General features: G+C 42.3%; 3 protein-coding genes across 9 annotated transcripts in view; all 3 read left to right on the plus strand.

Moving 5' to 3' along the window:
* Positions 1 to 4,720: 4,720 nt before the first annotated feature.
* On the plus strand, positions 4,721 to 22,472 carry LOC135510136 (WASH complex subunit 2-like). Its single transcript, XM_064930916.1, has 25 exons — positions 4,721 to 4,732; positions 4,786 to 4,956; positions 5,392 to 5,485; positions 5,638 to 5,699; positions 5,836 to 5,892; positions 6,211 to 6,297; positions 6,553 to 6,655; positions 8,423 to 8,538; positions 8,757 to 8,808; positions 9,050 to 9,103; positions 9,613 to 9,765; positions 10,013 to 10,152; positions 11,518 to 11,616; positions 12,832 to 12,924; positions 13,018 to 13,119; positions 14,010 to 14,167; positions 14,308 to 14,431; positions 16,093 to 16,329; positions 16,523 to 16,699; positions 16,792 to 16,923; positions 17,108 to 17,398; positions 18,763 to 18,918; positions 19,041 to 19,220; positions 21,375 to 21,532; positions 21,709 to 22,472. Exons 1-21 carry the CDS (start codon positions 4,721 to 4,723, stop codon positions 17,261 to 17,263), a joined length of 2,379 nt encoding a protein of 792 aa, XP_064786988.1. The 3' UTR covers positions 17,264 to 17,398; positions 18,763 to 18,918; positions 19,041 to 19,220; positions 21,375 to 21,532; positions 21,709 to 22,472.
* Positions 22,473 to 27,739: 5,267 nt separating this feature from the next.
* Positions 27,740 to 63,816, plus strand: LOC135511176 (AN1-type zinc finger protein 4-like). 2 transcript variants are annotated; one of them, XM_064932780.1, is made up of 10 exons: positions 27,740 to 28,195; positions 29,343 to 29,651; positions 38,358 to 38,433; positions 39,421 to 39,488; positions 41,002 to 41,221; positions 41,671 to 41,821; positions 43,530 to 44,807; positions 45,144 to 45,195; positions 59,773 to 59,884; positions 63,009 to 63,816. In XM_064932780.1, the coding sequence occupies exons 2-10, from the start codon at positions 29,468 to 29,470 to the stop codon at positions 63,142 to 63,144; spliced, it is 2,277 nt and encodes a 758-aa protein (XP_064788852.1). In that variant the 5' UTR covers positions 27,740 to 28,195; positions 29,343 to 29,467; the 3' UTR covers positions 63,145 to 63,816. The 2 variants fall into 2 exon arrangements, with proteins under 2 accessions (XP_064788852.1, XP_064788853.1); XM_064932781.1 differs by having other exon boundaries at positions 41,041 to 41,221.
* Positions 63,817 to 88,571: 24,755 nt separating this feature from the next.
* Positions 88,572 to 112,337, plus strand: part of LOC135511178 (E3 ubiquitin-protein ligase MARCHF8-like) — a 169,559-nt gene continuing 145,793 nt past the window's right edge. For 3 of the 6 annotated variants that reach the window (XM_064932788.1, XM_064932789.1, XM_064932783.1), the window contains exon 1: positions 88,572 to 88,681. The gene's annotated coding sequence lies outside the window, so the exon portion shown is untranslated. Of the gene's footprint in view, positions 88,682 to 88,836; positions 88,954 to 96,210; positions 96,293 to 112,337 lie in introns of those variants that run through there. The other 3 variants (XM_064932785.1, XM_064932784.1, XM_064932787.1) reach the window with 3 other exon arrangements.

Below are 112,337 nucleotides of genomic sequence, written 5' to 3' on the forward strand. Positions count from 1 at the left end.
CATTTTCCCTTTTGTGTTTGTGTGTTCTTGTTCTATGTTTAGTTGCATGTCTGCACTACTCATATTAGCGTCACGGTTCATTTTGTTATTTTGTTCAGTGTTCATCTTAAATAAAGAATGTACGCGTACCACGCTGCACCTTGGTCTCTTCCTTACAACAAACGTGACAGGTGGTTAGTAGACCGGCGATGTCGAGCGCTGGAGCGGGAAACAGGAGTAGGTGTGACAATAATGTCAAAGTGGAATTATGTTTTTAGAAATTAAATCTCTTGAGTCAATAAATGAGAAAGAATAACATGCTATTGTTTGATAAGGGTGCACAATTATGAACTTGAAAATGTATTAATAAACAAATTAGGCACATTTGGGTAATCTTGATGCAACATTTTGAACAAATATGCAATGTTTCATTGGATCAGTCTAAACCTTTGCACATACACTGCTGCCATCTAGTGGCCAAAATCTAAATTTGCGCCTGGGCTGGAATAATACATTATGGCCTTTCTCTTGCATGTCAAAGATTAGGTACAAAAAAACACGTTTTTTTTGTAGTGTCTTTTACCAGATTAAATGTGTCATTCTCCTACATAACTTCACATTTACACACACTTCAAAGTGTTTCCTTTCAAATGGTGTCAAGAATGTGCATATCCTTGCTTCATGTTCTGAGCTACAGGCAGTTAGATTTGGGTCATTTTGAGTCATGTCATTTTAGGCGAAAATTGAAAAAAAGGGTCAGATCCTTTTTTAATGACTGTGATAGGAGACAACTGAGGATGGATCAACAACATTGCAGTTACTCCACAATACTAATCTAAAAGACAAAGTAAAAAGTAGGAAGCCTGTACAGAATAACAGTATTCCAAAACATGCACCCTTTTTGCAATAAAATATTTTTTATTTACTAACTCTATTTTATCAATCTGCCAATAAGGCTTCAGGAAGAAGCATAGCACAATTACAGCAGCCATGAAGGTTGTAAATTATATCACTGAAGCCCTTGACAAAAAACAGCACTGTGTCTCACTTTTTATTGATCTCTCTAAGGCTTTTGATACAGTTGATCATGCTATACTGAGGCAGAGATTGTTGAGTGTAGGTCTTTTGGAGCATGCAGTTGCATGGTTTGCTAACTATCTGTCTGATAGAACTCCGTGCACTCAATTTGATGGGCTCATGTCTGTTAAATTGTCTGTCTGTAATGGTGTGCCCCAGGGCTCTGTACTTGGTCCCCTCTTATTCTCTATTTATAAAAATAATTAAGACAAACATGTGCAAAATGCACAACTTCACTTTTATGCTGATGATACTGTTATTTATTGTTGCGCCTCGTCTATCACAAAAGCTTTCCAGAACTTGCAAACTGCTTTTTATACTGTTCAACATACCTTGTGTCAGTTGAAGCTTATCCTCAATACTGACAAAACTAAACTAATGGGGTTTTCTAAAGCAAGAAATAGATCTCTGAACCTTTCTCCTTTTACAACCTGCCAGAAGGAGGCTAGAAATCAGCTACATTTATGCCTTAACTAGACTGGGGATATTTTATATATGAATGCTTCCGCTCAGTGTTTGAGATCAATTGACACCCTTTACCATGGCGCTTTGAGATTTATTTGAAACTGCAAAACCCTTACGCACCACTGCACTTTGAATACCAGGGTTGGCTGGCTTTCTCTAGTCACTCGTAGGCTCAGTCACTGGTATACTTTTATTTACAAAGCCATTTTGGGTTAACTACCATTCTTTTTGGCCATTTATACTGTTCAGAAATGTGGTGGGTACTCTCTCTGTTTGCTGGAATTTACCCTGCTAACTGTTCCAAATGTCCCAACTGAATTTGGTAAAAGGGCTTTTATGTACTCTGCGTCATCGTCTTGGAACGCCTTACAAAATACTTTTCAACTGGAAGAACTTGTCCCGATTGGTGTTTTTAGATAACCGATGAAGGATTTTGAGACTGATTCCCTGACCTATCAATGTTTTTCATTTGCTGTTTTATGATTTTGTTATACTCTTGTGAATTATATGGTTTTTACTAGATTGCTTGTAGTTTTGCATGTTGTCTGTCTGTAATTGTGTAATGACTTTGTGCTGCATGTCTTGGCCAGGACGCTCTTGAAAAAGCAATGTTAAATCTCAATGAGCCCTTCCTGGTTAAATAAAGGTTAAATAAAATAAATAAAATAAGGCACTAAAGTAAAATTTAAAAGAATTGGCAAAGAAATTCACTTTATGTTCAGAACTTTATGTTCTGAATATAAAGCATTATGTTTGGGGCACATCACTGAGTACCACTCTTCAGTCAGTTGTGTCGAACTGCGTTGCTTTATCTTGGCCAGGTCGCAGTTGCAAATGAGAACTTGTTCTCAACTAGCCTACCTGGTTAAATAAAGGGAGAATAAATAAATAAATAAAAATGCCTAACCTTAAAGACCAAAAATCTCTTTTTATTCATACATTTTAACCATATAGCAAATTTCGACTTTGTGGCTGTGATAACTAGTGACAACCAAAGGTAATTTTTAAATTTAATTTAACTTTTATTTAACCATGAGACGTTATCCTTGGCACACAAATTCTTACCCGTAACCCTTACCTAACCTTAACCTTGGACCGTTTGAATCGTCAACTTCAATGGGGTGACGTCAGAGGTAGGAAGTCCACAAAAATGAATGAACTGCAGTGTTTCTCAAATGATTAGACTAGGCCTAGAGTAAATAAATGAACAATTCTAGCTAAGGAAAACTGCATGCAATTCAATAACATGACAATGCATTCAACATACACATTACATACCATACAAACAAAGACCTGTATGTATTGATGACTATTGCCAATTTGATGTGGGAACGTTGCATTGAGTCAGGTGACTGCTGTCAGCTAATTGGCTCCAGACAGAATATGGCCGACCTGTCAGAAGTTCAATGAGGAACGGCTGAGTTTAGCATAATCGAGTCTCTTTTTACGACTTTTGGGGCTCATATTTCACTAACGTTGACAACTGTTTTTACAACAGTTACTAAGGTGAGTTTAGTAAAAATATCACTTAAAGTGCGAGAGTATGCTCTCAATGAATCATTGCCTAGCTAGCCAGCCAGTCTCTGGCAGTGCATCAACATTTATTCAACTAACTAACGTCCTATACCTAGCTAACATTCCAAATTACATTTTGCGAAAGCTTGCGACTTCCCAATGAAACATTGCACCTACAATGTTCGAAAACTAGTTTGCTTGCTAACTAGGGTACCAAACTAGCTAGCTAATCTGGCTTGTTTGCATGGCAATAAAGCAGCCACTGGTGCCAGCTAATTTAGCTCGCATTTGCCAACCCCATGCCTGTGTTAACTAAATTATATAATTTGGGTTTATTTTTGACAAATCAGGTAATGGATGGCGTTCAGTTTGCACTAAACAGTAAACTTTTAAATCGTTATTGTCCATGCTGAACGCCCGTTTGAAATGTTTTCTCCATTTTATTCCCACTGAATAAATCCTTCAATATTGTTTCAGATGAGCGGGTTGCCGGTTGGCATGGCAAATGTCCCCAGCAAGAGCAGCAAGAGCAATCACACAGGGAAGGATGGTCAGGTGTGGGAGAGACTCTGGACCTTGGAAGAGATGCGACAGACCAGCGCCAACTGGTCCCTGGCTGCAGACTCAGGAGTAGGCTTTGGTTATTATCTCCAAGTTATTATTCAGTTTCTGAATACCCAGCTGTTTCTAATGCATTTACCAGTGTATCATCTGGTGGCTGAAGCAGAAACAGACTGGCAGGCAGGCTCTCAGCCTCTAACTCTACATGTTATGGGTAGAGCATTCACATAGCGTTGTAAACAGCAATGAAACAGATTAACTACCCTTATCGCTGTGGCAAAGACAACGTCCGCTACTGAACAATCAGATACACTGTTGAATAGATGAAGATTAAACAGTTGTTGGTATCCCCTCCTCCACAGCTCTTCCTGTTCCTGCAAGACTTCTCCCAGAGGATGCTGTCAAAGACTCATGAGATAGAGAAGCAGCTGGATGGACTGATCAGAGACACCAAGGCCACAGACTGTTGCATGCACACCGTCTTCAACGACTTCCTCATGCTCTCCAACACACAATTCATTGAAAATGTACGTTGTGGACTGGAAATACAATGGTCGTCTTCATTAGAGCATTTTAATGGAAGAAAACAGACTGAAACAGGGGAAGGACTACCTGTCCTTGACTTGTCTAATAAGTAATACAGATGTACTTTTTTTTGCTTCAAATTTGTTTTACTACAATGTGCCCAAAAGAACACGACCAATGTCTTGTTCCTCTGTTGAGCTTTGTGCCCCTCTCCTTTAGAGGATGGTTGTGCCGTATTTTACATTTCCCAGATATTTTGAAACTTCACAAGCTTTTATAACAAAATGAAGAAAAGATGAATCATGCTACACGGTACAGAACTATGAGGAACTGATGACTCTTGTGTTTAATAATCTGCTTGCTCAAGGTGCCACCTCTTTTTGTTCACTATCACAAGGTGCTGTGTTACATTGATAGATTCTAACACATTCTTCTTGTATTGATTGTGTGATGTGTTATTGATATTTGTGTTTGTTGACCTCATCAGAGAGTGTATGATGAGGAGGTGGAGGAGGAGGCGATGCCAAAGCCTGAGGCCTTGGAGAGACCGCCTGAGCAGGTAAATCATCTACCTACTCCTTCCTTGATGTGCTGTGACATGTATAGCACTGTGACAACGCAAGTTCCTCCCCGGGGATAGTTAATTCAATTACCCTGCATTAGAAGACTTGTGAGCAGAAGGAAGCCCAGCTGATTCCTAAGGTCCAGGAAGCAGTGAACTACGGTCTGATGGTGCTGGACTCTGCATTTGAGCAGCTGGACATCAAGGCAGGAAACTCTGACTCGGAGGACGAGGAGGCCACAGACAGAGTGGAACCCATACTGGAGCCCAAGGTGAGTTTGGAATCATCTGGAAACATACAGGATTAGAGAGAGAATTCAAGTTATTCACGCCTCCAGATATCACGTTAGGATTAGTACCTGCCCAGTCTAGTCTAGGGAGGATGGCCAATGTTTCCATGCCACTGTTTTTGATTTGTATTTGGGGTGTAGGACAGGTTAAGCACGGTTTTTGATTTGTATTTGGGGTGTAGGACAGGTTAAGCACTGTTTTTGATTTGTATTTGGGGTGTAGGACAGGTTAAGCACTGTTTTTGATTTGTATTTGGGGTGTAGGACAGGTTAAGCACTTTGACAACTGATGTACACGTTTATTTTTTGTTGACGAACATTTGATTTGAATGATTCTGCCCGTATTGACCAATCACGTTTTCTCTGACCGCTTCCTCCCCTTCTTTCCTTCTCTAACCCACCTCTCTCTGTTTGAAGGACCTGTATGTGGACAGGCCTTTACCATATCTGATTGGCTCTCAGGTCTTTATGGGGCAAGAAGACGTTGGACTGGGAGACCTCTCCAGTGAAGGTAGATCACCTCTGTTCTTCATGTAGTCTTTCTACTGAAGGAAAGTGTGTGTATTCTTGGCATGTGTTTATATTGTTCGTGTTCAACACTCTTCCAAGCATAGTGTTTCTCTCAGAGAGAAAGTGAAACTGATGTCATTCTTTACTTCACAGAAATGTCAGTCGACAGTGATCACGACACCGTGATTGTGAGCGAAGATGGCAAAGATGCTAACGTAAGTCTTTTTTCATCCAGAAAGAGTCAGATGTTTTTTTAAGTGTGAAGTTGGCATTATTATTAATCTCAATAAGTTAAATACTGACAATTTGATTTAGATAACTGTATTATCCCTGTGGTGTTTATGTGAACAGCAGTCAGACGATGACTTCGACCAGGATGAGGAGGGGCCAGGCACCATTAAGAAGAAGGTGAAGGTCAATTTCACTGCGACTGTCAGGGTCGAGGATCAAACCCAGAGTTAGTTGATATCTCTGTGATAACAATAACAAACGTACAGGATTGTATCGCTGTGTGCACAATTCTGACAAGGGATGATTGAGGTATTTGCCAATTTAATCAATGATGAAACACAACAGAAAGTGTGATTGATTGAATCCTATTTACACTCTAGATACTGGCCATAAGCATGCTGCTGTTTATGGCGATGATGGTAATGATTACACCTTAGTGAGGATTGTGATTTTATTTGCAACCTCATGGATGACATTGAATGATTTCCCCTTCAGAAGTTGTCTATGTTGAGTGATGATGAAGACGAGGAGGGAGATTCAGACATATTCGGAGAATCGGACGAAGATGATGATGACAGAAAGGTATGTTTGATTATGGTTTGCTGGGGGAGACTGGTACTAATAATATGATGGACAGATCATTTATGAAATATAACTAGCCTTTATCCAGCGAAGTCAACATTGCTAATACATCTGTTTTATGACTTGAGGGAGCATAATGATTGTGTCATATCTCCGCTATTGAATGTAGACATAAATGTGAAATATTTTTTGTAGTTAATTGCATGTCCCCTTACATGAATATTGATGTTCTATTCCACCTCTCTTTTACGGAAGTCTTTGTGTCACATTCAGAACCCAAGACCATCATCCTTTGCTGATGAGTTGCTGATGAGTTGGCGGCCAGAATCAAAGGGCAAGCCAGAGGGAGATCGCACATGTATGTTGGGTTGATATGACCTGAATTACAAACTATTCAGCACGTCCATTATCACCTCCACCATGTTTTGGTTTATGTTAAACATATCATGGTTTCTATGAAGGTTAACTGTATGAGCTCATATGCTAGCCTGGGTACTGTGTTTCTGCTTTAGCTAACTTATCGCCATATGATCGTATGGCCCTGTGTCTTTTGCAGTAATGTGACATGCCTGGATTTTTACCCTTTTTATTTAAAGCCTTTTCATCAAAATATCCTTTCTTTTTATGTCAGATGGTCCAGCACCATTCTCAGACAATTGCTTGCATTTTTTATCTACAGTGGCAAGAAAAAGTATGTGAACCCTTTGGAAATGACTGGATTTCTGCATAAATTGGTCATAAAATTTGATCTGAGCTTCATCTAGGTCACAACAATATACAAACACAGTCTGCTTAAACTAATAACACTCAAATAATGATACGTTTTCATGTCTTTATTGAACACGCTGTGTAAACACTCACAGTGCAGGGTGGAAAGGTATGTGAACCCTTTGGCAGACCTCCACAACAGTCAGGAGGAATTTTGGACCATTCCTCTTTACAAAACGCTTTCAGTTAAGCAATATTCTTGAGGATGTTTGTGAACCGCTCTTGAGGTCATGCCACAGCATCTCAATCGGGGTGAGGTCAGTACTCTGACTGGGCCACTCCAGAAGGCGTATTTTCTTCTGTTGAAGATTTAATTGTGTTTTGGGTTGTTGTCCTGTTGCATCACCCAACTTCTGTTGAGCTTTAATTGGCAGACAGCCTAACATTGTCCTGCAGAATGTCTTGATAAACTTGAATTCCTTTTTCCGTCCATGATGGCAAGCAGTCCAGGCCTGAGTCAGCAAAGCAGCCCCAAACCATGATGCTCCTTCCACAATACTTTACAGTTGAGTGAGGTTTTGATGTTGGTGTGCTGTGCCTTTTTTTTCTCCTTTCTTATTAGTTTAAGCACACTATGTTTGTCTATTGTTGTGACTTAGATGAAGATTTGATCAAATTTGATGACCAATGTATGCAGAAATCCAGGTAATTCCAAAGGGTTCACATACTTTTTTCTGGCCACTGTAATTCTCAATTCCGGCTTAAAATATAGGATAACATCTTGATATGACATATGACTGTGCGGAACACAGTCTGGCACCCAGACTAATTATCCTACACTTCACTCAATAACAATCTACCTAAATTCATGTATCTGTCCTCTCTGTTTTGATTATTATGGCCACTATTTGCTCCATACACGTTCCAAGATGTGTTTTCAGTTGGTACATTTGCACATAATGTAGGCCATACTACAACATGTGATTTCATAATGCAAATAATGTTGGCAGATTACAACAGCACATACATGTTTCACTACATATCATTGTTCTTTCTGCATGTGCATGCTCATATTTCCTTCCCCGTGTCACTTCTCTGAATCCTGTAAGAAGAACAGTAAAGCAAAGAAAGAGCCCAAGGCTGAGAGGCCACTGGGTAGGACAGCAGTTCACTCATCTAAAAGAGTTTTCTTTACTGTGCATTGTGCACAAACACCTAATCTCTCTCACTATGTATCCAATTATATTGTACCTGCTAAGCTAACTGTTAATTCATAACACTTCAGTCAGAAGAGCATTAGTGCAGTTGGTCTCGCTCCAAAGTGACTGAATTAGATGTCATTTGACAAGCAGTCATGACATTGCAGTGTTTACCAGCATTTGTTTTGACTTGTTGTTGGCACCTGTTTGTGTTGTAGCTGATGATGACAGCGAGGAGTTATTCGGGCCACCCAAGATGGAGGACGAGGACTTCTCTCCGTTTGGAGGAAAAGGGGGCCTCTTCAGTGGGGGGAGAGGACTGTTTGATGATGAGGTAGGCTCACATGAACGCCATTTGTCGCTTCCATGTATTACTTTCTACATGTTACTTACCCATTGTTGTTTCACATAATATGATGGATAGAAATCAATAAGTGAACCGTTCAAAGAAAACCCAATCAATCTACAGCCTTTTAAAAGCTCCCGAAGAGTACATTAAATGAGTGTGTCTGAAACCATAGCGACCCTGATAATATGATGTTTGTTGTCCAGGGGGATCTGTTCTCTGATCCACCTAAACAGCCTGTAGCGGAGGAGACCACAGGTAATAATAGCCATACAACTATCTGTTGAAGCACCAGGGATGTTTTCATTTGGACACACTAGATGTTTTGCAATCAACATTTTTTTTTGTTCCACAAGTTCAGATGGTTGCTTTCCTTTTCAGGATGTTTTCTTGTAAGTGAATTGAGAATGTTGTTCATTTTGTGTAATGGCTGTGGTCACTGTTTATAATTTATTTGTTGTGGGTTACCTTATTCATTTGACCTTTGTGTTCCTGCCAGAACCTGTCAAGCCTGCTAAGAAGATTCCTTCAGGGGCTGTGCCAATTTTCCCAGGTAATACAATTTGTATGTATTTATTTAACCTTTATTTAACTAGGCAAGTCAGTTAAGAACAAAATCTTATTTACAATGACGGCCTGCACCGGCCAAACCTGGACGACGCTGTACGCCGCCCTATGGGACTCCCAATCAAGCCCGGATGTGATTCGAACCAGGAACTGTAATGACTCCTCTTGCACTGAGATACAGTGTCTTAGACCGCTGCGCCACCCGGGAGCATAGAAACATGCCCTCAGGACAACCAAGGCCTTTCGAAGATTAAACCGTAATAACGGTGTTACTTCAAAGATAGACAGTTTTCTGTGGCTTGAGAACATAATGCCTCTGAAGATACCGTCCTGCCTTTCTGAAATGGAATTATTAAATTAATACTAAATAATATTACAATACATGACCACAGACAGTCTACTGTACTATGTTGACAATTCTGTGATGGTATTGACAATTTTATCCTCTCCAGATTTTATCTGACGAGTCTATCCTGTCCTCTTCTTTCCCCATAGAGAACAGCCTGTTTGGCACTCCTAATGACTCTGACTCAGTGGAGGGTAGAGAGAACGGCAGTCCAGCCAAACCCATCAAGACCGCTTTAGGGGGGCTGTTTGACGATGAGGAGAATCACTTCACCGGCGAAAGCCTTAATAAATCCAACTCGGGTAAGTCGATCAAACCGTAACCTCTCTCGCTAGCATGGTGGGCGAGATCCCATCTTGAGATCAATGATCGTAAAATATCAGTGAAAATCTTACTTTGACATCACGGCAATACATCAGTTACTCTTAGGTATGTGAATCAAGTGTTCACCTTATTTTTGTTCATGCAGTGAGTTTCACATCTTAGATCTTGCCACACTATGACTGTCTTTAGCACAAGCACTCATAATGTGTTGTTACCTGTGTTCAGCTGGACAGGAGGAACCCAAGCAGAAGAAGACAGTGGATCTGTTTGGAGGAGGTGATGAGGATGGTGACATCTTCATTGAAAGCTCTGGTGTTCTGCCCCCTCTACAGAGCAGGAGGGAGGTGGTGGAGGAGGAAGAACAGGTGAATATACACACGTGTACAGAGCATTGTTTTTACCTATACTGTATCATAGGGACTCCACTCACTACCTTAGAATGTAGAGAAAAACGGGGCAATTCAAGAGGATGCTATTAAAGTTGTCAAAACGTTGTTTTCTTTGTCCCATGTCATTTATAAATCACATACAATGAATGATTACATTGTTCTCTGCAATTTAACTTTAGTATAATTATACTTGACAGTGTTGATGAAATAAGAATGTTTGTTTGTTGTGACCGTTGCTAGTTTCGACTGCGCTGCTCTTGGGTCTATCTCTTCCATATTTTGCATTGGGAGGTGGTACCATTTGGATGTGTTTTTGCAGGTTAGACCAATCAAAATCAATTTGATACCAATCTACGTTGAGGTGCCATTTCTATGCAGATTTTAAAGGGAAAGATTCAGAAATGCACAACGATAACATGAACATATTGTCTTCATGGAGGGTGGTTATTGAAATTGTCTGTTAGCTTTCTAAATAAATACATATTTAGTCCCCATTTTGTTTTTATACTGCAGATTTCATTTAGAAAAAGCACATTTTTTTCCACTCGTTTGACCTGCAGCCACTAGTTGACTTTTTACTTCTTTTTCTCCACAATTTCGTGGTATCCAATTGTCCTATCGCTGCAACTCTTGTACAGACTCGTGAGAGGCCAAGGTCAAGAGCCATGCGTCTTCCGAAACATGACCCTGCCAAGCCGCACTGCTTCTTGACACACTGCTCGCGTAACCTGGAAGCCAGCTGCACCAATGTGTCGGAGGAAACGCCGTACAACTGGCGACCGAAGTCAGCGTGCATATGCCTGGCCTGCCACAAGGAGTCACGAGAGCGGGATGGGACAAGGACATCCCGGCCGACCTAACCCGGACGACGCCGGACGCCTCATGGGTCTCCTGGTCGTAGCCGGCTGTAACACAGCCTGGGATCAAACCCGGATCTGTATGCCGCCTCTAGCACTGCAAAGCAGTGCTTTAGACCGCCGTGCCGCTCGGGAGGCCTGTTAGTGATGTTCTGCTGCGGAGCAGAGTTCTATGGAGCAGTGGCCACTTTGATCATGCCTGTGATGACATTCCATTCACTCTAAACATGCTAAATTGTCTAACTTTTAAACCATCTATGGTAGCGACATGGGGGTTAGACTACTGTTTTTCTGACGCAATTGTCTGTTGAATGGACATATTTGTATAAACCTTGAATTAATTAATACTTTTATGGGTGAACACCCTACATATTAAGTGGAATACGTGATCACGATCGTGGTAATTGATTTAGGGGACTTGGGTATCATGATTACATGGTGCACTGATGATGATGGTTGTGTTGAGGTTGTTGGTTGTGTTTAGATGCCAGCAGATGTCTCCATGTTTGGTCCTGGTACCAAGACCCTGCTGACTGAGACACTAAAGAAGCAACGGCCCTCCACCAGTGAAGAGTCAGAGGAGGTGGGAATCCTCTTTTATCCATCCATCATCTCTATATGCAATATATCTCTTTCTCTTTTTCTCTCTAACTCACTCACTCACTCACTCACTCACAGGTGTGCTTCTTTTCAACACTTATTGTCAAGTAAGGGTCCATTACTTGAATGTAGTTGAATTAAATGAGAGGAGAACAGATAAGGATAAAATATGTCAACATGAAAATTCTATTGGTCTTGCAAATTATTTTCCAGGCAGAATACTGAGTTTTGTTTCCTCAAACGTCACATTGATACCTAAATTGGCAGTAAAATTCGATCCTGCTTTTTGTCCATATGGAACATTTATGGGATTTTTTTATTTCAACTCATGAAACACGAGACCAACACTTTACATGTTGCGTTTGATATTTTTGTATAGTTTACCCACCTTTTTACCACTACATCAGTGGAACCAACCAACCCCACACCATGTAAGGTGCAAAAAACTGCATCAGACTTTGACATTGCGAGCATGGGTGAATCGCTCCTGAAGAGCCACATGAATGGGGAATGACAACGCTGCATCCTGCGCTGGTGCCAGTTCTACATTTGTGACTTTTTCTCTGCAAATTCCTCCAGAGCTTTTTTGCCCATCGCCTCATTCACGGGGTGCCCGCGATATTCCGCTTTATCGCGTAACGGCTGTGCTCCTGCCCTTCTGGTGGCTGTTAAGGTGCCGTGTTCCTCACCCACCCTTTTCCCAGCCGGCGACACTGACGCTGCCAGTCGGAAACGAGACGCTTTTCGTAGCTATTAAGTAATAGATTCCCAAATGCAGAATAAAAGCACAGTCAATAAGCTGGAGTTGTGTAGTAATGTGTGTTCACCAGTAGGCATGTCGCAAAACTCTGCTCATCACTACTCAAATTAGAACCTCATCAGTACTGACATACCACTCATGTATGTAGTGAAACAACGTATTATTGAGTAGAACTTGTAAGGTAGTGATGAAACTACTTTCCCCCCCTCCATTAGGTTCCTCCATTTACTGCCATCTGGTGGCGTCTAGAAACAATGACATAATATGAACAATTACAGATTTTTGGTCCTTGAAAATAAATATTAGTGATTGAAAAAGTACTTAAGTCCTTGAATTTGACTTGCCACTCTATGAACCCTGTAGAATTTTTGGGGTGATCATGGAGCACACTTTGTTTCACAGATTTTACCTCAAATTCCTGTCCCTGTCTTTCTACAGATATGTCCAACCATCCCTAAGAGTCAGTCCAAGCCTGAACCGACACTTCAGAGCAAAGCTCTTCTGTCCATATTTGTTGACGAGGAGGATGAGGTGAGAAAATGAGCTATGACTGATATCGGCCCATAAAATATAATGAATTGGTACCTTCCTCTTCATATCTAACCACTTTCTTTCATTATGCAGGATCTGTTTGCGTCTGCGAAGAAGTCTAAATCAAGCCAAACAGAAGATGCCACACCACAAGTCAAGAAAACTGTCTCTAGTGCCCTCTTCAGTGATGACGAGGTAATGGGAGGGAACGGAACCTTGCTACATTAACTTCAGTTCAACATCAGCCTTTCAGAAAAGAATGCCTCCTCCTGTAGCCACTACCCATTTTTGTATTAACAGATCTGAAGTAACTGGACAGGTGTGTGGGCGATTTGAGGGATAATTTCTATTAAAAAAAATATATACACTACCGAGTAGGTGTTTTACAACACCTACTCATTCAAGGCTTTTTCTTTATTTTTACAATTTTCTACATTGTAGAATAATAGTGAAGACAAACTAAAATATTTAAGATTCTTCAAAGTAGCCACCCTTTGCCTTGACAGCTTTGCACACTCTTGGCATAGTAGGTGTTCTAAAACTTTTGACCAGTAGTGTAATTATTTATTTTTATAAACCATACAACTCTATGCACGAAGACTACTTTCAACAGTTTCCACAGAACATTTTACAAAAACACATTTACTTGAAGAACAGTACAGATGGTACAAACCGTCATTCTGTTACCAAACTTTACATCTGCACTGTTCTTCAAGTAAATGTAGTTTTTGTAACAATTTCTGTGGAAATTGTTTGTTGTCCTTGGGCTTAGGGTTGTATGGTTTGCGTAACTTTTCAATCATTGGTTTATGTTTGACATATATTTTAAAGTGTAAGATCTGAGTTTCTGCATCACTCTGTAACCGTGGAATTGCCCATAGCCAATATGGTGATGGCAACTCCATCCAATGAGCTCAGCACAGCTTCAGATATATCTTACAACCATCCTATTCTTACAAATCTGCAAACACCAGAAGGGTGGGGGGGGCAAGGGGTAGATTTTGAACCGGGCTTGATAGTGAAGGTTGTCACTAATACTTCAACACATGCTATCTATTTAACCCTTTGTATTCTGTCTGTATCAGGACCATTGGATGAGCTCCAAGCATAGTGCAGGAAAGACTGGAGGGAGGAAGTCCAGTGATAGCAACCCTTATCGTCTACCCAGTGTCAAAGCAGATCCTTTCGACAGCCTGTTCGATGAGTATGATGACGATCTCTTTGCTGCTACCAAGGAGTTGAGGTAAACTTTATATCCCCAACAAAAGAGACACTGTGCTAAAATGTTTGAGTAGTGTTAAAAAAAGAGAAAAAGAAAGTGAAATCACTCTAGTTAGGGTCTTGGTGGTGTTTTGATGGGTGTAAATGTCTGTGTTGATGCAGTCCGAAGAAGCCACAGAGAGCGTCTCTCCTGTTTGAAGATGAGACTGAGGATGGCGAAGATAAGGGATCCCTCTTCGTCTTCAAACCAGCCATAAACAACAGCTCTACTCTAGCTGACCCTAAAGTAAGCCTGGGTTACAGATGATGTCTGTGTCATAAATGGCACCCTGTTCCCTATATAGTGCACTATATAGGGAATAGGTTGCCATTTTGGGAGGTAGCCACTGACATGAATAATAACCTAAAGATGAAAAGCCTTCGAGGCAACAATGGAATTCAGTAATACCGTGCATTCGGAAAGTGTTCAGACCCTTCCCCTTTTCCACATTTTGTTATGTTACAGCCTTATTCTAAAATGGATTAAGTCAAAAATCATCATCAATCTACACACAATACCCCTAGATGAGAAAGTGATAACAGGTTTTTAGAAATGTTTGCAAATGTATATAAAAATAAACCGAAATACCTAATTTACTTAAGTATTCAGACCCTTTACTATGAGTCTTGAATTTGAGCTCAGGTGCATCCTGTTTCATTGATCATCCTTGAGATGTGTCTGCAACTTGATTGGAGTTCACTTGTGGTAAATTCAATTGATTGGAGATGATTTGGAAAGACACTCACCACACTGAAAGAGCTCCAGAGTACCTCTGGAGATAGGAGAACCTTCCAGAAGGACAACCATCTCTGCAGCACTCTACCAATTAAGCCTTTATGGTAGAGTGGCCAGACTGAAGCCACACCTCAGTAAAAGGAATACGACAGCCCACTTGGAGTTTGCCAAAAGGCATATAAAGACTCTCAGACAATGAGAAACAAGATTATCTTGTCTGATGAAACCAAGATTGAACTCTTTGGACTGAATGCCAAGCGTCACATCTGGAGGAAACCTGGTACCATGCCTACGGTGAAACATGGTGGTGGCAGCATCATGCTGTGTGGATGTTTTTCAGCGGCAGGGACTGGGAGACCAGTCAGGATCAAGGGAAAGATGAACGGAAAAAAGAGATCCTTCATGAAAACCCGCTCCATATCGCTAAGGACCTCAGACTGGTGAGATGGTTCTCCTTCCAACAGGACAAGCACCCAAAGCAAACAGCCAAGACAATGCAGAAGTGGCTTCAGGACAAGTCTCTGATTGTCCTTGAGTGGCCCAGCCAGAGCCCGGACTTGAACCCAATCGAAACATCTCTGGAGAGACCTGAAAATAGCTGTGCAGCAACGCTCCCCATCCAACCTGACAAAACTTGAGAGGATCTGCAGAGAAGAATGGGAGAAACTCCCCAAATACAGGTGTGCCAAACTTGTAGCATCATACCCCAGAAGACGCAAGGCTGTAATCACTGCCAAAGGTGCTTCTACAAAGTACCGAGGGTCTGAATACTTCTGTTCATGTCATTTTTCAGTTTTTTTTTTTTCTTAACATGTTTTTGCTTTGTCATTATGGGATATTGTGTAGATTGATGAGGAAAACCCTCCCAATGTAATACATTTTAGAATATGGCTGTTACTTAACATAATGTGGAATAAGTCAAGGGGCCTGATTACTCTCCAAATGCACTGGATGTAGGCTCTTATCTATTCAAATATAGAATTAAAATGTTTTTATTCATAGTTTCTTTGGTAAAGTACTATTTTTATTCATGTTTGTGTTGTACTCTTCATGGAAATATGTGTGGTTACATCCCTGCAGTGATGTATGTTATGTTATGTTATGTTGAATTTTAAACAACTTGTCATTCACCCCTTAGTTCATACCCTTGTCTCCCTTGCCCTGTTCTCTAGGCTGCTGCTGTGGCCTCCCCAGCCCCCTCACGGGTCCACACAGACAAACCTGAGGAGGTGACGGCACCTCCTCCCCCAGTGGAGAAGAGGCGTGCAGAGGAGAGGGCAGCGAAGGGTCCTGAGGGACAGCCCCTGTCCTCTCTACTAGAGTGCAGTGAGAGTAAGAAGAAGCCAGTAGGGGCCGTCAGTCTGTTTGGAGGGATCAACGTGCTGGGAGACCGACTGGGAGCAGCCAAGGTGAGACGCTACATAAGGCTGAGGGTAGAAGTTCCCCTTAAGCTCAAATCTAGGACGGACCTTGGACGTTCTCTTCCCGTATGGTTGAGATTGAGGTAAGGAGAGAGGAAAGGTGAATTGAGATGGAGCCCTGCTCCTAAGTGTAAGGTGCTATACTCAGACTCTCTCTATCTTCCTGTCACTTATCAAGCAGACTAAGAGCCCATTGGACGAGACGGATGGTGATGACTTCCTGTTTGAGAGCCAGCCCCCCATGGAAAAGGATTCCAAAATGAAGAACACCGTCAGTCTGTTTGATGATGAGGAGGGTGCTGACTGGACTGTCCCTATCTCCATACCTAGCAAACCAGCTGCCATGAACACACTAAAGGTTTGTCTGGGTTTGTTTATTCATACTACTTACAATTCCTGTGTGCGTGCATCTGTCTGTATATGTGTGTAAATCCTATGTCTGTGCGTTAGCCTGCAGAGGAGCGTCCTCATACCAAGAGCAGTACCGGGGTGTTCCAGGATGAGGAACTGCTCTTCAGTCACACTCAGCAGAGAGACAACCACCCCGACGTTGACATCTTCGCCACCCCTGACAAGTTTGTGGTGAGTTCTAGGGACCGCACTCAGTGAGATGGGAAAGGTGTTAGTGTTGGGCGAGAGCAAAAGCCTGCACTCACCAGGACCAGGGTGGATGCACATTGACGCGTACTACCTGCTATTACTTTTAGTGATAAATTAATTGTACTTATGATATTCCTGGTGATAAAGTGCTGTGTTTCTGTCTCAGAGGTTCAGGCCCAGTAATGCTAGTAGCTCAGTGAAGCCCAGCTCAGTGAGGTCGGCAGCCTCAACACTTTTTAGTGATGAAGATGACCTCTTCAGCTCTGTCAATCCCAAAGCTCTTCGGACGGTACCCTATTCAATCAATACAATAACAACTTGATTAATTTACTGATGACTTCGCCCTCAGTCCTTGTCTTTCATTTGACCTCAGAAAGTATCGGCGAAGCCCAGTGAACCCGGTAAAGACGAGCCATCCCCAAAACCTTCTGTCACAGAACCAGTCACAGGGAGTGAGGTAAGGCTGATGAAACAAAGTCTTACGAAGGCTGGTTTACAAAGGCGGCCCAATTCTAATATATATTTTTTTCAACTAATTGGTCTTTTGATCAATCGCATATCTTTTCACACTAGATTTGTTTTCAGAGCTGATCTGATTGGTGAATTTTTTTTTTTTAAGGATCAGATTTGGGCGGCCTGTGTAAATGTAGCCTTAGTGGTCTGCAGTCTATGTGATTGCCAATGTGTTTATGATTGAAGTGTTTCAGAATTTGAAGGATATCTATAGACAGTAATGCTCTCTCTTCTCAGTTGAGACTTGTTACACTGTGATAAATTTCAAGGGAATGTTATCCAGGCTGTTACATTTCTCTTGGAGGTATTCCTGTCTGTGTCAAGATTACTTAAAGGTCAAAAATGTGATTTTCCTATGTTTTAGATATATTTCCACACTGCGTTTGGCATAACATTGTGAAAATGATATAACGCCCTTTTAGTGGAAGAGCTGTTTGAAAAGACTGCCTAAAATGTCAGCCTGTTTTGGTGGGAAGACGTCACCAGGCAGTAAATTAGTTAATAGACCAATGAGAAAGAGTTTCACACCTCTCTGCCAATAACAGCTAGTTATCCCCTCCACACTCAGACCACTGACAGTCCTGGCAAAATTCTTTGTTGAAAAATTGCTCTTCGCTAAGACACTTTTTGTTCCTTGTTTTTCAATTAAAAGGGTCAAAAATAAGTTATTTAATTGTTACCAATAAATGATTTGATATTGAGACTTGAGACATATTGAGAAAAAGCTGCATTGGAGCTTTTTACCTGATCTATGTTGTTCAACTGCACAGAAGCCCTGTAAAATCTAAAGAGCCTTCGTCATGGATAGGAAAACTCCAAGTAAACAACTTCTTCTTTTAAATCACTCAATGTTTTACTCTATCTTTATTCTTTCTGAGTGAGAGTGTATTCGTCCAACATCTGTTCTCTGCCAGACATCTTTGAACCTCAGCCTTTGACATGAATCATGTCGTCTTTTCCACTGCTGGCATAAAAGCTAAACTGCGACAGCGTGACTGTCAGATTGATTCGCATAATGTTTTGTTTTTTATCATCAGACTGAAAGCGATTGCTCAGCCTTTCTTCTTCCTGAAATTGCATCAATAGATGTCATTCCTATGTCTACGTTTTGGCTTTATTCTTGGGCTCTCTCTTTCCTCTGTCCACCACTTGGTTCTGATGATCATGAGAGACTGCATGAAAAGAATTACTTGTAAATCCAATTCTATAATGTGACAACCATTTGCATGTATCCTCACTGTGCTATAAACACTCTCTTATAAAGGACTTTAGTTGATGAACAAATGTGTTCCTCCTCCCCACTCTCAGACCAACCTGGTGATCAACCCTGTTGCCCTCCTACCAGGCCTGAGCCCCAGCTCCTCAGGCCTCAGCCCCAGTCCAGCATGGACCCAGTCCCCCAGCGAAGGAGGGCTTAGCTTCGACCGCCCTGCCAAGGTGTCTGTGCTACAGTGTGCCAACAAGGTTGGTTAAGGGTCAGAGGTCAGGCACTGGGGTGTGGGGGAAACAAAGCACACCTAAAGCTAAACCTTGCACGTTCCGTAATCAGCCCCTGTTATGACTTCATACTTCTTCTCTTCCTGTAGGGTCGAGCTAAAGGCTCCATCCGCCGCAGGCCCCAGACCAGGGCAGCACGGCAGATGTCAGCACAGAGCTCCGTGGACCAGAAAAACCAGGGAGAGGACCCGGCCGGACACAGCCCAACCCTACCTCATCCAACCCAGGGAGCAGGGAGGAACCCTACTCCCAAACAGGACCTCTTCCAGGTATTGGTCATGATCAATATTGTCAGTCATTTGAACAATCAATCTGTCTGTATTTTTTATTTATTGTGCAGCCAGGAATTTACAATATCTTAGAATCATTGAAATGTTAGTTTATTTTTCATCGTACCAGCTGGAGGAAATATCGATAGTTTAGAGGTCAACCGATTATGATTTTTCAACACCGACACCGATTATTGGAGGACAAAAAACCCCGATACCTATTTAATTGGACAATTTCTTTTATTTGTAATAATAACAATTACAACAATACTGAATGAACACTTATTTAACTTAATATAATACATCAATAAAATCAATTTAGCCTCAAATAAATAATGAAACATGTTCAATTTGGTTTAAATAATGCAAAAACAAAGTGTTGGAGAAGAAAGTAAAAGTGCAATATGTGCCATGTAAGAAAGCTAACATTTAAGTTCCTTGCTCAGAACATGAGAATATATGAAAGCTGGTGGTTCCTTTTAACATGAGTCTTCAATATTCCCAGGTAAGAAGTTTTAGGTTGTAGTTATTATAGGTCAATTTCGCTCTCTTCCATTTGTATTTCATATACCTTTGACTATTGATGTTCTTATAGGCACTTTAGTATTGCCAGTGTAACAGTATAGCTTCCATCCCTCTCCTCGCTCCTACCTGGGACCGAACCAGGAACTCAACGACAACAGCCACCCTCGAAGCAGCATTACCCATGCAGAGCAATGGAAACAACTACTCCAAGTCTCAGAGCGAGTGACGTTTGAAACGCTATTAGCGCGCACCCCGCTAACTAGCTAGCCATTTCACATCACATCATTACACCAGCTTCTTACTGCATTCGCGGAACAGGCGGGCTCCTCGTGAGGCAGGTGGTTAGAGCGTTGGAATAGTTAACCGTAAGGTTTCAAGATTAAATCCCTGAGCTGACAAGGTAAAACTCTGTCATTCTGCCCCTGAACAAGGCAGTTAACCCACCGTCATTGAAAATAAGAATGTGTTCTTAACTGATTTGCCTAGTTAAATAAAGATTAAATAAAGGTGTAAATGTTTTTTTTTACAAAATCGGTGTCCAAAATTACCGATTTCCGATTGTTATGAAAACTTGAAATAGGCCCTAAATAATCGGCCATTCCGATTTAATCAGTCGACCTCTAATACAGTTACATATCGCATATTATTTTGGACGGTATTATATCGATACTTTCACTCGCAAGTATTTTTTTTTATTGCTGGGTAGCATTCGGCAACGTCAGCCAGCACTAATAGGTGGTGTCTGTGCCGAAACTCAGGTATTTTTCATCCTATAGCTAGTTTTTTAAATGTTTAGTCGACATGTTTTCAGCACTTTCCTTTCATGACAGATTAAAACAAATTTTCTCATGCTCTTTTGTCGGCCTGCAGCAGACATACACTGAGTATACTGAACATTAGGAACACCCCCCCCCCCCCCCCCCCCCCCCCCCCTTCTGGCCCAAAAACGCTTCCCACAGTCGTCAAGTTGGCTGGATGTCCTTTGGGTAGTGGACCATTCTTGAGACACATGGGAAACTGTTGACTGTAAAGACCGTAGCGTTGCAGTTCTTGACAAGAACTGGTGTGCCTGGAATTTACTAGCATACCACGTTCAAAGGCACTTAAATGTTTTGTCTTGCCCATTCACCCTCTGAATAGCACACATACACAAACCATGTCTCTATTGTCTCAAGGCTTAGAAATCATTCTTTAACCTGTCTCCTCCCCTTCATCTACACCGTTTTGAAGTGGATTTACCAAGTGACATCAATAAGGGATCATAGTTTTCACCTGGTTAGTATGTCATGGAAAGAGCAGGTGTTCTTAATGTTTTATATAGTCAGTGAGTATGTTTTAAACATTAAATTGCAATAAAATCACAGTATTGAATCGCAATACATATAGAATCACAATACTTATCGTATCGGCACCGAAGTATCGTGATAATATCATATCTTGAGGTCCCTGGCAATTCTCAGCCCTACAGTACATTGTAGTAGTCTAAATGCAGTTGGTCTGGCTCAGCGCATGCTGCCTCAGTTTATCCAAGAGTCACGATCTCTGCAACAGGAGGTGGAGGGAAATCCATGTATTCCTTGGAAAGTGTGTCTGCTTTTTTTTCTGAATGTGTCTTATTCTGTTGTCCAGGATGAAGGGGAGACGACCCCCAAAGCTCACAAAGACAAATCTCTGGATTCCAGCCTGTTTGACGACAAAGTTGACATCTTTGCTGATTTGACGGCCACTTCAAAACCAAAAGAGGTTCAAGAAGGCGGAGACTAAATCCATATTTCATAATGATATGGGTGGGTGTTTGCAGAGCACATATTTCAAAATATCTTGCATGGTTTGTTGTTCCTCAACTTTCAACATGCACGTTGAAATTTACCACAGACATGGGTATACTTACACACACATTCTTACAATGCCAGAGCCACCAGGTTGAACTGAGACATCTACTGGACATGCTCTCTCTGTACAGATGACGTCTTCTCTCCCAGCACTGTGAAGCCAATGGCCAAGCAGCCTCCATCCAAGTTCAGGAAAAGCCCTCCCTCCCAGGACACCAGTGCAGCGGACGGCTTGAGCAACATCTTCAACGACCCTCTCGATGCTCTGGGTGGGAACTGAACCGTGGACTGTTCCTGATTAACTAAAACTCTGTGTCCCAAATGGCACCGTATTCACAAGATGGTTACTTTTGACCAGGGCTCATAGTGCACACCCTATGTGGGGAATAGGGTGCCATTTGGGATGCTGTCACTAACTGTACAATTGTGCAGAAAATGTTGTTGTTTTGGAGGGCTGAAAAAGGGGTTGGAGATATTAACACTGTTCTTATAGAGACTATTTCTATATCGAGACTATTTCTATAAAAGCAATCCATCAATCGGCATAACCTCGGATGGAAAATTCAACCCAGGATAAAGATTTAAACCCATCTCTGATTGATAACAAGTAACTATTTGTCTTTATTTAATGTCCATGGTAGCAGGGCTTAGCCATCATTTGGCCAGCTGCTAATAAAGAAATAGTCAATGATTTATACATGTAGTTGAGTTCTGGGTATGTGGTTTAACATTGCCATTCTGAGATTACATGTCACCATCGGGCTGTGCCATATCACCGTTATGAAATCATTGTTTGTTTTTCAATTCATATGAAATTGTTACATTTTGTTAACTTTGCCTGTGATAAATGACAATGGATTATTTTTTTCAATAATTAAATTATATTTTGCTAAATTTAAAATGTGTGCTAAGTTTTTTTTCTAAGATTTGCAAGCGCTACTTTAAAGTATTTTTGTTAAGATGGCTGCATTAGTAATTCCACAATTCATTAAAAGAGGAACATAGCTGTTACTCGGGTCCACTGTGACTTCATTTCCATGGTTCCTATCCTTTTATAACAATTCTACTAATACATAAGCTTCACTGCCATCTCTAATCAACTTTTAAATGTTGACTAACTGCACTGGTGCATTTAGAGGCAGTGTAGCCTAGTGGTTAGAGCTTTGGACTAGTAACCGAAAGGTTGCAAGTTCAAATCCCCGAGCTGACAAGGTACAAAATCTGTCGTTCTGCCCCTGAACAGGCAGTTAACCCACTGTTCCTAGGCCGTCATTGAAAATAAGAATTTGTTCTTAACTGACTTGCCTAGTAAAATAAAGGTTAAAAAAAAGAGGATTCTGCTACATTTTAGAATAATAAGGAACATCTATACTTTGATCAATTAAAATCTATCACGGATGGTATTTAAGTTTCAATTTCCAAGTTTTAATGTCATGCTCAAGTACAGTTACATGCCTTAATTGAAAACTCAAAATGCAATAATAACAATGTAATACTACAAATAAGGTGAAACAAAAACATGTTTTCTTATATCTCGTATAAGAAAAACAAGATTAAATATGTCGGCAGACTATATACAGGGTCAGTACCAGTACCATATTTATAATGTGCAGGGATGCTGGATCGCTAGAGGTAGATACTGTATGTAGGCAGGTAGCCTAGAGGTTAGAGCGTTGGACTAGGAACCAAAAGGTTGCATGATCGAATTCCCGGGCTGACAAGGTAAAAATCTGTCATTCTGCCCATGAACAAGGCAGTTAACCCACAGTTCCTAGGCCGTCATTGAAAATAAGAATTTGTTCTTAACTGACTTGCTTAGTTAAATAAAGGTAAAAAATATATATATATATATGGCTAAGGTGACTAGGCATCCGGATATATGATAAACAGTAGCAGCAGCATACAGTATATGATGATTTTATTTGAGTGGGTGTTCGTGTGTAGAGTCTATAAATGTATGTGCGTGTATGTGTGTTGGAGTATCACTGTGTGTAACTGTGTAGGGCCCTGTGAGTGTGTGTATAGAGAGAGTGCAAAATAAGAATTAAATACAGGGGTCAAGTCCTTCTCGCCATTTTGTTAGCTATTTAACAGTCTTGTGGCATGGGGATAGAAGCTGTTCAGCAGTCTATTGGTGTCAGAATTGATGCATCAGTACCCCTTTGTCATGTGGAAGCAGAGAGGACAGTCCATGTCTCTGGTGGTTGTAGTCTTTCACGATTTTCCGGACCTTCCATTCACACCGCCTGATAGAGAACCAGTAGTGACCCATCATTCAGGGCTCTGCCCCACGCATTCTTAGAAAGAAAAAAAATGTTGTTTTTTGGGGGCAGGGGGGGGGGCTTTCCTGTTTTGCATGTGTAAAGACTTTAAAGAGGCATTTCTAATGACTGAAAACCCCCAAAAGAAAGATGCACAGGGTCCCTGCTCATCTGTGTGAACGAACCTTAGGCACGCTGCAAGGAGGTATGAGGACTGCAGATGTCGGTACTGTGAGACGGCTAAGACAGCACTACAGGGAAACAGGGCGGACAGCTGATCTTCCTCGCAGTGGCAGACCACGCGTAACAACACCTGCACAAGATCGTTACATCTGAACATCACACGTGGGACAGGTACAGTATGGCAACATCAACGGTCCGAGTTACACCAGGAACGCAAAATCCCTCCATCAGTGCTCAGACTGTCCGCAATAGGCTGAGAGAGGCTGGACTGAGGGCTTGTAGGCCTGTTGTAAGGCAGGTCCTCACCAGACATCACCGGCAAAAACGTCGCTATGGGCACAAACCCACCATCGCTGGACCAGACAGGACTGGTAAAAAGTGCTCTTCACTGACGAGTCACAGTTTTGTCTCACCAGGGGTGATGGTCGGATTCACGTTTATCGTCTCAGGATTAAGCGTTACACCGAGGCCTGTACTCTGGAGCGGGATCGATTTGGAGATGGAGGGGTCCATCATGGTCTGGGGCGGTGTGTCACAGCATCATCGGACTGAGCTTGTTGTCATTGCAGGCAATCTCAATGCTGTGCATTACAGGGAACACATCCTCCTCCCTCATGTGGTACCCTTCCTGCAAACTCATCCTGACATGACCCTCCAGCATGACAATGCTACCAGCCATACTGCTCGTTCTGTGCGTGATTTCCTGCAAGACAGGAATGTCAGTGTTCTGCCATGGCCAGCGAAGAGCCCGGATCTCAATCCCATTGAGCACGTCTGGGACCTGTTGGATTGGATGGTGAGGGCTAGGGCCATTCCCCCCTAGAAAAGTCCGGGAACTTGCAGGTGCCTTGGTGAAGAGTGGGGTGACATCTCACAGCAAGAACTGGCAAATCTGGTGCAGTCCATGAGGAGGAGATGCACTGCAGTACTTAATGCAGCTGGTGGCCACACCAGATACTGACTGTTATTTTAGATTTTGACCCCCCATTTGTTCAGGGACACATTATTCCATTTGTAATCGTCACATGTCCGTGGAACTTGTTCAGTTCATGTCTCAGTTGTTGAATCTTATGTTCATACAAATATTTACACATGTTAAGTTGGCTGAAAATAAACGCAGTTGACATTTAGAAGACGTTTCATTTTTTGCTGAGTTTATATCATTGAGTTAATCAAGCTGCATACAAACATGGTCTCTTTTTTGTTTTCTTGAGTAAGGCAGCTCCAAAATGCAGGTGTTTCAGCCTAGTTCAGTGCTTTCTGTGGTGGTGGGGCAATCAAGCAGAAAATATGGAGCATTGCGCCGTGATTAGCTCAGTGTTCTGTCACTCATGAGGACACTATGTCACCTCCAAGTAAGGGTAGAGTTTGAAAGTTCTAGCCCCTTGGATGCTGCCATAGAGTTACATTAGAAGTGAAGAATGGAAGAAGGTTGTGTGGTCTGATGAGACAAAAATAGAGCTTTTTGGTCTAAACTCCAATCGCCGTGTTTGGAGCAAGAAGGGTGAGTACAACCCCAAGAACACCATCCCAACGTGAAGCATGGAGGTGGAAACATCATTCTTTGGGGATGTTTTTCAGCAAAGTGGACAGGACGACTGCACCATATTGAGGGGAGGATGGATGGGGCCATGTATCGCGAGAAGGCCAACAACCTCCTTCCCTCAGTAAGAGCATTGAAGATGGGTTGTGGCTGGGTCTTCCAGCATGACAACGACCTGAAACACACAGCCGGGGCAACTAAGGAGTGGCTCCGTAAGAAGCATCTCAAGGTCCTGGAGTCGCCTAGCCAGTCTCCAGACCTGAACCCAAAATAAAATCTTTGAAGGGAGCTGAAGGTCCGTATTGCCGAGTGACAGCCCTGAAACCTGAAGGATCTGGAGAAGGTCTGTATGAAGGAGTTTTATCGATGGCTGTTGGCCAATGTTAGAGTAGCCAGGAGGAAGGCATGGCCAGCCGTTGAGAAATGCTTGTTGAAGTTTTCGATAATCATGGATTTATCGGCGTTGACCATGTTCCCTAGCCTCAGTGCAGTGGGCAGCTGGGAGGAGGTGCTCTTGTTCTCCATGGACTTTACAATGTCCCAGAACTTTTAGGAGTTAGAGCTACAGGATAGAAATTTCTGCTTGAAGAAGCTGGCCTTTGCTTTCCTGACTGCGTGTATTGGTTCCTGACTTCCCTGAACAGTTGCATATCGCGGGGACTATTCGATGCTATTGCTGTCTGCCACAGGATGTTTTTGTGCTTGTCGAGGGCAGTCAGGTCTGGAGTGAACCAAGGGCTATATCTGTTCTTAGTTCTGCATTTTTTTTTAATGGAGCATGCCTATCTAAGATGGTGAGGAAGTTACTTTTAAAGAACGACCAGGCATCCTCAACTGACGGGATGAGGTCAATATCCTTCCAGGATACCCGGGCCAGGTCGATTAGAAAGGCCTGCTCGCAGAAGTGTTTTAGGGAGCGTTTGACAGTGATGAGGGGTGGTCGTTTTGACTGCGGACCTGTAGCGGAGACAAGCAATGAGGCAGTGATTGCTGAGATCCTGGTTGAAGACAGCGGTAGGACGGGGTGTTAAGCATATCCCAGTTTAGGTCACCTAACAGAACAAACTCTGAAGCTAGATGGGGGGCGATCAATTCACAAATGGTGTCCAGGGCACAGCTGGGAGCTGAGGGATGTTGGGAGCAGGCGGCCACAGTGAGAGACTTATTTCTGGAGAGTTATTTTTAAAATTAGTAGTTCGAACTGTTTGGGTATGGACCTGGATAGTAGGACAGAACTCTGCAGGCAATCTTTGCAGTAGATTGCAACTCCTCCCCCTTTGGCAGTTCTATCTTGATGGAAAATGTTATAGTTGGGTATGGAAATCTCAATTTTTGGTGGCCTTCCTAAGCCAGGATTCAGACACGGCAAGGACATCAGGGTTGGCAGTGTGCTAAAGCAGTGAGTAAAACAAACTTAGGGAGGAGGCTTCTGATGTTGACATGCATGAAACCAAGGCTTTTTCGATCACAGAAGTCAACAAATGAGGGTGCCTGGGGACATGCACGGCCTGGATTTACCTCCACATCAGCCACGGAACAGAGGAGTAGTAGTATGAGGGTGCGGCTAAAGGCTATCAAAACTGGTCGCCTAGAGCGTTGGGGACAAAGAATAAAAGGAGCAGATTTGTGGGCATGGTAAAATATATTCAGGGCATAATGCGCAGGATCCAGCTGCAGAGGGAGTTGTTCAGTCCCATGGTCTTAAGATTGGTGATGAGCTTGGAGGGGCAATGGTGCTGAACGCTGGGCTGTAGTCAATGACAATCATTCTCACTTTGATATTTGCCTTATCTAGGTAGGTGAGAGCAGTGTTGACATTGTTGTCTTTGTATCTGTTGGGGCGGTATGCAAATTGGAGTGTCTCGTTCAAAGCACTTCATGATTACAGATGTGAGTGCTACAGGGCGTTAGTCATTGTGGTGTTAGTCATTGTGGCATGAAGCCTTAGAGTTTACACTTCCAGTTATTGTAATGTAGAGAGACAACCGTTTGCATTATTCCATTATTTGTAACTCTGAAGCCAGTGTTCTTGTTGAAGCAGAAAGGGTCAGTCTCTGTGACCAAACAATATTGGTCCCGTGTCTGTGTACTCCTCATTGGTTCACCTCGACTTTTCACGTTGCGTCATTAGATGCCTTTGTTGTCAATCAAGAGAGTCACAATGGGCTGGTTCAGGAGCCTCCTGTTTTTTGACAGGTGAGATGAGTAGAGTTCACGAAAACCGAAAGGTTTACCAATCTATCACAGTTCATGGGCAATAAGGGAAGCTTTCAAGCTTTCCTTTTTCTATTTAAGCATGAAGATAAGCAGACCCTTTTGATTCTAATCTACAATGTTGAATCTGAAGAGGAGAGTAGGCGAAGCAGCTTGCTAGCCAGCCATCGACCCAAGCAAGGTAGCCATTGTTTGGGTTGCTAAACTGGTTAGCTCGCTAGCTAGCTAGCGGCAACATATTTAGTTAGATTAACGAACTTGCTAGCTAGCTAAATAATGAGTGTATTTAGTTCGCTACTACTGTCTTTTATTTATGCTATTTTGTGTCAAGCTAGCTAACATACGGAGTATTTGTAGTCTTGGGACGACAGCCATCGCCGGTGTACTCTTGCCAGCTAGTCTTGGGATGCTGCTAAGGTGAGTTCAAAACGCTAGGGTTTCTGGTGAGACACAGAGAAAAGCTTGCTGTCTGGTCGTGTGTTAACTTGAAAGCTAACATCCTTTGTCAAGTATTTGCCATGTGTAACAAGCAAGCCACTGATAAAGGCAATATCAAGACCCTTTGTTTTCACGATTGACACACATTTAGGGCAGCTGACTGTTAAAATGGTATAATATAGCCTTAAACATTGGGAATACAGTTAATGTGGTCTTTACAGTGTTGGTGTGAAAGGGATCTCTAGTTGTTTGCCTATCAATCAGCCCACAACTTTACATTTGCATGCTTTTAAAATTAAATGTTACTACAGTCACATAAAATACGGGTTAACTGTCAAGAGGCCTGCCACAGTGCCTGCAGAGAGCTGTCTGTGTTTGACACCACATACTCCTCCCAATGGCTTTATATAGGCTAACAGCTGACTATATTGCAGCCAGGAGCTGTGGCCTGGGCCTTGTTCTCTGTAGAATGTTTCATGAAGGTGCTTATAAAGATTTACACTTGTCACTAAAATTGTACTGTAATTTCTTGATCTGAACTATTGGTCTCTCATATAGACCTATGCCTATTTAAGGTGACAGAGTTGGTGACATTTCAGTGTGTCTTGGTGTGATAATATTTTAATACGCATTTCTTCCGAATGACATAATGAAATGCTTTGCATTCTGCTCACTCGTATTAACAGAGGGGTTAGGCCTCCTTGTGTAGGACCTAGACATTATGTAGGACCTAGATGTTTCATGTTGATAGTTGATTGTTGTCAGGGAAGTAAAGGACTCCTTACCTTACCAGGTTCATACAGGCATGTCAACTCCACCCCTCCTTCCCTACTTACTTTTTTATTTAACTATGCAAGACAGTTCTTATTTAGAATGACGGCCAACCCTAACTCGGACCACGCTGGGCCAATTGTACGACTCCCAATCACGGCCGGTTGTGATACAGCTTGGAATCGAACCAGGGTCTGTAGTGACGCCTATAGCACTGAGATGCAGTGCCTTAGACTGCTACGCCACTCAGAATCACTGTTTTTCTCTTGCCTCATGGTGTCTGTATGAGGAGCAGAACGGATGACCTTGGACTTAGAATAAAGGTCAAGATACTGAGACCTCTCTTTCTCCACAGCTTGGGGCTTCCTGCATGATGTGTTACCGTGGTGACAACGGAGAACACCCATCCCCCTCTCCCCCCCCCTGGGCCGCCGCCCCTCCCACCCACCCCTCCCCTAAAGCAGTCCTGACCTCACCAGGATGCCGGACAGAAAGGAGCCGCCTATCTATAACGACGACAGTGTGGGCACCTTCCAGTACAAGTTGCCGTTCTACGAGACCATGGAGCTGTTCATCGAAACTTTGACGGGGACCTGCTTTGAGCTGCGTGTCTTGCCCATCGAGACAGTCATCTCTGTCAAGGCTAAGATCCAGAGGCTGGAAGGTACGGTGTATATAACAGTACAGTAGTGACTCCTACTAACCCAGCATGTAGGATACAAGGCTGTCCTCTTTCCCCTTCCTTTACTTAAGCAGGATAGGCTCCCTCCCTGTCTAACACTGTCTGGTGAAATGCGACCTGAAAAATGGCCAATTGAAAATGATCTATGAATAAGCTCAGACTCAATGCAATACTAATCCTGGCTGCCTAGAATAATAGGTATGTTGATGTTCACCTTCTTCTTGCACAGAAGATGAGCCAAGCAGTGCAAAATACTTTTCTAAGCCAAGAAGAGGGATGGATACAAATGTATTCCATTGCAAAGAATGGCTTTCTGTTTTAGTAGAAACATTTATATCCTCACAGCATCAGACTTAGTATATAGCCCTGCTCCTCCGGCCAAGCAGACAAGGGCTCTGGCTAGTTGGCTTTCCACACACGTTAAACCTTATTTAATCCAAGCACTTCACTTTCATCATTTATTCGGCCTCCTCCGTCCGTCTTCCTTGAGAGCTCGATAGAGCACTGCACGTTTAGGATATTAAAGGCCCCAAACGTCCTCATCAATCCAGCCACGGCTGAGCTGGGCCTGGTGAGGTGGGAGGCTCTGGGAGCCAGTGTGTTTAGTAGTGATGAAGTACAGCCGGGGGGATGGAGGCGTTCGGGAGAGGAACATCGGGTGCGTCCCAAATGGCATCCTATTCCCTATATAGTACACTACTTTTTTTTTTACCGGGGCCCATAGGGGAATAGGGTGCCGTTTGGGATGCAGATTGTGTGTAGAGTGATGGAGGTTGTAAAAAATAAAGTAGGCGTTTTATGATGCAGCTATGCATGTTCTTCCTCAGGCTGTCATACAATATTAAAACCTATCGGAAGAGGTAGAGGGGAGTCAATATGTTCTCTACGGTTGTCAGTGGTGTGGTAAATGGTACCAGTAACTGAATCTGTGGACACTGATTTGCCTCACAAATCATGTTCCTATTTAATACTATTGATATGGCTATTTATACATAATGCTCTTTAAGAATCTTTGTAGTTTCTGTCCAGATATGTTCAATCTTTTATTTAGTTATCTACAATAGCCATTATTTGACTAATGCTCTAAGATAATTGACAGGATCATGCAATATCTTACAATATTGATCACCACAAATTGGCTTTGTACGGTTCAAAATGACGCACAGCTTGGTAGAAGCGTAAGTCCCTTGCAGCTCTTGCTTACCACTTGCTTCAGTGGTATGCCCACCTCCCAAGCCTTGCTTAAGTTTTTATCCTTTAATTTAGATCCTTTCAACTACAGTTTGATTTACAGGAAGCTCAGGTTCGAGATAGCTAACAGGCACTAGTGCTGACAACAGAGTGACAAACAATTCTGTCAGGAGACGACTCTTTGAACTACTCTGGATGCATCTCAGTAGTCTACAGTAGCCTCCTGCTTGTCTCCTCATCCTACTCATACTCATCTGAAAATAGGTTGGATGTCGACTATCATCAGATAGTAGATGCCTATCATTTCCATAGTGATGCAACCATGCCGAGATTCCCTGGGCTAAGGTGTTCTATTTGTTGTATTTCTTTGTGGTTCTACTCATTTTATTTCTACTTCTCTCTGCATGTTGTGCTCTCTTGCAGTCAGTCAGTGGGGGGGTGTGTTAGTCAGGGCTGCGTGACTGGGCATGCCTCTTCACAATAGAGTAGTATGGCACTGCTCTGGTCCACTCTCAAACACTGGGTTCCCTCCAGCACTCACTGAGCCAACGAGTGTATTCAGTGTGGGGAGAGGAGCTGGAAAGAGGGAGGGAGGCTGTGTCCCAAATTACATCCTATTTTATTTTCTAAACTTACTCTTGCGAGGTAGAATACACAAGGTGAAATTTATAAATTTGGTTGTGCACAAACCGTTTCTCTTACAGTATGTTAGTCACTGATAGCCACTCAATTAGCCGATGTCAGCAAACATTAGTCTAACGCCAGCTATCTTAACTTGTATTAATCATGGTCTATATAGGGAAATAGAGACAGGGCCCCTATTGAGTTTGTTAGTCAGTCTCACTCAGGTATCATATTAAAAACTGCAAACATTTCCCTCCACCCTTTGGCAAAACGTGTAGAATTGCCGAAAATTAACACTAAAATCAAATAATGTGCGTGAAATGAGTTATAAAATTCTAAATCTTCTCTCTGCCTCTATGGCAAAATGTGTGTAATTGTAGCAAACTAGCTTTTAAACAGCAACATTTTCTCCATACCCCATGGTGAAATGTTTTGAATTGCATAAAATTAACTTGATTAATTTCTCTCCGGGGGAGTCAACTGCGGCACCTCATGAGTTTGTATTTTTAGTGGCCACCACCCCATCAAAGGTTCCAATCTCTGCTGTAGAGAGAAGGAAAAGTACCTTAATATGGTTGTAGAGTGAGAGAGAGTACTCTTGCCTGTTTATGCGCTGCAAGTGTCATGCTCTCTAGTTATGCCCAGCTTATCTGTCTTGAGATGTCAATGCGTGAGTGTTTTCACACTCAAGTCAAGTGCTAGTCTCTCATGGTCTTCAGAGTAAAGTTTGCATTGTGGCCTGAGTCTGTCTTTAGCATGCTATGTCCTGTAGGGGGCATGAGTGAGTCGTCTTTCTGGTCTTTGGTGATGGTGCTGCTGGAAAGAGTTTATCCTAGCCTAGCTGTCTGCTAGAGCGGAACATGTTGACTGTGTGAAACTGACCTCTCAACAAATAACCACAATGTTTTCCCTCCAAATAATACATCTGGACCCATATTTATAAAGCGTCAGTTTATGGGTGCTGATCTAAGATCAGTTTAGCCTTTTAGATTATTCTTCCCTCACCCAGAAAGCTATGGCCTTTGGATTTCACATGCTGTGAAAAGGGTGCTTTTTCTCAGTTCTTCTGATATCCTTTATCTCTCGATGTAAAAAAAGAAAAAAGGGAGTCTGTAGGTCACATTATTTATCGTACAGCAAATGTAATTATATATACTGAACAAAAATATAAATGCAACAATTTCAAATATTTTACTGAGTTACCGTTCATAGAAGGAAACCAGTCAATTGAAATAAATTCATTAGGCCCTAATCTATGGATTTCACATGACTGGGAATATACATATGCAGCTGTTGGTAACAGATGGCTTAAAAGAAAAGTAGGGGCCTGAATCAGAAAACCAGTCAGTATCTGGTGTGACCACCATTTGCCTCATGCATCGTGACACATCTCCTTCGCATAGAGTTAATCAGTATGTTGATTGTGGCCTGTGGAATAAACATTTTCACCCTGTTGTATTTGGCGCATGTGACAAACTTTGATTTAAATGTTGTCCCACTCCTCTTCAATGGCTGTGTGAAAATTCTGGATATTTTCGGGAACTGGAAAACTCTGTCGTACACGTCGATCCAGAGCATCTCACATGCTCAATGGGTGTCTGAGTATGCAGGCCAAGGAAGAACTGGGACATTTTCAGCATCCAGGAACTGTGTACATATCCTTGCGACATGGGGCTGTGCATTATCAGGCTGAAACATGAGGTGATGGCGGCGGATGAATGGCACAACAATGGGCCTGGGACATTCTGTTCACAACGTTGACATCAGCAAACCGCTAGCCTACACGACGCCATACACGTTGATGTGAGGCTGGTTGGAAGTACTGCCAAATTCTCTAAAACAAAGTTGGAGGCGGCTGATGGTAGAAAAATGTATGTTAAATTCTCTGGAAACGGCTCTGGTTAACATTTTCTGCAGTCTGCATGCCCCAGCACAAGGTGCAATGATAGTGCTGTTTAATCAGCTTATTGATATGCCACACCTGTCAGGTGAATGGATAATCTTGGCAAAGGAGAAATGCTCACTAACAGATGTAAATGCATTTCTGTCCATATGGACCATTTCAGCTCCTGAAACATGGGACCAACACATTGCGCAATTTTTTTTAAATTCTTAAGGGGTGGATCAGCTTAATGTTGCTTCCATCAATGTAATTGTCTGCATCATTTCCCATCCCCCATATATTTTTTGGGTAAATATAGATATATGCATACACACATACTTATATATATATATATATATATATATATATACATTATTTTAGAATATTTATTATTCCCCGCAAACCCTACCTCCCTTCCCCCAATTGGAGTAAACTCATAAACAATAACACTTAGGCTTCTACCTTCAGTATATACATATACACATTTTACAGACACAATATTTGTTTTTTGTCCATCCAGTTTGAGTTCTATTTGTAACTGCTATTTCTCAACATTTCTGAACCTATATACATTTTACAGACCCTGTATGTTTTACATTGGTTCTTGTTATTAGTCCTTCCTTCAGCTCCATTCAACCCCTCCCATCTATCTCTCAACACCATCCATTTTGGATTTCTATTTGCCATCTATTTTCTAACTGCTGTGATACTTGACAAAAGTACCGAACTTTTCTATTCTCATAGCTTCTACAGATTGTAAATGAAAAATAAAGATTTTTGCCAAAATGATTATATTATTGATTATGGCTTTTCAAATCACCCAGTATTGCTATATGCGGCGTTGGCTCCAGGTAAATGTTGCAGTCCATTCCTGGACCTGTGACCAAAAATTAGCTACATATGGACAATACCAAAATAAATGATCTAATGACTCTGCCTCCTCACAGCAAAATCTGCAGAGCTGGGAAGAATGAATCCCCCAGATGTATAACATTCTATTGGTTGCAAGAATTTTGTATAGTAATTGAAAAATTCAAAGTTGTGAATCCGGCGCTGTTTTATGTATCAATTCATATTCCATGTGCCATGGAATGGGTACATCGCAAATCTCTTCCCAACTATTTTGCAATTTATATGGCACAGCTGTCAGTTTTTTGGTCCTTAAATTAAATTGGTATATGTTTTTATTTATCACACTTCTTTAACCATATATTCTTTAATACAGGGTAAACATACAAGTTCCTTACTTTTTTCCCCTTCTACTTGCCTCTTCCATTTTTGTGGTAATGCTGCAATTAGTTGGTTGTGTAATTTTGGGTAGAGCGGACATTTCCATATGTCTGTGTTAGCTGCATGTGTGACAACTTCACCAATCCTTTTGAGATCATTCACAAATTATACCTTTATTAAACATTTCTTTGAAAAATATGTTTTTTAATCAATTAGTATATTTGAGTTTAGCCACAATTGGTTGTATTATTTGTTCTGTCTTCAACTTTCTAAGGCTTGTTTAAAAAATAACGATATTTTGGAAATTATTTTGTTTTCACATAACACATGCTCACTTTCAGGTTATCTGAATAAAGGGAAAGAGGCCCTTCTTGAACATAGGATGAGACATTCCTACCAATTTACTAGTGAACCAGTTTGGATTGAAATATAACTGATGCCTTTAGTGAGAGGTCTAATGCTTTAATATTTAATCATTTCTGCCCTCCGAATTCATATTCATTATATAAATAGTCCCTTTTAATTTTGTCTGTCTTGCCATTCCAAATAAAATGGAATATTTTTTTTTTGTTCATATAATTTAAAAAGCAGGTCACTAGGTGTAGGCAAACCATAAGCAAATAGGTCAACTGTGATGTGACAAGAGTTAATCAGGGTGATTTCACCACAATTAGTCAGGTTTTTTTCCTTTCCATGGTTGCAAGATTGTATCTATTTTTGCTAACTTTCTGTGAAAATGTATTGGAGTGAGAATTTCTTTCTTTTGGGTTTTGTATACCGAGTATGTCCACATCTGTCAGACCATTTAATTGGTAAACTACACGGTAATGTAACCTTTGCATTTTTTTGTGATCAAATACTTATTTGGTTTTAATCCAGAGAGGATAGCAAAAGTATCTAGATCCTCTATGAGGCTGTGGAGAGACTCTAATTGTGGTTTTAAAAGAAAATATGAATCATCAGTGTACAATGACACCTTAGTTTTTAAGCCATGGATTTCTAATCCCTTAATTTTATTGATTGGTCTAATTTTAACAGCTAACATTTCGATGGCAATAATAAATAGATATGCCGATAGTGGACAATCTTGTTTTACTACTCTAGATAGTTCACACTTTCTGAGATGTAGCCGTTATTTACTATTTTACACCTAGGGTTACTTTACATAACTTTAAACCCATTTTTTTATAAGAGATTCGCCAAAATGTAAATATTCTAGACATTTATATATAAACTCCAGTCATACTTGATCAAAAGCATCCATGAAAACCAGGTGTCCTTGATATTTCAGTGTTCTATTGTTTCCAGTACATGTCTTATATTATCTCCAATGTATTGTCCATGTAAAAAAACCTGTCTGATTAGGATGAATAATATCTGACAATACTTTTTTAATTCTATGTGCCAAGCATTTTGCTAGGATATTTGCATCACAACACTGAAGTGAAAGGTCTCCAATTCTTTTAAATGGACTGGATCTCTATATATACCACTTGGTCCTGTTTCAATAGTAATGATATCAGACCTTGTAGCGTGTCTGATAATCTACCATTTATATAGGAGTGGTTAAAACATGCTAATAATGGTCCTCTGAGTATAATAAATAAAAGTTTTGTATACTTCCACTGGTATGCCATCCAGCCCTGGAGTTTTCCCAGCCTTAAATGCTTTAATTGCATCAAAGATGCTTCTCCTCTGTAATTTGGCCTTCACATGAGTCTTTCTGTACATATGTTAATTTTACATTATTAGGAGGGGAAAAAAATCCATACAATTAAGTTTCAGTTAGTGGAGATGGAGACTGAAACGAAAACATATTCTTAAAGTACTTAGTACTTCCTCTTTCAAAATATCATTTGGTGAATTGTGCGTGACTCCGTTTGTAACAAGTTAAAATACATTTGTTTTGGTAGCATTTCTATATTGAAGATTGAAAAATAATTTGCATTTTTCCACATTCCATCCAGTTCGCTTTATTTTATAATATATTACACTTGATCTTGAATTAGTTACTTTTGTTTCCTTTTTTTTCCTCCTCAAACTTATTCTGTGCCTCTATGCGTTATATTTTTTGTTCAGTGAAGTTAACTGCTTTTCTAAGGGTCTCGCCTATTTGACCTGACAAAATGGATTGTAATGACTCAGCCTCCCACTGGATGGAGCCAGACACACGTTTATTCAACAGTGAAGCCTCTGAGTGTCCTAGAACTGTCTTTTTTGTGACGGTGGGAAATTCATAAAACAAGTAATGTGAACATGTTATCAGGAAATCTAGTGCCTGAAATTGGGCAATGTAATCTTATGAAGATACTGAATAAGATTATTGACGGGGTCCCTGATCCAAGTTCAGCCCTCCTCCTCTGAAATGCTTTGTGAATATGGCCTCTATAGTGTCGTCACTTTCTGGCCATACTAGAAATGAGGTATGTTTATTGTTGCCTGGCTACCCACACTCCTTGCTACGGTCCCAAATTACACCACGCCTACATACGTTAGTTTCTTATCCGCAATGAGTCTGGAGCAGAGGACCTCCACGATTACACCAAATGCGAACACATTCGGGACCTTCTGATTGGTCCACAAACTGATGGGTTGGGCCAGAACACGTGTGGGTATTGCAGCGGTTTTAAAATGTCATTGGCTTTGATACTCTTGATTGGTTAGATGATCCAACAGCTGGTGGCCTTTGATTTGTACTATGCCCCTCGTCACCACAGACTACTTCAATGGGGCCGCAGGGTAGCCTAGTGGTTAGAGCGTTGGACGAGTAACCGAAAGGTTACAAGTTCATTATCCCCGAGCTGACAAGGTACAAATCTGTCGTTCTGCCCCTGAACAGGCAGTTAACCCACTGTTCCTAGGCCGTCATTGAAAATAAGAATTCGTTCTTAACTGACTTGCCTAGTAAAATAAAGGTAAAAAATAAATAAAAATAAAAATAATGATGGCAGTCTCAGACTAAAAGTATGTAGCGATTGACAGAGCAGCGGACGAATTGAGTTGTCAGGCTATGGTTCTTTTTTAAATTGTTTTTTATTTAACCTTTATTTAACTAGGCAAGTCAGTTAATAACAAATTCTTCTTTACAATGACGTCCTACCAAAAGGCCTCCTGCGGGAATAGGGGCTGGGATTTAAAATGAAAATATAGGACAGAACACAAATCACGACAAGATTACATAAAAAGAGACATGACAACACAGCGTGGCTGCAACACATGACAACACAGCGTGGCAGCAACACAAAACCTGGTTTAACATTATTGGGCAGAGACAACAGCACAAAGGGCAAGAAGGTAGAGACAACAAAGAACATCTAGCCGCTCGAGCACCCTTACCTACCAATCTATAAATTACGTCTCTGTAATCTAGATTAGGTTGGATGATTATCTGAATCAGGGTTAGTTTGGCAGAAGGAGTAAAAGAGGAGCGATTACGGTAGTCCAGATTTTTAAGCCTGCATCTTTGTGCTGAGAGAAGGACAGTGTACTGTCTAGCCATATTCCCAAGTACTTGTATGAGGTGACTACCTTTCTCTGCTTTGCTTTCTAACCACATAAATGAGTTGCTTTCTCAGTGTCTTGTAGTACTTTTGTTCATGGATGTTCTTCCTGTGTGGTTAGCCTAAAAGGGTGGTGGAAATAAGAGGGGTGTTCTGTATGGTAATTCCTTACTTGGTTATGAGGTTGGAGGGAGATCTTGTGTAAACTCACCTCTGTCTGTTCTGTCTTGCTCGCTCTCTCTCGTGCCCCCCCACCCCCAGGTATCCCTGTTGCCCAGCAACACCTGATCTGGAACAACTTGGAGCTGGAGGATGAGTACTGTCTGCATGATTACAGGTGAGTTTAACTAGGTCGTGTTCATATGGGACCAAACTGAATGAAACTGGGAGGGTCTACTTGGACCAAGTAAAAGTAGTTATTTTACCTTTATGTTCCAAAGAATTTTAAAATGTTTCCTGTTACGTGCCCTAATTAAAACAACCCTTAACATTATATAGGTCCCAGTTAACTGACCAGAGTTTTATTTATATATATATATAATTAAACTGTGGTCAGTTAACTGGGACCTATTTTCATATATAGCAATGCCCTGTAAACGAACCAACTTTGATCTTGTAATTAGTGGTTAATGGAACTTAGTGAAGTGGAGGACTTGACTATATGCTTTGAAATGAACTCTCCTTGTATTGAATACATTTTCTCCCCAAGCCCTGATATCAATGAACCAAAGAAGCTGAATTGGCTACAGTCACATATTGAATGTGTTTGTGAGTTGTCAGTTTTATTAGATACAGACCCAGTCTACAGATTGCAGATGGTGGTTGCGTCATGAATGCTTGTCGCTTAATTTTCCACATGATCTGTCCCCGGTGAGGTTTAGTTCAGTCTGAGTAACAACAAAACATCCTTTTGAAGTCTGAGAAATGGAGGGCGAGAGCGGGTGGATTTGTATAAAACGGACGTTCCGTTTGAATTCCAATGGAGTTCCCAGATGTGTGCATAAGTTCATCTGGAGCGCAGACTGACTGAGGAACGATGTTTGTTCCGGAATAATTATCCTTTTCCCAGTCGATCTTTATTGGGCACCAAACTTAAGAAAACCAACTGAAACAGGGAAAGACTACCTGGAAATGCACATTTGTTTTTTGATAATGATACGTTTTCCGCTGCGTGCCCTAATGAACACCACCCGTGCCTGAACGATCAAGCTTGCTGTAAGGCAAAGCAATAAGATGATAGCTTAACCAATCCTTCCAAGGGACTTGGGACAGCTTCAACATTGCTGACATTTATATTGTGGTCTGTCTATTTGTGTTTCTGCAGTATTGCTGAGGGCTGTACTCTGAAGCTGGTGCTAGCCATGAGAGGAGGACCAATCAACACCAGGAGAGGTAGGTAGCTAGGGGAGATGCATTGGGATGTCTCTGCCTTCACTACTGGACACCCATAAGTAATCACACACAGGACATTCACCTTTTCTAGTCCTGTAAGCCTCTGTAGCAACATGTTGATTTGATAAACACTACCCTAACAGTCTCGACTCACACACCAAATGTCCATGAAGTGTTTTTTTTTTTTCTCTTGGTCAGTGTCCATGAAAGACTTGGTGGCTGGCTGAGTGGCTGGCTGGCTGAGTGGCTGGCTGGCTGAGTGGCTGTCTGTCTGGCTGAGTGGCTGTCTGTCTGGCTGAGTGGCTGTCTGTCTGTCTGGCTGAGTGGCTGTCTGTCTGTCTGGCTGAGTGGCTGTCTGTCTGGCTGGCTGAGTGGCTGTCTGTCTGGCTGGCTGAGTGGCTGTCTGTCTGGCTGGCTGAGTGGCTGTCTGTCTGGCTGGCTGAGTGGCTGTCTGTCTGGCTGGCTGAGTGGCTGTCTGTCTGGCTGAGTGGCTGTCTGTCTGGCTGAGTGGCTGTCTGTCTGGCTGAGTGGCTGTCTGTCTGGCTGAGTGGCTGTCTGTCTGGCTGAGTGGCTGTCTGTCTGGCTGAGTGGCTGTCTGTCTGGCTGAGTGGCTGTCTGTCTGGCTGAGTGGCTGTCTGTCTGGCTGAGTGGCTGTCTGTCTGGCTGAGTGGCTGTCTGTCTGGCTGAGTGGCTGTCTGTCTGGCTGAGTGGCTGTCTGTCTGGCTGTCTGTCTGGCTGAGTGGCTGTCTGTCTGGCTGTCTGTCTGGCTGTCTGTCTGGCTGTCTGTCTGGCTGTCTGTCTGGCTGTCTGTCTGGCTGGCTGGCTGGCTGGCTGGCTGGCTGAGTGGCTGAGTGGCTGGCTGGCTGAGTGGCTGGCTGGCTGGCTGGCTGAGTGGCTGGCTGGCTGGCTGGCTGAGTGGCTGGCTGGCTGGCTGGCTGGCTGAGTGGCTGGCTGGCTGGCTGAGTGGCTGGCTGGCTGAGTGGCTGGCTGGCTGAGTGGCTGGCTGGCTGAGTGGCTGGCTGGCTGAGTGGCTGGCTGGCTGAGTGGCTGTCTGTCTGGCTGAGTGGCTGGCTGAGTGGCTGGCTGGCTGAGTGGCTGGCTGGCTGAGTGGCTGGCTGGCTGAGTGGCTGGCTGGCTGAGTGGCTGGCTGGCTGGTGGCTGGCTGGCTGGCTGAGTGGCTGGCTGAGTGGCTGGCTGAGTGGCTGGCTGAGTGGCTGGCTGAGTGGCTGGCTGAGTGGCTGGCTGGGTGGCTGGCTGGCTGAGTGGCTGGCTGGCTGGCTGGCTGGCTGAGTGGCTGGCTGGCTGGCTGGCTGAGTGGCTGGCTGGCTGAGTGGCTGGCTGGCTGGCTGAGTGGCTGGCTGGCTGAGTGGCTGGCTGGCTGGCTGGCTGAGTGGCCGGCTGGCTGGCTGTCTGTCTGGCTGACGTGTTCAAGCAAATGTATTTATTAAGCCCTTTTTACATCAGCCAATGTCACAAACTGTTGTACAGAAACCCAGTCTAAAACCCCTTACAGCAAGAAATGCAGATGTAGAAGCATATTTCACTCCTTCAGTGCCTGTTGAGGACCCAGTGAAGGATATGATGGAGGGAGGCAGGGAGGAAGGCTGGGATACGAGTCTGCCTGGCAGCAAGCAGGTCACTTTTCTGGTGTACCAAGAGGGAGACCAGCTCAGCTTCTTCCGGGTCGTCGCCCGAGGGGACGGAACTCTGACCCATGTCTCAGAATCACTCAGGTGAGCACAGTCCACTTTCAGAATAGTGCAATACCAATTTCCCAGTCCCAATTCAATTACATAATTTTCCACTGAGACGATATACAGATCTTAGATCTGTGTGCTTTATTAGGAAGAGTAGGTGGCAGGTCCAAAAGTTAAGCATAGGGAATGAAATTGTTTAGGGTTAGGTTTCAGCATGTCAACAATACTTCATTAAAATGACAGTTCTACACAGAGACAGTCTAAAAATAGGCCTAGTTTATATTCTTCCTCAAATTTCTGGTCAATGTCAGGATGGGTGAATGTGTGACGACATTGTGGACTAAAGTAGTTAGGACAGTTCAGAACAGGATATATTTCTCTCTGTTAGCTGTTGATCTCTTCCCCGTGAAAGGCGGCCTGTCTGTGTGATCTTTACATTTTCTGTCCAAGTTGTTCATATGTCTTGGTGTCCATGTGTGTTCCAGTGGTGGCTCAGTGTTCAACATGTACACAGAGGAGGTTGACGACGAGATGGGGGGCTTGGCTCTGGGACAGCCATCCCTGGAGAACTCTATCACCATGAACAAGATGAAGCTGCTCAAAGCCAAGATGGAGGACATGAACGTCAACAAGAAGGTAGATGGATTTGACTTCCTAGTTCTTTCCTTAGGATGTCATTATTCTCTATCCATTAACGTGTCGTGTCTTTGGCTATGCCGGATTAAATGATATGACATGCTATTCTATAAAATCATTTCTCCGTAATTAATATTACCTGATTGAGCTGATCATGTAAATGTAATTAACTAGAGTCGGGGCACCACAAAATAATATTTATATAGCTGTTATCTTCCGAATAAACAAATAAAAAGACCTAGTAATATTTTACATCAATAGCAGTCAATATTAATCCTCACCTTAATTCAGTCTCAACCAAGAACTTACAACTTTCAGATATCTTCACGAACCCTGTCTAACAAGTTGAATCAGCAATACAAAATTGGGTTGAATTATTTATTTACTAAATACCTAACTAACCACACAGAATTACATATACAAAGAATGAATCATACCTTAATTACAAATTACGTCATAAAGGAAAGCGTACCTAGCGGGCGGAAAAGATATGACAGCTGGTTACACAAAGGGTCTGGGTTTGAGTGAAAGAGCGGGAAGACTGAGTAACAAAGGGAGAAGCTGTGCTATCGTAAATGCAGTATCTTATGCATTCTAAATTACCGCCCATTTGGAAAAGGAAAAAGCAATAAATATTTACTTTGAGCTGCCCTTCGGTAGGTTGGTGGTAGATGGAAGGCTGTGTTGCCAAACCGAGTCCTTTGTTCTTTGAAGAATGTCTCTGGATGTAAATTGGTACATTATAGTAACGTTGTTGTGTGGTAGACAGGATACTCTGTTTGTTCTTTCCTAACCCTCGTTTGCAGCTGCTGTTGCTAACTCAACAGCTAAGAGGTATCACTTCTGTAGTGAATAAGAGTTCAAAGTTCATACCATTCGCAACCAAAGCTCACGCTGAGGTTGGCTTAGTTCTGTAGTTGACATGTTAGTCCTTTTAACGCAGAGGCTGCAGACCTCACGGACTTGGAACAGATAGTTAGATTTTCATCAAGGCTTTATATAGTGGAGCGAGAAGGGTGTCTGAAACATTTTATAGCCCATGTCCCTTCACAGGGGCGGACCACTGATTGAGCATAGCCCTAACCTTATGAAAACCCAAATCTCACATTTTAGAAGCTAAAATCACATTTCATCCCATCACAAATAATTTCATATTTAAATTGAACAACAATTCCTTGTGAATCCAATAACTCTGATGTGTAGACTTTCCACTGTAGTGTTTGTCATCTTATCATTGATGAGAATGTCTCAGATGACAACCGAACTGACATCATATTCATGAAGTACCACCACATATGTTCAATTGTTCAGATTACCAGAATATAGTTCATTTTCCCCCCACCTTCTGATGTTCCCAGAATCTCTGTTAACCAAGGGGTTTTCAAATGTCACATCAGTAGGGTAGAGGGAAGAAAAACGGGGGAAGAGGTATTTATGACTGTCATAAACCTACCCCCAGGCCAACATAACACATGGTTAGGATAGAAGAGAATGGACGTCTTTATTATCCAAAATTTTATTGGCAAAGTGCTTAACGGCAACCTAAACCTTCAAAATGCAAGTCCAGGTGACGACTCAGTGATTTACAAATCAACTTGCATCTCAAATAATTACTCATTTTGTTATCAAAATGAGTAATTCTCTGCCTCCCCTTGCTCGAACTGATCCCTTCAAACAGGCTGTATGACTTTTCTCTGTCTTCCCCCAGCCTAAGAGGTCTGCCAAGTTGAAACCTCTGTCACCTGTCAGTGCCCGGTCCTGCAGCAACTTTCTGGGGCTCCCCAGACACCACCGCCTCTTCCGTGTCCTGCCCCACATCAACCAATCCCACCACTCCACCTCATACTTACCTCCAATCAGGGACCAGGGATCTGCAAATCCCTCTACTCCCGTTGCTACTACCTCCGCCACCCACCTGTCAATCAGCGGCCAGGTGCCGCCCTATTTCTCTTCCTCGTCCTGTTACATGCTTCAGGAAGAGGAACCATGGGAGACCAGCCCCAAGTCGATCCGGCCCCCTCCTAAAGTGTCCCGATTGGAAATCGGCAGCACCAGGCTCACGAGGGACTGTGTGTATCCGCAGCTCCCCGCACTCCCCAGCAGGGGGCAGGCTGAGGGGACAGTGGAGCTGCCTGACTCCAGAGGAGAGGCACTGGGGCTGGAGTTGCTGGAGGAGGTTGCAAGCCTGCTGGAGCCCACACCGCCTGGAGCTCTGTACGGAAACCTGCTCACAGACCCCCTCATCCTGGACATCTCTACCCAGCCAGAGGAGGGTTTGGGTGGGTTGGATGGGCTAGGAGCCCTGGGGTTTGGAGCAGAGCACCAGCTCTCCTCCACCCCCTCTCTGCTCTCCCAAACTGAGGGGATGAACTCTTTAAACAACTGGGCTATGGGTGGTTCTGATAGGTTAGCCTGCAAAGGTCAGAGGACACAGTTACTAGGCAACACCCTTGATCATTTACCCGACTCTCCTTCCCCCTCTTCATCTTCCCCCTCTAGTAGATGGAAACTACCACAACCCTTTGAATTCACAGGCTCAGTAACGCCAACCTTACAATCTAATCCCCCCTCCTCCCGCCCTACCACTCTCTTCTCCCCTGCTCCACCTCTCCCCTCCTCTCCTCCACATGGCTCTCATCTACGAGGCATCAAGATGGACTCCCCAGGCAAGCGGCCGGAGATGAGTAAAAGTGAGGCACGGGGCATCACCAAGCTGGCCAACCAGGCCTGTATGAACCCTCTCGAGTCCCTCAGCAACACAGAGCTCCTGGCCTCCCTGTCTTCTTCCTCCAGGACCCCAGTCAGCAGCAGCAGGGAAGGCCTGGGACAGAGCCTGGGATTTGGGTTGGAGCTGCCCGCTGTTGGGGCCTCCAGGCTGGGCATGCTAGGCTCTACGGCCCCCTCCCTGCAAGCCAACATCCAGCTGCTCCAGGCGGACCTTATCCGACAGATGTCCCCACTACACAGAGCGACTGCCTCTTACGTGGTGAGTCATGAGGACAGACTATTGATATACAACCCAGCTAGGCAGGACAATGGTTACTATCCACAAATATGGACTTGATGAACTGCCTAAATAGAAATGAGCAAATCAAAGCAGCACAATGGTAGTGTGTTGTATTGTGAGGTACAGTACTCTTGTTCACTATATAGTTTGTGCGTAGTCTGAAATCTAACATGTTTGCTAACATTCCACTCCTACTGTGTCATTGCCAAACAATGTTTAGCATGATAAGGAGTGGAATGTTGGCTAAACAGACTGATACCCAGGCGTTGTCAATATCCTTGTATTGACTTGGTCTGAAACCTCTCATTGTTCCAGGCACCCAACAGCCTGGGATCAGCTGGAGGCTCCAGTTCAATAAGAAGACCAGGTGAGTGGTAAAACCAGGGATCCAGGTCTGCTCAAAAGGAGTCCCAAGTACTACACTAGAGAATAGCATGCCATTTTCAAATGAGGCCCCAATTAGAAGTAGTGCATTATATACAAGGGTAGGCCTCTCCAACACTGTTCCTAGAGAGCTACAGTGATTGCTCCACTAAAAGTTGTGATTATGCTGTGGTACTTAGAGGTAATTTGTGGGTTAGGATGGTACCCTGTGTCAGTACTTCATTGCTCCAAACCAGCGCAAGGGGGAGGTAGAGCACTGATTATGCTTTTGGGTGCTACTGTGTCTCTAACTGACAATGAATGAGCGACATAAACCTAAATATAAACTGATAATTGTGCACAACTTCTATTTTACTTATTAAAACTGTGACGTTAAGGCGCACAGAAGACGGACCTAGCCCATGGGGAAGGGAGGAAGGGGGAGGCAGTGGACCCCCACCCCGCCACACTCTGTAACACAGAGCAACACTTTAAGGGTTATTGCAGTATTAATGGTGCAGACTTGGGAAACATTTCCGCTGTTCCTAATGCCAGTCTGCACGTTCGAACTAAAACAATGTAACTAATAATGGTATCTTTATGCGTTCGTTAATAAAATAATGATAAAAATACTTTTCCAAAATGCCGAAGTTCATTTAGTTATGGATCCATAATGAATAACTATGGGAATAAATATCACTCAAATTACAGAAATATTGGATCAAAGTTGATGGTAAAAAATGATGGTAAATGATGGTAAATAAATAGTTGCTTACAGGAAAATACTCTTTTAAACACACGGTCACGTTGTACAGCGCATTTATGGCTATTGGCAGGTAGCTGGACAATAGACTTGCCTAGAAGGAGGGTAGGGGGAGAATTCTATCGTCAAATGTTTTACTTAGTTGGCTGTATCACAACCAGGCTGTGATTGGTTGCAATTTCAGTTTCATCCACCATTAAAGACAAAACAAATAATACAACAAAAAGTATTATAATTTTGTATCACATCCAACCGTGATTGGGAGTCCCATAGGGAGGCGCACAATTGGCCCAGTGTTTCTATCACTTTATTTTATTTTTACAAAACCTTAATCGTTACATATTATCAAGTTGATGGCACAGTCAGCGGCACCTACATAAAGCTAAGTGACTCACTCATTCATGGCTTTGGATCAAAATCAATAAGTACCAACATTCTTTCTAATAGTCTTTAATAAAGAAAGGTTTTAGTTATCCTGACCTGGACACCATGTACATTAATATAATAGCCCATTATGGGCTATTAGCAGGATAATATACTGTCGTGACGTTGTATTAGTTAATGTGACGACTGTTGCTCATGGGAATGATTACAAGTTTCTAATTACGTGATAAACTGAATCAAGCAATTCTTAACTCAATCTGGGGCACCATGGGAAAACTAGTTTTTATTGAGTTTCTATTTCCAAAATTAACTCAAAGAATATCGATTTTACAACAGCCGCTAATTAACCAGTTACCTCTACCAATCTCGTTCTGAATGTTGTATAGCCCGTGAATCTGCACGGACCCGGTCTCACCAATGAATTCGTACCACACCAATCTTAGTTGAATATTTATTTACTAAAAAGCTAATATGATGATAAAAGATTTACATAGACAACACACATTATAGGCTAATGATTAGAACTTAGTATAACAGGCCAACACACTATGGCGCGTGTTACCCACAATGAGGATTTCAAAAGAGAGAAAAAAGAAAGTACACGAGAAATATACATTTGGGTGAATTTGTCAGCTATGCTATTCTAACCCTAGCCTTTCCCCAAACTGCCGCTCTTATGGGTCAGAATATAATGATGTAATTACGTGGGGATGATCTCCGGGGATTCTCTGCGTGGACCGTTCCGCTGTTCGATGACTCACTTCTCCTGCGCACCTCCCTGCTCGTCCTCCCGATGTCGGTGTCCTTTTGGCTTAGGAGTCTGTTCCCTCACCCCTTTCTCTGGAAGGGGTCTTCTGAGGACAGACCGCTCTGAAGCTCAGAGCTCACAGCATAGGAATGAAACCCTTTAGATACCACGATTCGATGGGAGATGGAGGCTAGGTGGTTCGACTTGAATTCACCCGCTTAGACACAGCGACTCATCCGTAGCTTGGGTAGAAAACGATTTCTTTGTCCTCAAACTTGCGTTGCGTTCTGGGTTCGTTGACTTTTTTTAGACCTCGCTGCAGCTGGGGTCACGTAGTCCTTCTGTAAATTCTATACTCACAGGTTTTATACCCTTGGGTCAGAAGTGGGCGTAGCCGCCTTTAGGGCAATTCTCTGGACGTACCAAGTTAATGAGGCAAGGCCCAGATTTGACTCAAATCCAATTTTAGACCACAAACTTAACATTTCATATTCCCCAAAACATTCTCTTTGATTTGGATACTTTCCATACAACGTACAATGTATGAACATCAAACATATACTAGGAAAACCCTTCACATTACAATGCTTTCGTAATAACGTCATCTATTAATCTTTAATAACAAAACAAAAATGACATACATTTTCATATTCCATCTATCGTCATGACCACCATTGTGGCTGACGAAAACCATTGTTGCAAAGTCCCTTTAGTTCTTGTTTAATGTTCTGAGGCTGGTTCTTCATAGTAACAGGACAAAGGAATTTGTCTGTGGCCTGAGATTTACCAGGGGCGTGAGAGGCCATAAAACACCCAACTTCTTTAGACCCCAAGATCGCTTCTCCTCTGTTGGGGTTGAGAGATAATCTGTAGGGTTGTGGTCTCCTGTAACCTGATCTGATCTGATCAGGGCAGTCATGACAATACCTTTACCAACACCGCTCTGTATTTTGATGCTTTGTGGATGGGGCCTCCCCAGTAGCGCAGCTGTGTAAGTCACTGCATTGCAATGCAAAATGCGTTGCTACAGATACCGTGCCGGCTGCCACCGGGAGACCCATGAGGCAGCTTTTGGTTTTAATTTAGAATCCTCTGAAGGTAATTATTGGCGAGAGTCACGTCATATATTTCAATATACAGTAGGCGACATTAGTCTCTCTAGTGTTGAGTAATGTGGTGTAGGTCTTATTTATTTAAAGAGCATATTGAAGTTAGAAGCAATCGGATTTGAAGCAATAGCCTCCAACTATTTTAACACCGTTTTGCGCAGCTCTGAGACAAGCATGGGGACTGGTCTTGATAAATCAATGAGATTTTATTTTGACCGTTTGGTTATTGGTTAGACTACAATTAGGGTGTAGAAATGTTATGCTCTTGTGTAACCTTTATTTAACAAGGCAAGTCAGTTAAGAACAATTTCTTATTTACAAGGACAGCCTATTCCTTCCACCCTGTTGGGGAATTGAACCCCGGTCTCCTGCGTGCCCGCACGACACAGGGATTTGTTTAGCTAAATAACCCAGTACTGTAGCCTACTCCTGGCCGTCACGTTGTACAGCATCATTTTTTTTTCAATAGATACACGATAATATTAATCAAATTAAGTAACATTTCTTAAAATCAGTCTCATACTATGTTCTTACAAAAAAAGGTTATACATTTTCGAGTACAGCCACTATTGAAGGCTATCATATGCGTCTCAAAGATGCCCTCTGGTGGTCAAACTAGCACTAACTAGCTAAGCAGTGGTTGGAACTTAAATAACGTGCCATAGAATTCTGCTGCACCATGCAAGCTGTGCTGCAGTACGCTGAAACTTTTAAAGGACAAACCACTGTACCGTTCTGTAGGTTTTCCCTCCAACCCTGTTCCTAGAGAGCTACCATTCTTTAATTTCATGAGAATCCGAACTTCCAAATGTCTTGAGAATCACCCAGTCGGGCAAAACTATGTATACCCTCTTTATTGAGATGAAAAGGCTGCTGGTTGCTGGTGCGTTTTCAACCCAAGTCTTTGTGAAAGCAACGTGTATCCGAGTAGCCCAGCACAGGGTCTGTAGTATGCAGTATAATGCTGTCCTTTAGACAGTTGTCTTTGTCTCTGGCCTGGTGATGCAGGGTGGGTGGCCACAATCAACACACTGCCACAGAGCGGACACACACACAGTGTCAGAGACAGAGAACCGCTCTCTGACCGACCCAGGGGTAGTCTCAAACTGAGGGCACATGCTTACAGACAGATACATTGGCGCATAGACACACACATGTATAAGCATGTACACAGTAACAAAGCAGCTCACTGACCTAGGATTAGTGCCATTGAGAACACACACATACAGCAAGTACATTTTAATGCAATTATCTACATTTTGCCATGGGGTGTAGAGCAAGTGCTGCAAGTTTGCTGCAATTCTACACATTTTGACATGGGGTGGAGAGAATATTTAGCCATTTTTAACTAATTTCATGCAATTCTACTCATTTTGCGATGGGGCGGAGAGAAATGTTTGTCGGTTTTAATATCGGAGTGAGACTGACTAACTTGTCAACTAAAAATGTTTAGATTGCCATGGGCTAATTGGGACACCAGGTAGTCTGGTGGTTAGAGCGTTTGATCAATAGCTGAAAGGTTGCTGGATCGAATCCCCGAGCTGAAAAGGTAAAAAAAATCTGTCGTTCTGCCTCTGAACAAGGCAGTTAACCCACTGTTCTCCGGTAGGCTGCCATTGTAAATAAGAATTAGTTGTTAACTGACTTGCCTAATTAAAGGTAGTCAATTATTTTGAAATGTTTTGCGTATCAGTGACTGTCTGCTGATGCAAAATCTAATTATGAAGTTGCACCTTATGTACTAACTGGAAACAGTAAATTGAGACCCCGACTGAGTTGCTAAATTTATATATTTAAAAAAATATAGATCCGAGATCCTTCCAAAGGTGGGCGGCCTGCGGCTGCCAGTTGCACGCCGCCGTGTTACATCCTGAATTCAAATTGGATTCAATATTATTTTACCCTCACCCAACTCCACACAGTAACCCATAATGACAATGTGAAAACATATATTTAGAAATGTTTGCAAATTTAGTGAAAATGAAATACAGAAATATTGCATTTACAGTACATAAGTTTTCAGACCATTTGCAATGACACTCCAAATTGCACGCATGATCATGATCATCCATGAGATGTCTCTACAACTCGATTTGATGTCCAACTGTTGCCAATTCCATTGTTTGGACATGATTTAGAAAGACACACCTGTCTATATAAGGATCCACTGTTGACAGTGCTGGTCAGGGCAGAAACTATACCATGAATTCCAAAGAACTGTCCATAGATCTCTGAGAGAATTGTGATGAGGCATATACTGTATCTGGGGAAGTGTTTAAAACAATTTCCAAGAGCACAGTGGTCTCCATTATTTGGGAAATGGGAAAAATATGGAACTACCCAGACTCTGCCTAGAGCTGGCCGTCCGACCAAACTGACCAACCTGGCAAGAAGGACCTTAGTCAGGGAGATGACCAAGAACCCAATGACCACCCTGACAGAACTACAGAGTTCTTTGGCTGAGATGGGAGAACCTGCCAGAAAGAAACGTCTCTACAGCCAATCAACAATCTGGACTTTATGGGAGAGTGGCCAGACGGAAGCCACTCCTGAGAAAAAGGCACAACACGGTACACCTGGAGTTTGGAAAAAGGCACAACACGGTACACCTGGAGTTTGGAAAAAGGCACAACACGGTACACCTGGAGTTTGGAAAAAGGCACAACACGGTACACCTGGAGTTTGGAAAAAGGCACAACACGGTACACCTGGAGTTTGGAAAAAGGCACAACACGGTACACCTGGAGTTTGGAAAAAGGCACAACACGGTACACCTGGAGTTTGGAAAAAGGCACAACACGGTACACCTGGAGTTTGGAAAAAGGCACAACACGGTACACCTGGAGTTTGGAAAAAGGCACAACACGGTACACCTGGAGTTTGGAAAAAGGCACAACACGGTACACCTGGAGTTTGGAAAAAGGCACAACACGGTACACCTGGAGTTTGGAAAAAGGCACAACACGGTACACCTGGAGTTTGGAAAAAGGCACAACACGGTACACCTGGAGTTTGGAAAAAGGCACAACACGGTACACCTGGAGTTTGGAAAAAGGCACAACACGGTACACCTGGAGTTTGGAAAAAGGCACAACACGGTACACCTGGAGTTTGGAAAAAGGCACAACACGGTACACCTGGAGTTTGGAAAAAGGCACAACACGGTACACCTGGAGTTTGGAAAAAGGCACAACACGGTACACCTGGAGTTTGCAAAAAGGCACAACACGGTACACCTGGAGTTTGCAAAAAGGCACAACACGGTACACCTGGAGTTTGGAAAAAGGCACAACACGGTACACCTGGAGTTTGCAAAAAGGCACAACACGGTACACCTGGAGTTTGCAAAAAGGCACAACACGGTACACCTGGAGTTTGGAAAAAGGCACAACACGGTACACCTGGAGTTTGGAAAAAGGCACAACACGGTACACCTGGAGTTTGGAAAAAGGCACAACACGGTACACCTGGAGTTTGCAAAAAGGCACAACACGGTACACCTGGAGTTTGCAAAAGGCACAACACGGTACACCTGGAGTTTGGAAAAAGGCACAACACGGTACACCTGGAGTTTGCAAAAAGGCACAACACGGTACACCTGGAGTTTGCAAAAAGGCACAACACGGTACACCTGGAGTTTGGAAAAGGCACAACACGGTACACCTGGAGTTTGCAAAAAGGCACAACACGGTACACCTGGAGTTTGCAAAAGGCACAACACGGTACACCTGGAGTTTGCAAAAAGGCACAACACGGTACACCTGGAGTTTGCAAAAAGGCACAACACGGTACACCTGGAGTTTGCAAAAAGGCACAACACGGTACACCTGGAGTTTGCAAAAAGGCACAACACGGTACACCTGGAGTTTGCAAAAAGGCACAACACGGTACACCTGGAGTTTGCAAAAAGGCATGTGAAAGACTTTGAAAGATTCTGTGGCTTGATGAGACGAAAATGTAACACTCTATCCTGAATGCAAAGCGCTATGTCTGGAGAGTTGTGCCTTGTTAACACCATCCATACCGTAAAGCATGGTGGAGGCAGCATCATGCTATGGGGATGCTTTTCAGGGACTGGGAGACAGGTAAGGATAGAGGGAACAAGGAATGGAGGAAAATCCTTGATGAGAACCTGCTTCAGAGTGCAAATGACTTCAGACTGGGGTGATGATTTACATTCCAACAGGACAATGACCTCAAGCATACAGCCAAAGCAACGCTGGAATGGCTTCAGAACAAGAATGTGAAAGTCCTTGAGTGGCCCAGCCAAAGCCCAAACTTGAATCCCGTTGAAAATGTGTGAAAAGATTTGAAGATTGCTGTTCACCACCGCTCCCCATTTAACTTGGTCATGGGTGCACCTCAGCCACGCTCAAGGTCCTAAACGATATCAAAACCGCCATCGATAAGAGACATTACTGTGCAGCCGTATTCATCGATTCTGTAAATCACAACATTCTTATTGGCAGATTCAACAGCCTTGGTTTCTCAAATGATTGCCTCGCCTGGTTCACCACCTACTTCTCAGAGTACAGTATGTCAAATCGGAGGGCCTGTTGTCCGGACCTATGGCAGTCACAATGGGGGTGCCACAGGGTTCAATTCTCAGGCCGACTCTTCTTTGTACCCATCAATGATGTCGCTCTTGCTGCTGGTGATTCTTTGATCCACCTCTATGCAGACGACACCATTTTGAATACCTCTGGCCCGTCATTGGACACTGTTCCCTAACCTCCAGATGAGCTTCAATGTCATACAACTCTCCTCCCGTGGCCTCCAACTGCTCTTAAAAGCAAGTAAAACTAAATGCATGCTCTTCAACCGATCTCTGCTCGACCGTCTGTCATCAATACTCTGGACAGTTCTGACTAAGAATATGTGGACAACTACAAATACCTAGGTGTCTGGCTGGACTGTAAACTCTCCTTCCAGACCCACATTAAGCATCTCCAATCCAAAATTAAATCTAGAATCGGCTTTCTATTTTGCAACAAAGCATCCTTCACTCATGCTGCCAAACACCCTCGTAAAACTGACCATCCTACCGATCCTCGACTTTGGCATGTCATTTACAAAATAGCCTCCAACACTCTACTCAACAAACTGGATGCAGTCTATCACAGTGCCATCCGTTTTGTCTACAAAGCCCCATATACTACCCACCACTGTGACCTGTACGCTCTCATTGGCTGGCACTCGCTTCATACTCGTCGCCAAACCCACTGGCTCCAGGTCATCTACAACTCTCTGCTATGTAAAGCTCCACCTTATCTCAGCTCACTGGTCACCATAGCAGCACCCACCCGTAGCATGCGCTCCAGCAGGTATATATCACTGGTCAACCCCAAAGCCAATTCTTCCTTTGGCCACCTTTCCTTCCAGTTCTCTGTGCCAATGACTGGAACGAACAGCAAACATCTCTGAAGCTGGAGACTTTTACCTCCTTCACTAGCTTTAAGCACCAGCTGTCAGAACAGCTCACAGATCACTGCACCTGTACATAGCTCATCTGTAAATAGCCCATCCAATCTACCTTATCCCCATACTGTATTTATCTTGCTCCTTTGCATCCCAGTATCTCAACTTGCACATTCATCTTCTGCACATTCTACCATTCCAGTGTTTAATTGCTATATTGTAATTACTTTGCCACCAAGGCCTATTTATTGACTTACCTCTCTTATCCTACCTCATTTGCACATGCTGTATATAGATTTTCCTACTGTATTATTGATTGTTTGTTTATTCCATGTGTAACTCTGGTGTTTGGGTCGAACTGCTTTGCTTGATCTTGGCCAGGTTGCTGTTGCAAATGAGAACTTGTTCCCAACTAGCCTACCTGGTTAAATAAATAATAAAAAAATAAACTGAACAGAGCTTGAGGAAATCTGCAAGGAAGAATGAGACAATTTCCAAATCCAGATGTGCCAAGCTGATACAGACATACCCAAGAAGAATCAAAGCTGTCATCGCCGCCAAAGGTGCTTCGACAAAGTATTAACTCAGGGGTGTGTGAACTTATGTAAATCAGAGAATTCTCATGTTCACACACGTTTGTGCACACACAATGACCTATAAACACCATGCAATGAGCCAAGGACAGGCTTGCAGTACATCTTTGAGATCGGCTACATTGCAGTCGGCCTGCACAGATTACTAATCTGCAAATGACCTTGCATCCGAAATAACAACTCATTATGTAATCAAGATGAGCGATTCTGTGTCTCACTTTGCTCAAACTGATTCTCTTCAAATAGCTCATCTTAGTGTGGCTGGCCTTTGAGAACGTACCAGTGTTTCCTCTTGAAACATTTGTAGCAGTGGGGGGAAAGGTCCTCTAGGTGCGGTTCAAGGAGGGATCCCTCTCCCCTTGTTTTGGGGGTCTGGGGTCTCCCCCAGAGTAATTTTATGTAGGACTGAGAAGCTAATTTCTGGTGAATTTTAAAAGGATGCGGACCATCTAAAATATAATTTCCACCTCTAGAAATGATCCCAATAAATTATGTTAAAGTAGCAATGTGTAAGATGTTGGGCGACCTGACCAAATTCACATAAAAATATGAGTTATAGATCGATCTTTCTACTTTTAAGCAAGTCTACTAAGTGGTATGTTGCTATTTCTATGCTTCCTATTTCTATGCTTCCTATTTCTATGCTTCCTGTTAAGTTTTGTTTTTGCGTCTTACTTTCATTTTTGACACCTGCTGAAACGACTGTTAATGATGGTACAATGATTCTCTACACTATACCAGCTTATTTTGTCAAACTATAGTTTTAGCAACCAGGAAATGGTTGCTCAATGGTTGCAGAGCGATTTCTTCTTAGTGCAATTTTGACATATTGTACCATGCATATAGCCAATGCATGGTCCATATTATTAGGTATGCTATTAGCAATAAGCATTATCACATGTAGCCCAACTGATGCAATCACATTTTATTGGCTGCATACACATATTTAAGCAGATGTTATTGTGGGTGTAGTGAAATGCTTGCAGCATGGTGGCTATAAATAGTATGAAGCATGGGGTTACCTATAGTATCTGTATTTAGTAAGCATGTCCCATTTTTGTTTTGTTGCATTAACACAGTGAATATAATGTACCTGTAGAGTAACTTGAGGTGAAACCCCATGTTCAAGAATGGCCTTTGTCCCTTTAGTCAGATTACAACTATTCACTTTCAGGTATTTGAAAACTAAATCATCTCCAAAATGTAGGTATTTTTTAACAAGCCATAGCAATTTCAGTTTAATCCACCTGAAAAGAAATAACAAATAATACAGCAAATATTGTTGAACTAAATAGATAAACCAGACAACTCTGTAGTAGGATGGTTTTTCTAGTCATTACTTGTGGTGTTTGCAGAGGGAAAGTACATGTGGACTGTTCTAGCATCTTCAGAGTGCGCCTTAACAAATCTTTTTTTCATTTTTTGGGGGAGCGTGGCAGCAGTGATTTTGCCATGGCACAGCGCCACAGCTAAATGACTGCAGCAGAAACACTGTAGTACATACTGTAATAGTATATCAGAGCAGATTAGTGAGGAGGACATAACATCCAATCTCATGGCCCATTGCCTACCTGGTTGGGAGATTCTCCTGTCTGCTGTGTCACACTAACCTCTGTTTATCGGTCCTGTTACGCCTGGGCTTCACCCCTATATTTCCGTCTGTCTTTTTCTGTCTCATTCTGGCGCTCTCCCTTTCTCTGGCGCTCTCCCTTTCTCTGGCGCTCTCCCTTTCTCTGGCGCTCTCCCTTTCTCTGGCGCTCTCCCTTTCTCTGGCGCTCTCCCTTTCTCTGGCGCTCTCCCTTTCTCTGGCGCTCTCCCTTTCTCTGGCGCTCTCCCTTTCTCTGGCGCTCTCCCTTTCTCTGGCGCTCTCCCTTTCTCTGGCGCTCTCCCTTTCTCTGGCGCTCTCCCTTTCTCTGGCGCTCTCCCTTTCTCTGGCGCTCTCCCTTTCTCTGGCGCTCTCCCTTTCTCTGGCGCTCTCCCTTTCTCTGGCGCTCTCCCTTTCTCTGGCGCTCTCCCTTTCTCTGGCGCTCTCCCTTTCTCTGGCGCTCTCCCTTTCTCTGGCGCTCTCCCTTTCTCTGGCGCTCTCCCTTTCTCTGGCGCTCTCTCTCTCTCTGGCGCGCTCTCTCTCTCTCTGGCGCGCTCTCTCTCTCTCTGGCGCGCTCTCTCTCTCTCTGGCGCGCTCTCTCTCTCTCTGGCGCGCTCTCTCTCTCTCTGGCGCTCTCGCTCTCTCTCTGGCGCTCTCTCTCTGGCGCTCTCTCTCTCTCTGGCGCTCTCTCTCTCTCTGGCGCTCTCTGTCTCATAAGGCATGGGAAACGTGTTAACATTGCCAATGCAAGGGAGGTAGATAATATACGAAAGTGATAAAATTAACAGTAAACATTACACATACAGAAGTTTCAAAACAAAGACGTTACAAATGTGATATGTGTATATATACAGAGTTGTAACAATGTACAAATGGTTAAGGGTACACAAAGGAAAATAAATAAACATAGATATGGGTTGTATTTACAATGGTGTTTGTTCTTCACTGGTTGCCCTTTTCTTGTGGCAACAGGTCACCAGTCTTGCTGCTGTGATGGCACACTGGAGTTTATCAATTAGGTTTATTTTCGAGTTCTTTGTGGATCAATGTAATCTGAGGGAAATATGTCTCTCTATGGTCATACATTGGGCAGGAGGCTAGGAAGTGCAGCTCAGTTTCCATCTCATTTTGTGGGCAGTCTTCTCTTGAGAGCCAGGTCTGCCTACATCTGCCTTTCTCAATAGCAAGGCTATGCTCACTGAGTCTGTACATAGTCAAAGCTTTCCTTAAGTTTGGGTCAGTCACAGTGGTCCGGTATTCTGCCGCTGTGTGCTCTCTGATTAGGGCCAAATAGCATTCTAGTTTGCTCAAACTTTCCAATGTGTCAAATAATTCTCTTTGTTTTCTCATGATTTGGTTAGGTCTAATTGTGTTTCTGTCCTGGGGCTCTGTGGGGTGTGTTTGTAAACAGAGGACCAGCTTGCTTAGGGGGTTCATCTCTCTGTAGGTGATGGCTTTGTTATGGAAGGTTTGGGAATTGCTTCCTTTTAGGTGGTTATAGAATTGAACGTATCTTTTCTGGATTTTGATAAGTTGTACACGGATGTGTTTGCTGAATTCTGCATGCAGTCTCAATTTGGTGTTTGTCCCATTTTGTGAACTCTTGGTTGGTGACCGGACCCCAGACCTCACAACCCTAAAGGGAAATGGGTTCTATAACTGATTCAAGTATATATTTTTTTTTAGCCATATCCTAATTGGTATGTCGAATTTTATGTTCCTTTTGATGGCATAGAACGTCCTTCTTGCCTTGTGTCTCAGATCATTCACAGCTGGACTTTGTGGTCCTGTTGACTGGACCTTTTTCGGGAACACCATTATTTTGGTCTTACTGAGATTTACTGTCAGGGTCCAGATCTCGCAGAATCTGTGCAGAAGATCTAGGTGCTGCTGTAGGCCCTCTTTGTCTGGTGACACAAGCACCAGATCATCAGCAAACAGTAGACATTTGACTTCAGATTCTAGTAAGGTGAGGCCGGGTGCTGCAGACTTTTCTAGTGCCCTCTCCAATTCGTTGATATATATTTTGAAGAGGGTAGGGTTTAAGCTGTATCTCTGTCTCACCCCACGGCCCTGTGGAAAGAAATGTATGTGTTTGTTCTTTGCCTATTTTAACCGCACAGTTGTTTGTGTACAGTTGAGGTCGGACGTTTACATACACTTAGGTTGGAGTCATTAACTTGTTTTTCAACCACCACAAATGTCTTGTTAACAAACTATAGTTTTGGCAAGTTGGTTAGGACATCTACTGTGTGCATGACACAAGTAATTTTTCCAATTTTGTTTTTACAGATGGTTTCACAATTCCAGTGGGTCAAATGTTTACGTACACTAAATTGACTGCCTTTTTTAAAAAGCTTAAATTCCTGAAAATGATGTCATGGCTTTAGAAGCTTCTGACATAATTTGAGTCAATTGGAGGTGTACCTGTGGATGTATTTCAAGGCCTACCTTGAAACTCAGTGCCTCTTTGCTTGACATCATGGGAAAATCAAAAGAAATCAGCCAAGACCTCAGAAAAAATATTGTAGACCTCCAGAAGTCTGGTTCATCCTTGGGAGCAAATTTCCAAATGCCTGAAGGTATTACGTTCATCTGTACAAACAATAGTACGCAAGTATATACAGCATGGGACCACGCAGCCATCATACCGCTCAGGAAGGAGACAGAACACGTCTCCTAGAGATGAACATACTTTGGTGCGAAAAGTGCAATCCCAGAACAACAGCAAAGGACCCTGTGAAGATGCTGGAGGCAATGGGTACAAAATGATCTATATTCACAGTAAAAATTTGTCCCAGATCGACATAACCTGAAAGGCCGCTCATCAAGGAAGAAGCCGCTGCTCCAAATCACCATAAAAAAGCCAGACTACGGTTTGCAACTGCACATGGGGATGAAGATCGGGGTTAGGGTTAGGGGGTGGCAGCACCATGTTGTGGGGGTGCTTTGCTGCAGGAGGGACTGGTGCACTTCACAAAATAGATGGCATCATGAGGGAGGATCTATTGAAGCAACATCTGAAGACATCATTCAGGAAGTTAAAGCTTGGTCGCAAATGGATCTTCCAAATGGACAATGACCCCAAGCATACTTCCAAAGTTGTGGCAAAATGGCTTAAGGACAACAAAGTCAAGGTATTGGAGTGGCCTACAAACCTGACTCATGCACCAGCTCTGTCAGGAGGAATGGGCCAAAATTTCACCCAACTTATTGTGGGAAGCTTGTGGAAGGCTACCCAAAATGGTTGACCCAAGTTAAACAATTATAAGGCTATGCTGCTAAATACTAATTGAGTGTATGTGAACTTCTGACCCACTGAATGTGATGAAAGAAGTAAAAACTGAACTAAATAATTCTCTCCTATTATTTTTGACTTTTCACATTAAAATGAATTGGTGATCCTAAATGACCTAAGACTGGGAATTTTTACTAGGATTAAGTGTCAGGAATTGTGGAAATCCTGAGTTTAAATGTATTTGGCAACTTATTACTTCATGTGTGTATGTGTGTATGTGTGTGTGTAACATCTCTATTACCCCCTTTTTCACCCTAATTTAGTGGTATCCAATTGGTAGTTAGTCTTGTCTCATCGCTGCAACTCCCGTGCGTTCTCGGGAGAGGCGAAGGTCGAGAGCCGTGCGTCCTTTGAATCCCAACCGAGCTACACTGCTTCTTGACACGATGCAGTGCCTTAGACCGCTGCGCCACTCGGGAGGCCCTCGTAAACGTAATTAACATGGGAATCATTTCTATCTGCTGCGAGGAGTGTAAGATTGTGATCACAATTCCCTCACTGGACCCAAAGGAGGACATTCAGTTGAGAGAGAGACTTATGTGTTACCTTGGTAATAGTTAGGAAACTAAACATTCAAGAGTGACATATTTGATGTTATTATCACCGCAGTGATCTTGGCTTACTTTATTTTGATTACTCGGTTATGTTCTTTCTATCTTCTTATTCTGGTCTCCTCCCTCCAGCCCCCCCTGCATATCACCTGCCTTCAGTCAAGGTTCCACTGGCGAAGAAGAAATCTAAACACTGCTTCCTCTGTGGCAAGAAGACTGGTCTGGCCACCAGCTACGAGTGCAGGTTCACCTCTCAATTCTTCTATCATTCTCCCTCCCTACCTGCCTCTCTCTCCCTCATTAATAATTGTATTTCAATCTAGTCTGTTTTGTGTGTCTGTCCAGTCCTAGGTATGCCAGGAGTTAGTTTCATTAGTTGTATGTACTAGGATTGAGATGCTCAGTTCTGGTGACTTTTTAAAAGGACATTATACTTCCAAATGAATAAAAATTAAATGATGCTGACACCATCTAAAATATGATTTCCATGTCTAGATCTAACATTTTATGTGAATTTGATCGGGTCGCCCAACAAGTTACATATTGACACAAATCATTTATTGGGCTAAATGATTTGTGTCAATATGTAACTTGTTGGGCGACCCGATCAAATTCACATAAGTTAGATCTATAACTATCATTCTACTTTAAAGCAAGTCTACGAAGCGGTAGATCTGTTCTGTGTTGCTATTTCTATGCTTCCTGGTAAGTTTTTTTGTTTTTGCATCTTTTACTTTCAGTTTTGACAAACCAGCTGAAACAACTGTTTGTTAATGATGGTACAATGATTCTCTACACTATACTAGCTTATTTTGTCACATAAACTGAAATTAGGTAAACTATTATAGTTTTAGCAACCAGGAAATGGCGGAGCTATTTCTTCATAGTACAACTTTACCATATTGGACCATGCATATAGCCAATGCATGGTCCATATTATTAGGTATGCTATTAGCAATAATATAGTATCTGTATTTAAGCATGTCACAAAAAACTTGCATTAACACAGTGAATATATGTACCTGTAGGGTAACATGAGGTGAAACGCCACATGGGTTATCACACATCCTGCCTGTACTTCTCACACAAACCACTCTCATAAAACAATTGTGTGTGTGTGTGTCTTACTACTAGGTATGCCAGGAATTAAACTTTGGATGTTTTATTAGTTGTATTTACTAGGGCTGGGGGGGGGGGTTGAAATGTCACATTGTATTCTATCATTCATCAGATATTTGGATATTCAAAACAGTTTGTTTTTTAAGTACTTTTTAATCTGAGAATTGCTGCGTGAGGGAGAGGATGGTGCGCTATTGCTGCAGCTGGCTCCGGATGTTATATTTGGGAGGTGTGTGTGTGTGTAGCGCGCAGACATGGGGCGAGACACCATCGCAATTTGGCTACAGCCAAGACTTGCTGACTAGTAGCAGCCACAATGTTATTTATCATCCCATATAATAGTGCATGTCTTGTAACCTAGAGAAGCTATAGCTAGCCAGCCAGCCACGCTAGCCAGGCTAATTGAGGCGCACATCCTGCGCTTTCTCTCAACCCCATTCATATAAAACGGCCTACCTGCTGGTTGCTCATTGTCTCCTACTCCTTCTAATTGCAAACTTTTTATTCTGAAAATGTATTCCATATTGCATTAGTGAACATCCTTCTCCACATTGAGCCTCTTTGCCACTTTGATTGGCCAACATGAACAACAAGCTACACACTGTGAAGGCTACCAGTTGGCTAGCCGTCTTTTCTTTTATAGGGTGCACCATGCACGTCATAAAAATGGAAATGTTTGTTTTAGTAAATGCATTATTTGAAATGTCATGGTATATCCCTGTATGTCACATGGGTATTTGAATTTAATGATAGTATTCAAATGCCTCTTTAACACTGAAAAGACTAACGTCTTTTTGAGAAAAATGTAGCCGTGTACATTCCTAGCATGTACAGGATACACATGGTATTTACCGTCCAACAAAATGCTTAGTTGCAGGTTCCTTCTCCACAATGCGATAATAATAATATGAACATAAAGATAATGTCTCAGTGGAATAAAATAAGCATTTTAGCATAAGTCTAATACAGGAAGGCACAATATATATAGTCCAATATTTACACATGTTTTGGGGAAGGGGGATTGTTCATGTCTAGGAGTTTGTCATCAACATGATATCACATCACATGTTGGCTTAAGTCTCCACCACCACAACTCCATTATCTCTCCCCTCTTTCCCCCTCTCCCCTCCTCCCTTCCCCTCACCGCTCCTTGTCCTTGCTTAAAGAACACAGTGTGTGTGGTGGTGACGTAATTGGAGCTGTGTAAACTCCTGGTCTCTTAACCGTCTGATGTTGGAGTCACGCTGTGTGCTAAAGATTCTAATTGTACTTGGACTCGATCACACAGCGCTAACTGTGATAGTGTTACACTTGGTGTGTGTGGTTGAAAGTAGGACAGTTGCGTTGTAACACGCCCCTAGTCTGTAGTTTCCCCTTCATCTGAAAACGGATCTGAAAATATAGCTAGTCATAGTTAAATGTGGAGGGTGCCCAATGTTGTTTCTACAGACGTTAAGACAAAGGAAAGGGGTCACTGTATATAGTATGCTTACTTTCTCTGGTTCTGATTTTTGTGTGTTTTTGTTCCACCTTGTGTTATTTTTAGTACTACATTGATATTGATTACTGCATTGTTGGGTTTAGTTCTTGCAAGAAAGGCATTTCGCTGTGCATGTTACATTAACTTTAAACTTGAGGGGAGAAATCCAGTTTAGACCAATGAGATGCACCATCCCATGAGTTCAGATGAAGGAAAGGAGATGGTGCACCCATGGTGTTATGAGTTAGGATGAAGGAAAGGAGATGAGGAGAGGACTATAGAGCAGTCAAGGGGAATACTGGAAATGATGATGCAACAACTTTCAATACTGTATCCTTGGATGACTCCTTAGCCCTATAGCTGCCTAGCACGAACCATCACACACACACATTTTTGTCTCTATCCCTTCTCCATCCCAGAGGAACTGAAATAGAGGTCTGAATACAGCTAGATATACAGTGCATTTGTAAAGTGTTTTGTTATTATGGGGTGTTGTGTGTGTGGATTGAGGGGGAAAAACAATTTAATCAATTTTACAATAAGGCTGTGACATAAGAAAGTGGACAATCAAGGGGTCTGAATACTTTCCAAATGCACTGTAGCTGCAGGCTTTCAGTATAGTGTTACCAATTGGTGTTATACTTATTACTATTGTTCAGTAGAAATCTGTTATCATCACACTTTCAAATCCCCTCCAACTTCTGGAGGTTTAAAATGGAACAGTCAAAGCCATACTATCTGAATAGGGCTGTTGTGTTATTTTTCTCAGGTGTGGTAACAACTTCTGCGCCACCCACCGCTATGCAGAGACCCATGACTGCACGTACAACTACAAGAGCGCCGGACGCCGCTTCCTCCAGGAAACCAACCCCATCGTCAACGCTCCCAAGCTGCCCAAGATCTGAGCCCCTCCCCATGTCCCCCCTCTATCCCTGCACTCCTTTCCTCTTTGTGATGGAGGGATGAAGAGAGAAAATAACAGATGTACCTGAATGATTTAAAAAGAAAGGAACATAATCACCACTGTGTGCTTTTAAATTGACTTAACGACTTCAAAACGCCAAGTGTGAACAAAACGGAGAACACAGAATATTAGCAAATTAACTTTAGTAGCTAGCTGTTTCCTTCGCTCTGGACAATGTGAACGAACTGTTCATCTGCTTTTCCTCATACAGTAACCTTGATCGTTTTCCATAGCAGGAAAGTATTGCATGTACATTTGTAGTTGTTAAAGCAGAATGTCTGTCTATTTCATGTTTTAACAGAAGTGCATGACTCCAAGCGTATAATGTTATCTTTTTTTGCTTTATCAGATTATTTCTAAACATAGGACTGCAGATCAGTCTCTGAGAGATGCACTTTAGAATTATCATATTTATATACAAATATTTGACTGACTTTTTTGAGGGAAGGCTGCTGTATTTCTTTTTGTAATGAAGTGTTTTTGTTGTCTTACTGTATCATAATGTTTTTATATCCAGTACCTATCTCTCCTTTCTCCTGCTTCTATGGGCACATACAGTACCAGTCAAAAGGTTGGACACACCTACTCATTAAAGGGTTTTTCTTTATTTGTACTATTTTCTACTTTGTAGAATAATAGTGAAGACATCAAAACTATGAAATATCACATATGGAATCATGTTGTAACCTAAAAAAGTGTTAAACAAATCAAACTATATTTTAGATTATTTAAATAGCCCCCCTTTCCCTTGATGGCAGCTTTGCATTCTCTCAACCAGCTACATCTGGATTGCTTTTACAACAGCCTTGAAGGAGTTCCCACATCATGCTGAGCATTTGTTGACTGCGTTTTCCTTCACTCTGCAGTCCAACTCATCCCAAATCATCTCAATTGGGTTGCGGTTGGGTGAATGCGGAGGCCACAGAATGATGTGGTTGCCATGTTGGTTAAGTATGCCTTGAATTCTCAATAAATCACTGACATGGTCTCCAGCAATGCACCACCACACCAACTCCTCCATGCTTCATGGAGGGAACCACACATGCATCCGTTCACCTACTCTGCGTCTCACAAAGACACAGCGGTTGGAACCAAAATCTCCAATTTGGACTCAATGGACAGATTTCCACCAGTCAAATGTCCATTGCCCGTGTTTCTTGGCCCAAGCCAGTCTTGTTTTTATTTGTCTCCTTCTAGTAGTGTTTAATTGGCAGCAATTTGACCATGAAGGCCTGATTCACGCCTGATTCACTTTGGATGTTTTTTTAGTTGTATTTACTAGGGCTGGGGGGGGGTTGAAATGTCACATTGTATTCTATCATTCATCAGATATTTGGATATTCAAAACAGTTTGTTTGATGTTGATGTTGAGATGTGTCTTTTACTTCAACTCTGAAGCATTTATTTGGGCTGTAATTTCTGAGACTGGTAACGCTAATGAACTTATCCTCTGCAGCAGAGGGAACTCTGGGTCTTCCATTCCTGTGGCAATTCTCAAAAGCCAAATTCATCATAGCGCTTGGTTTTTGCGACTGCACACAAAAGTTCTTGACATTTTCAGGATTGACTGACCATGTCGTTTATCTTTTCATATGACTATGGCAATAACAGCTGAAATATGGTAAAAGTCCATACTATCTTCTGTATACCAACCCTACCTTGTCAGAACACAACTGATTGTCTCAAACGCATTAAGAAGGAAATAAATTCCACAAATGAACTTTTAACAAGGCACACATGTTAATTGAAATGCATTCCAGGTGACTACCTCATGAAGCTGGTTGAGAGAATGCCAAAAGTGTGCAAAGCTGTCATCAAGGCAAAGTGTGGCTACTTAAAATATATTTTGATTTGTTTAACTTGGGGCTTGACGTGCCGCTAGTGCCCCCCTCGACAACATCCGGTGAAATTGCAGAGTGTGAAATTCAAAATACAAAAATAGTAATATTAAACATTCATGAAAATACAAGTGTCATACATCATTTAAAAGCTTAACTACTTCTTAATCCAGCCGCTCTGTCAGATTTCAGAAAGGTTTTACGGCAAAAGCATACCATGCGATTATCTGAGGACATCGCCCCACATACAAAAGCATTAAAAACATTTTCCAAACCAGCAGAGGCGTCAGAAATAGCATTTAAAATAAATCACTTACCTTTTGAAGATCTTCCTCTGTTTGCAATCCCAAGTGTCCCAGCTACACAACAAATGGTCGTTTTGTTCAATAAAGTCCTTTTTATATCCCAAAAAAGTCAGTTTAGTTGGCTTGTTTGATTGAGTAATCCACCTGTTCCACTCATTCAAAATGCATACAAAGGAATCCCAAAGGTTACCAATAAACTTCGTCTAAAGTCAAACAACGTTTCTAATCAATCCGCAGGTACCCGAATATGTAAATAAACTATACAATTTAAGACTGAGAATAATGTGTTCAATATCGGAGATAAATAACGAGGTGCGCACTCACTGACCTTATTTTAACAGTTTTAGAAACTTCAGGGTTTTCTATCCAATTATATGCATATCCTAGCTTCTGTGCCTGACAAACAGGCAGTTCACTTTGGGCACGTCAGTCATCCGAACTTCTGAATACTGCCCCCTATCCTTATTAACAATTTTTTTGGTTACTCCATGATTCCATATGTGTTGATTCAGAGTTTTGATGGCTATGCTATTATTCTACAATGTTGAAAATTGTAAAACATTAAGAAAAACTCTTGAATGAGTAGGTGTGTGAACTTGTGACTGGAACTGTACATACTGGCATCACCTTTACAACACGTATTTTACTAAAGGGTATAACACTTCCCGTTGATGAGAAACTACATTGAACAAAAATATAAACGCAACATGTAAAATTTTGGTCCCATGTTTAATGAGCTGAAATAAAAGATCCCAGAAATGTTTCATATGCACAAAAATATTATTTATCTCATTGCGCACACATATTTGTTTAAATCCCTGTTAGTGAGCATTCTTCATTTGTAAGGATAATCCATCCACCTGACAGGTGTTGCATATCAAGAAGCTGATTAAACAGCATGATCATTACACAGGTGCACCTTGTGCTGGGGACAATAAAAGGACACTCTAAATTGTGCAGTTTTGTCACTCAATGCCACAGATGTCTCACGTTTTGAGGGAGCTTGCAATTGGCATGCTGACTGCAGGAATGTCCACCAGAAATGTTGCCAGAGGAATTAATTTCTCTACCATAAGCTGCCACAAATTGTGTTTTAGAGAATTTGGCAGTATGTCTGACCAGCTTCACAATCGTAGCCCACGCCAGCCCAGGGCCTCCAACATTAGGCTTCTTCACCTGCAGGATCATCTGAGATCAGCCACGCAGACAATTGATGAAACTGTGGGTTTGCACAACCGAAAGATTTTATGCACAAACTGTCAGAAATCGTTTCAGGGAAGCTCATCTGCATGCTCGTCTTCCTCACCAGGGTTTTGACCTGACTGCAGTTTGGTGTCGTAACTGACTTCAGTGGGCAACTGCTCACCTTCGATGGTCACTGGTACCCTGGAGAAGGGTGTTGTTCACGGATGAATCCTGGTTTCAACTGGGATTAATCCATGTGGATAAGCTGTTTACTGATGTCAACATTGTGAACAGAGCGCCCCATGTTGGCGGTGGGGTTATGGTATGAGCAGGCAAAAGCTATGGACAACAAACACAAGGGGTTTGGATTACTACTGGCTGTAAGTGAACGAGTGCTGCGCGTTTGGAGCAATACTGGCTGTATCCAAGGCTCAGCCATTCATTAACATAATAGAATGCAGCACTGCACGTGACTGAAGAAAGAAGAGACAACCATTTTACTACAGCATCAGTGCGCGTTCTGGAAAGTCAGCTTGCCAGTTACAGCAGGGCGTCCCCTGAACAATAACGAAGAGGTAACGTCAGGTGAGAAGCCTGACCACGGAGACGGGGATGAGAAGGGGATGAAGTGTACCTCATGAGCTGTAACCAAAAAACTACTGGCATTTGGAAAGTTTGAGTTGAGGGAGAAAGTCTGGTGGAACAAGTATTAGCATTTTTAAGTATCTTGCTAGCTGGATCGAATTCCCTGTTAGATAGCCAGATAAATGTTGAGCATAATTTGCCAATTTATCTGATCAAATAATTGAGTTTATGGTGTGAAAATTAGCTTGCTAATAAAGTCAGATAGCTAACGTTACAACATCAGATGAGCTAACATTAGTAACCTCACCAATTCACCATAGTATTAACTGGTATACGACTCAAGTTGCTTACGGGCCCCGGCAATCTGTGTGAAATGTTAACAAACTAACCACTAGCTGTTAACTAATGTTTTCCCTCTACAGTATATGGTTAATTTTTTAGACTGAGAGAATTAGGTGAAATGAGGCGTTGCTTTTTAAACAAGTGGATTCAGGGATCAAGTGTAGCTGGAGCTGGGCTTGGCTTAAGCTGGTGCCACTATAGAGCTGAAAGGAACACCACACACTTTCCCTCTTTCTCACTTTTGCTGGCACATCCACAGGCAGAAAGTGTCCCATTTTAATAATGTGCAGTGTTGCCCAAAGACATTGTTTTTGTTGTGTTGAATTTGACATTAACACGTGTGTGTGTGATGGGGATTATACTTTTTTAAATTCAGTGAACGTAGTTTTTGCACACGTACCTTGCGAACATGATCGTCTATAGTGGACACTATAATAGAGCAAAAATAGAATGCCTGTTTCATTCTATTTCTACTTTGTTTTTTTCCCAAGTGCAATATTTATGTGTGTGGTCACAAGTGTTCTATTATAAAGGCTGTCATGGCTAACTGAAATATTAATGTATTGTTTTTTTCTCAAGACTTGAGTGTCATTTGCAGTAAAGTCTAGACAACAAATAACATTGGATTGCTTGCTTTACATTTTTTAGCTGTGAGTTAGGTTCACATTAACCACTTTTTTTTTTACACACAGAGACTGATCATGTAGATCATATTCTTTGTTGTTTAATTAGTTAACCTGCATTTCCCCCTAACATGGATTTTTTTGCATGTTTTGCGTGTCACCTTTTTGGGCACTCAGCAGTTTGCGTCCCCTGATCTGTTCACAATTGTTGGCCTGCATACTCACCAGACATGTCACCCATTGAACATGTTTGGGATGCTCTGGATTGACGTGTACGGCAGTGTGTTCCAGTTCCCGCCAATATCCAGCAACTTCGCACAGCCATTGAGGAGTGGGACAAGATTCCACAGGCCTGATCAACTCTATGCGAAGGATGAGGCAAATGGTGGTCACATCAGATACGGACTGGTTTTCTGATCCAGACCCTACTTTAAAAAAAAAAAGATATCTGTTGCCAACATATTCATATCTGTATTCCCAGTCATGTAAAATCCATAGATTAGGACATAACCAATGTATTTTAATTGGCTGATTTCCTTGTGAACTGTAACTCAGTAAAATCTTGCATGTTGCGTTTATTTTTGTTCAGTGTAGAAAACAGATTACTTACATGTTAATTCAAGATTAGCTATCAAATCAAATGTATTTATATAGCCCTTCGTACATCAGCTGATATCTCAAAGTGCTGTACAGAAACCCAGCCTAAAATCCCAAACAGCAAGCAATGCAGGTGTAGAAACACGGTGACTAGGAAAAACACCCTAGAAAGACCAAAACCTAGGAAGAAACCTAGAGAGGAACCAGGCTATGAAGGGTGGCCAGTCCTCTTCTGGCTGTGCCGGGTGGAGATTACAGAACATGGCCAAGATGTTCAAATGTTCATAAATGACCAGCATGGTCAAATAATAATAATCACAGTAGTTGTCGAGGGTTCAGCATGTCAGCACCTCAGGAGTAAATGTCAGTTGGCTTTTCATAGCTGATCATTAAGAGTATCTCTATCACTCCTACTGTCTCTAGAGAGTTGAAAACAGCAGGTCTGGGATAGGTAGTACGTCCGGTGAACAGGTCAGGATTCCATAGCCGCAGGCAGAACAGTTGAAACTGGAGCAGCAGCACGGCCAGGTGGACTGAGGACAGCAAGTAGTCATCATGCCAGGTAGTCCTGAGGCATGGTCCTAGGGCTCAGGTCCTCTGAGAGAAAGAGAGAATTAGAGAGAGCATACTTAAATTCACACAGGACACCGAATAAGACAGAAGTACTCCAGATATAACAGACTGACCCTAGCCCCCGACACATAAACTACTGCAGCATAAATACTGGAGGCTGAGACGGGAGGGGTCAGGAGACACTGTGGCCCCATCTGATGATACCCCCGGACAGGGCCAAACAGGAAGGATATAACCCCACCTACTTTGCCAAAGCACAGCCCCCACACCACTAGAGGGTTATCTTCAACCACCAACTTACCATCCTGAGACAAAGCTGAGTATAGCCCACAAAGATCTCCGCCACGGCACAACCCAAGGGAGAGGCGCCAACCCAGACAGGAAGATCACGTCAGTGACTCAACCCACTCAAGTGACGCACCCCTCCTAGGGACGGCATGAAAGAGCACCAGTAAGCCAGTGACTCAGTCCCTGTAATATGGTTAGAGGCAGAGAATCCCAGTGAAGAGAGGGGAACTGGCCAGGCAGAGACAGCAAGGGCGGTTCGTTGCTCCAGAGCCTTTCTGTTCACCTTCACACTCCTGGGCCAGACTACACTCAATCATATGACCCACTGAAGAGATGAGTCTTCAGTAAAGACTTAAAAGTTGAGAACGAGTCTGCGTCTCTCACATGGGTAGGCAGACCATTCCATAAAAATTGAGCTCTATAGGAGAAAGCCCTGCCTCCAGCTGTTTGCTTAGAAATTCTAGGGACAATTAGGAGGCCTGCATCTTGTGACCGTAGCGTACGTGTAGGTATGTACGGCAGGACCAAATCAGAAAGATAGGTAGGCGCAAGCCCGTGTAATGCTTTGTAGGTTAGCAGTAAAACCTTGAAATCAGCCCTTGCCTTAACAGGAAGCCAGTGTAGGGAGGCTGGCACTGGAGTAATATGATCTCATTTTTCGGTTCTAGTCAGGATTCTAGCAGCCGTATTTAGCACTAACTGAAGTTTATTTAGTGCTTTATCCGGGTAGCCGGAAAGTAGAGCATTGCAGTAGTCTAACCTAGAAGTAACAAAAGCATGGATTACTATTTCTGCATCATTTTTGGACAGAAAGCTTCTGATTTTTGCAATGTTACGTAGGGAAAAAAAAGCTGTCCTTGAAACAGTCTTGATATGTTCGTCAAAAGAGAGATCAGGGTCCAGAGTATGCCGAGGTCCTTCACAGTTTTATTTGAGACGACTCTACAACCATCAAGATTAATTGTCAGATTCAACAGAAGATCTCTTTGTTTCTTGGGACCTAGAACAAGCATCTCTGTTTTGTCCGAGTTTAAAAGTAGAACGTTTTGCAGCCATCCATTTCCTTGTGTCTGAAACACAGGCTTCTAGCGAGGGCAATTTTGGGGCTTCACCATGTTTCATTGAAATGTACAGCTGTGTGTCATCCGCATAGCAGTGAAAGTTAACATTATGTTTTCGAATGACATCCCCAAGAGGTCAAATATATAGTGAAAACAATAGTGGTCCTAAAACGGAACCTTGAGGAACACCGAAATTTACAATTGATTTGTCAGAGGACAAACCATTCACAGAGACAAACTGATATCTTTCTGACAGATAAGATCTAAACCAGGCCAGAACTTGTCCGTGTAGACCAATTTGGGTTTCCAATCTCTCCAAAAGAATGTGGTGATCGATGGTATCAAAAGCAGCACTAAGGTCTAGGAGCACAAGGACAGATGCAGAGCCTCGGTCTGATGCCATTAAAATGTCATTTACCACCTTCACAAGTGCAGCTTTCACATAAGTATGCAAATTGTATAATTTATGGACGTTTGTTGGCTATACTTTATGGTAATACAGGAGGGCGGCAGTCATATAGAATTCTAGTTTGTGGCTGCCAATTGCCATAAAAAAAAAAGATTTTGTATAATTTACTAATTGCACAACTGTTGCAGAAAACGTAACAGTAAACAGTAATGTGTTTGCTAACATGTTTGAATGAGTAGTGTGGTTTTTTTATACAAGAACTGGTCAGTTGTCTGTCTGTGAAGAGAAATGACTGGAACATAAATGCCTAATGTGAACGTAACCATTACAAGTTCAGCAATTATCATACGTTTGAGACCTTCACATGTTCATTTTACGTGATAACGGCACGTGAATTGTAATATCCGTCCATATATCTGCTGTACTTTCTCGGTTGGGAGAGCACGGCGCTTGCAAAGCCAGGATTGTTGGTTAAATTCCCAGGGCCACCCAAAGTTTCTGCTAAATAGCATATTATATTACTGTACCTCATCACTACTGTACTTAGCATACCTCCTTATCACTACTGTACTTAGCATACCTCCTTATCACTACTGTACTTAGCATACCTCATCACTACTGTACTTAGCATACCCCCTTATAACTACTGTACTTAGCATACCTCCTTATCACTACTGTACTTAGCATACCCTCTTATCACTACTGTACTTAGCAATACCCCCTTATCACTACTGTACTTAGCATACCTCCTTATCACTACTGTACTTAACATACCTCCTTATCACTACTGTACTTAGCATACCTCCTTATCACTACTGTACTTAACATACCTCCTTATCACTACTGTACTTAGCATACCTCCTTATCACTACTGTACTTAGCATACCTCCTTATCACTACTGTACTTAGCATACCTCCTTATCACTACTGTACTTAGCATACCTCCTTATCACTACTGTACTTAACATACCTCCTTATCACTACTGTACTTAGCATACCTCCTTATCACTACTGTACTTAGCATACCCCCTTATCACTACTGTACTTAGCAAACCTCCTTATCACTACTGTACTTAGCATACCTCCTTATCACTACTGTACTTAGCATACCTCCTTATCACTACTGTACTTAACATACCTCCTTATCACTACTGTACTTAGCATACCTCCTTATCACTACTGTACTTAGCATACCTCCTTATCACTACTGTACTTAGCATACCCCCTTATCACTACTGTACTTAGCAAACCTCTTTCCCCCAGCCTACTCTTATCACCCTCCTTTGAGAGGTCTTGTAAGTATTTTGTTTTGTACTCAGTACAATCCAGAGGCATCCTGTTCTTCAAGCACATCAGTACTAAAGGGACCTTCTGTCCTCCACATGCCTCTTCTCTTCTAAAAATGTATCTCTGAACATTCTGGGATATAAGAGGATGATTGCATACGCAATGGGCTCTGACAGGTATTCTCCAGTTATCCTAGTTCACTAGCTACTAGGTGACCAACTCAGTGGCCTTGTTAGTGTCTGCTCTGAGATTGAAAAGTTGGTGTTTCGATCCCTGGTCAAGTCATACCAAAGACTAAAAATGGGACCTGATTCTTCTGCTTGGCACTCGGCATTAGGGATATTGATTGGGGTTAATGCCCTGCAACAGACTAGCATCATTATCCAGGGGGGGCACTTGTACATCCAGCTGCCACACGCTACAGAAACAGGAGATAGGCTCCTTCCTTATGGGTCATTCTGACTCAGTCAAGGCTTAGTTACTAGGGCACTGGTCAAAAGATGTGCACGATTGGGAACAGGGTGTTGGGCTCTGGATTTTAATAGTGCAGTACTTGTAGTAGTATTGCAGTAGAATCTAAAGGAAGGAGGTTTATATCACCAGTCCACAAGCATCAACAAAACACAATGTATAGGAACTATATAGCGAACAGGGTGACAGAAGTAGTACTCTACATTTCAGACCTTGACAGTAGGCCAGGGAGATCATATATTCTGTGAATTCTAGGATCTTTAGGCAAATTTGAAATATTCCCTATGTAGTACACTACTTTTCAGAGACTGGCAATGTATTTCATTGTTAAATAGAATAGAAAATCATTAACTGATTCATGCCACATAGAACTTCCCCTGCCCAGACCCACTTCCTCTGCCCAGACCCACCTGATGTGCAACAAGCTGGCTTTTATTACAGGGTTACTTTGTGATTTTTGCAATGCAGCCCTTTCTCTACTTCCCCAGAGTCTGGTGAATTCATGGATACCATTTTTATGTCTCTGCATCCAGTATGAAATAAGTTAAAGGTAGTTTTGAAAGCCAATATTAACTAGCGTTAGCGCAAAGACTGGAAATCTGGGATCTATCAGCATGCTAGCAGTTATCAAAAACTTCCAGTCATTGCGCTAATGCTAGCTAGCAACTTCCTTCAAACTGCACGCAGACATAAAAATAGTATCAACTAGTTAATCTGTTTGGGAAAGTAGATAAATGGACAACATCCTAAATTATCCCTTTAACATGAGGAATTTAAGACCTCGCTCTATTATTCATTCTGATGAGGAGGGAAGAGAAGTCAAAAGGAGAACATATTACAGCACACCTTGATATGGAGATGGTGTTTCTTAACTTCTCTTGGGTAGGGGGCAGTATTTGGAATTTTGTATGAAAAACGTGCCCAAATTAAACTGCCTTCCACTCAGGTCCAGAAGATAGGATATGCATATAATTGGTAGATTTGGATAGAAAACACTCAAAAGTTTCCAAAACTGTTAAAATAGTGTCTGTGAGTATAACAGAACTGATTTGGCAGGTGAACACTTGAGAAAAATCCATTCAGGAAGTCTTTTTTTTTTTTTTTTTAGTTTTCTATTCAATGCCATTCCAGTATCCATTGACTTAGGACTCAATTTGCAGTTCCTATGCCTTCCACTAGATGTCAACAGTCTTTAGAAATTGTTTCAGGCTTGTATTCTGAAAAATTAGGGAGTAAGAGCAGTCTGAATGAGTGGACCCTGCCGTGTTACAGAGCTTTTTCATGCGTGCGACCGAGAGAGTGCCTTTTTTGTTTACCTTTTATATTGACGACGTTATTGTCTGGTTGAGATATTATCGATTTATTTTGGCTAAAAAAAACTGAGGATTGAATATAAACATCGTTTGACATGTTTCTATGAACTTTACGGACACAATTTGGATTTATTGTCTGTCTGTTGTGACTGCGTTTGAGCCTGTGGATTACTGAATAAAATGCGTGAACAAAACAGAGGTTTTTGGATATAAAGAGAGACTTTATCAAACAAAAGGAGTGCAACCATATGAAGATCATCAATGGTAAGTGATTAATTTTATCTATATTTCTGACTTGTGTAACTCTTCTACTTGGCTGGTTACTGTTTGTAATGATTTGTCTGCTGGGCGATGTTCTTAAATAATCGTAAGGTATGCTTTCGCCGTAAATCTAAATCTGAATCTGACACTTTGGTTGGATTCACAAGAAGTTCATCTTTAAACCTATGTAAAATAGTTGTATCTTTTCTGAATTTTTATAATGAGTATTTCTGTATTTGAATTTGGCGTTCTGCAATCTCACTGGATGCTCGCGCTCTAGCGACATACCCTAGAGAGGTTAAAGGGTTCATCCTGCCAATCTAATGCAATGCATCTCAGTGCTAGCTGTGCCACTAGAGATCCTGGTTCGAGTCCAGGCTCTGTCTCAGCCGGCCGCGACCGGGAGACCCATGGGGCGGTGCACAATTGGCCCAGCGTCGTCCGGGTTAGGGGAGGGTTTGGCCGGCAGGGATGTTCTTGTCCTATCGCGCTCTAGCGACTCCTGTGGCGGGCCGGGGGCAGTGCACGCTGACACGGTTGCCAGGTGTATGATGTTTCCTCAGACACATCGGTGCGGCTGGCTTCCGGGTTAAGCGGGGGTTTCTGTCAAGAAGCAATGTGGCTTGGCTGGATTGTGTTTCGGAGGACGCACAGCCCTCGACCTTCCCCTCTCCCAAGTCCGTACTGGAGTTGCAGCGATGGTACAAGACTGTAACTACCAATTGGATACCACAAACTGTATTCTCAGGCCCAGTACTGCTGTGCCTGATTCACACTATAGAGCCAAGCCAAGCTGTACTGGGCTGGCCCAGTTGCGCATCCACCGTAGCAGAGAATGGTTCAGTTTGGCCCTATACTATAGATCAGGCATTACACATCTAGATTCTATGTGAGCATTTCACGGTAAGCATTTCCTATTGTATCCGGCACATGTGACAAATACAATTTGATTAGACTAATGACCATTGTTTTGCCACACTGTCTTGAACTGAGATCCATAAGCAATTATATATTTCTAATCTGAAATCAGATTAGATCTGGGTCAGTTTTTAGCACTGACCCAGATCAGGAGTAATATCGTGATCCAAGAGGACAGGAGGACATCGTGATCCAAACTCAGTTATGTGTTTACCACCTAATGATTGAGGTTAAGATTTGAGACGGGTAAAATAATCCTAGATCTGTGATTATGGGAAACTTTTACCCAAAGTGGAATAAGTCCCAACTCATTCAGGAAACTGATTTCAGCAATATGCCCTTTGGCTTGGAGTAGAGATACAGTGTCTGGGAACATGTTTCTGTACTCAGACTCCATCTCATTACAGGGTCTAGAGCGTATCTGCGGATATAAGAACTCCGTAATACACTCTTGACCTCAATGACTTGTCACAGCTGTGTGTGTCTGTCTGTAAGAGAAATAGAATCAAGATGATTTTAGGCAAGAGAAAAGGAAAGGACCTGTGAACCTCACATCATATAACTTACTATTGTTACAAAATCACTATTTAAATAGGCAGGATTACCGTGGGAAAGGTAGAACACCGCTCCAAATGTCACTCATGGGAAAATGAGGGAAAGGCCATTTGTTTCCATAAATGGATTCACATGGCTGATCGACCCCCCCAGATGCAGAGCAGGGTGCAGGCAATCTGTTTCTAATAGGACTCCGGGTCAGAACAGCCCTGGACTGTCACTTTTTAGTCACAAACCATTGTCCAACCTCAAGCATGTCTTTCAGAATGATGCATCTCAAATAACTCCCTATTACCTGTATAGTGGATTACTTTTGTCCAGAGTCCTATGGGCCCTAGTCAAAAGTAATGCACTATAAAGAGAATAGGGTGCCATTTGAGACGCACCATTATAAAAGATGTCCAATCTCCAGCACAATGGTTTGTGACTGAAAAGTGACTAACCATAATTTGTGCTTAGATCGATAGGAAGACAATAGATAAATTACCTCCAGTAACCTAAGTGAGCTTTGTTAGGAGTGGTTTCATATTAATTACTGGCATGAGTTCAGAATTTAGATGTTGTATCGTGTATGTGTGCATTTGCAAAGGAAAAGGTAAGCCAGGAGAACTCCAAAATATCAGATAAAGTAGGAAATATTCTCTATCGATTGAAATCTAGTTGGTTTTGAGTTTTCAGTTTTTTATTAGGATCCCCATTAGCTGTTGCGATAGCAGCTACTCTTCCTGGGGTCCACACAAAACATGAAACATGACATATTACAGAACATTAATAGACAAGAACAGCTCAAGGACAGAACTACATACCTTTAAAAACGGCACACACAGCCTACATTACAGTATCAATAGATACAAACTATCTAGGTCAAATGGGGGAGAGGCATTGTGCCGTGAGGTGTTGCTTTATCAGTTTTTTAAATGGTTTGCTGTTCATTTTTGAGCAATATGCAATTGAAGAAAGTTCCATGCAATCATGGCTCTATATAATACTGTACGTTTTCTTGAATTTGCTCTGTATTTGGGGACTGTGAAAAGACCCCTAGTGGCATGGCTGGTGGGGTAGTGTGTCAGAGCTGTCTGTAAGCTATGCTAACAATATGGCATTTTCAACACATTAATGTTTCTTATAAGAAGAAGAAGTGATGCAGTCAGTCTCTCAACTCTTAGGCAAGGGAGACTGGTATGCATTGTATTTATATGAGCCCTCTGATTACAATGAAGAGCAATACGTGCCGATCTGTTCTGGGCCAGCTGAAGCTGAACTTGTTTTTTCTTTGTAACACTTGACCATAATAATTAAGATGAGACCCAATTAGAGCCTGAAGGACTTGCTTTGTGGAGTGTGGTGTCAAGAAAAGCAGAGCATCTCTTTATTATAGACAGACCTCTCCCCAGATTTACAACCATTGAATCTGTGTTTTGACCACAACAGTTTACAATCTAAGGTAACACCAAGTAATTTAGTCTCTTCAACTTGTTCAACAGCCACACCATTCATTACCAGATTCAGCTGAAGTCTAGTGCTTAGGGAATGATTTGTACCAAATACAATTCTCTTAGATTTAGAGATGTTCAGGACCAGTTTATTACTGGCCACCCATTCCAAAACTGACTGCAACTCTTTGTTTAGGGTTTCAGTGACTTCATTAGCTGTGGTTGCTGACAGGAACAGGGCCTTTGTGAATTATTCTGATCTCTTGACTTTTTCCACATTTTGTTAGGTTACAGGTTTATTCTAAAATTTATTAAATTGTTTTTTTCCCCTCATGAATCTACACACAATACCCCATAATGACAAGGCAAAACTGTTTCGTAGAAATGTTTGCTTATTTATTCATAATAAAACACTGAAATATCACATTTACATAAGTATTCAGACCCTTTACTCTGTACATAGTTGAAGCACCTTTGGCAGCAATTACAGCCTCGAATCTTCTTGGGTATGACGCTACAAGCTAGGCAGACCTGTATTTGGGGAGTTTCTCCCATTCTTCTTTGCAGATCTACTCAAGCTCTATCAGGTTGGATGGGGAGCGTTGCTGCACAACTATTTTCAGGTCTCTCCAGAGATGTTTGATCGGGTTCAGGCTCTGGTTGGGCCATTCAAGGACATTCAGAGACTGGACCCGAAGCCACTCCTATGTTGTCTTGGCTGTGTGCTTAGTGTCGTTGTCCTGTTGAAAGGTGAACCTTCGCCCCAGTCAGGTCCTGAGGGCTCTGGAGCAGGTTTTCATCAAGGATCTCTCTGTACTTTGCTCCGTTCATCTTTGCCTCAATCCTGACTAATCTCCCAGTCCCTGCCACTGAAAAACATTCCCACAGCATGATGCTGCCACCACCATGCTTCACTATAGGGATGGTGCCAGGTTTCCTCCAGATGTGATACTTGGCATTCAGGCCAAGAGTTTAATCTTGGTTTCATCAGACCAGAGAATCTTGTTTGTCATGGTCTGAGGGTCTTTAGGTGCCTTTTGGCAAACTCGAAGCGGGCTGTCCTGTGCCTTTTACTGAGGAGTGGCTTCCATCTGACCACTCTACCATAAATGCCTGATTGGTGGAGTGCTGCAGAGGTGGTTTGTTCTTCTGGAAGGTTCACCCATCTCCACAGAGGAACTCTAGAGCTCTGTCAAAGTGACCATTGGGTTCTTGGTCACCTCCCTGACCAAGGCCCTTTTCCCCCGATTGCTCAATTTGTCCAGGCAGCCAGCTCTAGGAAGAGTCTTGGTGGGTCCAAACTTCGTCCATTTCAGAATAATGGAGGCCACTGTGTTCTTGGGGACCTTCAATGCTGCAGATATGTTTTGGTACCCTTCCCCAGATTTGTGCCTCTACACAGTCCTGTCTCGGAGCTCTACGGACAATTCCTTCAACCTCATGGCTTGGTTTTTGGTCTGGCATACACTGTCATCTGTGGGACCTTATATACACTACCGGTCAAAAGCTTTAGAACACCTACTCATTCAAGGGTTTTCCTTTATTTTAATTTTATTTTTTTCTACATTGAATAATAGTGAATACATCCAAACCATGAAATAACACATATGGAATCATGTAGTAACCAAATAAGTGTTAAACAAATCAAAATATATTTTATATTTGAAATTCTTCAAATAGCCACACTTTACCTTGATGACAGCTTTGCACACTCTTGCCATTCTCTCAACCAGCTTCATGAGGTAGTCACCTTGAATGCATTTCAATTAACAGGTCTGCCTTCTTAAAAGTTCATTTGTGGAATTTATTTCCTTCTTAATGCATTTGAGCCAATCAGTTGTGTTGTGATAAGGTAGGGGGGGGTATACAGAAGATAGACCTATTTGGTAAAAGACCAAGTCCATATTATGGCAAGAACAGCTCAAATAAGTAAAGAGAAATTACAATCCATAATTACTTTAAATCAAATCAAATCAAATGTATTTATATAGCCCTTCGTACATCAGCTGATATCTCAAAGTGCTGTACAGAAACCCAGCCTAAAACCCCAAACAGCAAGCAATGCAGGTGTAGAAGCACGGTGGTTAGGAAAAACTCCCTAGAAAGGCCAAAACCTAGGAAGAAACCTAGAGAGGAACCAGGTTATGTGGGGTTGCCAGTCCTCTTCTGGCTGTGCCGGGTAGAGATTATAACAGAACATGGCCAAGATGTAGGATTGAATCGCCGAGCTGATAGGAATTTATTCTTAACTGACTTGCCTAGTGAAATAAATAAAAATGTCATAGTTTTGATTTCTTCACTATGTCTTCACTATTATAGAAAATAGCATGAATAAATAAAAACCTTTGAATGAGTAGGTGTTCTAAAACTTTTGACCGGTAGTGTAGACAAGTGTATACCTTTCCTAATCATGTCCAATCAATTGAATTTACCACAGTTGGACTCCAATCAAGTTGTAGGACCATCTCAAGGATGATCAATGGAACAGGGTGCACCTGATCTCAATTTCGAGTCTCATAGCAAAGGGTCTGAATACTTATGTGTCACGTTTCAGGTAAGACCCAAAAGCAGACTGTGTTGAAGTAACAGTGTTTATTACAGCAACAGGGGCAGGCAACAACAGATCAAGGCAGGCAAGGGTTGATAATCCAGAGTAGTGGGGCAAAGGTACAGGATGTCAGGCAGGGTCAGGGTGGACAGAAAAGGTCAAAACCGGGAAAAACAGGAACAATTGGCAAGACAAGAGCAGGGGGAAAAACGCAGGTAGTTTTGATTTAACAAAACAAACTGGCACAGACAGACAGAAAACACAGGTATAAGTACCCAGGAGATAATGGGGAGATGGGCAACACATGGAGGGGAGTGGAGACAAGCACAAGGACAAGTGAAACAGATCAGGGCGTGACACTTATGTATGTATATAAGGTATTTCTGTTTTTTGTGTTTAATAAATGTGCAAAACATTCTAAAGAACAGTTTCCGCTTTGTCATTATGGAGTATTGTGGGTAGATTGCTGTGGAAATGTTTAAAAAAAATTTTTTAGAATAAGGCTGTAACAAAGTGTGGAAAAAGTCAAGGGGTCTGAATACTTTCCGACAGTACTGTATATGGTTGAATCATCAGCATACATGGACACAGGCTTTGTTTAATGCCACTGGCAGGTCATTGGTAAAATATAGAAAAGTGTGGAGGGCCTAGAGAGCTGCCCTGCGGTACACCACTCCCTACATGTTTGACATTAGAGAGGCTTCCATTAAAGAAAACCCTATATAACCCTGTGTTATATTAGATAGACAGCATCTGAATCCACAATATGGCAGAGATTGAAAATCCATAACACATATAGTACCAGTTAAAAGTTTGAACACACCTACTCATTCCAGGGTTTTTCTTTATATTTACTATTTTAGAATAATAGTGAAGACATCAAAACGAAGAAATAACACCAAAAAAGTATTAAACAAATCTAAATATATTTTAGATTCTTCAAAGTAGCCACTTTGCCTTGATGACAGTTTGCACACTCTTGGAAGTAGCTTCCATGTCAGTTGTCATTATTGATCGATAAACAATAATTTTTCCATATCTCACACACGAACTTTATAAAATTCAAACTTACAACACTTCTTTCATTCTTGTTTTACTTATTCATGAATAAAATGGCTCACTGTTCATTGTTGGCATTTCCTGCCTAAGTTTGCCCACTTTGGCCATGAAGTAATCATTAAGAAAATAGGCAACATCAAAGGGTTTTGTGATGAATAAGCCATCTGATTCGATGAAAGATGGAGTTGATTTCGTTTTTCTGGTCAGCATCCTGGAGTCACGTTTTCACTCTTGACGTTGAGACTGATGTTTTGCAGGAATTATTTAATGAAGCTGCCAATTGAGGACTTGTGAGGCGTCTGTTTCTCAAACTAGACACTCTAATGTACTTGTCCTCTTGCTCAGTTGTGCACCAGGGCCTCCCACTCCTCTTTCTATTCTGGTTAGAGCCAATTTGCGCTGTTCTGTGAATGGAGTAGTACACAGCGTTGTACGAGATCTTCAGTTTCTTGGCAATTTCTCGCATGGAATAGCCTTCATTTCACAGAACAAGAATAGACTGGTGAGTTTCAGAAGAAAGTTACTTGTTTCTGGCCATTTTGAGCCCGTAATCAAACCCACAAATGCTGATGCTCCAGACACTCAACTAGTCTAAAGAAGGCCAGTTCTATTGCTTTTTTAATCAGGACAACAGTTTTCAGCTGTGCTAACATAATTGCAAAATGGTTTTCTAATGATCAATTAGCCTTTTAAAATTATGAACTTGGATTAGCTAACACAATGTGCCATTGGAACACAGGAGTGATGGTTGCTGATAATGGGCCTCTGTACGCCTATGTAGATATTCCATAAAAAACCTGCCGTTTCCAGCTACAATAGTCATTTACAACATTAACAATGTCTACACTGTATTTCTGATCAATTTGATGTTATTTTAAAGGACAAAAAAAGCTTTTCTTTCAAAACAATGACATTTCTAAGTGAAGACCAACTTTTGAACGGTAGTGTATGTGGAAACAGTATCAAGCATTTCACACAGTCACACCCTGATCAGTTTCACCTGTCCTCGTTATTGTCTCCACCCCCTCCAGGTGTCTCGTGTTTTCCCCAGTGTATTTATCCCTGTGTTTCCTGTCTCTCTGTGCCAGTTCGTCTTGTATGTTTCCAAGTCAACCAGCGTTTTTCCCGTTCTCCTGCTTTTTGCATTCTCCGTTTTCTAGTCCTCCCGGCTTTGATCCTTGCCTGTTTCTGGACTTTGTACCCACCTGCCTGACCATTCTGCCTGCCTTGACCATGAGCCTGTCTGCCACTCCTGGACTCTGATCTGGTTTTGACCTTTTTGCCTGTCCACGACCATTCTCTTGCCTACACCTTTGGAATAATAAACATTGTAAGACTCCAACCATCTGCCTCCTGTGTCTTTATTTGGGTCTTGCCCTGTGCCTTGATACACACATTATTTAGATACTGACTGTTAGCACTTGGTGGCCTATAGCAAAACCCCAAAAGAATAGGTTTTAGATGAGGCAGATGAACCCACAACCACAGCACTTCAATAACACTTGACTTGAGATCTTCTCTAAGCATTACAGGGAAATGGCTCTGAATAAACACTGAACAAAAATATAAACACAACATCTAAAGTGTTGGTCCCCTGTTTCATGAGCTAAAATAAAAGATCCCAGAAATGTTGAGGAATATTTTTGTCTGTAATAAAGCTCTTTTGTGGGGAAAAACTCATTCTGATTGGCTGAGCATGGCTCCCCAGTGGGTGGTCCTGGCTTCCAAGTGGATGGGCCTATGCCCTTTCAGGTCCACCCATGGCTGCACCCCTGCCCAGTCATGTGAAATCCATAGATTAGGGCCTAATTTATTTATTTCAATTGACTGATTTCCTAATGTGAATTGTAACTCACTAAAATCTTTGAAATTGTTGCATGTTGCGTTTATATTTTTGTACAGTATATATAGTGTCATGACGTTGGCTTGGGGAGATGGGTTTGTGACAGTCATAAATACCTCTTCCCCCCTTTTTCCTCTCTCTAACCTACTGAGGTTACATACAGTGCCTTGCGAAAGTATTCGGCCCCCTTGAACTTTGCGACCTTTTGCCACATTTCAGGCTTCAAACATAAAGATATAAAATCTGTATTTTTTTGTGAAGAATCAACAACAAGTGGGACACAATCATGAAGTGGAACGACATTTATTGGATATTTCAAACTTTTTTAACAAATCAAAAACTGAAAAATTGGGCGTGCAAAATTATTCAGCCCCCTTAAGTTAATACTTTGTAGCGCCACCTTTTGCTGCGATTACAGCTGTAAGTCGCTTGGGGTATGTCTCTATCAGTTTTGCACATTGAGAGACTGAATTTTTTTCCCATTCCTCCTTGCAAAACAGCTCGAGCTCAGTGAGGTTGGATGGAGAGCATTTGTGAACAGCAGTTTTCAGTTCTTTCCACAGATTCTCATTGTAGATTTTGCTTTATGTTTTGGATCATTGTCTTGTTGGAAGACAAATCTCCGTCCCAGTCTCAGGTCTTTTGCAGACTCCATCAGGTTCTTCCAGAATGGTCCTGTATTTGGCTCCATCCATCTTCCCATCAATTTTAACCATCTTCCCTGTCCCTGCTGAAGAAAAGCAGGCCCAAACCATGATGCTGCCACCACCATGTTTGACAGTGGGGATGGTGCGTTCAGGATGATGAGCTGTGTTGCTTTTACGCCAAACATAACGTTTTGCATTGTTGCCAAAAAGTTCAATTTTGGTTTCATCTGACCAGAGCACCTTCTTCCACATGTTTGGTGTGTCTCCCAGGTGGCTTGTGGCAAACTTTAAACAACACTTTTTATGGATATCTTTAAGAAATGGCTTTCTTCTTGCCACTCTTCCATAAAGGCCAGATTTGTGCAATATACGACTGATTGTTGTCCTTGTTCTTCATGATGCTCTCTGCGCTTTTAACGGACCTCTGAGACTATCACAGTGCAGGTGCATTTATACGGAGACTTGATTACACACAGGTGGATTGTATTTATCATCATTAGTCATTTAGGTCAACATTGGATCATTCAGAGATCCTCACTGAACTTCTGGAGAGAGTTTGCTGCACTGAAAGTAAAGGGGCTGAATAATTGTGCACGCCCAATTTTTCAGTTTTTAATTTGTTAAAAAAGTTTGAAATATCCAATAAATGTCGTTCCACTTCATGATTGTGTCCCACTTGTTGTTGATTCTTCACAAAAAAATACAGTTTTATATCTTTATGTTTGAAGCCTGAAATGTGGCAAAAGGTCGCAAAGGTCAAGGGGGCCGAATACTTTCACAAGGCACTGTACCACCAACCTGCTGAAGCGCAGCTCAGAGTAAATATTTATTGCATTTTCCTTTTCCAAATGGGCGGTAATTTAGAATGCAAAAGATACTGTATTTACGATAGCACAGCTTTGCCTTTGTTCCTCAGTCTTCCCGCTCTTTCACTCAAACCCAGCCCTTTTCCTTTGTGTAACAAGCTGTCATATATTTTCCGCCCGCTAGGGACGTTTTCCTTTATAACGTAATTTGTAATCAAGTGATGATTTAATTATGTGTATGTGTAATTCTGTGTGATTAGTTAGGTATTTAGTAAATAAATTATTAATCCCAATTTTGTATTGCTGATTCAAATTGTTAGCCAGGGTTCTTGCAGATAACCAAGAATTTACAACTTTCAGATGAGACTGAAGTAAGATGAAGATTAATGTTTACTGCTATGGATGTAAAATATTACTAGGTCTTTAAGAGTTTATTCGGAAGATATCAGCTCTATAAATATTATTTTGTGGTGTTCGACTCTCTAGTTAATTACATTTACATGATTAGCTCAATCAGGTGATATTAATTACGGAGAAATGATTTTATAGAATAGCAAGTCATATCACATAATCTGGCATAGCCAAAGACACGACAATAGCAACACCTCCCCCATAAGCATTTCTTTCTCTTCTATAGATGCTATATCCTTGTATTGCTACTGCTGTATCATCAAAGGAATTATCTTAGTGAGTCTCAGAAATGGCTAATATAAGAATATTATCTGATGTTAACAAGTTATTGAGTTCATTAACCTTTTTTCTAAGGCTACATACAATATATTAATATGGGCTATTTTCAGCCCTTTCCTGGGTAGCTTCTCACAGATAGACAATCTGTTTGAGGATGTACCACAGTATGCACATAAGGTATGTACCACATTTGTTATGTGAGTGAGTAGGCTACTTTTCTTCATTTTATGATAATTTAGAAAATCCTTTTATTTGTTACATTCTAACAGCCAGTTATCTACCATTTATGTGGTGACTAGAATTATTAAACTAGACTATTCTCTGGTATATTATCTGTGTTGTAATGAGTCATATTAGAACACACCAGGAAAGGAGAAGTGGAGCACAAGTGCATTCACTTCACTGTTAACAGACTGCCTTGGCAGTCGAGAAGCAATGATTTGCCTCCTCTAGGCCTTTCCCTTCATTGTCTCCTCTCCTCATCTCCTCTCATTATCTACTCTCCTTATCTCCTCATCTCCTCTCATTGTCTACTCTCCTCAGCTCCTCTAATTTGCTCCTCTCCTCATCTCCTTTCATTGTCTCCTCATCTCCTCTCTTTGTCTACTCGCCTCATCTCCTTTCTTCATGTCATTTTATTGTCTCCTCTCCTCATCTCCTCTCATTATCTTCTCTACTCATCTCCTCTCATTATCTCCTCTCCTCATCTTCTCATCTCCTCTCATTGTCTCCTCTCCTCATCTCCTCTTGTTGTCTCCTCTTCTCATCTCCTCTGTTTGTCTCCTCTGCTTGTTTCCTCTTGTCTCCTATTGTCTATTCCCTTTCACCCACACTGATATGAAAAATCTGGACAATTCAGTTGTTTCTCCATTTTGGCCAAGGTTTTCTGCAGAATTCAAGATCATGCTAGCCCACTGAGCTAAAACCTAGATGTCAGCTCTGAGTGGGAGCTAACATGAGCAACACAATGTTCAGGTGTGGAACAAAGGTTACTCCCCATCCCAGCGTAGTTCACAGAACCAGCTCTTATAGTCTACATGTCCAGCAGGAAGAAAGTGAGGTGCTCATTAGTATTGGACCTCAGAATCAGTGGCCTTTAAGAGGCATCAGTGGTGACAATGAACCAGTCTCTCCTTCTTGTCCCTTGCACGCACGCACACACACACACACACACACACACGGACGGACACCAATCTCTTGTCCCTGCCTAACATCCTCCTCCTGTATGAAGAGCTCAACTCTGGCCGGGGACTTGAAATGGGTAATTCAGCCATAACATTAGAATTTGCTGTCCTATTTTCCTCATTTAGCGCCTCGTTCCGACACTCAGAATCTTTAATGTGTTGAGTCACATTATCCTCAAACAGGGCAGCTGGAATTTGAGACGACTGTCCCTCCCTATCCCTCATCCTATTCCCTCTACCTATTTCTTGGCCCCTTCCACCTGCATAGAGAACATTCTGTGGGGGTGACTTTACTTTATTGATTTGGTAAAAAAGGATCATTAACAGATGGTAATAAGACATTATAAAAGGCTCATGAAAGACTTATAATGTATCTGCATTACAATGCATTATACCTGCAGGCTTTCAGTATAGTGTTAACAATTGGTGTTCTAGTTACTACTATTGTTCAGTAGAATTCTGTAATTATATCATCACACTTTCAAATTCCCTCCAACTTTTGGAGAAAATTGAACAATCACAGCCAGAAATATCCTCCAACGTGGTGTATTGATCATACCTCTCAAAAGACCAACAAGTTTGATAGAAATCTATTCCTGAGAATAAAGCAATACATACATTGTTTGACATCAAGTCAATAGCCAGCTAAATGAAGTCAAGAGAATTGAAGTCAAGAGAAGTGCACCCAGGTTTGGCACGGCCAGGCAGATAGGAGTGCTTGGCTGGAGTCGGCCACGGACAGCCATAATTGATTTAACTCGTCCAAGTGCCAAAGGACAAAATACTGTCAATGAGTCTCCCTTTATGTATCAACATTCCCGGAGTCCCCTGCTGCTGACCCACGCCTGGGAAATGCAGTGTTTATTTACTGACACACAGGAATTGGTTCGATTCTACTTTCTGTTTCTGAATTGTTCAACCGTATGACTGTGCCAAGTTCCTCTTAACTGGCTGTAACAGACGGAACACACAAAGACTGTAAAAGCTGTCTTCCTTTCTTTTAACGGTGAATTAGAAATGTACAATGACACCGGGATAATGTGGCAGTGTGTGTGTGTCACACTGATAATGTGTCTCTGTGGAATGAATGTGCCATGCTCTGCTGAGTCAAATATTAACGTGAGGAGGAAGTGAAATATGGGGGAGGGGGAGGGGGGGCTGGGGACGACAACAAGATGATTAAGCACAACCTGTCTGACAGGTTTATCCTAGCCTAACCACATCACAACAATACCCAAAGACAAAGTGAAGGTTTCCGTGTGTGTGTAGATACGTGTGTGTAGATGTGTGTCTAGATGTGTGTGTGTATAGATGGGTGGGTAGATGGTTGACAACTCAACATAATCACAAGAGACTATAGTATATAGAGTATATACTCTTATTTCAAACTGTTATCGCTCCCCCTTTCCCTCTCTCCCCCTCTCATTCCCCCTGTCCCTCTCCTGTTCCCTCTCTCCCCCATTGCCCTTCAGACCAAATGGATGACTACTGTGGCATATCAAATTGTTGTGGTACACATGACTGTGTTATGCCTCTGCCAGATTCATTCAACAGGGAAAAACAAGGAAACACTCAGAAGAATCCATGCCTCAGTCCACCTCAAAGTGCACTGGATTTATAAGCACATAAGAGCATTGGCATACCACAGTCATACTGTGTACCACAACAGTGTGATATGCCACAGCAGTCATTCATTTGGTCTGAGAGAGAGAGACAGAGAGAGGTAAGAGGCCCTCAATAGAAAGATAGCTTGTTGAAATAAAATCTTTGGATTTCACTGTTTCTGTCCTTAACAATAACTGTTTTTAATCATGCTGTCTTCTCTCTCCTTCTCATTCTCTCTGTCATTATGACTCTCACTCTCACTCGCTCTCCCTCATTTCCCTCTCTCCTTCTCTCTCTTTTCCCCCCTCTCCCTCAAGCTCTCTCTCTCTTACACACTCACTCCACACACACACACTCCACACGTACACACACACTCACTCAGTGGCCCAGACACGCGCGTCCCTTTGGCATCCGCCGGTCCCCGTGAGGTGCCCACACACTCCAGACACACACAGAGGCCCTGTTGTCCTGCCCCAGCCCCCAACCACACAGAGACAGACTGGGAATCAGTAATCACATCAAACACAGTGACAGGCCTCACAGAGATGGAGCAAGAGCTCTCTGTCAACAGGGGATAAAGTTTTAAATGAGGGTTATTCACTCATTATTCAGTATAGCTACTCTCTTTAGGTGGATAGGTTTACAATAAAATGTGACATTGTCAGGTTAGTCATGGTCTGTATTCATTATGTCTTAGAAGAAGAAACATACTGTATAATGAATACATAATATCTTGCTTAGTCAGTGTGGATAGTTTTCAGGTGTATGTACATTTTAACAGTCAACGAAAATCATCCTTATCATCATCATCATCATGAAAATATCTCAACATTAATATGACCAGCCCTTATCAATCAATGCAACATGAGTTGACGCCTTCTCTGCTGAAGCGCCTGCCCTTTAACGACGTTTTTTTCTACCCGTCACATTTTTTTCACTCCATTTTAACGCGGAAGTCGGTGACGCATATAGTCTACTGTACATTCAGATGCAGATGGGGGCTATGAAATAAACACAACAACATCGCCATTTAGTACGGGAAAAAAGCGGCGGTGAGTGTTCATTGTTTTGTTCTGCACGTTGCGTACATTTTGAGCTGGGATTTGAGCATTTGATCACCGCGGAGCACTTCAGTAAATTATCTGGCTACATTGTAACTGCTGCGCCTTTTATAAAATAATTCTTCCTGAGACGACGCGTGGCTTGATGGACTAGTTTGGACCATAAAATTGTGTTAATACCTGCATTTCACGACCGCTGCTGTAGCCTACAGAAATACATAACTGTCAGCAATTCTACAACATACAGAAGTATTACAAATACGGTGGGTGTGATATTACTTAAAATATTATATGAGCGATATGTGGACGCAGAGCGAATCAGCTGCTTTATTCTGCATAATAGGCTATTAATTTCAACTAGCGCCAGGCTACATAGGTATTCTTGCTGTTTTTCATTTAATTTGCACAATAATTCCGTCACACATTCATTTCCTCTCTGGGAATGCAACCACTAGGTATTCCAGTGTTGACACGAATAATGTTTTATTTGTGATAACGTGAGATAATCCAGATGAAATATTCTCGGATAGGAGAACATGAATAATATTGCGCTGTTCTTTAGTCTATCATCACATTCGTGGATCGTGCGCATTAACAAAAATAGAAGTATATTAGATAAACTATGGGTCGGTGAAGGGATGAGAATGTAGCTTTCATTTTCATATTTCATTATCTGTAATCAAACCTTCACAAACTGCGCGAGCCTGAACTGCGCTGCTGTTGCGCAATAGCCAAGCCTACAAAGGGAAGGTTTGTTTCATTGTATAGATCTGATGTTTTACCTAGCATATCTCCAATTATTATGTTTATTGCGAATCGTGTACCTTATGTAGTTAATAGACAAAAACCTAATGAGTGTGTTTCTTTTCTTGGTCATGTGGTTCCAGCATAGACATTCCGGTCACCATCCGGTCTCTTTCGAAACTGCCCGGTCCCCAGTAGGTAATGAACAGAGAGCGGGTCCCGGGTAGGTAATGAACAGGGTGAGGGTCCCCGGTAGGTAATGAACAGAGAGCGGGTCCCCGGTAGGTAATGAACAGGGAGAGAGAGATGCGATCGATAGGGTGCAGCTGTAGTAGCCCAACTTGACTCATGGGCACAGAGTGATTTGATTTGTGTGTGGATTGCTAGACATCCTATGAGCCTATTGGATTGCATTGATAAGTATTTATGCAGAATATGCTACCGCAGCACGCAATGAATGGGCAGGTTTAGGAACTAGCTTGTGGTTTCATTTGAGCGATATTGGTGAGAGTGGAAATAGTGAGTGTTGCAGATACATTTATGATCTGGCATCATTATTCTGAGCAGATCTTTCTCTCTCTCTGTATGTCCTCAAATGGACTCATCATCTTCTCTCTCAAGTTTTCTTTCCTCTTTACTTCAGTATCACTTCATCATGATGAACGGTTGGATCCGTTTTTCTTCTTTGCTGCCGCCTAACTCAATTTCCCACCAATGCATTTACTGCAGTGCTTTGGACTTCATCAACCTCAATTGGATTCTTATTCTTGAACAAATTTCTCAGACTCCTTGTATTTTAGATAGGTAGGTGTGTTTGCTCGCGTGTTAGGCTATGCATCCATGTGTGAATGCGTGCCTGTGTAAGTCGCTGCTCTATATAAGAGTATCTACTAAATTACTTAAATGTGGATGTATTGTGTAAGTGTGTGCGAGCGGGCAATCTTGTGTGTGCTGTGTTTTGTGTACAGTACTGCAACAGGCTAATGAACAAGCCTGACGTGTTCTGTGTACAGTATAGTCCAGTACTTTAACAGGCAGGGTATGTGTGTGTTACATCGCACCAGCAACAGGTTACATCGTGACGGCAGTAACAGGAACAGCGGCATCTAGTGGGAAAACCGTGGTACTTTCACACTAATTTATGGTAAAATAATGCAAGCGACTTCAATGGCTAATATCTCTGAATGGGGGAAAACATCACCAGATTCACAGGGAATAGATTGCAAATGATGATGAAGCAATACTATAAGCCACAGCTCCATACTACTTGTCAAACAGAGCTGATAGTGTATACTGGTTGTTGGGGTGGGGGTGATGTGGGGGTCCGTGGCTTTGACCATTTGATTGGATTCCTCTTACTCAATGGTAGTAAGACGTTTGGTCAATATCGGATGTTGGGTACTATATTTATTGAATATTATGTGAATCCTAAACATTTAAAGGTTGAATTTGAGTGCAATCATTTAGCTTAATTTCTCTGAGATCAAATTACATTTCAACAAAATAATGTTTCAGGAATGTTAATCCGATCTGTTTCTAGCTACAGAAATGATTTCAGAACAATCTGAGATGGTGGGTGTCAATCCTCTTTCTTTTTCTTATTGCTCTCTTGTATCTTGAGTAGCATGCAGGCATACACCTGCATAACACAATGTCTCCTGTGGTGGGGCCTCAACTAATACTGCTGCTATCTGTCAACTGTCATCATGGGAATACCTGCTATACTGTAGTTGGCTTTCTCAAAACACTGTGGAGTTTCTGATTGCTTTCTGTTGGTTAAAAATATGGATTTGACCAAATGTGTGAATGTGCAGTGGGGATATGTAGTCCTGTGTCTATTTACAGAAAGCATATGGTTATATAATGGGTCATAGCATTGTTTATTTGAGACTATTCCATTGGTCTTAAAGGGTGGTGAACAGCCCATCTGGCCTGGCTTTGCTCTGCTGTTCTCTTCAGCTGTGTGTTCTCTCCATACAGTATCAGCTTGCTGTCTTTGTGTTAAAGCTAATCTATTCTGGGATGGATTGTCAACAGTCCGTATAGTCAGAGGGGTTTTAAGTCAAACCAAGAGGTCCAACAAGCCAGTACTTCCATAAGCAACATAGAGTAAAGTAAACTCAGGCAGTTGTGTTGTATTGAATTTGTTTGTATTCAGGCAGCAGTTTGTCAATGAGTTTGTCCATGAGTGCAGCTGCCATGACACTTGTGTGATCAGAGAGGGGTTTCCATTGGGTAGACATCTTGGTAATTGACTATCTTTGTTAAAGCTGTCAGTCCTCCTTACAAATGTAAGAGGAGAGAGACCTGTTAAGAGACAGAGAGAGAAACTATATTTAAGCTTCCCAATTAAGAAGCTAAATCAGGAGAAAGCCCTGTCACATCTGTCAATGAACGTGGTGAAAAAATGACAGGGGAGAAGAGAGAAAGCCAAGCGACTTTCTACTGTCTGCTATGAAATCAATTCATGATTCGTTCTCTTAGAGGTGCGTTTTGAGGAAAGTCATTTTATCCAATTAACTATTAATCTTCATTTTTTTTTGCTCTGTCTTTAGGGTTGGCACAATTACCATATAACTGTGTAACTGATAGTTATGGATGAATACCGTCATGAAAAAAATATATATATCGTAATGGTTAAAATAAATCATACAAAAATGAATAGCTGACTGCAGATGGGACAGTCGGGCATTTGTATGGCAATTTGACTGGTAAACTCATGGGGGTACACTTGAAATGGCTGCCTGGCATTGTAATGCAATCATTTCAATGTTAATGTAGAATGATCATTCAAATTATGTTAACTGATGTGGTCATGCAATGCACTGTAGTGTTTGTAGTCATTTGCATTGAATCAACAAATTACAACACATATTGATGGGTACACTTCATGCTTTTACTTCCTGCTTTCTCCTCGCAATGGCTGCCAGTTCACCCATTACTCCATCATTGACTTGAATGAGGATGCCCGTTCTATTCATTCTATTTCTATGGCACAGGCAGTCAGGAGCGGAGGAGAGAAGAGGAAAAATGGCCAATTACCTTTATCCAAAATTCAATGACCATCACAGCCCTAGGTGTGACACAGTATGGTGGTGATTCTTAAGAATGTCCTTGCAGTTAAAAGTGAGTTTGGAGTAGCAGTAGATGTATTTGTCAGTTATCACTCATTCCCTATTGTGTTAATTAAATAGAAGTAGGTTTTTAAACCAAATTAATTGTGGGTAGCGAGGACAAGTAGACTATTTCCTAGAAAGCCCTTGCCTTTTCAGGAAATGTACTCAATAATAGTCATCTTTGTATGGATTGTTACCAGGTGCAACATACATTTGCAGCTCTTTTGGCTTCAATCATATTTTGCTTGTCATATTTCATTAACGTCAAACAATGTCTGTGTTTCAAAATGCCTACTTGTGTTTCTGTCTGGAGTGTATAGCGAGTATGTATGTCAACTGTCATTTTTCAAGTGTGATTCCAAATGTGTTTTATTTTTAAATTGTTCAGGAATAAGGCATCACAATACACACTAAATACTGAATTATCTCTCCCTGGTCTCCTTTTTATCCTCATCATCTTCAACATTAGTTTGTGTCTATAGAAGAGCATTTCCTCTTATGAGAACTCACGTTCAGGAGAGGACTGTATTAAATGTGGTCAGGAGAGGACTGTATAAAATGTAATCAGGAGAGGACTGTATAAAATGTAATCAGGAGAGGACTGTATAAAATGTAATCAGGAGAGGACTGTATAAAATGTGGTCAGGAGAGGACTGTATAAAATGTAATCAGGAGAGGACTGTATAAAATGTTGTCAGGAGAGGACTGTATAAAATGTGGTCAGGAGAGGACTGTATAAAATGTGGTCAGGAGAGGACTGTATAAAATGTGGTCAGGAGAGGACTGTATAAAATGTAATCAGGAGAGGACTGTCTTAAATCTAGTCAGGTGAAGACTATAAAATATCCTCTCTAGTCAGGAGAGGATTGTTTATGAAACATTCCAGGGGTTTCAAAGGCTCTGATGAAATTTGTGTCGAATCAAGAGAATTTACTCTTATCAGAAGTCACGGCCAGGGCAGGATGTTGTACACTATAAAACTTTCCAGTGGGTTTTCTGAGGCTCTAATAAAGTCAATGAGTCTTTATACCTGAGTTAACAAGATGTTTTACTGTGTGGGTGTTCTCTCTCTCTCTCGTCCTTTTCCCATTTCAAAGTCATTCTCTTTTTTCTCCTTGCTCTCTTTCGCTATCCATCTTTCTGTAGACTGGTGTCTCATCACCAGTCTAAAGAAGCTTAGTTGTGCACACAAGGGCAAATTCCTCCTGTTAGTCTTTCAAGCCAGTCCTTTTTGATTGTTCAAGAAAAATATGTCGATTGAAACAATCGTGTGACCCCCCCATCGTGTGACCAGAGTATCCATTATATTGACCAGATACTCAAGTGACTACTCTAACAATTAAAATTATAATAATAAATCTATTCTGGATTGAAAGTCAGTTTGCCTGGGTACCAGTCTCTTTAGCTAATCAACTCTCTGTACTCCATATCAAGTTTGAAAGGCAATGACAAGAAGTGCTAAGGACTGGAATGTTAGATAAAGAGATTGGTGCTCAGACTGGAAGGCATTCGTGAGGAGGCAAGATCAGGTGGGACCTTTCTAGCCAATGAGAGGGCAGATACAGTTGAAGTCAGAAGTTTACATACACTTAGGTTGGAGTCATTAAAACCCGTTCTTCAGCCACTCCACACATTTCTTGTTAACAAACTATACTTTTGGCAAGTCGGTTAGGACATCTACTTTGCATGGCACAAAGTAGAGGAATAGGCTTTGGGGGTGACCAGTGAAATATCCCTGCTGGAGCACGTGCTTAGGGTGGGTGCTGCTATGGTAACCAGTGAGCTGAGATAAGGCGGGGCTTTACCTAGCAAAGACTTATAGATGACCTGGAGCCAGTGGGTTTGGCGACGAATATGAAGCGAGTGACAGCCAACGAGAGCATACAGGTCACAGTGGTGGGTAGTATATGGGGCTTTGGTGACAAAACGGATGGCACTGTGATAGACTGCATCCAATTTGCTGAGTAGAGTGTTGGAGGCTATTTTGTAAATGACATCGCCGAAGATAAGGATCGGTAGGATAGTTAGATTTACCAGGGTATGTTTGGCCGCAATGAGTGAAGGATGCTTTGTTGCGAAATAGGAAGCTGATTCTAGATTTAATTTTGGAATGGAGTTGCTTAATATGAGCCTGGAAGGAGAGTTTACAGTCTAACCAGATACCTAGGTTTTTGTAATTGTCCACATATTCTAAGTCAGAACCGTCCAGAGTAGTGATGCTGGACGGGCGGGCAGGTGCGGGCAGAGATCGGTTGAAGAGCATGCATTTAGTTTTACTTGCATTTAAGAGCAGTTGGAGGCCACGGAAGGAGAGTTGTATGTCATTGATGCTCATCTGGAGGTTAGTTAATTAACACAGTGTCCAAAGAAGGGCCTACCTTCAAACGCAGTGTCTATTTGCTTGACATCATGGGAAAATCAGAAGAAATCAGCCAAGACCTCAGAAAAAAATTTGTAGACCTCCACAAGTCTGGTTCATCATTGGGAGCAATTTCCAAATGCCTGAAGGTACCACGTTCATCTGTACAAACAATAGTACGCAAGTATAAACACCATGGGACAACGCAACCGTCATACCGCTCAGGAAGGAGACACGTTCTGTCTCCTAGAGATGAACGTACTTTGGTGCGAAAAGTGCAAATCAATCCCAGAATAACAGGAAAGGATCTTGTGAAGATGCTGGAGGAAACAGGTTCAAAATGATCTATATCCACAGTAAAACGAGTCCTATATCGACATAACCTGAAAGTCCGCTCAGCTCGGAAGAAGCCACTGCTCCAAAACCACCAATCTATGATTTGCAACTGCACATGGGGATGAAGATTGTACTTTTTGTAGAAATGTCCTCTGGTCTGATGAAACAAAAATAGAACTGTTTGGCCATAATGGCCATCGTTATGTTTGGAGAAAAAAGGGGGAGGCTTTTAAGCCGAAGAACACCACCCCAACCGGGAAGCACAGGGGTGGCAGCATCATGTTGTGGGGGTGCTTTGCTCAGGAGGGACTGGTGCACTTCATAAAATAGATGGCATCATGAGGGAGGAAAAATTAGGTGGATATATTGAAGCAACATCTCAAGACATCTGTCAGGAAGTTAAAGCTTGGTCGCAAATGGATCTTCCAAATGGACAATGACCCCAAGCATACTTTCAAAGTTGTGGCAAAATGGCTTAAGGACAACAAAGTCAAGGTATTGGAGTGGCCATCACAAAGCCCTGACCTCAATCCCATAGAACATTTGTGGGCAGAACTGAAAAAGCGTTTGCGACCAAGGAGGCTTTCAAACCTGACTCAGTTACACCAGCTCTGTCAGGAGGAATGGGACAGAATTCACCTAATTTATTGTGGGATGCTTGTGGAAGGCTACCTGAAATGTTTGACCCAAGTGAAAAAATTTAAAAGCAATGCTACCAACTACTAATTGAGTGTATTTAAACTTCTGACTCACTGGGAATGTGATGAAAGAAATAAAAGCTGAAATAAATAATTCTCTCTACTATTATTCTGCATGCAGAGTCTCAATTTGGTGTTTGTGAATTCTTGGTTGGTGAGCGGACCCCAGATCTTACAACCATCAAGGGCAATGGGTTCTATAACTGTTTCAAGTATTTTTAGCCAGATCCTAATGTCAAATGTTATGTTCCTTTTGTTATGTGATAGCACAGAAGGACCTTCTTGCCTTGTCTCTCAGATCATTCACAGCTTTGTGGAAGTTATCTGTGGCGCTGACGTTTAGGCCAAGGTATGTATAGTCTGTCTCTCACTCTCTGTCTCTGTCTCTCTCTCTCTCTCTCTGTCTAGCTGGGAAATGAAGTATTCTCTTTGAAACATATCTGCTCTTTCCAGATTAGGTTAGGGCTCTTTCCAGGTTAGGGTTAAGGCTATTTTCAGGTTAGAGTTAGGTTATAGGGCTCTTTCCAGGTTAGGGTTAGGTTAGGGCTCTTTCCAGGTTAGGGTTAGGTTAGGGCTCTTTCCAGGTTAGGGTTAGGTTAGGGCTCTTTCCAGGTTAGGGTTAGGTTAGGGCTCTTTCCAGGTTAGGGTTAAGTTAGGGCTCTTTCCAGGTTAGGGTTAGGTTAGGGCTCTTTCCAGGTTAGGGTTAAGTTAGGGCTCTTTCCAGGTTAGGGTTAAGTTAGGACTCTTTCCAGGTTAGGGTTAGGTTAGGGCTCTTTCCAGGTTAGGGTTAAGTTAGGGCTCTTTCCAGGTTAGGGTTAAGTTAGGGCTCTTTCCAGGTTAGGGTTAAGTTAGGGCTCTTTCCAGGTTAGGGTTAAGTTAGGGCTCTTTCCAGGTTAGGGTTAAGTTAGGGCTCTTTCCAGGTTAGGGTTAAGTTAGGGCTCTTTCCAGGTTAGGGTTAGGTTAGGGCTCTTTCCAGGTTAGGGTTAAGTTAGGGCTCTTTCCAGGTTAGGGTTAGGTTAGGGCTCTTTCCAGGTTAGGGTTAAGTTAGGGCTCTTTCCAGGTTAGGGTTAGGTTAGGGCTCTTTCCAGGTTAGGGTTAAGTTAGGGCTCTTTCCAGGTTAGGGTTAGGTTAGGGCTATTTTCATGTTAGCGCTCTTTGCAGCTATTGTTACAGTTTTCAGCAATTTTGGAAATGCCAAAATAATGTGATAAGAGTTCATCAGATGAGTCAAAACTGACAAAAGTAAGCAGTGTGCTTTTATACAGATTAATTCACATACTGTAGCTTTCAGTATGCAAGATGACTGTGAGGAAGCAAAGCTAGCCAATAGAAATACCTGTAAACCGCTGTGTGTGTATGTATGTGTGTGTGAGAGTGCGTGTTGGCAACTTTGGTGTTGCCAGTATTTTCCTCTAAAGTAACTCAATCTTCCCCTGCCCTGCTCTGTGCTCCACTATGTCTGCCTGTGTACTGTTCTCTAAAGTAACTCAATCTTCCCCTGCCCTGTGCTCCACTATGTCTGCCTGTGTACTGTTCTCTAAAGTAACTCAATCTTCTCCTGCCCTGCTCTGTGCTCCACTATGTCTGTCTGTGTCCTGTTCTCTAAAGTAACTCAATCTTCCCCTGCCCTGCTCTGTGCTCCACTATGTCTGCCTGTGTACTGTTCTCTAAAGTAACTCAATCTTCCCCTGCCCTGTGCTCCACTATGTCTGCCTGTGTCCTGTTCTCTAAAGTAACTCAATCTTCCCCTGCCCTGCTCTGTGCTCCACTATGTCTGCCTGTGTCCTGTTCTCTAAAGTAACTCAATCTTCCCCTGCCCTGCTCTGTGCTCCACTATGTCTGCCTGTGTACTGTTCTCTAAAGTAACTCAATCTTCCCCTGCCCTGCTCTGTGCTCCACTATGTCTGCCTATGTCCTGTTCTCTAAAGTAACTCAATCTTCCCCTGCCCTGCTCTGTGCTCCACTATGTCTGCCTGTGTACTGTTCTCTAAAGTAACGGAATCTTCCCCTGCTCTGTGCTCCATTATGTCTGCCCGTGTCCTGTTCTCTAAAGTAACTCAATCTTCCCCTGCCCTGCTCTGTGCTCCACTATGTCTGCCTGTGTACTGTTCTCTAAAGTAACTCAATCTTCCCCTGCCCTGCTCTGTGCTCCACTATGTCTGCCTGTGTACTGTTCTCTAAAGTAACTCAATCTTCCCCTGCCCTGCTCTGTGCTCCACTATGTCTGCCTGTGTACTGTTCTCTAAAGTAACTCAATCTTCCCCTGCCCTGCTCTGTGTTCCACTATGTCTGCCTGTGTACTGTTCTCCAAAGTAACTCAATCTTCCCCTGCCCTGCTCTGTGTTCCACTATGTCTGCCTGTGTCCTGTTCTCTAAAGTAACTCAATCTTCCCCTGCCCTGCTCTGTGCTCCACTATGTCTGCCTGTGTACTGTTCTCTAAAGTAACTCAATCTTCCCCTGCCCTGCTCTGTGCTCCTCTATGTCTGCCTGTGTACTGTTCTCTAAAGTAACTCAATCTTCCCCTGCCCTGCTCTGTGCTCCACTATGTCTGCCTGTGTCCTGTTCTCTAAAGTAACTCAATCTTCCCCTGCCCTGTGTTCCACTATGTCTGCCTGTGTCCTGTTCTCTAAAGTAACTCAATCTTCCCCTGCCCTGCTCTGTGCTCCACTATGTCTGCCTGTGTCCTGTTCTCTATAGTAACTCAATCTTCCCCTGCCTTACGCTCCACTATGTCTGCCTGTGTCCTGTTCTTTAAAGTAACTCAATCTTCCCCTGCCCTGTGCTCCACTATGTCTGCCTGTGTACTGTTCTCTAAAGTAACTCAATCTTCCCCTGCCCTGCGCTCCACTATGTCTGCCTGTGTCCTGTTCTCTAAAGTAACTCAATCTTCCCCTGCCCTGCGCTCCACTATGTCTGCCTGTGTCCTGTTCTTTAAAGTAACTCAATCTTCCCCTGCCCTACTGTAAGAATGGACCCTGAATGAAGCTCTTTATCTATAGTAGTTCTAGTTCACAGTGATTTCACTGCAGCTAGGAGCAACTGTTCTCTACAGTAACTCAATCTTCCCCTGCCCTGCTCTGTGCTCCACTATGTCTGCCTGTGTACTGTTCTCTAAAGTAACTCAATCTTCCCCTGCCCTGCTCTGTGCTCCACTATGTCTGCCTGTGTACTGTTCTCTAAAGTAACTCAATCTTCCCCTGCCCTGCTCTGTGCTCCACTATGTCTGTAACTCAATCTTCCCCTGCCATGTGCTCCACTATGTCTGCCTGTGTACTGTTCTCTAAAGTAACTCAATCTTCCCCTGCCCTGCTCTGTGCTCCACTATGTCTGCCTGTGTACTGTTCTCTAAAATAACTCAATCTTCCCCTGCCCTGCTCTGCGTTCCACTATGTCTGCCTGTGTACTGTTCTCCAAAGTAACTCAATCTTCCCCTGCCCTGCTCTGTGTTCCACTATGTCTGCCTGTGTCCTGTTCTCTAAAGTAACTCAATCTTCCCCTGCCCTGCTCTGTGCTCCACTATGTCTGCCTGTGTCCTGTTCTCTAAAGTAACTCAATCTTCCCCTGCCCTGTGCTCCACTATGTCTGCCTGTGTACTGTTCTCTAAAGTAACTCAATCTTCCCCTGCCCTGCTCTGTGCTCCACTATGTCTGCCTGTGTACTGTTCTCTAAAGTAACTCAATCTTCCCCTGCCCTGCTCTGTGCTCCACTATGTCTGCCTGTGTCCTGTTCTCTAAAGTAACTCAATCTTCCCCTGCCCTGCTCTGTGCTCCACTATGTCTGCCTGTGTCCTGTTCTCTAAAGTAACTCAATCTTCCCCTGCTCTGTGCTCCACTATGTCTGCCTGTGTACTGTTCTCTAAAGTAACTCAATCTTCCCCTGCTCTGTGCTCCACTATGTCTGCCTGTGTACTGTTCTCTAAAGTAACTCAATCTTCCCCTGCCCTGCTCTGTGCTCCACTATGTCTGCCTGTGTACTGTTCTCTAAGGTAACTCAATCTTCCCCTGCCCTGCTCTGTGTTCCACTATGTCTGCCTGTGTACTGTTCTCCAAAGTAACTCAATCTTCCCCTGCCCTGCTCTGTGTTCCACTATATCTGCCTGTGTCCTGTTCTCTAAAGTAACTCAATCTTCCCCTGCCCTGCTCTGTGCTCCACTATGTCTGCCTGTGTACTGTTCTCTAAAGTAACTCAATCTTCCCCTGCCCTGCTCTGTGCTCCACTATGTCTGCCTGTGTACTGTTCTCTAAAGTAACTCAATCTTCCCCTGCCCTGCGCTCCACTATGTCTGCCTGTGTCCTGTTCTCTAAAGTAACTCAATCTTCCCCTGCCCTGCGCTCCACTATGTCTGCCTGTGTCCTGTTCTTTAAAGTAACTCAATCTTCCCCTGCCCTACTGTAAGAATGGACCCTGAATGAAGCTCTTTATCTATAGTAGTTCTAGTTCACAGTGATTTCACTGCAGCTAGGAGCAACTGTTCTCTACAGTAACTCAATCTTCCCCTGCCCTGCTCTGTGCTCCACTATGTCTGCCTGTGTACTGTTCTCTAAAGTAACTCAATCTTCCCCTGCCCTGCTCTGTGCTCCACTATGTCTGCCTGTGTACTGTTCTCTAAAGTAACTCAATCTTCCCCTGCCCTGCTCTGTGCTCCACTATGTCTGTAACTCAATCTTCCCCTGCCATGTGCTCCACTATGTCTGCCTGTGTACTGTTCTCTAAAGTAACTCAATCTTCCCCTGCCCTGCTCTGTGCTCCACTATGTCTGCCTGTGTACTGTTCTCTAAAATAACTCAATCTTCCCCTGCCCTGCTCTGCGTTCCACTATGTCTGCCTGTGTACTGTTCTCCAAAGTAACTCAATCTTCCCCTGCCCTGCTCTGTGTTCCACTATGTCTGCCTGTGTCCTGTTCTCTAAAGTAACTCAATCTTCCCCTGCCCTGCTCTGTGCTCCACTATGTCTGCCTGTGTCCTGTTCTCTAAAGTAACTCAATCTTCCCCTGCCCTGTGCTCCACTATGTCTGCCTGTGTACTGTTCTCTAAAGTAACTCAATCTTCCCCTGCCCTGCTCTGTGCTCCACTATGTCTGCCTGTGTACTGTTCTCTAAAGTAACTCAATCTTCCCCTGCCCTGCTCTGTGCTCCACTATGTCTGCCTGTGTCCTGTTCTCTAAAGTAACTCAATCTTCCCCTGCCCTGCTCTGTGCTCCACTATGTCTGCCTGTGTCCTGTTCTCTAAAGTAACTCAATCTTCCCCTGCTCTGTGCTCCACTATGTCTGCCTGTGTACTGTTCTCTAAAGTAACTCAATCTTCCCCTGCTCTGTGCTCCACTATGTCTGCCTGTGTACTGTTCTCTAAAGTAACTCAATCTTCCCCTGCCCTGCTCTGTGCTCCACTATGTCTGCCTGTGTACTGTTCTCTAAGGTAACTCAATCTTCCCCTGCCCTGCTCTGTGCTCCACTATGTCTGCCTGTGTACTGTTCTCTAAAGTAACTCAATCTTCCCCTGCCCTGCTCTGTGCTCCACTATGTCTGCCTGTGTACTGTTCTCTAAAGTAACTCAATCTTCCCCTGCCCTGCTCTGTGCTCCACTATGTCTGCCTGTGTCCTGTTCTCTAAAGTAACTCAATCTTCAACTGCCCCGTGTTCCACTATGTCTGCCTGTGTCCTGTTCTCTAAAGTAACTCAATCTTCCCCTGCCCTGCTCTGTGCTCCACTATGTCTGCCTGTGTCCTGTTCTCTAAAGTAACTCAATCTTCCCCTGCCCTGCTCTGTGCTCCACTATGTCTGCCTGTGTACTGTTCTCTAAAGTAACTCAATCTTCCCCTGCCCTGCTCTGTGCTCCACTATGTCTGCCTGTGTACTATTCTCTAAAGTAACTCAATCTTCCCCTGCCCTGCTCTGTGCTCCACTATGTCTGCCTGTGTCCTGTTCTCTAAAGTAACTCAATCTTCCCCTGCCCTGTGCTCCACTATGTCTGCCTGTGTACTGTTCTCTAAAGTAACTCAATCTTCCCCTGCCCTGCTCTGTGCTCCACTATGTCTGCCTGTGTACTGTTCTCTAAAGTAACTCAATCTTCCCCTGCCCTGCTCTGTGCTCCACTATGTCTGCCTGTGTCCTGTTCTCTAAAGTAACTCAATCTTCCCCTGCCCTGCTCTGTGCTCCACTATGTCTGCCTGTGTCCTGTTCTCTAAAGTAACTCAATCTTCCCCTGCTCTGTGCTCCACTATGTCTGCCTGTGTACTGTTCTCTAAAGTAACTCAATCTTCCCCTGCTCTGTGCTCCACTATGTCTGCCTGTGTACTGTTCTCTAAAGTAACTCAATCTTCCCCTGCCCTGCTCTGTGCTCCACTATGTCTGCCTGTGTACTGTTCTCTAAAGTAACTCAATCTTCCCCTGCCCTGCTCTGTGTTCCACTATGTCTGCCTGTGTCCTGTTCTCTAAAGTAACTCAATCTTCCCCTGCCCTGCTCTGTGCTCCACTATGTCTGCCTGTGTACTGTTCTCTAAAGTAACTCAATCTTCCCCTGCCCTGCGCTCCACTATGTCTGCCTGTGTCCTGTTCTCTATAGTAACTCAATCTTCCCCTGCCTTACGCTCCACTATGTCTGCCTGTGTCCTGTTCTTTAAAGTAACTCAATCTTCCCCTGCCCTGCGCTCCACTATGTCTGCCTGTGTACTGTTCTCTAAAGTAACTCAATCTTCCCCTGCCCTGTGCTCCACTATGTCTGCCTGTGTACTGTTCTCTAAAGTAACTCAATCTTCCCCTGCCCTGCGCTCCACTATGTCTGCCTGTGTCCTGTTCTCTAAAGTAACTCAATCTTCCCCTGCCCTGCGCTCCACTATGTCTGCCTGTGTCCTGTTCTTTAAAGTAACTCAATCTTCCCCTGCCCTACTGTAAGAATGGACCCTGAATGAAGCTCTTTATCTATAGTAGTTCTAGTTCACAGTGATTTCACTGCAGCTAGGAGCAACTGTTCTCTACAGTAACTCAATCTACCCTTGCTGTGCTCTGTGCTCCACTATGTCTGCCTGTCTACAGTTCTCTACAGTAACTCAATCTACCCCTGCTGTGCTCTACTATGTCTGTCTAACAGTGAATATTGATCCTCTCTAATAGCTTCTCTCTTTCTATGGATGATGTCAGACCCCCAACCGCTATCCTAGCATCCCTAGAGCACCTGCAGTGGAAAGAACTCTGTGGTGGTTGGAATGTAGGACAACAGTTTTTGTCCCTGAATGTTTTCATAAAGGCGGTTTGCACAGCCCCCCGAATCACACTGATAGGAGCTAGGCAGGAGGTGATTAGCAGTAGTGGGCTGCATTTATATAGAACTTTTGACAAAGCCCGAAAACACTTCGCATTATACCTATATGGGGGATAATTCCTCCCATTCCACTACCGATGTGTGGCAACCACCTGGGTGATGCGTGGTGGACATTTTGTGCCAGAACGCTCACCAAACATGGGCCATGGTAGCTGAGAGGAGAGCAGAATGGTAATGGTACGCAATGAAACTGGAAAAAGTTGAAGGCCCCATAGATTACCTGGGCAGAGGTGCTGGCTCAGCTAGAATGGATGGGGAGTACTGATACATTACCTTTCTTTTTGATTATGCACTGTACATTACCTGTCTCTGGATGATGATGTCATTATGGTCATTGTGCTCCTTCAAGGTTTCAGGCTTTTGGTTTTGTGGCCCTGAAAATAGCAGTTCCGCTTTACACAGAGGCCTTTTCATTCATTGTGGATGTATACACTCAGAGAAAAGGGTTCCAAAAGGGTTCTGTGGCTGTCCCCATTGGAGAACCCTTATTGGTTCCCTGTAAAACCCTCCATGGAAAGGGTTCTACATGGAACCCAAAAGGATTTTACCTGTATCCAAAAGGGTTCTACATGAACCCAAAAGGGATTCTTCGAGGGGTTCTCCTATGGGGACAGCCAAATAAATCTATTTGTTTCTAGATAGCACTTTAAAAAAAGATTTATACAGCTTTATACAGAACTTTGAAATCACTGTGGACTGGAACTACTGCAGATAAAGAGCTTTATACAGAACTTTGAAATCGCTGTGGACTGGAACTACTGCAGATAAAGAGCTTTATACAGAACTTTGAAATCACTGTGGACTGGAACTACTGCAGATAAAGAGCTTTATACAGAACTTTGAAATCGCTGTGGACTGGAACTACTGCAGATAAAGAGCTTTATACAGAACTTTGAAATCGCTGTGGACTGGAACTACTGCAGATAAAGAGCTTTATACAGAACTTTGAAATCGCTGTGGACTGGAACTACTGCAGATAAAGAGCTTTATACAGAACTTTGAAATCACTGTGGCCTGGAACTACTGCAGATAAAGAGCTTTATACAGAACTTTGAAATCGCTGTGGACTGGAACTACTGCAGATAAAGAGCTTTATACAGAACTTAGAAATCACTGTGGCCTGGAACTACTGCAGATAAAGAGCTTTATACAGAACTTTGAAATCACTGTGGACTGGAACTACTGCAGATAAAGAGCTTTATACAGAACTTTGAAATCACTGTGGACTGGAACTACTGCAGATAAAGAGCTTTATACGGCATCAAGGCGTCCATTCTTACAGGCCTCTACGGAAAAACATTCCCATAATGATGAAAGTACAAAGGACTGCAAAGCATAACACGCATGCACACAACGTGACTTTATGAGTGTAAACAGAGATGGTTTTCTGTGTGAACAGCGATCATCATCATTCCTTATTGCTTTAGTGTGTTTTCTGAAGATGGTCTTAACTGTACAGTGTGTCCTGTTACACAGCACACAGAAGCCTGCCAGCTTGTGTTTGACCATCAATGAGGTTTACAGGCTGATACACATGTACAGCAGGAGTTAGTTATCTTTGGAAACGTATAATGAAAGACGTGTGTGATTCAAAATATTTTACTGTACTTCAATACAGACCTGTGTCAATGATGATATTATACAAATGTATTTGCTAGGTTTGTTGACTACAGTGAGATAAGGATGTGGTTCAAACAACCCCAGCTACACATTGCTCTTTATTAATGAGTTCTGTTGTCTTGGATATGATGAGGGGAGGGATGAGAGAGAAGGAAGAGAGAGAGAGAAGGGAAGAGAGGAAGAGGGGTGGAGTGACTTCATTAGGAACCCTCTTGACTTGACATGTCAAAGAAGGTTCTGGAATCCTTACCATCTGTCTCTCTATCTGAGCCAGCTTTACCAGCTTATGGCTTCTGTACCAGTACTGAGTCTTTAACACTTTTCTTTGAAAAGAAACACAGCTTAAAGGCTAGAAGAAAATGCTTGTCTAAGACATGATATGAAATATAGCATAAAGGGTACAGAAGAATGACATTTTTTTCTGGTTTCACTTGAAAGAAAAAGTGACATATTTCTTTGCAAGTCAGGGCAGCTAACTTTGCAAGCAGTAGGCTACTTCCTCATTCTCTCTCTAACAGGAATAAAAATTGCTACAGGGCTTTGTTAAGCCACAGATAAAAGTATAATTCTTGCATTTTTCAACGCATATATTTACATTTACATTTAAGTCATTTAGCAGACGCTCTTATCCAGAGCGACTTACAAATTGGTGAATTCACCTTCTGACATCCATGGAGGACTATATAGCATTTATATCTGGGACATGCTAAGCCCTTTATCTAATTTTTGAACTCTGCACTGTCTGACTGTGTACAGTGCCTTGGGAAAGTATTCAGATCTCTTGACTTTTTACACATTTTTTTACGTAACAGACATATTCTAAAAATGATTCAATTAAACCATTTCCTCAGAAATCTACACACAATACCCTATAATGACATAGCGAAATCAGGTATTTAGAAATTATTGGAAATTTTATTTAAACCTAAAAACAGAAATACCTTATTTACACAAGTATTTAGACCCTTTGCTATGAGACTCAACATTGAGCTCAGGTGCATCCTTTTTTCATTGATCATCCTTGAGATGTTTCTACAACTTGATTGGAATCCACCTGCGGTAAATTCAATCGATTTGACATGATTTGGAAAGGCACACACCTGTCTATATAAGGTCCCACACTTGACAGTGCATGTCAGTGCAAAAACCAAGACATGAGGTCAAAGGAATTGTCCGTAGAGCTCAGAGATGGGTGTCGTGTCTTTGGCTATGCCAGATTAAGTGATATGACATGCTATTCTATAAAAACCTTTCTCCGTAATTAATATTACCCGATTGAGCTAATCATGTAAATGTAATTAACTAGAGTCGGGGCACCACAAAATAATAATAGTAGAGCTGTTATCTTCCGAATAAACTCTTAAAGACCTAGTAATATTTTACATCAAGAGCAGTCCATATTAATCCTCATCTTAATTCAGTCTCATCTGAAAGTTGTAAATTCTTGGTTATCTTCATGAACAAGTTTAATCAGCAATACAAAATTGGGTTGAATTATTTATTTACTAAATACCTAACTAATCACACAGAATTACACATACACATAATTAATCATAACTTGATTACAAATTACGTCATAAAGGAAAACATCCCTAGCGGGCGGAACAGATATGACAGCTTGTTACACAAAAGAAAAGGGTCTGGGTTTGAGTGAAAGAGCGGGAAGACTGAGTAACAAAGGGAGAAGCTGTGCTATCGTAAATACAGAGTCTTATGCATTCTAAATTACCGCCCATTTGGAAAAGGAAAATGCAATAAATATTTACTTTGAGCTGTCCTTCGATAGGTTGGTGGTAGATGGAAGGCCGTGTTGCCAAACCGAGTCCTTTGTTCTTTGAAGAATGTCTCTGGAAGTAAATTGGTACATTGTAGTAACGTTGTTGTGTGGTAGACGGGATACTCTGTCTGTTCTTTCCTAACCCTCGTTTGCAGCTGCTGTTGCTAACTCAACAGCTAAGAGGTATCACTTCTGTAGTGAATAAGAGTTCAAAGTTCATACCATTCGCAACCAAAGCTCATGCTGATGTTGGCTTTGTTCTGTAGTTATTATCTGAACCATTCTGACATCGGACCATCGTCCTCACATCCTCGGAACAGCAGGTTATATTGTTGTCAAGGCTTTATATAGGAAGGGAGAGGAGGGTGTGTTTGAAAAGTTTTATAGCCCATGTCCCTTCACAGGGGCGGGCCACTGATTGAGCATAGCCCTAACCTTATGAAAACCCAAATCTCACATTTTAGAAGCTAAAATCACATTTCATCCCATCACAAATAATTTCACATTTAAATTGAACAACAATTCCTTGTGAATCCGATAACTCCGATGTGTAGACTTTCCACTGTAGTGTTTGTCATCTTATCATTGATGAGAATGTCTCAGATGACAACCGAACTGACATCATATTCATGAAGTACCACCACATATGTTCAATTGTTCAGATTACGAGAATATGGTTCATTTCCCCCCACCTTCTGATGTTCCCAGAATCTCTATGTTAACCAAGGGTTTTACAAATGTAACATCAGTAGGGTAGAGAGAGGAAAAAGGGGGGAAGAGGTATTTATGACTGTCATAAACCTAACCCCAGGCCAACATCCTGACACAGGATTGTGTCAAGGCACAGATCTGGGGAAGGATACCAAAACATTTCTGCAGCAGTGAAGGTCCTCAAGAACACAGTGGCCTCCATCATTCTAAAATGGAAGAATTTTAGAACCATCAAGACTCTTCCTAAAGCTGTCCGCCTGTCCAAACTGAGAAATCAGTGGTGAAGGGCCTTGGTCGGGAGGTGACCAAGAACCCGATTGTTCTGAATATTGTTTTTTACTTTTTATTACATTTGCAACATTTCTCAAAATGTGTTTTTGCTTCGTTATGTTGGGGTATTGTCTGTAGATTGCTGAGGATTTTTATTTATTTAATCCATTTTTAGAATAAGGCTGTAACGTAACAAAATGTGGAAAAAGTCAAGGGGTCTGAATACTTTCCGAAGGCACCGTATATAGTTCTGCTTCATTGCACATCATCCATTTGTTTGTTTGTACATCGGCATAATTATTCATTTTCTTCTGTTAAAGGTGTATGTGGATTTGTAAATTAGTCATAAAATATTCTGTCAGTATATTATGTTTATCACCTTTATATTCTGTATGTTGATTTTGTATACTCGGCAGCACCATTTTACCAAATCAAATTCCGGGTATATGTAAATATGTTTGCGAATAAAGGTGATTCTGATTTTAATGTTTTTTTGTGGGGCCCTTCCCTCCACTAGGAGCAGATAGGAATGTAAAGTAAGTCAAGGGTTGTTGGAGAGTTAATATATAGTCCTCAGGCTGAACTGTGAATGCCCCCAGTCATTGGTATGTAGTCTAATGTACCATAACTGTTACCACTATACAGCCCAGCCCAGTTACATCATCTTCTGGCTCTTATCTTCTGGGATAAGATGAGAACAGGGGCACAACATAGAAGTGGGGGGGACATAATATTTAAATGTTTTATTTTATCCAGTCAGATAAACACTCCAAACAGCCTACCCGACCGCTCTGAGGCGTCCGCATGGTCCTAAAGCACACCGTTGACTAGTTTTGTATCACATTCCAATGATTAAACTGGGCGGGACAAAAATGCAATTTCAGAATGTGGAGGGGACATGTCGCCCCTGTCCCCAGTGAAATTTGCGTCCCTGGATAAACGTACACATCACAGTGGCACAAAGACGAGACTAGACTGTAGTGCAGTTAGTTGACAGTCTTCAACTGACTTTTGTGTAGACTTGTCAGTGTTTTCCCTATAATGAGCTATCGTTCCAGCGGGCCTCCCCTGTTGCCCACTTTATTTTCATTGTCACATCCTTTTGTTTCATTGCCATGGAAAACTCTGGTGAATATTTGTTTTTTCTACTTGGCTTCCCACTTGTGGAATAATATGCATGAAACACTATTAGGTTTTTCACTAGAGTCTATAATTTGGAATCAGTTCGTTTCAATGGAAAATTCTGTGAAGGCCCCAGACCTGGATGTCAGTCTATAGGGACTAGTCTTGGCATTCTGCCTGAGAAAATAAACTCTAGGGAAAACACTGCTGGGTTTTTCATTGTTTTGATGAGTCATAACTTTGTTAAAGAATACTGATAACAGTTTACTGTTAATGGTTTATAAAGATTACTGATAACTGGGTAGTTTACTGTTGTTGATGGCTTGTTTTGGTTGACACAACTTCCAGTAAGTGTACTGAGACCTGTGGCTCTCTCGGTCATGTGATTTCACAAAGGAAGTGATATGACAACTGACACTTCTCTTTACCGTGTACTGTAAGTCCTGTGTGTGTGTGTGTGTGTGTGTACATGCTGAATTTTCCATATAGCTCATACTTTCTAATGATAACAATATGGTTATCATGTGTTTTAATAACGAATAGAACCAAGCAGATTTACGATTCATAATGAACAGAAAAATGTATCAAAGTCATATCACACTGATTCCTGGAAGTGCATACTGCATGTGTGGTTAGTATACACTTATACATGTACGGTCTTGATTTCCTTGGTTCTTCTGCAAATGGAGTTGGGTTTATAGGATGAAGCATTGCTGTGGTTTATGTCAATGGGGAATCAATTATCCTGTTGGATGAAACAGTATCAGAGTAATTTAGTCTCAACAGCTCAGGCTGCCTTAATCATCATACACATGAAACCGGGAAACCATACCATGAACTACTGCCCGTATTTCTCTGAGATGGACTGATGCAAGCAGCATTGTTTGAGAAAGTGTGTGCGTGTGTGTCAGTGATAGCACAACAGTGTGTGTGTGTCTGTGTCTGTGCATGGCCTCTCAATCAACTTCCCCTTCTCATTTTGAATTTCTGATGTGTTTGCGCTTTTCTTCTCTTCCTGTTGTTTTCCAGGTGTTTTTATGTCATTCTGCTCTTCTGCAAAATGTGTAATCAGTCTCCTCACCCCTCCCTGTCATTTATTCTCTCCATCCTCTCTCCTCTCTCTTAATACATTTTAGAACACGGCTGTGACGTAATAAAATGTGGGGGGAAATCTAGGAATCTGAATACTTTCTGAATGCATTGTATGCGATGGGAGACTCTCTAGAGGAGAGAGTGTCAGTCCAACAGCTCCCTGTCAAAGGGTACAATTCACCAATTCAATCCAGTGACTTTCTGAATCTCCTCTGGTCATCCATGCGTTTATGACTATCCTCTCTCTGTTTTTCAGATTCCTATCTATCATGACATGCAGTGTGTGTGTGTGTGTGTGTGTGTGTGTGTGTGTGTGTGTGTGTGTGTGTGTGTGTGTGTGTGTGTGTGTGTGTGTGTGTGTGTGTGTGTGTGTGTGTGTGTGTGTGTGTGTGTGTGTGTGTGTGTGTGTGTGTGTGTGTGTGTGTGTGTGTGTGTGTGTGTGTGTGTGTGTGTGTGAATCTCTGAGCAGTGAGCAGCCAGGTAAAGCTGTGGACCAAAGAAATATAGGCAGGACCATGCCAGAGGCTATGCATATCATTACAGACAGAGAGAGGGAGAGAGACATGGCTCTATTGCAGGGTTGGGGTCAATTTAATTTCAATTCCAGTCAATTCAGGAAGTGCCTTGAAATTCCAATTTCAATTTTCTTCAATTAATTGGAATTTAAACTTGGATTACTTTCTGGATTTCCCAACCCTGCAATATTGTCTAGTCTAGGACCACAGCCCATATGGTTATATGAACCTACAGTATGCCTACAGAGCAGAAAGTATGTGATTATATAGTATCATGTGTCTGTGTCTCATAGAAAATGTGAGGACAATGTAGTGAAATGAGATGTCATCTTATACCCAGTTGTAAGGCATTAATCCATTCTTTCTAGTCTGTGTCAAACAGGATGGATATTAACTGTGTTAAAACAGGATGGATATTACCTGTGTTAACTTCTTGAAACTCCCCATACCGGATCCGGGTTTGTGACTAAAGCCTCAGGCTCATTAGCATAACGCAACGTTAACGATTTCTGAAAATCGCAAATAAAATGAAAATAATGCGTCTGCTCTCAAGCTTAGCCTTTTCTTAACAACACTGTCATCTCAGATTTTCAAAATATGCTTTTGAACCATAGAAATTGACTAATTTGTGTAAGAGTATGCAAAGCTAGCATAGCATTTTGAGTAGCATTTAGCACGCAACATTTTCACAAAAACCAGATAACCAAATAAATAAAATCATTTACCTTTGAAGAGCTTCTGATGTTTTCAATGAGGAGACTCTCAGTTACATACCAAATGCGCAGTTTTTCCTGAAAGCGTCTGTGTGTAGGAGAAATCGTTCCGTTTTCTACATTGCGTCTGGCTACCGAAACGAACCGAAAATTCAGTCACCTACAACGTAAAACTTTTTCCGGATTAACTACATAATATCGACCGAAACATGGCAAACGTTGTTTGGAATCAATCCTCAAGGTGTTTTTTCACATATCTCTTCATTGATATGCAGTTCGTGGAAGCTTGCTTTCCTCTCTGTATCCCATGGAAAAATACTGGCAGGTGACTTTTGCGCACCAATTTCGGCGCAGGACACCGGGCGGACACCTGGTAAATGTGGTCTCTTATGGTCAATCTTCCAATGATCTGCCTACAAATACGTCACAATGCTGCAGACACCTTGGGGAAACGACAGAAAGGGCAGGCTCATTCCTCTCGCATTCACAGCCATATAAGGAGACAATGGAAAACAGAGCCTCAAAAATCCTGCTCATTTCCTGGATGCCATCTCATCTTGGTTTTGCCTGAAGCTCACGTTCTAGGGCACGCACAGAGAATATCTTGGTAGTTCTGGACACGTCAGAGTGTTTTCTTTCGAAAGCTATCAATTATATGCATAGTCGAGCATCTTTTTGTGACAAAATATCTTGTTTAAAACGGGAACGTTTTTCATCCAAAAATGAAATAGCGCCCCCATAGATGTAAGAGGTTAAAACAGGATGGATATTAACTGTGTTAAAACAGGATGGATATTACCTGTGTTAAAACAGGATGGATATTAACTGTGTTAAAACAGGATGGATATTAACTGTGTTAAAACAGGATGGATATTAACTGTGTTAAAACAGGATGGATATTAACTGTGTTAAAACAGGATGGATATTAACTGTGTTAAAACAGGATGGATATTACCTGTGTTAAAACAGGATGGATATTAACTGTGTTAAAACAGGATGGATATTAACTGTGTTAAAACAGGATGGATATTAACTGTGTTAAAACAGGATGGATATTACCTGTGTTAAAACAGGATGGATATTAACTGCGTTAAAACAGGATGGATATTAACTGTGTTAAAAATGTGTATGAATAATCAAAGACTCAATCTGTGTGTGTGTGTGTGTGTGCGTGTGCGCATGTGTGTGAGTGCATGCATGCTTCCGTGTGTGTGTTGACAGCATTCAGAGCCAAGGTGATGCCATGTCATTTACAGC

This window comes from Oncorhynchus masou, chromosome 23 (assembly GCF_036934945.1).
Source record: "Oncorhynchus masou masou isolate Uvic2021 chromosome 23, UVic_Omas_1.1, whole genome shotgun sequence".
In the NCBI taxonomy this organism is placed as follows: domain Eukaryota; kingdom Metazoa; phylum Chordata; class Actinopteri; order Salmoniformes; family Salmonidae; genus Oncorhynchus; species Oncorhynchus masou.

Bases quoted from the DNA above. Each gene is read 5' to 3' on its own strand.
- LOC135510136 (XM_064930916.1), top strand. The intron at 11,617-12,831 runs GTGGGAATCCTC...GTCTTTCTACAG, and splicing joins CCAGTGAAGAGTCAGAGGAG to ATATGTCCAACCATCCCTAA. The intron at 16,924-17,107 runs GTGAGTTCTAGG...TTTCTGTCTCAG, and splicing joins CCACCCCTGACAAGTTTGTG to AGGTTCAGGCCCAGTAATGC.
- LOC135511176 (XM_064932780.1), top strand. From the start codon at position 29,468: ATGCCGGACAGAAAGGAGCCGCCTATCTATAACGACGACAGTGTGGGC. The intron at 29,652-38,357 runs GTACGGTGTATA...CCCCACCCCCAG, and splicing joins TAAGATCCAGAGGCTGGAAG to GTATCCCTGTTGCCCAGCAA. The intron at 41,222-41,670 runs GTGAGCACAGTC...TGTGTGTTCCAG, and splicing joins CATGTCTCAGAATCACTCAG to TGGTGGCTCAGTGTTCAACA.